The sequence below is a fragment of the Dasypus novemcinctus genome, chromosome 1 (assembly GCF_030445035.2).
Source record: "Dasypus novemcinctus isolate mDasNov1 chromosome 1, mDasNov1.1.hap2, whole genome shotgun sequence".
NCBI lineage: Eukaryota > Metazoa > Chordata > Mammalia > Cingulata > Dasypodidae > Dasypus > Dasypus novemcinctus.
The window spans coordinates 36,716,675-36,860,853 of record NC_080673.1 but is presented as its reverse complement, the minus strand read 5'-3'; the positions used below and the strand labels follow the sequence as shown (position 1 = coordinate 36,860,853).

General features: G+C 36.1%; 3 protein-coding genes across 3 annotated transcripts; 1 reads left to right on the top strand and 2 right to left on the bottom strand.

The window, feature by feature from the left end:
• Positions 1 to 13,726: 13,726 nt before the first annotated feature.
• On the bottom strand, positions 13,727 to 50,263 carry ASIC5 (acid sensing ion channel subunit family member 5). The gene is made up of 10 exons (XM_004471653.3): positions 50,224 to 50,263; positions 46,730 to 47,036; positions 30,533 to 30,770; positions 28,875 to 29,000; positions 27,392 to 27,541; positions 26,551 to 26,698; positions 24,239 to 24,295; positions 21,986 to 22,154; positions 15,603 to 15,694; positions 13,727 to 14,438 (listed from the first exon to the last, which is right to left on the bottom strand). Exons 1-10 carry the CDS (start codon positions 50,261 to 50,263, stop codon positions 14,248 to 14,250), a joined length of 1,518 nt encoding a protein of 505 aa, XP_004471710.1. The 3' UTR covers positions 13,727 to 14,247.
• Positions 50,264 to 81,749: 31,486 nt separating this feature from the next.
• Positions 81,750 to 99,688, top strand: TDO2 (tryptophan 2,3-dioxygenase). Its single transcript, XM_004471654.5, has 12 exons — positions 81,750 to 81,958; positions 82,182 to 82,287; positions 83,212 to 83,302; positions 85,880 to 85,950; positions 86,140 to 86,267; positions 87,496 to 87,682; positions 88,908 to 89,015; positions 94,557 to 94,668; positions 95,616 to 95,673; positions 96,763 to 96,842; positions 97,503 to 97,593; positions 99,118 to 99,688. Exons 1-12 carry the CDS (start codon positions 81,924 to 81,926, stop codon positions 99,269 to 99,271), a joined length of 1,221 nt encoding a protein of 406 aa, XP_004471711.1. The 5' UTR covers positions 81,750 to 81,923; the 3' UTR covers positions 99,272 to 99,688.
• On the bottom strand, positions 98,098 to 128,038 carry CTSO (cathepsin O). Its single transcript, XM_004471655.5, has 8 exons — positions 127,719 to 128,038; positions 116,472 to 116,580; positions 115,741 to 115,880; positions 112,101 to 112,268; positions 109,943 to 110,064; positions 103,589 to 103,752; positions 102,919 to 103,011; positions 98,098 to 101,892 (listed from the first exon to the last, which is right to left on the bottom strand). Exons 1-8 carry the CDS (start codon positions 127,857 to 127,859, stop codon positions 101,858 to 101,860), a joined length of 972 nt encoding a protein of 323 aa, XP_004471712.2. The 5' UTR covers positions 127,860 to 128,038; the 3' UTR covers positions 98,098 to 101,857.
• Positions 128,039 to 144,179: the final 16,141 nt, after the last annotated feature.

Sequence of the window (144,179 nt, the reverse complement as noted above, 5' to 3'; positions counted from 1 at the left end):
AAATTAAATTACCCATTTTGTTCCCTAAAATTTGGAAGTCTTGTGTCTTGGCCAATTTATTATTTTCTTTTCTTAGCAGTTTTTGCATAAGTTTAGGTAAGCAACAACTTTATGTGAAACAGTAAATCTCATTGTCCCCTAGTGAAGCAGGCAAGTTTAGGGAATAAAAAGACCGATCTGGGGCCTGGCAGAAAATTATGACTGTGAAACACATGGCTGTGGAGACCCCACAAGATGGCTGCTGGAAGAACCTCTTGAGAACCTCCATTAGGAATGGGATTTTTTCCAGGATCAAGGAAGAGCCCCAGATATTATCAAGGGGCCTTGTCATGCCCCCCCCCCCCCCCCCCCCCCCCCCCCCCCCGCCCCCAAGGCAATTGACAGGCAGGGTAACCAGTCAAAACAGCAAACAGCTGGGATTCCTCCCTGAGCATTAACAAGGGGCAGGGTGATTAATGGTTTAAAAAGCAAGCATAGAGACTAAATCGGCTTGTTTTGCCCTATTATGCCTTTTCTTTTCTGGCCTGGACCAGCATGCAAATAGACCTGGGGACTTGTAATCTGTAATGGGGAATTGTAGTCTGTCAATCAGCCCATTTTATCCTTTTTACCCTTTTTAGCTCTTTTTTCACTCTCTGCCTGGATCAACCTGTAAATATATCTGGGACTCATAATCTGTTATTATCTCCCATTTTTCTTCTCTCATTTTCTTATTAATAAACTACTGGCCTAACTAAAGTGGCATGTACTTAAATTGGTTTAAGTAATGAATCTGGCAACACGAATTTTCACTTAGTAATTTAAGAATTACATATCATCTATATGGGATTGTATATTTTTATCTATATTTCAGTGACTGAATTTGAATCAATTTTCAAATTATTGTTTACTCTTTTATTACTAATATTAGAAATTTACTCCCTTTTAAAACTAAAGCATGAGGTAAGCTAAAAAGCAAGAAAAACAAATCCAAATTACCAACATTTTCATATCACTAACATCATTGACTAATACTGTTTCCTTCAAGAAAACAGTATTCTAGCATAAGTCATTTAGCCTGCCCAGTTTGAATGAGAACAAATATCTCCATGATGATGAAATATAAAATTCTTCACCCGTACTTCTGAGGTTTTACCAGACTTGCTGAGAGAAAGGTCCTGATTTCTTCAGTGATTTATATTGTGAATCTGAATTGAGCAGCAAAGCAAATTATGATGTAAGATTATAAAAAATCCTTCATGAATTCAAACTAATATAAATAAATGATTGAATAAATAAATGAATGGGATAACTTTTCCTGTAGAATAATTCCAATTAAAATCATTATGAACAGATCAAATACTTGTGGAGAAAAAGAGAGAATCTTGAGAGCCTAAGATAAAATAAATTTAGCCAACAGTTGCTTGGAACTAAACTCTTCTCTATGTTTTGTTATGAGACTCCCTCCATCATAAAAATAGTCTATGTGCATGACATGGCAATGATAGTTACAGGACATTATAGATTTTGTCAAAATTGTGCGGTGCAAAATGTAAACCATAATGCAAACTATAGATCATGGTTAATAACAATGCTGTGATATGTATTCATCAATTGTAACAAATGTACCACACTAATGGAAGATGTTGTTAATGGGGAAAAGCATGGGAGGGGGAGAGAGGAAGGCATATGGGAATTCCCTATGTTTTCAATGTAACATTTATGTAGCCTAAAGTTTTTTTAAAAAATAGTAGTAATAAAAAAGATAACAAAAAAAAAAAACCCATAAGATTTTTATTAGAATGGCAATAAACCTACTGAATAGTTGGGGAAGAACTGCAAGCTTCAAGTCCTGTGTCTCACACAATATTTACTTGTTTTAAGTCTTTCAGTAATGTTTTATAGCTATCTTCAAAAAATCCTTGAATATTTCTAGTTAAGTTAGTTCCTATATATTCTGCTTTTTTTGTTGTCATTGCTAGTAAATTGAAATAAAGCTTTCCATCTTATTCCCAAGTGGTTACTGCTGTTTTACAAAAAAGTCTCCCTCCTTTGTCCCACTTCCTCTCTCTCTGTCTCAAGTGTACACACACACAAACACACACACACACATCATAACTCTTTCACTGGTATTTTTAAGTTTCTTAGTTTTAATAATATTTACTTAATTCTTTGTTACTTAATATGAACACTTAATTCCTTTATAATTTTTTTTCTTCCTCTTTTCAGTTATTCCATTTAAAAATGTTTTCAGAGGTTCATTGAGTTGTCTAAGACTTCCCACACATTGTGCAATGGTAATATATTTTGTTATGTATCAATTTTAATGAGAAAGTCTCTGCTTTATCAGCAATAAGTATAGTATTGGTCATAGCATCCATGATATTAGGAAAGGTTCCTAGTTAGTTAAGACCTTTATTCAAGCATTGATATTGCGATTTACCAAATACCTTTCTTTTTTTTTTAGAAATCATAGGATTCTCAGGTGTTTTATGTGGTTTAAAGTCTATATGTCATATCAACGGATTTCAAATTTCTAAACCACCATTGTTTTCCTGAGATAAAATCCTATTGTATTGTAAATCCTATTCAAGTTTAAATGTTTCTGTAAACCACAATGTCTCTTAAAAAAAGAAAAAAGAAGAAACACTATTTGACCATAGTTGATTAATCTTTAAATCTCTTAATTAACGTGACATGGTTTCTCTGTTGATTAATCTGGTAAGGACTTTCTTATATTTCATCTGGATAATAGTATCCTTGCATTTGTTCTAGACTCTAGACTCTTCTCAAGTTGTGTCCCTAAATTATCAGATATTCAGTCCCAGTTTTCTCTCCTCCATATTCTGTATGCTTTGAGAGAAACAAAAGTTTGTCTTCTAATTAAGCTTTATATAATCAAATTTCACATTAGTTTTTCATAAACTCTTAATTATATTGAATAAACTGCTTGCAACCTGTGAATATTTTCCCATGTCATACAAATATATATATGGATATATAATTAATTTTTATACATAGGCTGTTTCCAATTTTTAACCAGTACAAATAATGCTGTAATGAGCATTTTTGTTCATAAATATTTGTGCCCAGTACTCATTATTTTCAATGGATGAATTTCAAGAAGAGGAATTTCTTGATAATTTTTTAACTTTTTTCTTTTGTTATTTTTAAACTATTTTCAGACTGAATTAGACCAATTAGTTTAAGAATATGTCCATTTTTCTATATCTTCATTGACTACAGATGATTTTACTATTATTTTTATATTCTTTTAAATCCCCAAATTGTATGTCATCATTCTTTATATTTCTGTGATTACTAGTAAGGTTGACTATGTTTGCATATATTTCCTGATGATTCTTGTTCCTTCTTTTGGCATGGTATAGTTGTACCCTTGGTCTCTTTATATCTTTGGGATGCTTTTATTTTTTTTTTTATTTTTTAGAATTTTAAAAATATTTTTTATTTTCTTAAAGATACTTAGATTACATAAATGTGACATAAAAAATGTAGGGGGTTCCCATATGTCCCATTCTCTACCCCTCCCACATTATCTTTCTTTAGTGTAGTACATTTGTTACAACTGACAAAGACATATTGGAGCATTGCCACTAAGCATGGATTATAGTTTACATTATAGTTTAAACTGTCTCCCGCACAATTTTACAAGTTATGACTAGATATATAATGGCCTGTATCTGTCATTGCAATGTCATTCAAGACAATTCCAAAGTTCCAAAAATGTCTCCATATTATACCTATTTTTTCCCTCTCCCTCTCCTAGAACATCCTGTGGTCACCACCTCCACATCAATGATAAAAGTTCTCCCATTGCTAGAATAACAATAAGTCTATAGTAGAATAACCATAAGTGTACTCTAGTCCATCTTTCATTCCCCAATCCTGAGGAATCTGGGATGGTGATGCCCACCCGCCTCTAATTGAGAAGGACTTGGATCCTATGGGGCAAGATAGGATCCTATCTTGTTTGCAGTTGTAGACTCTGTTCTTTGGGATGGTCATATCCATCATCATCTCCTTGTTAGTTGTCCTGGGTGAGTCCAATGAACTGGAGAGTAGGTGCTGCAAGTCTGTTGCGATTCAGGGCCCAACTGGCATGTGGAAGGCCCAAAGATTTAAGTCTCTTGGGCATAAACCGATCAACTCTAGTACTGACTAAAGGTTTAAATATAAGGGGCAGAAGAGCCATGTGTAGGAAAACCACAACTGAGTCCAACTCTGACACACTGGGGAGCATAAATTTCAAAGTAGGGCCCACTGGCAGTACAACAAACACCTGAGCTGTCAGCCCTGCCTATAGTGTCTGGATGTCTCCAGAGCTCTCAGGACTCTGCTATTTGAGGCAATATTTACTATGGCAACCAATTGCAAACTGCAGAGACATGCCTAAGTGTAACCTCTAGAAAGACCGCCCAACTCACTTTGAAGTCTCTTAGACATATAAACTCATTTGCCATTACCCTTTTCCTCTTTTGGTTAAGGTCTTTTTCCAGTTGCATTGCTAGTTGGTGCTTGGTAGTAATTCCTTGGTGCCAAGAAGTCTCATCCCTGGGAGCCATGTCTCATTCTGGGGGGAAGGTAATGCATTTATATGCTGAGTTTGGTTTAGAGAGAGAAGATATTTGAGCAACAAGGAGGCTCTCAGAAGGTAAATCTTAGGCAACTTATAATACTTGGCTGAGTTTCAGTTTCAAAAGATCGGGTTCAAAAGTACATCATCAATATCAATGGCCCATCAATGGTCCATCCTCCTTCATTAGTCACTGCCCCTGTGCTCAGGGGATTCTTGCTGTCCCATTAGAAAATATGGCATAAATCCCCAGGATGGAAGTTGGAAATTCTTTCAAAGTTATTGTGTGGATCTCCACTCATCATGACAATGCCCCATGAACACTTGAATTCTTTCATATGCCTTATAGGTATCCCCCAAGTGAACCTTCTCCCATATATCCACCATCACTGACATCCCACACCAATGATCCTCCCCTGCCCCAGTTGTAAACGTTCTGTGATCCAAAACGTCTTAAAAAATGAAGTCAACAAAATAACCAAATACAGTTAATAATAAAATGCAATCATAACAATAGTTTTAAAAATGACGAAATACAAAAAATTAAAAAGAATTTGAAATAGTAAAAAATAATACAAAATTAAAGAAAATAAATTTTGTCACTATGTCTTTCATCCCTGTAAGATCTGTTGTCTTGTATGTACATGACATTTTCTTCCATTTTTTTCCTCCCAGTGTCTTATTTTTTCCATTTTATCTTCAAAGGAGGTTTAGGTTACTGAAAAGTCACATACAGAATATAAGAAATTCCCATACACCCATCATCTTTCTCTCATTCCCCTTTTCCCCATTAATAACATTTTTCATGTGGATGGTACATTTGTTACAATTGATGTACAGATATTGAAGCTTTGCAACTATCCATGGTCAATTACTTATATTATGGTTTACATTTTGGAACATACACTTTTATCAGTTTTGATGAAATTTAGCATGGCCAAATCCATCATTGCAAGATTATGTAGAACAGTTCCAATGCCCCCAAATGTCCCATGTTCCATCTAGTCTATTCCTCCCTCCTCCCCCGCTCAAGACTCACAGCAACCATCAAGCTTCACTCCTTGAAAAACAAGATTCATAGTTACTTGCAACGACACTGAGGGTTTAACTTACTCTCCTGTCCTCTATTAGGGACTGTCTGTGCTCTCAAGAGACTTCAGGCCCTCTGTTTAAGAACATAGCAGGACTCCCCAGGATGGGAGTCCAACACCTTTCCATTCATTGTGTGGGTCTCCACCCATTGATACACTGCACTATGACAGGTCAAATGCTCACATACTCCCTGGAAGCCCGCCCCAGGTGCACCTTGTCCTGCGTGCCCTCCACATCCAACACCCTAAACCAGTAACCCTGCCCACCCCGTATTTGTCAGAAAAATTTCCAAACGTTGTAGTTTCAACCACATACCCTCAAATTCCCAGAATTCATCTCCTGCCTCCCCAACCTGTCCCCAGTCCATGCATATTGCAACCCCTTCACCCTCATAGGCCAGCACTGTCCAACCCAATAGCATCACTGCACCACTGTCATGCCCGCCCACTGCACAACTATACCCTTCCACCTTATCATAGATTTTGCCCATATGGGCATTGGTCTACAACCCTCTTCTCCTTTTCTGTCTCCTATAAACCTATCTTCCAGACTCTAACTCTGTGAGTCTGCTCAATTTGCTTAATTCTTATCAGTGAGGTCATGTAATTATTTATCCTTCAGTGCCTAGCTTGCTTCATTGAACATAAGATCTTCAAGATTTGTCCAAGTTATCCCATGTATTAATACTGCATTCCTTCTTTCAGCTGAATAACAGTCCATTGTGTGTGTGCGTATATATATATATGTGTGTGTGTGTGTGTGTGTGTGTACCAGAGTTTGCAGAGTTTGCAGTTTGCTTTTACAAATCCATTGTGATACATTATGTGCTAAAGACATTCTTTAATTCACTTATTTTTTTTTTGGTCAAATGCTGTTGTGTATGCAAATATTTTACCTTATATAAATGCTAAACTGAAATATATCTCATTCTATTTATCATTTCTTAAAATAACCAGCCATATGACTCTGGATCTGCCTATCTTTTACCTTCTAACTGCTGCATAATCATCCATTGCATGCCTACCCACTCTGCTTCAGTTATCTATTGCCCCATAACAAATCACTCTAAAGTGCAGTGGTTCCAAATAACATATTTTGTTCTCATGATTCATGAGTCAGGAATTCAGGCAGTGCCTATCAAGGTGGTTCTTTTGCTTCATGTGACCTTGGCTGCAGTTACACGGCTGTATTTAACTAGCAGTTTGCATGGGTTGGCAGATCCAAGGAGGCTGATCCCTCTCACTTGGTAATCTCAGTCCTATTCCTTATAGCCTCTTCCTCACCAGCTGGATTCTAAGTGTAACAAGGTGACAATCCCCAGTGTGCAAGTCCTTATTGTGCACTGTATTTGCTTAAGTCTCTTTGGTCAAAGCAAGTCACATGGTCAAGTCAAATGAGTAAGAGGTCTATCACAAGGATACTGGAGGGCAGTATGATATATGTCTCTTCATGGATGTATGTAAGAATTCACTTGGGAGATATATATATGTAAAATTATTAGGTCCTAATGTATGCATATACTTAATTTGCCTAAATTCTGCCATGTTAATCTCCAGCATTGCAGTATCTGCCCACATTCCCACCAGAAGTGTGTAAAGGTTCCCAAATCCCCACATTCCTTGCCAATGTTCACTCTGTTTTTCATCTGACCTCAACCAAAATCTGACCATCCCATTCAAGAAACCGCAGTGGCCACTTCTCAAATTTCAGTAGGGGGGAATTCAATTACCTCTCATAAGAATTCAATGATTCCAATAATCTTATCAGTCTGTATTTATTCAAAATAATTTCTAACTCTTGAACTTTGTTCCCTTTCCCTCAATCTGTTTTTCAAATACACAATGCAAAGTTGAAGCTGCTTCCTCCATTCCAAATACCTGCCCTCTTTCTGTTTATGCAAACTCTACCACTCCAGCCTGCAGGATTCAATTCTTTGTGATCCTGACAAGATAAATAAGCATTTCTCTTCATCATTTCTAAATACAGGATTTCTGCAGCAAGCATTCTGAGACATAACCATGGACTGGTTTTCATTTTTTAAAAAACATTTTTCATGTGAGGGCTTGACTCCCAACTAGAATTCAGGAGAAAGCAAGAATGATATCATGCTTTTCTGTTGTAAGCAAGCTCTTTTTGGCCTCAGTAGGATAAGGGATGTAGCCTTCTTCCTTAAATGATTTTGACCTGCTCTTAATAAAGCCAGAAAAATCTGCCTATGCCCTAGGGAGATATGTTAATTCACGAGGCCATCCTGTTATTGGCAGAAATAATGCTACGGTTTGTTAGTCAGAACAGAGCGTACTTTTCATAAGTTTATTCAAGTTTAAATGTTTTCAGTCATCTGAGTTACTCTTATGTTTACTTACAGTCTTACTTCAGGTATTTACTTAGTGCTGACCGGAAAGAACTGATGGAATGAATGCATTTGTATAAAAGTTGCTGGACTTTATTGTGGGCTTAATAACTGAGCTTTTATGCAAGCTATTGAGCAACTTTGCCATCCTTAATCTTATTTTTCCATACTGCAAGACCAGGAAAATCTGTTTCAATGGATTCTAATTGGACTTAGAAATTTAAATCTCTCCTCATTTGAATTCTGTTCTGGCCATTCCCCAAACTTTACTCAAATTTTGGATATAGACAAATCCAATGAGACCCTTTAATTTTTTACTAAGTCTTAGAAGAAAACTTTTTATTACCTTAAATCTAAAGGTAATAATTCACATGTCAACAAACATTCACTGTGCTTTCAAGTGAGAGATGAAGCTCCAGCAGACTTTCAGAGTTTTAGTAATAAGATAGGCAAAAATGATGATGGAAAATTCCCTTGGTTAAATACATTCTCCAAAACCAGACATTCATTTCTTGCTGAATAAATAAATTTATTAATAATCTGAATGGTTTTAAATATTTTTCCTTTCTCTTAGTCTCATTCTTCTCTCTTCATAGTAAGAAAAATTATCACAAATCCCAAGAACCACTACTCACAGAGGAACAGCCAGAATATAATAAATTGACCACAAATGTTCTGAAGTAAATTCTTACTTAGGACACTCTTTTTCCAGTAAGTATCACATCGCCCTGATTAGTCCCCTCACAACACAGCAAAATAGTAACTATGAAGCTGGCCAATACCTCTATTGATTTTAGCCTATCTACATGTGTGCAAAGCACCTTCCATCTTGTTAGAAGAGATGGAATTTAATTTCATTAGAAACACTGTCTTTCAGTCCTGTCTTTTTGGCATCACAATCTCTCTAGCAGTTTTACTAATTTCTGAGTGCAATCAAAGTTGCAAATGAAATCTCTTCCCTTTTCAACTACATCTTCTGACATTTTTTTTGGTACAATTTCCTATTCTCCAGGACACATCAAATTTTACCCTGCACACCAATGCCCACAGAATTTTTACAGCAAAAATAAGATAGAAATATATACACATCTGATTGAAAAAAAAAAAAAAACTAAAAATTTCACAGAATAATGGGGAAAATTCAACTTGTATGTGCTACTATTAGCTGTATAAATTGACAGTGTTATTTCTGGCAATATTTAGTCAATTGGAAGATACACACACAAAAAACTCCAGCAATACTACTTCCAATATATAACCAAAAGAAAATTAGAGACAGAGACTCATCCAGGTATCTTTCCTATAGATAAAATTTAGAAATTATTTAAATATCACTTATGAGGGAAATAATAAATTGTACTTTTTATTCATTGATGTAATTTGTGAAACAATTAAATAAACTAGATCCCTTCATATGCTAATATGAATGCACAGTAAGAATTCATTATAATAGATAAAGCATGATCCTACTTATGTAAAGTCTGAAGGAAATACAGCAAAATATAATGTTGGTTAAATCTGAATGGTGGGTACATGACTGTTCACTTCATTATTTTCTGAACTTTTCCAAATTTTAAAAAATATTTCATAATCAGAAAGGAAATTATCAGTGGCATATATCCTATTTTCTTTATTGATCTCTATACAAATATGTGGTCAGTTATCTTATTTAACCTACTGATATATTGCAATGTTTAAATAGCTTTAAGAAAAAATGCTTAGTACTGACTACATCCATTACTATGTTTAAACATAAAGGAGCTAAGAAGATATTGGAGAAGTTGGGGACACAATAGAGAAGGCATAACTTTAAAGGATGGGAAAGATTTATCTATTTTCATGAAAGGGAAGGATGCTTACATAAATGGGAGAAGGTGAAGAGAACTATTGAGGGCCAAATTATCCTGGTAAATTTGTGGGACAGAAAAAGCACTGCCCTGCAAAAGCATGTTGGGAAAGAATATAGAAAACGATCCTGAATATATAAAGAGCTTAGCTTATAAAGAATGATAACAAATAGGAAACTGTAAAATGATGTCATGATGAAAGGAATATTTAAGAAACTTCAATTTGGCAATGTTACTATTTAGTAAATTGTTTAGAAGAGCCCTAGTGAGTTAGGAGACTTGCCAAATCCTAGGCATAAAAGTGTGGATTAGAATGGTGGCAATGGAAAATTAGAAGGAAGGAGAAACTAGGGGAAATGTCCAAGGAAAAATGGCAGCATTTTGCGATTAGAGGTAGAATGCTCACTCTGCAGCAACTGAGAACTCATGCCAAAAGTAGAGAAGAGGGCTGTATTAGTCAGCCAAAGGCATGCTGATGCAAAAAAACCAGAAATCCATTGGCTTTTATAAAGGGTATTTATTTGGGGTAGAAGTTTACAGTCACAATACCATAAAGATTAAATTATTTCCCTCATCAAAGTCTGTTGCCACGTGCTGGAGCAAAATGGCTGCTGGTCTCTGCAAGGGTTCACCCTTCTCCTTCAGGCTCCCTGATACCAGCTTCTTCTAAGGCTCATGTCTCTCCCCAGGGCTCATTTCTTTCTGGGCTCAGCTACTCTGTTTTCCATAAGGTCAGTTGTAGACCATCAGCCTCTCTCTCTTCCCTGGGTCTCTGCCATGTCTATGGAACCATCTCTATTCCTCTTTGATCTTCTCCTGTGTATTTACTTCTCGGGGCTCCAGCATCAAAACTCTACTCTCTCCTCTGCCCTGTTGTTTTCTCTGTGAGTCCCCAACCACCATGGAGGTGGGGACTCAACATCCTACTGACGTGACCAAATCAAAACCCTAATCATAATTTAATTAAGTAAAAGTGCAACTTCTGAATTTAATACAATCTAATATGCCCAGAGGAACAGACCAGTTAACAAATGTAATCAAGATCGGTTTTTGGAATTCATAAACAATACCAAATGGCCACAAAGGCTCATGATGGTCAGTGATAACTGCTGATGTCCCCAAATCACTGTGCTTGGTATGCAACCTGTCATGAAAAACAACACTGGACCCCCTCGGTTCTAAATCCTTCAGCTTTTACACTTTTCTGTTCATGAAGACCTTCGGGGTCTGCGACTTGGTCTCATTCTCCAGTGCATCGCCTCTCTAAGTACTGTTTATTCAGTACTCAATAAACAATCTCAGAATGGAGATGTACCTGTTTGGTACTGTTCACTGTATTTAGCCTTATTCATATTTATCTAGGATCTGGGATGAATAAATTCCTATAAAATAAAGAGTTTTCAAGGAAAATTGTTTCTATAGGCTGGAGGAAAGACCTTGGAAACAATTTTTAACACTTACCAAAATCTCCTTGGTACATATTTCAAGACATTTCTTACAATCATTTTCATGGCAATTTCTACAATATTTGATGCACAGAAATAAACATACTAAAATGATGATTCCCCAGGACTTGTGTTATCCACTGAGGAGGTGGAATCTCCTCCCCGTTGCTAATCATGACCTACATTTCACAAGTTTTCTGATATTTCTTTATGAACTGACCTATTCACTTCTCTTTGTTATCCATTATTTCTGCACCTTTTAATAGGCCTCTTATAACTGCATATATAACTTTTCCAAAACCATATTTACTTTTTCTTCTAGTCAATAAATCTCCATGCATATGCCATCAATGGGTACATATAAGTTGACATCCCAAACAGGTCTTCCTAGACTCATTGTTGTAAAATTTACATTTAGGTCTATACCAAACCATAACTCTTTTATTATAACATATAGTTGCAATGGGGATATTTAAAATTATGATTATGCTTTAAACACCATATCTTAGTTAATAGTACGTTATTTCCTAAATCTGCTAGCAAAAGATTCTTTTCCAAATAAAATACATTTCCTAGTATCACAGTAACTATCAGAGGCCATGGCACACAAAACTTTAGGTTCTATCTGGGAAAGGGGGAACATAACCATACCCCAGCCTTCAAAGAAACAAATTTTCAACAACACTGGATTCCAGGTATCACTGTGGAACACCAACCATCAACCACACAGTCACTTGGCTGTACCACAAAGAAAGTTCCTTATTAATTCATGGCTCTCTGCTCAGGATAAAGCAGTGGCAAGATCACTTACCAGAGACATATCATCACAGTTGAGTCTGCAGTGTTCCTACAAATGTACCTCTCTACCTTGAGTCTAGCCTGGGAATCTGAAAGTCAGTTTTATTTCTTCTATGACTTTGCAATGCCCACTTCTGGCATCAGGGGTGTTGAGTCAGGAGCTCTAAGGATCTCTATTCTTAGTTAGTCAGTTCTCCTTTGTCATCAATCCCCCTTTCATCTCTTTCAAACTATATGTGTGTGTGTGTGTATACACATATATCTCATTTTTATAGAATACCAGTATTGGAATATGAATTGAGCCAGATGAAATACTTAAAATTTCTTGTAATTCAAGCTTCATTGAGTCCACAAAATAGGAGAGGCAGTACAACGATGTTCTGCGACTTGATTCATTTTATGTTACTTTTACAACAAAATTTATGGAATCCCTCTTCCATGCATCACCCCGACCCTAAATATTTTGAGATTTTTCAACATGTTGAAAAGAGAGAAAGAATAGCATCCCCTTGGTTTAGCTTAGGATATTTGGATAAGTAGAGGAGACAGGAACTGAAATATAGGAAATGAACAGATGTCTTACACTAAGCCTGAGACTCAGTTAGTACTACTGTTAGTTCAACAAACCATTCTTTTCGATGGTCAAGAGAAACATGACCTCGTAGCCACATAATTTGTCTTATTTTGAGGGACACAAAATAGAGACATGAGTTAATCTTTCATATTGCACTATCATTTTTAGTCATGTTTCTTTTTCTTTTATTCCCTTGTATCTCATTTTCTCACTTCCCATTTCCTTTCCCACCACATGCAATTTCCCTAATTTGTTATGTGTCTTTTTTGTGTATGTTCTTTTAAGACATGTATTCTTGTTTTCTGTGCATGTATGTTTAACTTATGTGAAGAGTATTGTATTACAGACTTGTGCTTCATTTACTTTTTCACCATTCAGCACTACATTTTAAAAACCTATTGATATTTTTGAGAATACGTTTACCCCTGGCTTTCTCTGCTGCTTCATCGTCCATAGATTTCATCCACAACACTTACTTTTTCATTTCCCCATTGATAGATGTGTAGATAGACTCCAGCTCCTTGCTGCATACACAAGGCTATGACATCCTAGCATGCCACATTTGTGTGAGAGAAGTTCCCCAGGGTACTGGGATTGGGATGTATGGGTGATGAAATTTCCATATTCCTCACCTGACTCAGTTCTGCCAGATTGCTCTGGCCTCATTCCCATGGGCACTAACAATTGCTTATAATTCAGTTTGAAAACAAAATTTCATGATCTGCTATGAGTTATCCTCATGAGACTAGGAAAGAAGTGAGTCACAGCAATACCAGGCAGAATGAACTCCTGGTTAGAATTCTTTGACTTGATTATTATCTCAAATCTGTTTGAGAAGGCTTCTGAACAAATTATATTAATGGAATCCTTTGGAGAGGATGAAAGTAGGTTATTTCCTGCAGGGCAATGAGAAAACTGCAAAACTTGAGTTTCCTCAGAAAATTACATAAATGCACAGAGATACTTGGAAAAATGAGAAAATATTGTGTACTTCCAAGATACTACAAATTTATCTTTATTTTCAAATAAAGTGTCTACCTCCAAGGGAAATAAATAGAGATTCCTGTTTCTTTAAAAGTCAGTTGCTTATTAGATTTCTACAGATAAAAGGAAAAATTATGTTTAAAGTAAAAACTCTGAAATTCTGTAAAGCAAAAATTATACATACTATTTTCTGAATAAATACATATATTTCTCTTCATGTACAGTTTATTGAACAGGTCTAATTTACATATTTGCTCATAAAATTTCTTTTTCCATTACACAAAATTCATTCATTAAAAAATTTATGAAATGCCTACTATATGATATCTACTGTTCTATGTGCTAGAGATACAATGTTAAAACAAAATACTACCTATTTCTTTATTTTATGTAATTGAACATACATACCAACATATATACATACAGATAGATAGACAAAGATAAATATGGATAGATAGATGTCTATAATGGGTTTTTAGTGAGTGCCCAAACACTACAGCATAGTTACGTAGCAATGAACTAGATAAATAAATCTGAAGATATTGTGAAGAGAAAATCAAATGCTTTTATCCTAAGAAAATTTAGCAGTCCTCTATCCCTTTTAAATTCCCCAGATGATTTTGAGGTGGAGGAGTCCCCTGGGACATTTCAGCTATCTTCAACAAAAACAAAATGCATATCCAGTAGAAATTGGTGACTATATATTCAATAATTTCTATGATTGTAATCATACTGGCTCCACAAAATAGGCCCAGCTGACCGCCAACATCTGCTGTAATGAAACCAATAAACAGATGGAATGAATCATTGTGTCTTTATAATAAGCAAATGAAAAGTTATTAGAGGTTAAATTATTTGACTCTTGTAAGTTATTCATAACTAGTATTATATGAAGATTATTAATTGCATTATTTTAGGTTTTGTATGAAATAATAACTAATAACATCTGAAGTAACATTCATAAGAACCATCTCAAAAAGGAGAAGGAAAAAGCAAACATAAAATCTCTTTTCAAAATTATAAAGCCTTTGGAGGATGTAAAACTCTAGACAAAACCTTAAAAGATCTTAGATAATTACACATCCACTTGCATGTGTTTACAGAGCAGCAATGCATCATTTGGATGGCATTATTGGATGATGATGTTTTCCAGAAAAATAAATTTCCAAGCAGGTTGTGACTTCAAATGTCTAAACCTTATTTCTTTTTAAGCATTTGTCATATTTCAGTTTGCTAAGATACATGAACACATCACTGCCTCTTCGTATAGATTGCATTGTGTATCTTTTTCTCAGTGCCCTGGGTCATTCTTAGAATCATTCTATTTTTGTAAAGTGTGGTAAGGAAGTATAGGCTTCTCCAAGAGCTTTGGGGAATTCGTGTTTCCTCCCTCTTCAGGATCTTCACTGCAATGCCTGAGTGGTATCCTTTTGCCTGACTCTTATACCCTCTTCCGTAGCTTATATGGCTTTTCTAATATGCAGTGAGATCTGGGAAAGAAGGAATTAAGTTTGTTAAGGACGGTGTGATGAAGGAGAGTCAGCAGATAGTGTAATCTAAATGCCCAACATGGCTGGTTCAGATTCTTCTTTTAAACACTCCTTTTAGTTTGAGCCCTGTGTGGAGGTCTGAGAAAGCTGACAGTCTGTACAAATGTAGGATTGTTGAAACACTACAATAGTCACTGGATGTGGAGGTAGTCTGAGAAAAAGTAAGAGGCTGTGTAAGTGTGAGATGATGAACACCAATCTTTTCTTTGTCAAAGATCCCATTAGGCCTGTGGGAGTGTTTTCTAGGGAGTGAAAAGGGTCAGGTTTAAATGACAGGTGCATGACAAATACATTGGTTCTTGTTCCTATTGGTAAGCTGTTAAATATGAAAGGGAAAAATTGATAGAAAATGAGAGAAAATAGAGAAGCAACTAAATAACACTCACCAAGTAACTCAGGCACACTCACTGCTTTTTGCTGCTGGGTTATTTTATAGTTTAAGTCACTATAGTTTATTTCAATGTGCACGAGATTCTCCCTGGGAATAGGATCAGAGTTAATACAGCTCAAAAATGTCAGAATTACTTCTAATTCCTATATAACAATAGTAATATTAGTATATATTGTTCAGAAATTAATGTTGAGTTAGAAATACCATTATGTTTAATATGAATTACAACAGGTTAATTTGGAAGACTCTCTTGTCATGTTGGTATTTTAGAAAAAGACTGTCTATAGACCCAGGAGTTTTTCTATGTCTCATTCAAAGGAAACTGGAAAAAGGTATTAAGTGTATACATCTATTGAGTAGATTAAAGCATTTACAAACATCTGAGTGTGTCTAATTTTAATTCACATCCTAGCTTTGTCCTATCTTACCCTTGTGAACCTGGAGAAACTACATTTTCCCCTGAGTCTTGGTTTCCTCATCTGAAGTCAGGATTTTGTAATTGAACTCAGATTAAAGGACATATATAAAGAATTAGCACAGAACATGGAACATATAGGATATTCAACAAATGATTAGTCATTTATATATTGCCAATGCATTAAGTCATAGGGTGTTTTCTTAGTGTCTTCTAGAAATCATTGTATGTGGGCAGAGTGACCACATACAATTTTAAAGTATATTCCTTTCAAATGATAGCTCTTCATTTAGTCTTGGAGGTCCTCACTCTATGTCCAGTCTAGACTTCAATGATGAACTTCAATCACATGTCCAATTGTCTCTTTGCCTCTGGGTATTTCAACTACGATGTCTACCAGGTATTTCAAATTTTATATATCCCCAGTGAAATACTTGCTATTTTCCCATTTATAAAGTAAACGTTCACAGCCTATGTCCAGTCTATCAGGGTTTCCTATCTGCTCTAATTTCAATACATTCCTAGAATCCCCCTTCACTGCTACCACTCTTGCCCAAGTCTCCATCACTTCTTATTTTGATTTTGGCAATAGTTTCCTAACTGATCTCTCTCCTTCCAACTTTGACACACCCCCCACTCCAACAAATACACATCTCTATTCTTTACACAGTATCCAAAGTTACTCGTCTACTCAAAGCACCACAGAAACTGTCCACTATACACTAAGTAAGATGACTCCATGGCCCTGTGAGGTCTTTGTCTGACACCTCCCTCCTCACAAAGGCATTTGCCAACTCATTTCTTGTTACACTTAGCCATTGCTTCCTCTGCTCAAGCCACACCAGCTTCTGAAATTTTCCTTCAACACAGTCTCAGGGTCTTTCTCTGCATTTGTTTTTCTGTCTTTTGGAAAGCTCTTCCTATAATGTCAGGGCTAGATTTAAGTCAACAGCTTTCAAGGTGTGGTTACAAAGACCTATGGGACCCTGAGGTTTTTTCTATGAGATTCACAAGGTAAAAAACTGTTTCCATATTATTTTCATAATACACTGAGATGTTCGTTGACATTTTCACTGTGACCATTATTCAAAAAAAAAAACAAAACTGACTAGCCGCTCTTTACATGGAACACCATTTTTACTTGAAAGATTGAATAACTATGGTTATTCAGACTAGGATATTAAGCATGCACTTTCACAAAAATGAAAAAATTGAACCAAGCTCTCAGGAGAAAATTAGAATTGGAAAATTTGTGTCTGCCATGAAAAGCTTGACAGCTTTCCAATCCTTTTCTATGTTTTTAATAATAATATTATTATAAATTATCAAATACTATATTTAATTATTATATATTATTATTTTAATTATATATTTTATTAATATATTGTTAAAATTATTAATAATAAATTTTAATGTTAGCTGACAGGTTTCAAATGTCAACACTCCCTCCTCTACTTTTGACTCACAAGAGATAACTGATAAGACAACCCATGTACTTCCTATTTTGGCACCAGAGAAGTTCAAAAGACATAATATCTAGCATGTGGGACCTCTCCCCCAGGTGCTGCCCTGTAACCATAATGAAAGGCAAAACTATTTGCCTCTCCTTGCGCTCTCAAGAAGGGCTGCCTTGGGAGCTTTCTCTGCTCTGCCCAGAAAGGTTCATCATTTTTTTCCATACTTTCTTGGGCTCAGGTAGCGTTATCAATTTTGACATCCAAATCAAGTCTTGAGCAGGGGAATGATCCCACTCTCCACAGGGCAACTATAAGACACATACCGCAATCAACAGTTAAGAAATTACCACTTGTCGAGTTTCAATGTGGTATCAAATAAAAATATATAAAATTATTTTATTTTATTTTATTTTTTTTAAAGATTTATTTATTTTTTAATCCCCCCCCCCCTTCCCCCGGTTGTCTGTTCTCTGTGTCTATTTGCTGCGTCTTGTTTCTTTGTCCGCTTCTGTTGTCGTCAGCGGCACGGGAAGTGTGGGCGGCGCCATTCCTGGGCAGGCTGCACTTTCTTTGGCGCTGGGCAGCTCTCCCTATGGGGCGCACTCCTTGTACGTGGGGCTCCCCTACGCGGGGGACACCCCTGCGTGGCACGGCACTCCTTGCCGCATCAGCACTGTGCATGGGCCAACTCCACACGGGTCAAGGAGGCCCGGGGTTTGAACCGCGGACCTCCCATGTGGTAGACGGACGCCCTAATGGCTGGGCCAAGTCCGTTTCCTCAAAATTATTTTAGAGACATTAAAATATTCCTACCTTTTCCAATTAAATATATTTGGGTGAAATTTTCCTCATAATCTTCAACAAATACAGCATAAGGCAACAGATTGACAGATTGAAAGCACAAATTAAAAAAAAAAGCTGTATTCTATTAAGGGAGGCATTAAAGAGATTTGCAAAAATCTAAAAGAATACCACTCCTCTTTCTAATTTTTTTTTTATTTTGAAAATACCTATTGATCAAAAGAACCTTTTATTTATGTTTACTATTTTTATTTCATGGATGTAGTAAGCAAACAACTCACAGATTAAATTTCTAATGTGATAAAATTGGTGGTTATTATCCACACAAAGAAAATCTCATTGGGCTCTTAAGAAATGTTTGAGAGTAAAGGGATCCTGAAACCAAGATGTTTGTGAAGATTGGTTTAGGTCTTTTCTCAGCTCTTACCTGCCCAGGAAGGTTTTGTCTAACCGCACTAACAACTCTAAAAACAGCCCTCACCCACTCTGATCTTCGTAGTCCCCTTTTCTGCTTCCTTTCCCTTCACAGCACTTAACATCATCTGATTTAAATACATAGTTTTATTGTCCTTTGACTAATGGAAATACATGCATTAAAGGCAGATTTTTACTTTATTGTAGACTGAGGTATTACTAATGCCTAGAATATCCCCTGAGCCCTGAAACACAATTAGTGTTCATTATATATTTTTAAGTGGAAAAATAAGGGAATACATTAAAAACAAAACCTGTAATTGAATGGATAAATATTAACATGCCCATCTTATAAGCTGAAGGGGAAACCAAAGCTTCTGGCAATTTTCATATTACAATAATAATTCTCATTAGAAACGGACCCTATTAGTAATGTTTCCTGGAATTTCGTGGTATTCTTTAATATATCTAAAGAACATGGCTGTAAATCACTCTCCTTATTGTTTACAGTTTTAGAAATCAATATTCCCAAACATGCTTAATTCAAAAATACATCATTAATATGTTTACTTGATTTTCATTGGTTTAACACCGGGTAACAGGAGAATGTGCAATGTTTAAGTAGATAATCAGGAGTATAGTAATATTTACAAACAATAAAACAGTTGCCAAAGTGAGGGAAGTAATAAAGTTGTCTTGGAAGTCTAGAAATTTTAGTAATATTGTCATCTTTTCCCTTATTGTATTTCTAATTTGCATGAACATTGATAATGTTGTGTAAATTCCCAAGTACAGAATTCATAACCATTTCCAAGCATTATCCATTCATATTTTCAAGAGAAGATAAACTCTTCACAAAATATTGTGAAATTTACTCAACTTCTCTCTGGCAGTTGGTTTGCCCTAGTAATTTGGGTCTCACTGAATCTGTGACTAATGGTGATAGTGCTGAGGATTTGAATCCAAGAAAATGTGTTTGAGTCAAGAGAGGCTCACTGTACAATCTGGATTCTAATAAGGATATGGAGATCAAAGAAAAATAGTGTTTATTGCATTAGAAGCTCTAAAGAGGAGACAGTTTCAGATATTTGAATATGAGTGCTACATGAAAGGGAATGAATTGGTTTTGCATAAAGAAGAATTTGGCACATTTTTACTACAAAAAAAAAAAGTTCACTTTTTAAACTTACTAAGTTGACCCAAACTCAGCCACAATTGACTCTTTTTTGCTTTTTTAATTTTAGGTGCCTAGGGCTGGGCATTGAACCCAGGACCTCTTATGTGGGGAAGAAGGTGCTCAACCATTTAGCCACGACAGCTTTCCTGAGTTGGTTTTTTTAATATTTGTTTTGCTTGTGTTTTGTTTGTTTTTTATTCAGGAGGCACTGGGGACCTCCCAAATGGAAGGTGGGTGCTCAGTTGCTTGAGCCACATCCGCTCCCACAATTGACTCTCATCATCAATCATCATCTCCTCACAGCACGCTTGAGTCAAGCTAACCTCATCATCCTTCTTTTAATAGGATTCAGTAGCTGCCACGAGGCTGTGGGTTCACCATAGGCAGGGGTGGGTTTCTGTCCCAGGAAGAAATGCGTATCTGGCTTCAGTATTAAGGTAGTGGTTGCTTCAGTTTACATCTTACAGCTGCTGGTTTCTTGACTACTCTCCCCACAACTGTATTATCTTTTGTGATATTACTACATTTTGATTTCTGGTATATGTGCAGAAAACAGTTTCATAATTATATTTTGTGACCTCTAACCACCCTCTAGAATTTGGGCAATCCCAGGGCCAGCCACCTTTGCTCAGTCATTTGCCTTTTTCTTCCTGGTATCCCTCTCTATGACTCACAACGATGCAAACTTCCCACATGTAAAATTGTATGCTGAAACTAATTGGGGAGCTATTTGTAGTAATTTGATTTTTAGAAATATAGTAATTTGATTTTTATGTGTAAGATATTCTTGATGTATACATAGGCTCCTTCTCTGAGTCATCAGTATTTCTTCAAAACCAAGGTATATGCCAACATTCTCTGCATATTAAAAAGTTATGGAACCAGGAGATCACTATCAGCCAAAAGCCACACAAAGTGCTCGTTTCATTCAAATTTAAATAAAACAGGAAAAATACTGCAAGAAAAACAGTTTTCCATATTAAAATGGAGTATAAAGAGATGGCTATGCTATGAACACAAGTGTAAACACAAGTGTAAAAAATGTGTGTAATTACACATTTTCTACCTTTCCATTTTTGTAACTGCTAAGTGTTTGAGATCATAGCCCATTGTCCCTATTCTGGTGAAAATATTTTTCTTCCTGAAGAAAGATCTTTCTTTGCGAAGATCACATTATTGTCTAAATATTTTCACAGAGATCACATTGTTGTCTAGGTATTTACATTGGGGAAAACATGTTTTTATTTCATTAATTTTAATATTTTTCCTGTGATTTGAGCAGATTCCAAAGAATTCTCAAATACTACCAGGCTGAAAATGGAATCAAAGCATGCTTGCAAAAGTTGATATTTGGTTGTGCAAATGCAGAGTCATTTTCATAAATTTTTATTAGAATAGACATAAGCACAACTGTTAATGCATTATATTCTTGTTGTAGGTCCTGAAATTAAAATATAAATAAAAATACAAAGAGAAATGTTATGATTGCTCCCTGATTAATATCTATCTGTCTATCTTTAGGAAGTTTGACTTTAGTATCTAACAGGCAGAATGCTACAGCAAAAAGAGAAAGAATTTTAGCACCCAGTTAACTAGTAGAATTGGAACACTTTCTGTGGAAGGTACATGGAAGTCAGAGTCAAAGGTTTAAGGCAAAAGTTTATTTTATGCCACTGACCACCTTCATGAGATAGCCATTTAAAGTATAGTGTGCTTCAGTTTCCTCATCTTTAAAGTGAGGATAATAGTATTAACATCTATTCCACATATCTTATACAGTTATTAGAAGCCCCAGACTATGTAATATACAGCTAAGAGATTTCCATATGGTAAAGTATGAATTGATATTTGCCAGCATTATTTTCCCCAGTTGGTTCAAATAAAGGTGTGATCATGAGCAAGTTACTCAAGCAGTTGTCATCTTATTTTTTTCATCATTAAATTAAGGAATTGAAAAAATTATCTAACTCTAAAATGTTATACTTCATTGTTAATTGAGTAACATAATGCCATTGCCTCTTATGATTAATTAGAATTTCATTTCTTGAGTCTATGATAGTTTTGAGTAATAAGTCATGTTAATTACAAATAATGCACAAGACTAATAAGATTACCTGATATAGTCCTGGCTTTGATTCAACTTCTTTGAAAGATATTTCAAAGCTTTTTGACTTGGGAAAGTGGAATAAGAGATAGTAGCAGGATATTCTGTTTCTTCACAAGGAACAGGGCAGCTGGAATTGTGCCTTCCCATTGTACACAATCCCTTAATGTCAATGTAGTCTGAAATAGAAATAAGGGTGGAATTTGCAGAGAAGAGGATTATTTCACAGCGGGGAGGACAGAGCTTTTTTAAAAAAGGTTATAGTTTCATTTTCAAATTGAAAGTTTCATTTTCAAATTTTTTTTAAAAAGTGGTTAATTTGAATAATTTTAGGAAACTGATGTTAATATTTTAGTAAGAATACAGTTAAGGAAACAGAATACAAAACATAGGATGTGCTATCCTTGAATTCATTGAGTCATTGGATTCAAATCTTTGTTAAAAATATGAACTTCTTTCCAGAGAGATTTGCATCTATTTCTGTAAAATATCAGACATTTGGACAGGAGGAAGAAGGAAAGTTGTTTATACGATGTTTTCATTTTATTTTATTTTATTTCATTTTAATTTTTTAAAGATCACAAGTAATGCTACATTAAAAAACATAAAAAAAAGAAACATAAGAGGTTCCCATATAACCCACTCCCCACCCCCTACAACATCATTTTTGTAAATTATATTTTTTGAAGATATATACATCACAAAAAAAAGTTACACTAAAAAATATAGGAGGTTCCTGTATACCCCCCACCCCCCCACCCACACCAACAACCTCCCTCATCATTGTGGCATACTCATCGCACTTGGTGAACATATTTTGGGGCACTGCTGCACTACACAGATAAGAGTTTACCCAGTAGTTCGCACTCTCCGCCAGGACATTTAGTGGGTTATGGCAGGATATATAAGCTCCAGCATCTGACCCTGCAATATCATGATCACACCTCTATTTGAACCCACAGCACATCTCTTCTACCCTCTCCCTGCTCTCAGCAACTACTGTGGCCTTTTGCACCTCAAAGGAGTTTGTCATGAAAGTGAAAAGAGAGCCTACACAATGGGGGAAAATATTTAGTAACCATATATCTGATAGGAGACTTATATCCTGCATACATGTTTATATGATCTTGAACCACTTTGAGAGGAACTTAAAACATTCATGAAAGCCAAAGTCTCAGGTTTAAACTAAACTTATCCTTAGGTTTGTCTCAATATATAGTGGTGTGAAATATGCTGTCACATATTTAGGGACTCATTTCTGTGGACCCAGTGACTTCTAAATCAGCTGCTCGGGTTCTCCAACCTCAGTCCTCTCCTGGCCCCTTCAGAGCAGCCTGGTTGTCCATGCGCACAGGAAAAAAGCGCCCTGCAGGGAGCGTTTGTCTCCAGCTTTCATTTGGACCACCTCCCGTGCCTGTTCTCACTGCTTCTTATTTTTGTTAGATTTTCAGGTTCGTGTTTTTGTTTTTTCCTTTGGTTTTGTCCCTGAAACTCTTCGTTCTTATGAATCCCTTACTCACCGATTCCCTGTCCCCAACTAATGACCTATTTTGGCTTATTTTCCAGCCTCTGGCTCTCATATTCCTTCAGGCAATATTTACTGTAATAACTGGTGATACTATCAGCCCTTCCCTGCACTCACACATACTCATACACACACGTACACACATACACGCATGCGCACATACACGTGCACGTACGCACACATTTACACACGCCTGACCCCATTATCCCACAACAGTTCTGGAAGAAAAATATGCATGATTTATTTCTCCAAGATCCCCCCTTAAACTCTATCAGGGATAAGAAATCAGAAGAAATTTGGCAATACTAACTTTATAAGTCAGTAATATGATTTCCCTTATTCAGCTTGTAAACTACAAAATATATAAAATCCCTTCTAGTTTACGGCCCATTGATAAAATATGCCCACACCATGAACTATTTTGTAACCAGTAAAAAAGAACTAATTAAATTTATTCCTGTTGGTTGGAGATATTTCCACAATGGGTAAGAAAAGCAAGTTTCATAGAAGGGTATATAATACCTTGAATTCAGGTATTTCTTAAATTCAGATGACTTTCGTTTATCTTGTTCTCTATGTATTATAGTGTTCTTAATTTTAAGAACATAAATAGAGTCTCTTTCATATTCTACATTCTGTTTCATTTCTGAGTCATCTTTAGTATGATTTAATCTCATATTCTTCAGAGGGACTTTGCTACAAATCCTGAAAATAAACTAAATAATTTAGGCCACTTACCAAGCACAGGTGACACACAGTTGTAAAACTTTTGTAGGTCACACTCTAATCCATTTCCTTAAAAACAAAAATGTATATATTGAGAACATATATTTTATAAAATAAGACATATAATGGCAAAAATATCTTTCTCACGTATGTACACACATATAACTTAATTTTTTCTTTTGTAAAAAAAGTATGAAAAAAGAAGAATACCTACTAAAAATATAGGTTGGGAGGAAGAATAATAATATTTTAGTTACTGTCATATTACTCCTTATGTATCTATATCATTCTAAAATCTTTAAGTGAGAATAATAATGTCAAAAATATTGGTAGTATTTAAATTTAACACAGTTTTCACATTTACCATTTCTTTTGATTTGATCCTCTCCACAATCCTGTGATGTGAAAATCACCATTTTACAGGCAAAGAAACCAAGTCTCAGGAAATGACTTTTTCAATATTACACAGTTGTGGAACATTCTCTGCCCATTATTATACATGGGTGTTGTAGGCTGCCTTTCACGGGATAAGATGGGGCAGTTAAGTACCAATATATATTAAGCATGCTGTGAAACTGGAGATAAATAATCAAGTTAATAAGTGTCAGAGCTTGGTTTAATTCCAGGGCTGATTCCAAAGCCTTAGCACCTTAATATTTGTCTTTTCATTTGATCCATGTGGTCTCTGAGGCAAGCTTCAATATTTACTCAATGATCCTGAACATAACGAAAGCTACAAATGGTTGTAGGTAACTTGGCTAACTATAAGGAAGTGATCTTTGTGACGAACTGAAAAATGGAAAAAAGGAAAAAAAAAGTCTACCTCCAGTAGTGTTAGGAAAAATCCTCACCTTTCCAAATGCGTCTCTCTTCTTGCAACAATATTTCTTCCCTAAAATTAATAATGAAATTTTGGAAAAAATTGATGTCTGAAAAACTGACTTTGGGAACTGTGTCTACAAATTTTAGCAGAGGTAGTTTAGCTGATTAATTTAATATCTATGAAGCTCTGTTTCCTCTTCTATATGTACACTTAGAGGAATATGTGAGGATCTAAAAAAATAGGTAATATTCCTGAAAGCATGTGGTAACCCGTAAAGTTTGTGCAACTGTCATGTTTGTGTTTTAGGAAGCATCTTGCTTTGTTTCTGGTCCATATAATTTATTTAGTATTTTGTTGAGAGAACTAATACACTTTAAAAATTTTAAATATATTCTCCATCTATCAAATCAGACTTAATTCCAATAACTTGGGAAAGTTAATTGGAATGACAATCAGAACCAAACCCAGCACTAGCAGTTTTACAGAACAACAGTTTTTGTAGGGGCAGGAGATCAATAAACTGGCTTCTAGAAACAGAAGAGATGAGTCTCAAAATCCCTGAGAAACAGCTTGCTAGGGAGATATCTTGATAACACTTTTCACAAGGGCAAATTTAGTATTAGTATGTTTGTGCATGAATTTTGTGTGTGAGTATTGTGTATCTGTATGTGTGAGAGAGAGAGAGAGAGAGAGCGAGAGAGAAAGGGGTAGGGATAGATTATGATGAGCCATGATGACCAAATCATGAGCCAAATTTGTTATTCCCTGAACCCACTCTATCTACTGCACATCATTTAATGGATATTTTGGAGAAATGGGATGAAAGAGATCCGAATAAAAATATCTAATATATAGAATATACTTTGTGCCAGGCCCTTTTGAAATCACTTTTATAAACATTTTCTCCTTATAACAATCTAGGAGTTAGGCGACTATTATTATCTCACTTTTTCAGGAGGTACAGCAAACTTAAGTCATGTAGATGATAAATTATCTCGCTGAGATTAGCAGGTTGGGTCAGAGTCCAGCTTCCATGCAGTTTGCTTTACTGCCTCATTCAATGCTTGTCTCATGTATCTATGGCTCTGGAAATAGTTAATATTTTATTCAAAGGAAGCCTAAAGCTTCTTTTTTAACCGCAATAAAAGAATTTTCCAGCAGTGAAATATTTGGGATCAGCAAAATTTATATGGATGATCTAATTTTTCTTTCAAATTGAGAACATCTTGAGGTACTGTTTTATATTTTTGAGAATATTCAATTTTAAACTTTGGAAGTAAGAATTGGGGGCCTGCCCTGATAACACATTTTCTTATCCAGAAATGACTGCTATGATTCTTTCATTTAAAATCTGTCAGACGACATTGTATTGGGCAAGTGGATGATTTTCCTCAAGAATTTTGCAAGAATGGAACACAGTCTAATGCTATGTTGCTTTTCTTATGTTTGAGATTAAAGTAAATATAATTAAGTAAGAGCAAAGTCATCATTTTTTATTTACCAGGAAGCAGAAAAGGCACACATCCACATTGCTTTTCTATGTGCCTGGCTTTGCATTCCTTCAAGCAACCGGAAGTACTGTAACTGCTAAAGTTCTTCAGCTTGATTTTAGGGTTGCATTCTCCCCACGGGTATTCTTGATGAACTGTCTTGAGATATAATAAATGGTTGGTTCAGGAGATTTTTCTCAGCCAGTTTACCCATTTTCCACCCCAAGAAGAGAAGTTGATATACATTTTATTTCTCTCTTGGAGGTCCTTGAATTTTTTTTCAAGTTAAATATACAGTTGCCTACTTTGCCTGCTCTGTTAACCTGAAAGTCCCTAAGGTAAGTATCATAGTGGTCCATTAACATATATCCCAAATGTTCTATACCTTAAGTCAATAAAATCGAACCGCCTGATTGTTCAAAAATTAACTTGAATAAGGCAAAAATGTATTATTTTAACAGTATGTGAATAATACATCAGCATATTAATCAGCATATCCCCAAAGCAGCAAATAAAATTACAAAATTGACCCTGTTTTGAACCTCTATTTTGTGCCAGGCAATATGGTAAGTTCTTCATACTTAATAACTTAATGACCCTTTCTATCTCTAAGCCTGAATATTACCTTGCAAGTGATAGACTTCCTAGCTTCCACTTACATTTTATATGTGAAATCCCTGTTTTTACTACCTATGTGCTTCCGGGTAACAGGAAAGTCTGAAACGAAAATGGAATTTCCAGAAGTGTTCTACAGGCACAGGAGAAAGGGGTTTTTCATGAGAAGTATTTATTTCTTCAAGCATTCACCACCCCATCAAATTTCCTCAGAACACTATATTTGTCAATATTTACCTTCAAGTGGCGCATCGTTACCCGTGCATGCATTCCCACAGGTGAGGACAAGCCCAAACCATCAAACTGTGGCACCTTCATTGGCGAATGGATAACAAAGATGATTCCAGCATCAACAAAACCAAGGCCTGGGTCATCAGTGAATTCCTCCTGAAACAAAAATATGTTTTTCCTCAATAATTATGTACAAGTTTAGAATCTTATTTTACTAGCTGGTGACAGCATTTGACTTACCTAAATTCAAAGTAATTTCCAAGATCAGGATTCAGTCTCTTTTCATATAAAAAAAAAACTTGTGAAAATTAAACACCTCAGACATACTTTTCAGGGTGGAATCACAGTAAAAGGCCTCACGTTTTCACCTTTGTTGATTTCTGTAGTACACTTTGTTAATGCTAAGCAGCCTATTTTTTCTGGCCCTCATCACCAAGTCGCCTTTTAGTTTCTAAGGAGCATAAAGTCTCTGACCTTATTTACATTTTGACTCCATTTTCCCATAAGAGTGAAGATTTATACAATTTATTTATACCAATACCCTTTTTATATAGATCTTTTAGCAGATGTAAAAGTTTAAGACTACACTTCTGGAGAATTTTTCACTAGTTATAATTTCAAGCTATATTTTTTAATAAACCTGCTTAATATTCAATTTATAACTTGGGGATATATTTCTCTGGAGCCTCTAAGAAGCAAGTTATGCTTGAGAAATATTGCAGCACCATTTAACTTATGGAATGTTGCATTGAATTTGAGGACTGCATTCTAAAAATATTTGGGAAATTCTAGCTTGTGAAATTCATGATATAATATTTCAATTAACCATATGGCTAATATTTGAACCCCTTGAAAATATTAATCAAACATATACATGAGTGTTACAGCATGCAGTGTTGTATTTGGCCATAAAGAAAAGTATCTTCAATGGAACATGGGAGGAAATTATGAAGTATTCCAAAACTAAGTTTATTTCTCCACTTTGTCATTAATTATGTGATTTGAGATACTTAATTCATGAACATTTCAGAGTACTCATTTATAAAACAACAATTTTGGACTAGAATATAAAATGTGTAATACAAACCTGGTTGTACATGACAGAAGATGAGATTTAGCCTTGGATCAGAGCAGCCCCAGTTACTTTTGAAGGTAAACAGGAATCCTATTCTTAGTTAGCCAAACAATTGCCTCCCTGGTCTAAACATTAGAACTTCTTTGGCCAAATACAACTCTAGGAAAGCTAGTCTTTAGTGAAGTCCATCTATACAACTTTTTTACATAGTAGTGTTTTTTTTCTCTTATCACCTTTCCAGATTCTAGATTCTATGGCTTGTGAAACATGTATGTGTGGCTTCTTTCTAAAACATACTGCCTAATTTACAACCAAACTTTTCTAAAATTTCTTTAGAAAATGCAGTAGATTACCTTAGTTGTAACCCATTCTTCGTTGACTTGAATTTTAGATAGGCTTAAGAAAATTCAGTACCTGGTGGACATCGAAGAGCAAGCTTAAGCCTCTTCCGGAAACACTCACTTTTTTCTTTGCTTGCATATTTTCATCATAATTAAAAGTAAAACAATTTCCATATTCAGTGAAGACATGTGCAAAATCCTCAATATGAAAATGAACCAAATAAAACATAATAAGTTCAGTATTTTGGTCACTTCTAAAGTATAAATCCATATAATTTTTTTGAAATCAAAGTTTTTAATGTGAGAATGCAGGAATATCAGAAAGAATAAACAGTCTCTTGATCCATGTTTGTATCGATGGTAGTTTTCATTTTTTCATTATGTGCACTCGTCAATTTGCATGTGACTCTTTATTGAGACATTTCCATGTGTGATTGAGCATGGTTTTACAACATTTTAAAAATGATTTGTTTTATTATTTTTCTAATGATCCATGGAAACATTTTTTAATGTGGACAACTTTGTCAACATCCTACCGCTGAAAGATTATCCTTCCTCCATCCTGTATTTTCATCATGGGGTAGCTGATCACATTGTTCTGCTCCTTTGACCCTCTCTCCCAACCACCATACTACTGAGTGTGCATGCACAGCAAACTTGGCCAAACATAATAACCCATCATGCTCTGGCCTCAATGATTGATTTCAGAATTGGTATGTGTCCCAAGTAGAGCTAATCAGTCTTACTATGGGATTATTAAGTTGACAGTGGTGTGCTGTGAGAATGAGAGCAGCCATCTTGGTTCTGTGAGGGAGAATTAATACAGAAAGAAGTCAGCCAGTTAAGACAGGAATGAGAAGACAGAATCTTCATGGTAACCTTGGGGTCTCTTGGCCCAGCCTTTTCTAAAACTAGCCCTACTCTTAAACTTCACAGTTAATTAAACCAACACATCCCTTCTACTCTTCAGCTAACATGAGTTGGTGTTCTGTATTTAGGAATGAAAAAAATCTCATCTAATAAAGAATTCCTTGGTGGTGAGTTTCAACATGTTGGTAAATTAAAAGCAGTATATAGAAGAGCTTCTTCAGCAATTTAAGAGTTCAGATCAGGGCTTTATCTCTCTTTCAAAGGTCTCTCAGGCATTACTTTTCAGTTTATAGTGTGTCAACAGAGATTACCAAAAGGGTAAGGAATTGTCTCCCAGAAACACGAATTTTCGAAGTTCACTTGGGACCACCTAACAACACACGTTACAGAATATCTGAGGTACAAAATATAGGGTCCTATTGCCTACATATCCCTTTATTAATAGATGCCACCAATATATAGCACTTCCTATTGCCCCTAATGCAATACCACACACATAAAATTACTGTGATTCCTGCATAATAATGATAAAATGCTCTCTTGGAATTGTTTGTTTATTGATGAATGGGAAAACCTAAAAAATCCTCTTGTGTTAAAACAGCTTTTCTTTTGGAAGGGCTATATTGAAATAAATGCAACAAAAGTTTTCTATTTCTTATTTTTCCCTAAAAAACTGTTTAAAAGAGGAATTTTGTCTCATATATTCACACTCCTTGGCATCATAAGACTGAGCTAATGAAATATAATCTTTCAGCAAATTTAGATTGATTTCCCATGGGAATAAGCATTATCTCAATGTGCAACAGTACAATAAAGTAGTTTATTGTATTAATGATATTTGAATAAATATCACATCATTACCTTTGGATCACATGGCTTTCCAAAAAAGTCACATTCCAATAATGTGCTGTTGTTGAGATAAAAACCGTTTTTCTTAACAAACTCCATAATGCTGAAGTTTTGGTGACTTGCAAGAAAATCAATAGCCTTTTTAAAATCAGTAGAATTGGTGCTGATTTCCTGAAGATGGAGGACTTTGGATACAATGCTCCATAAGAAAAAAATAATACCAAACTTAGCTGCAGCATCTGTTTGGAACCTATTAGGTGGGAAAAAGGCAATTTTTAGAATAATGAAAATTTGTAATTATCCATAGAACAGAGTCCAAGCATCTGGATCCTGTCAACTTTCTCAGCTTATTGCTCATACTTTCCCGCATTCATACTACATTCAAGCAAAATTGAATTCCTAACATGTCTTTGGCACATCCTGGAATTGACTTTTTATATAGTTCCATTCATCTGGAACATCTTAATTGATCCTTAAGACCCAACTTAAAGGAAGAGGAGGACTGTGTAGTTTTTCTTAATATAGACTTTGAAGCCAGATTTCCTGTGTTCAAATTCCAACTCTACCATTTTTGTGGCTTGTATTGTGTCCGCTTAACTATGCTAGAAATATATTTTCCAAAATTCCCTTTCTTGTGCTTATCCAGTTGCACTCTGAAGTTTATTATATGGCAGGAGATTTTGTAGCTCATAGACACTGGCAGATTTGATGTCTTAACTTTTTGCCAATGGGGTAATACATAGGCCTATAGCAACTCTAGCTCTTGTCACATCTCCTTCAGCTTCTTCAAATCCTCGGCCAGGTGTGATTTTATCTGAGTGCAGAAGGCACCGATTTATTCTGCAAATCCCTCATACCATCAGGATCAGATATGGTGAGGAAGAAAGGAGAGCATTTCCAGCTTGTGTGCTCTCAGCTAACTCCTCATGCAGCTTCATTCCCAACTGCTAGCCCTGCTGATTTCAAACCAAGCACCAAAAACAGGCACCAGAATTACAAAGACTACCTATATAGGTCCTACCTTACCACTGACTGAGACCTAATCCTTGCAATAAATCCCTTATTCTATGCCACACATAATGGTTGTGCTTCTGTGATAGAAACCCTGATGCCTACAGCCATGTAACTTTAGGATCTTACAGATTTCTTGATTTCCTTGTGCTTCAGTTTCCTGAAAAATGTAAAATGGGTATGGTCTTACTATTACCTGCCCAAAAATGTTGCTTTGAGGAGTAAATTGACTTATTTTTTCAAAAGCACTTAGAAGAGTGCCTGGTCTATGATGAGGGTTAGGTAAATATTTGTTAGAGAAATGTCTCATTATTGTCAAAGTGTTTTCCTGGCAATTGGACCAGAAGTATTCTATTTTCCCTAACTTATAATATCACTCTGTAATTCTTAGTTTGCTGAGAAATTTCTGCCTTGTATGAGGTATAGGTCTTAATTCCCTTCAAAATGTGATCTGTATTTTTATATTTGGGATTTTACAAATCTTGAAAATGAACAAACTTCCTCTCTTCAAATTGGCTATTTGGAATCGTGGAACCAAATGCGTGACCCACTCTTGGTAAGTGCAGCAGGACCTTAGGCACTCTGGGTTAAGTTGAGCCTCACTCTCGGCCCTCCTTTATGTCCCAGATTTTATTTTATTTTCTGTTTCCTATATGTTTCTTCGTGTGTATATTTTTTCTTTCTAGTCCAAGCCATATTAAAGCCTTTCTCAGTCAAGACAGGACATCAGGAAGCAGATTTGGCTCAACAGATAGAGCGTCTGCCTACCGCATGGGAGGTCCATGGTTCAAACCCAGGACCTCCTTGACCCGTGTGGAGTGGACCCACGTGCGGTGCTGATGCACAAGGAGTGCCATGCCACACAGGGTTGTCCCCCGTGTAGGGGAGTCCCACTTGCAAAGAGTGTGCCCTGTAAAGAGAGCCACCCAGCGCGAAAGAAAGTGCAGCCTGCCCAGGAGTGGTGCTGCAGACATGAAGAGCTGATGCAGCAAGATGATGCAACAGAAAAGAGACACAGATTCTCAGGCCACTGCCAAGAATAGACGTGGACACAGAACACACAGTGAATGCACACAGAGAACAGACAACTTGGAGGGGGTGGGGAAGGGGAGAGGAAAAAAGAAAAAAGACAGGACATTATACTCAAAAGAAAAAAGAATAAAAATTCCTAAATCAACATCATATTTTATGTTCTTTTTAATAAAAATATATACTCTGTTTTAAAGATAAGCACCTAATATAATGCTTTTTAACATATTTTATTTCAGTATATGTTTATATATATTTGACTTAGTCCATAAATATTCTGAGGATGCCTCATAATTAAGGATTGCCGTGAATTGGTTCCAACATACTGACAAACTTTTTCAATGAATGGAAGAAACTTTGGAAACACTTTTTCAACATATTTTTCCTTGAAGACTGTGTTCATTACTTATTCAAATGGAATAATGCAAAGAATGTTAAAAAGGCACATAGCCCAAGAAAACACAATCATCAGAATGTTCTAGAGTCTCAGAGATCGTGTTTTAGAAATGGAGAGAATCTCACTGTTAGGTATATGAACACGTGGCATATAGGGTAACTTCAGTTAATTCTTCAACCTGTCTCCAGACTTTCCAAAAATTATTTTTCCTCTTTATCCCTCATTATTTCCAAAATCACAAAATGAGATTCTCAGAGCATCTCACTAAATCTGACTCTATTTTCTGGATAATACATTTTCTTTATGGGCCTTTAGTGTTGCTGGGGATTATTGATGTAATCAGGGTATTTGACTTACACACTCTATGGTAAAAAAGTGTTCAAACTTAGAAAAGCCTTAAAATGAAAAATACTATATAAAAGTCCATTTTTTTCCATGTGGAGAGGCAGCATAAAGATTAAAAACCAGAACCCTAGAGCCAGATTGCTTTGGTTGAAGTCATAGTTTCACCAGATACTAGCTGTATGACTTTAAGCAACTTACTTAACCTCTCCAGGTTTTGATTTCCTCATTTGGGAGAAAGGGGACAATAATTAGCGTTACCTTCTCCATTGGGGGTTGTTATAAGGATTCATATACTTGTATTTGATGAGCACTTAGAAGAATACCTGGCACATAACAAGCATTATACAGCTATTTGATAAATAAATATGTGGACGCGTACTTTATAAATTATCTAACATAATCATATAAGATAGATTTCAAAAGAAAAATAAATGTAAATATTTAAAACTTTCTTTGGCATAGCCTGCACTAGATTTTAATTGTCTATATTGGGAAGCGGACTTGGCCCAGTGAATAGGGCGTCCGTCTACCACATGGGAGGTCCACGGTTCAAACCTCGGGCCTCCTTGACCCATGTGGAGCTGGTCCATGCGCAGTGCTGATGCGCGCAAGGAGTGCCGTGCCATGCAGGGGTGTCCCCCACACAAGGGAGCCCCACGCGCAAGGAGTGCGCCACGTAAGGAGAGCTGCCCAGCATGAAAGAAAGTGCAGCCTGCCCAGGAATGGCACCGCACACACAGAGAGCTGACACAACAAGATGACGCAACAAAAAGAAACACAGATTCCCATGCCGCTGACAACAACAGAGGCGGACAAAGAAGAACACACAGCAAATAGACACAGAGAACAGACAACTGGGGTGGGGGGGAGGCGGGAAGGGGAGAGAAAGAAAATAAATAAATAAATCTTTAAAAAAAAAAAAAGAAAGTGCAGCCTGCCCAGGAATGGCGCCGCACACACGGAGAGCTGACTCAACAAGATGACACAACAAAAAGAGACTCCGATTCCCATGCCGCTGACAACAGAAGCAGACAAAAGAACACCCAGCAAATGGACACAGAGAACAGACAACTGGGGCAGGGGGTGTGGGGAATGGGGGGAGAAATAAATTAAAAAAAAATAAATCTTTAAAAAAATAAATAAAAATAAAAAATAAATTGCCTATATTTATATTTTTCATTGTAAAAAAGTATCTCACATTTACTTAAAATAAGCTAGATCAATAAGCCAGAACATAGAAATGAATCAAAACAAAACAAAAACTGGAAACAAATGTGATCATCACAAAATTTCACTATCCACATTCTGCCTCATTTATCATGTTTTCAGTGACAGCAGAAATCAATATAATTTCCTGCCCCTATGTTAAACAAGACTGGCCAAGCATTCTTTTCTATCCTATGTTACACATTCTAAGAACAAACAAATGTAATTTAATGACTTGCTCTAGAAAAGACATACTCTTGAAAGAGAAGACTGCAAACCATATATAATAGTTTACTTATTAAGGTTGCTAGCGTTTCCATGTAGACTCACCTTAAAATCTTTGCCTCACTATGCATACCACAGCAAAGCCATCGTGTCATAAATTCTGCTCAATCTCAAACATTTCAAATTCTCAAGGCCTGCCTTAAAATCACTAGCTCAGATTCTAAAACCCAATGAAGAGCCTCTTTTGACTTCCCCCTCTGAGACTCCATTAAAATTCTTTCAGGGTAGTATTCTTCCTAGTTGGAGAATATCTAATAACGTTAACTTTCCTTGCTCAAAGTGGTTCTGGTCATCTTTTAGGAGTCAATAGTCTAGATCAGCCACAGCCTTTGGGAAGAAGCACAGTCTTAGCCCTAAATTGAGGATAGACAAGAGGTCTGCTTATAAGCCACCTGCAGCTTTCCATCTCTCTGAATGACGGGCAGGACACGAACAGACTGCTCCAAAACTCTCTGATTTTGCAACCCTAAATCAGCTGAGTGCATACTCTCTCACACAATCTTCTCTGAATTCTTTTCAAAATGATTATGCCGAGAAATAAAGGCATTATCACAGATGCAGGCGGTATGAGCACAATAGGTAAAAAGGTTAAAGAAGGACGTCTTAAAATATTCTTGAAAATGTTTCTTGTTATGCTAATAATAGCTGTAGCCGTGGGGGGGATTTAAGCAGATGAATTAAATATAATAAGGCAAAGTTTAACTGTATTAGGAAAGGAGGAGTGGAAATTTTGTGGGATCTATTGTTCGGCATAAAAATAAAGTGTTTTGCTCTGTTCATTTCAGTCTTGATTCTTTCAAAACCCTGCCAAGTCTATCCTTTCAGAAATCTTAATGTTTTCATGTTGCCTTTCTCTTTCATTTAATATATACTAAGAGCTTAGTAAAAGTAAAGAATAGATTTAATTGTTCAAACAATTTGACAACTGCTAACCAATTACTAAATGGGCCCTTATGGACATTAATGCCTCTAAATGTGCTTCTCCATTATTATTATATGACGCGGAGAAGTTTCACCTGATGTCCAAGTTGATGCCTCTTCATTGAGGGCCACTAAAATGAAAACTTCCGTGCCTTCCGTTTATGAGCAAGCTTAGCATATGTTCTAGATCAGTCTATAGAAAGGGAAGATGGGGAAGAACAGACTCCCTGTAAATCAGAACCAGAACTTAATGAAATAACCATGAACCACTTTGATTATGTCCTAATATGCCCCCTACTAGTGGACCTTTCTCACCGTCCCTGTTCCCCTTTGCTTCTGCTCTGCAATAGCATTAAAATGACATCAAGAACAACAGGAAAACCCAGTAAAATCCTCCACTTTCCTCAGTGATTTGGATCTGATTTGCTCACCCCACACAAATAAACAAAGGTTTCAAAGAATACTTACTAACCCGTAGGCATGAATCACCAATTTTTCTCCATATTGTTACTCTTCTATACCCTAAGTCCTTATTAAATTCTTAAGGTATTTTTGATCTGTGGAGTCCACTTGAGCAAGCACTGCTCTAAGTAATGGGAGATTTTTCATTCTTGAATTTCTTTACTAGGGTAAATGGGAAAGCAGTCTGCAAGGCTACAATAGAACAGCAAATTTTTCTCATTTTATTACTGAAATCTTTATTTGAAAGGAAATGGTGACAGAGTTTTAAAGGAAAGTATCCTACTCTACAAAGATGGAAATAATCTTTTTAATCATATTTTTTATGGCTTTTTGATAGTAAAGATTTCTTGCATTCTAGACATCTTTGAGTTTTTAAAAGATATTTGTTTTGGAACTTTTAGAAAAGTGAAGAACCTGATATCACCGTTGGAAATATTTGTTTCTATTTGGTATTATTAGTAAATTTTCTATCAATAAGTTTACTTTCTATTTTAAAATAAGAAATTGACTGCACTATTCTGATATTTGTTTCTACATTATTAAGAAGTCAAATCATGGATTTTTAGTATACAACATTTATTATTTAAATTTAATTTAAGTGCTTTCCTGCCATATCATCTCTTTCCATATGTTTATTTCCCTCTCTCTTTTTTAATCTCCAAATGTATATTTCAATTATTCTTAGAAAAGAATAATTTTTAAATTCCACCATTTAGGCTTTAAGGAGAGGATAAAAAGGAATAACCACAGGTATTTCTTAACAAAGGAAAATATGAAAATAATTCCTCTAAATTAAATCTTATTCCTTATGTACTTGTTTCAGAAAACTTGTGTTGCCTTCCCATAGCAGAAAGTTTTACCAATAGGTAAGATTCTTAATTCTATCAAGTGAAAGCTTCAGATGAGGGGTAAACGCATGGCATTTTAGATTTGATGTACTAGTGTTGCAGGGCCTACCACTGTTCTTACCAAAGACAGGTGGTGACAGTGGCTGTCCCAGGTGCAGGCAAAAAATCATGCATTTTCTACAGTGAATGTACATACAGTAATAAAATCACAGATAAAAGAAAAGTTTTTCATGCAATTTCACATCTCACTTTATTGAGCAAGTCATGAATTAGGTGGCATCTCATATCAGAAAGTAGAAGGGAGATCTCCAGAAGAGGTGGAAAGGGGAAGCTCACACAGACTGGACACAGAAGCAAGTGAGGAAATGCTCTGATTTGCTGATGTTAAGTTTCCATTTTACATAGGAAAGTCTTACAAAGAGAGAAGCAGATATGTACATATAGATTAATATGTATGCTTATCTATTCTGATAAGCTACCTCTACTGGACCAATCCTAGTTTCTCACTAGGTGTTGCTTATCTGCATTCTGTAGGGTGTGCCCCATTTTCTTAGCTATCCTGTACAGGACAATTATTTTTGTCTTCTGGAAAAGCCCCTCTCAGAAAAGGGTCCCTTCTGGCAACACCCAATTCAGGCGGCCATTTTATTTTATGTAACACTGCTGAAAGTTCTCTGCCTTTGAGCATCGCCATTTGTAGGAAATTGAAACTGTCAATGCTAAAACACTCCTTCCCCTAAAGATGTTTTTGCTAAGCTAAGTTCTAAACAATTGCTATGATTACTACCCCATTTTAATAATAGGTAGGTGTCAATCGGCACATTTTTAACATACTGAATTTTTTTGTGTGTGTGGAAGCTAAATTAAAGGACCCTAACTAAATAGTTTGTCTCTGACCCTAGCAGATTCTGCTGCATGTGTTTTTTTAGAAAGCCAGTTTGTAAGAGTTTGCAATCATTTGAGCTTGATTTGGCAGCCGGTTGCATCTTTTATCTTTGTAGATTGAAGATCCACTTGTAACAAAATCCACGTGTCCGTATGTCAGGAAAAATCGTGAAAGACTGAAATGAGCAAAAGCCTCACTGGCCAGCCTGTTGAGCACACCCTTCCTGCTGGTCTTTACATTTACTGTTTTTGAGTTATTTAACTAGTCTGTAATTTGTAGAAAACTGATAATACAAATGCTTCTTGCACAAAGAAATGAAAATTGTGTTCAGAGAAAATACAATTGATTATTGCTCTATGGATATTAACCAGTTTTGCATATATTAAATCAAATATTTTCAGCTCTTCTCATTACTTAGATTATGTATATACTCTTTGGATTCTTCTTTGAGCCAATTTTAACATCTTACAGTTCTCTCATTAATTAATGAACTGAGTAAAGCTCTAATACTTGTTCATTTTATATTTGTATGAGTCATAATTACTATTAAAACTATTAAAAATAGTTCAACACATATTTTTGCATTTAAACAGTAAATTTGGAATAAACAAAGGATAGTGATTGTAAAGATGAGGAAACTGAACTTGAATTACATGTTCTAACAATGTATCAGATAATAACAGTACTTACTACATTCAGCCATTATCTTTGATTTTAGGAGAAGACAAACTTCAGGTATCTTTACCAAATATAATGGAAATCTATATATATTTTTGGTGAGTATATATTAGTGGAAATTTTTTGATGCAGAGACATTTAAATGTCACTAGAATTCAATCTGAAGAAACAAAATTATATAAACAGTATTGCAATTTCTGAATTCATTGTGAAATAATCATTTTTATGGCTTTCTGCCAAATGTATCCTTCTGCATTTCAGTCTGTCTTCCTAAATATGTGTATAGTTTTTGCTTCATTTGAAGGAAACCTTTAAAAATTCATCTAATAAGTATTCTTCAATAAAATGTAAGTGAAGCTAGATTGATAAATCTGGTTGTGCTGCCTATTGAATACAAATGCATGAAGGAGGTTAAGTTTGATGAAGTCTTTGACAAATTTACAGCAAGAAAGGCACAAAGGCAGAAAATAAAAAGCTATTATCCATTAATGCAACAGACCAAAAATTTTTCCCTTTTGTTTTTCAAAAAATATGTTAACATTAAAAACATTAATGTAGTACATTTTTCTATTTTGCATTATAATTAATTTTTGGAATGTTTATTGGAATGAATACATGAAGAAAATTATGATAATTTGTTTAATTTCAGATTATTACTGAAAATAATTTGGTCATATGGAGGAGGGCAGTGTCAAAAATGATCTGCTCTGGTCACATACACTGAGTATGTCCCTGGGACCTACCACAAAATGCAAACCTTTTGTAATAATTCATGGTTCCTTGGCAAAGTTTCCTTATCTCAAATATTCATTTCCTGTTCACAAGGTTGTTTAATGGAATGGGAAGTGGGATCTGTCAGTACACCTCCTTTCCAGAGTCTACTTTGGTAACTTCAAGTAAATTATCATCTCTAAGCAGCACTTTCTCTCATGTGAATTGGAGTGGATACAGCTTAAAACAATAGTCTTTAACTGAGATACATATTTACTTAGAGAAACATGCACAGAGAATTTTAAGAGAATGAAGTGACAGGTCCTCTCCTCTTACTTGAAGTCTACATTCACTGTGGTCCTTCTCCGTTTATGGAAGAGTTTATACCCTTCACCTATTACAAATATTAGCATACAATGCATACTGGTGTGTAACAAACTTAAGACTCTGCAGCGGGGGATAAATAGAACTATTGTTTCTTGCTTCAGGGGAAGAATCTTCTAAATATTAATCAAGGATCCATCAGTCTTTTTTTTTTTTATTTTTTTATTTTATTTTATTTTATTATTGACTTTGTAATAATATTACATTAAAAATATATATGTGAGGTCCCATTCATCCCCACCCCCCCTCCCTCTCCCCCCCCAACAACACTCGTTCCCATCATCATGACATATCCATCGGATTTGGTAAGTACATCAGTCTTTTCCTGTCTGACCCATAAATCTGATTAGGGTGAAGGGTGACATTAGACACAAAATATTGAGGCTCTTGCTGGGATCCTCTCAACTGATAAAAACTAAAGTAGCTTAATGACATTTATTTTAAATGTAACTGGGCTATGTTGTGGGACACCCAGAATTTTGAAATATTTGAAAGAAGCCCACAGATAAAAATTTTAAGTGATTCTATCTGTGTGCTTTTTCAATAAATAGGTAAACTTTATTTTATGGAATCATATAATGAAATAATTACTCTTATTATAGTCAATCTTTCTCTTATGTATTCGTATAAATTTTATATTTCTTGTTTCCCTCCAAATTAGAAATAAACTTACTTAATATTATGATTAAAGTGTTAGATATCAACTAAAAATATGAAAGTGGAATACATAGCTTTCAAATTTAGTTTATGTATACATGAGCTAAAACATTTGAAGACTGTTTGATATAAGAACAAGGCAGCAACTTCTGGCTGACCAGATGGTGGTGTGTAAAGCTCCAGGGTGCTGTTCTCCCACAGAAACTGAAAAATTAGCAAAATCTGGCAGTGCCATCTTCCTCAAAACTCCAGAAAACTTTTAAAGGATTTCAGTAACTAAACAAATATCAAATCAATAAAATGTATCATTGCTGGCCCTTTACCTACCCTTCCCCAGTGCAGAATGGAGTCAGGCTATTCTCCATTGTGGGTCCCCGGCCCTGTTCCAGAGGGAGAAGAGAAACACCTATGTGCATAATGGAGTGGCTATATGGTGGCATATGAAAGACTGAACATGGAATCTTGTATCTGGCTTACCCTCCCAGAACATGCTCTGCAGGCAGAAAAGTTTATGGACACCTAAAACAGAGTAAGAAGCAATTAGGTTAAGTTGCCAGTGGCAAAAGAGTACCTACTATAAATCATATAGAGCAGCCTGGTTGTGGGGTGAAGGTGTCCAATTTTATAGAGAGTAGCGGGGACTTGCAGATTATTGTAAATAAGGGAATTCCTAAGGCCAAGAGCAAGCTCAAGTCCAGGACAAAACAAAAGTCTCAGAAAAGAGAGAGAATACCTTGCACTTCACTTTTGCCTCAGGCTGATTTTGATAGATGGGCTAAACTCTGAAGGAGCTCATCAGTCAAAGCAGAGCCAATTAGCAAAGATTGTGAAAGATGATTTTTGCTTTTGTATGCAACAAAAGATCACCAGGTAAACAAAGAAACATGAAATGATGGTCTATCCAAAGGAACAAGAAAAAAATTCAGAAACCATCACTGAAGAATATCAGATTTTGGACATACTGGCAAAGACTTAAGAAAATGATTTGCAAAATGTTTAAGGAGAAAAGGGAATACATAGAGATAGAATAATTGATATCAGGAAAATGGTGAATAACTATTATGAGAATTATGAGAAAGAGAAGGAAATATTTCTAAAAAGGAACAAAATAGAAATACTGGAGTTGGAAACCATAATAACTGAAATGAAAAATGACCTGGCAGGTTTCAAAACAGATTGGAGCTGGCAAAAGAAAGAATCAATGAAACAGAAGACAAGACAATTGAAATGACTCAGATTGAGGAGCAGAAAATAAAAAGGATAACACAATGTGAACAGAGCCCTAGACCTATGGGATACCATCAAGCATACCAATAAATACATTATGGGAGTCCCAGAAGTAGATGAAAGAGAAAAAGGGATAAAAGTGTATTCAACACAATAATGCATAAAATTTCACAATTTAATGAAAGAAATGAATATACACTTTCCAGAATCCCAGTGAAGGACAAAAAGGATAAACTTGAAGAGAACCATTCCCAGACATATAGCCAAATTGTCAAATTCCAAGGACAGTGAAAGAGTTCTGAAACCTGCAGAAGAAAAGCAGTAAATAATAGACAAGGGAGAAAGACTAAGATTAAATTCCAATTCCTCATCAGAAAACATGGAGTCAAGGGGGCAATGGGACAAAATATTTAAAGTGCAGAAAGAAAACAATTGCCATCCAACAATTTTATATCCAGCTAGACTTTATTTTAAAATGAGTGAGAGAATAAGGATTAATACATTCCCAAATAAACAAAAGTTGAGAGAGTTAATCACCAGCAGTATTGACCTACAAGCAATATAAAAGGGAATTCTTCAGACTGAAATGATAGGATACTTGAGAGTGGATCAAACTGGCATAAAGAAATAAAGCTCTCCAGTAAAGGTAACAATATGGGTAATTATAAATGCCAGTACTATTATATTGTATTTTTGGATTTTAACTCTACTTTTTACTTCTTACAGGTTCTAAAATGCAAATGCATAAAAAGTAATGATAAATCTATGATTTTGGATGTACAATGTATAAAGATAATTTGTAATAATTGCAACAAAAAGGTAGCAGGGATGAGGGACATGGGAATAGTGCACATGAATGCTGATGAAGTTAAAGTTGGTATCAAATCAAACACGATTAGCTATAGATTTAAGATGTTAATTTAAGTCCTATGGTAACAACAAAGAAAATATCTGAAAAACATATACAGAAGGAAATGAGAAGGGACTCAAAATGATTCACTACAAAATATTAAATAAATATGAAAGTCATTAATGGAAGAATTTAATGACAATAAAAGTATAAACCTTAAAAAGGCCAAATAGCAAAATGGTGGAAGAAAGCCCTGCAATACCAGTAGTCACTTTAAATGTAAATGGATTAAAGTCTACAGTCAAAAGGTAATGCTTGAAAGAATGGCTAAAAAAGCATGACCTAACTTTCCTGTTTACAAGAGACTCAACTTAAATTCAAAGAAACAAGTAGGCTGCAAGTAAAAGATGGAAAAATATATATACCATGCAAAGAATAAACAAAGTGAACTTGGGGTAGCTCTACTACTTTCAGATAAAGTAAACTTTAAGTCAAAACTGTTATGAGGGACAAAGATCTCTACATATTAATAAAGGGGACAATTGAACAAGAAGACATAATTATAAATATATAATGACAGAGCCAAAATATAGGAAGCAAATACTGACAGATTTGAAGGGAGAAATAAACAGCTCTATAGTGACAGTAGGAGATTTCAACACAGCACTTCAAAAATGGATAGAACACCTGGACAGGAGATCAATAAGAAAATAGAAGACTTTAATGGTATTCTATATTAAATAAACCTAACAGAAATGTATAGAACACTTCACACAATGGCAACATAAAACTCTTTCTTCTCTACTAAGCATACATGGACCGTTCTCCAGAATAAACCAACTGTTTGGTCACAAAACAAGTCTTAATAATTTTTTTTTTAAGTTTGAATAATACCATGTATCTTTTCCAACCACAGTAGAATGAAGCTATAAATCAATAAGAGAAGAAATGGAAAATTCACAAATATGTGGAAATTATTCAAACACTGTTAAAGAGCATAGATCATAAAGAGCCTATGATAGAAATTAGGGAATATCTTCAGGCAAATGAAATAGAAAACGTAACATAACAACACTTACACACTTACGAGAGAGAGAACAAGAAGTGCTGAGATGTAAATTAATAGAAAAAGATCCATAAACATAGACCTAACATCACAAGTGATGGATCTAGGAAAAGAAGAGTAAACAATACCCAAAGCATAAAGAAAAAAGGAAGTAAAGATTAGATTGGTACATTAGAGATTTAAAAAGAGACAGAGTCAACAAATCCAAAAATTGTTTCTTTGAAAAGATCAATAACATCAATAAAATTTAGCTAGAATAAAAAAAAGAAAATAAGAGAGGATGCAAATAACCAAAATCAGAAATGAAAGGGAAGACATTACTACAGACCTAACAGAAATAAAAAGGATTTTAAGAGGATACTATGAACACCTGTATGACAATAGATTAGACAACCTAGATGAAATGGACAAATCCTAGAAACGCACTATCTATACTAACTCAAGAAGTTATAGGAGATCTCAACAGATAAGTAACAAGTAAATTTACTGAATCAGAAATCATAAGCCGCCCAACAAAGAAAAGTCCAGTACCAGATGGCCTCACTACTGAATTTTGCCAGTCTTACTCAATTCCTCCAAAAAATTAATGAGGAGGGAATACTCCCTAATTCATTCTATGAGACTATCCTCACTCTAATACCAAAGCCAGATAAATATATCACAACAAAATAATATTATAGACCAATATCCTTTATGAGTATAGATGGAAAAATACTCAGAACTATTAGGAAATTAATCCCACATCACATTAAAAGAACCATGCATCCTGTATAAACAGAAGTTATCCCAGGTATGTAAAGGTGGTTAAACATAGAAAATCAATTAATATAATAGACCTCATTAATGGAATGAAGGAAAAAAAATAACACATGACTATCTCAACTAATGCAGAAAAGGCATTTGACAAAATCCAGAAACTTTTTAGGTTAAATACAAAAAAAATCTTTCAGAAAAATAGGAATAAAAGGAAACTTGCTCAACATGATAAAAGGCTTATATGAAAAACCCTCTGCTAATATTATATTCAATGTTCAAAGTCTGAAAGCTTTCCTTCTATGATAAAGAAGACAAGGATATTCACTGTCATCATGATTATTCAATTTGCACTGGAATTTCTAGCTAGAGGACTTAGTCAAAGACAAGAAATAAAAAGTATCCAAACTAGAACAGAAAAAGCAAAAGTTCCCATATTTGCAGATGACATGAATCATACATATATAAAATCTACAACAAATCTATTAGAGCTAATAAGTGAATTCAATAAGTGGTGGATTCAAGATTCACATGAAAAATCATTATCCACTAGTTTTTATACAATAGTAATGACTACTCAGAAGAGGAAAACAAAGAAAAAAAAGTACTTTTACAATAACTAAAATACTTTTCTTCAACAATTGTGCTAGAAAAACATTACACTATGTTCAACATCATAAAACAGTTGGAAAATGCAAATCAAAACCACAATGAGATACTATCTCTCATCTACTAGAATTGCTGCTATCATAAAAAAAAAAAAAAAACCAGAAAAAAACAAATGTTGGATTGGATATGGAGAAATAAGAATGCTTATTCATTATTGGTTGGAATGTAAAATGCTACAGCTGCTGTGGAAGACAGTTTGGCAGTCCCTCAATAAATTAAGTATAGAGTTCCTGGCAATCCCACTTCTATGTATATACCCAAAATAATTGAAAGAAGGGTCTCAAAGAGGCTTTTGCAAATTGATGCTCATAGAGGCATTATTTACAATTGCCAAAAGATAGCAACCCAAATGTCCATCAACAGATGAACAGATGAACAAAATATGCTATATACATACAATGAAATATTCAGTTATAAAAAAATGAAGCTCTGATACATGACAACGAATTAATATAATATACCACATCATTTTAAGTGAAATAAGTCAGACGCTAAAGGACAACTATTGTATTAATATGATACCACTGATATGAAATAATTAGAAATAAATCCATAGAGTCAGAAAGTACAATACAGGTTATCAGTGGCCCAGGTGGGAGAAAGAAATGGAGAGTTAATGCGTAATTGGTACAGAGTTTCTGTTGGAGTGGTAGAAAAGTTTTGGTAATAGATGATGGTGACAGTAGTTCAGCTTTGTATTAACACCACTAAATTATATATTTGAATCTCATTAAGAGGGGAAATTTTAGGTAATGTATATGTTACCAGAGCAAGCATTTTTAAAAAATCATAGGACTGTACAACACAGTGAACTATAATATAAATTTTTACTATTGTTAATAGTATAGTTATAATAATTCTGTTACTCAGTTGTCACAAATGTACTTCACAAATGCAGGTGTTAATAATAGGATAAACTGTGTTGTGAAGGAGGGTATATGGGAACTCTGTACTTTCTGCTTATTTTTTCTGTAAACCTACAACATCTCTGATAAAAATTAAAAATTAAACGTTAAGAAACAGCAGGCAACGGGCAGCTTGAGTTCTTTTACAGATATGCCATTGGTCTTCTACCCAAGACCGGCTACACAATCTCTGAGACCCGGTGCAAAATGAAAATGTGGAACTCCTTATTCAAAAATTAAGAATTTCAATATAGCACCAGCAGAGCATTAAACAAAGTATGAGGGTCTTCTGAGTGCAGGGCCCTGTGCCACTGTAGAGATCACACACCCATGAAGCTGATCCTGTTTCTACTGCAGTAACTATATCACCATTTTCTATACAAACCAGAACATCATATTTCCATGCTCTGCACAGCAGTTATTATTCCAGCTCATCTCATTTTCACCTGGGAATCTGCTAGTCATCCTTTACTTCCCAGATTTCCATGACACCCAGATGGAGCATGTCTCTATGTCCACTATTTTCCCAGAGACCTTGAACATACCTGTACTGCTTTGTGCAATTATCAGGTTTATTGTGAATGTTTATGTTTCTCTCCATTTTGCTAATCACCAAACTCGTTAAATCCAAAGATCAAGACTTTTATACCTGTTTAACCACAACGGTTTGGTACACTGACTTTCATATAATTGTGGAAGAAGAAGGAAGGGAGGGAGGGAGGAAAAGAAAGAGGAAGGGAGGAAGGAGAAAGGAGGAGGAGGGAGGAAAATAAATGATAGAAGAAATCAATCATCTTTACTCCCCTATTTGTGCTTCTAAATATCATTTAAGAACGTCAATGGTTTTACATATGCTAAATACTGCATAATATATCCTAAAGTTATAGGAATATATTTATATTATAAGGGTAATATTTACCTGTTCAAATTACAAAAGGTCACAGCTGGGAATTCCATCTTTTCCACATACTGAACATCTACAGACGTTGTGATTGGCCATCTGAAGTAGTTGAGCAACCGACTGTAGATCTGCCATATCAAGAGTGAGACTGAGCCCAGGACCACCACCAGCCAGATCACCTTCCGAACTTTGCTCCGGTTCCGAACAATATTATGTATCCCATGAAAGGAGGTAGAGATGGCAAAGTCGTGGTCAAACTTCTTTCGGTCAGTGGTAGATGGCAGTTGTTTCTTTGAAAGGCACAGCTTTACCTTCTCCAGGAGTCCTTAAGTTTTTCCCCACACAATAATCAAACAATGGCAAAAAAGGAATTAGTTGAGAAAGCTTAGAGTTATTTTCTGTAGAACACAACTCACATAATTTTAAACAGGCTACCGAAATTCCCCTTGAGTTGGGTGATTGTGATGGTTTGGAGCTGTACGTACCCTGGAAAAACACATTCTTAAAGCTAATTGATTCCTATGGGTGAAAACCATTGTAAGTTAGGGCCTTTTGCTTAGGACAGGGGTGGGTCTTAATATTCTTACTAGGCTTCTTAATAATTGGGATGACTATAGAGAGAGAGAAAGAGAGAAAACCACGGAAGTAACAAGCTGAAGGCAATAAAACCCAGAAGAGAAGGAAGAGACTGGCAGATGCCAGTGACAGAGGAAGCCAGGATCGCCGGCAACTTGTGGGAAGAAAGAATCACCTCATGATGCCTTGATTTGAGCATTTTTCTCAGCCTCGAAACTCTAAACTTGTAAGCTAATAAATTCCGACTTCTAAAAGCCAATGCATTTTACAGTATCTGCCTTTGGCAGCTTAGCAAACTAAAACAATGTTTTATCCAGGAATCAAGAAGCTTAAGTCTGGATTGCATTGGTCTACGTGGAATATGCTAATAATATTCGGAGAAGCTTTAATATGCGTTTTAAGTTGAGATGCCTCTTCCTAATACAAAGGTATTAGTATCATCACAGTAATATTTATCTTTTTTCTCCCAACTTCAAAATCAACCCACATTTTCCCAGTGACTCACAACTCATAATCTTAAACACTTTGCTTTAATTCTTTCTTTATTGAAGTATATCATTCATACATGATCACGCATAAACAATAAGTGTATAGTAAAGATTGTGAACTTACAAAATAAACATGTATAACATCACACAGGGGTCTCATATATCATCCCTCCACCAACTCTTTGCATTGATGTGAAACATTTGTTACAAACTAGGCAGGAGTATTGCCAAAATATTACTACCAACTTTATTCCTTATCTTACATTTGGTATATTTCCCCCCCAACTCATACTATTTTTTAAAAATGTATTTTTGTTTAATTTTTAAAATACTATTTCATCCTGAAGAATCACAAAATCTCTTAGATGTCGTGAACAAAACCAGGCTTATTCTTCTGAAAGTCATTGGTGGGGCTAAAAGTCAATATGTTCCTCAATTAATCTTAGTTCTATGATGGTGTATTTTATAGCTGAATGTAATTTCCTTAACTTCCTATGTTTTGCAAAAAAAAAGAGCGTTTTATTTTTATTGGGTATTAATCTGAATGCTAAAAGTTTAAGTTACTACTTAGGTAAGCAATCTATATTCTCCTCTAGAAAATGAATTCATCATTTCAAGACTCAATGTTCAGTGCAATTATGTTTATTGACACTGATTTGCAAGGCTTTGTAAAGGTGGCCCTAAAATATTTTAAGGCAGTATATGATGTATTCGGAAAGTTATTTTGGTTTACTTTGGGTTCATTTATTTGTAGAAGATGTGGAGAATACCTTGGCTGAATTAAGGTTGCAGTGAAGTGGAGCTGTGAGAATGAGATGGCCTTTGGAGTAAGCAGATGTAGTTTTTAGTCCATGCCTACTCTCTTGTAGCCTCTGTGAATAGCTAAATTTCTTAATCTCTCTGATACTCTTCTGTCCTCTTCTGTCAAATGGCAGCAATAACCATATCTGCCTTATGAGTTTATTGTGGCTATTACGTGAGATAACACCTGGAGGGGCTTAGCTCATTTCCCAGATCATGATAAGTACTCAATAAATGTTAACTAGTTTTTATTATCACTCTGCTAACTTAATTGTGATGTGGTCAATGGTAAAAGATACCGGTATTTTAGCAAACTAAGATTCTGATTTAAGAAATTAATGCTTACTGGCTTCACAAATGTTCATAACTAGGTGAATTAACTTTTACATCCTTTGCTTCAATTCAAGGAAGTATTGTTTCTGCTAAGTAGCCAGCACTAATTTATTTCCAAAAGGTTTCAAACGCTACTAATCATGAAATCATTATCTAAAACTTCAGAGTTCTCTTTAAATAGTTAAGCTTATTAAAGTCATGAGATAAATGTTGATATGTAAAGACGCCTATAAACACTTTCTAAGGAATGCCATTTCATTGCCAAACTGTTGAGACACAATTGAGAATAATATGATGATTTTACAGAGACTATTTACAAAGCAAGAAAGCTTGCATTAATATGAGTGACTTGAAGTTGGATTAAAATATAATAGCCTCCTGTTGATGTTTTTAGTATCAAATTAAGTAAAGTATATAAAGTAAATGACAATCTAAGGGGAAAACAAGGAGTTAAAAATGCTATTATTACTATTATCAAATTAAATCTACTCATGCTATTTTGCATATTTTTTAGTCATTACTGACACAAACCCATGAGAAGAATTCACTATGGAGAAAGAATAACTCACTCTGAGCAACTTGCACCTTTCCTAACAAAGCTGTTAGAAGGGAAGAGTAATCTAGTAACTAGTAGCTGGACCAAGCAAAGTGTTGCTAGTTGTAAGTATTACACTGAAAACTAGGTTTATGTAAATATCAGCCCATGTAAGGTAGGTGGATTCCTTGATAATTGCTTGTCATTTGTTAGAGTTTTAGTACAGTTTATAAAATTATTGTTATTTTAGATGAATTATTGTTTTAGATTTAGAAGAAAGAAGGTGATGCCTTGCTATGAGGAAGGCTGGCATTGATTTAATAAATGGCCCGCCAACCCGTAAAGCAGGAATCTTTTTGTTTTCCTGTCTGCAGCATACACTGTGTAATTGTGACAAGTTGCTTTTACATTGATTTCTGATCTTGATCTTCATAGCAGCATTTTGAGGGATATTAAACAAGTTTTGTACTTCTAAAAAAATAAAACCTGCAGGCACATGATAAATAGAAACCATAACCCAAACAAAACAAAATACAGAGATTCTAGCATATAGTAATATTTTCAAATCTATTTTTGGTTCTCTCATACAAATCAATTGTATCCTAAATAACAAAAACTGTATTACTTATATTTATGCTTTTATTATACCCAAGTAAAATTGGAAAACAGATTTCCATAACAAAGATAAAATCCTTTTTTCTTTGCTAATTTGTAGTCTCTAGAAATGAAAATTGCACCCTGAAGGCCTAACTATTCTGAGAATTTTACTCCTTACCCACCTTTCTTAGCATATGCTTTTGATTTCTCAATCGGCTCCATTCGCGATCTCAGTGAGCAGAAGTCCTCAGGGTATACCCAATTTTCCTTCGTAACTATATTCATTTTGTGGCCTTTATATAAAACACAGCAGTTGAGATAGTAAAACATGGGGGCAATTTAAATGTTTGTGTTGTCATGTTTGGCTTCATAAAGCACATAATCTGCAAACGAAAAATGCTGGCAGGCCCAGCCATGGGCATTTATGAACTGATTAGAAGCTATTATAGAGAAAAAAACAGAACCTGTCATGAAGAAACAGCTTTCCCAGAATGAAATATCCCTGCCAAACATCTGCTGTTTTAGAATGCCACCATGCTACAGGTGTCCACACTTGGGAGACCCAGCAGGGAGAGAGTCTCCTTTAGCTTTTTTTTTTCCTTCCCCTCCGCTCCACTCCTGCTGTTTTGCTGTCTGTGTCCATTCGCTGTGTGATCTTCTGTATCTATTTCTCCTTTTGTCTTTCTCTTCTAGAATTCACCAGGATTTGATCCTGGGGACCTCTGATGTGGGGAGAGTTTCCCTGGTCTGCTGTGCTTCGCCTTGACTCTCTTTAGCTGCATGACTCAGTTGCACAGGCACTGGCTCACTGCGCTAGCACTTGGCTTGTCACATGGGCACTTGGCTCACTGTGTGGGCACTTGGCTTGTCGCGCGGCACTGGCTCGCCATGGCAGGCATGTTTTTTTTCTTCTTTTTCACCAGGAGGCTCAGAGATTGAACCCGGGTCCTCCCATATGGCAGGTGGAGGCCTTATCACTTGAGCCACATCTGCTTCCCTCCTTTAACTTTTAGTGCTTCCTCTCTCTTTATACTATGTTGAATCAAAATGCAGCTGGAATGAAATTGTTGTGGTAAATATATATATTTTCCTATGTTGAAGTTTCTTTTTTAATAATAAATGAAGCAGCTGTTTCTAACAAATTCTAAGTAGCCAATGAAAATAGCAGAATAAAACATTAAAAAATATCTCCTCAGGAAGGAATGTATATTGAAATCGTATAAACTTAATAAGGTGAAAGGCAAATTGTTTATATTGATAATTTTGAGAGGTTTTAAAATTTATTATATTATTTTCATGTGTAAATGGTGCCATCTTTTGGTACAATGCAGTAATTACATGTATCTCTATTCCATAGTGTCAGATTTGCCATGGGAATATTTTGTTAAGTATATAATCACTAACTATTAATACAACCCTTTTACTTATATTTCTTTGGAAACTTGGTTCAATATGTTTTAACTAGTCTTATATGGAGGCAGACTAACAATGCCGATTGGTATAAATGAAGGGTCCCAGGAAGACTTCCCCAACCATCAAAATTAAAGATTTCAGGAAGAAGTTCAATCTTACAATGCACACATTTCTCATTAAAGATCTCTTTTTTGGGGGCTGAATTACCATTTCAGGTATTTTAACCCAATTTAAAATTTTAGATACTCCTGAGATGAACACAGCTAACTTACCTATTCATTCTCATGGCTGAAATCTTGCAGCATCTACCTGGCATCCTTCTCAGAAGACAAGATCAACGTGGCGGGATCTCACAGCCATGTTGCCCGTCAGCCATATTGTCTACCAGCCAGCTGCCTTCCCCCTTTCACTATACCAGAGGTTCTTAACAAGGGGTCCTTGAGTTTGAATTGAAATTCAAAAAAACATTATTCTTGTGAGGATATGTTGGTACAGGGGACATATATATTAAATAATACAGTAGAGTGTGGACTTAGTAAAGGGTCTATGGTTTTAACCTGACTGGCGAAGGACTCCATGGAACAAAAAAGTTTAAGAGTTCCTGCACTATACTAACCTGCCTCAACTCCCTCCTCAGGGTTCATACTCTCATTCTTAAGGGGGTTCTGAAGGGTGATGGTTATTCTTCCGTAGCTCTTTCCCGCTAGTTAGGGGGAGCAGGCCCTAACTGAAAAGATGTAAAACCCTTTGGTTATCTATTGTGGTTGAGGTAAGATGGATCTGGCACCCTGACTGGAGATGGGTGAAATCCCCATATGACTAATATGACATTGATTCTGTTAGAAATAAACTTACTTAGAATTTTGAAGAAACATAATCCTATTAAAAGGATAAAGAAGATGATAAGACATAGGACTTTCTTCTCTTTCAGAAAAATAGCTAGAGTACAGGCAGAAATGGCCTGGGAAAAAATCTAGGGTTTAGGACACCAGGGGAAGGCTGAACACTGAACACTGCCCAAAAGGGAGAGGGACAAAGGAAAATAATCACGATGGCAAAACTGTGAGGTAAAAGCAGCAGCTGCTACTGCCAGTACCCTCCCCCGCACTAAAGACACTTTTGAATACTCAGGCCAATGGCACAACTGCTACAGACCTCCCTAGGAAACAGGAAAGAGAGGGACACAGTCTAAGGCTGACTCAGTTTTTGATGCACAAACTTGGTCTGCAGAGTCGCACCAGCCTTACCAGGCAGTGTGTGGTCATGCTATTGTTTGTCTTGGGAGCCAGCACTGGACTAAAGAGATCTAACCCTTTCAGTCTTGCTCTACTTAATGGGGACTGATTGTTGAGGACACAGAGGGGAGTGGAATTATATTCTTACCTGGGAAAAGGGAGGAGGCTGCCTCTGAGAAAGTCTGAACCACAGTGCTCTTAGTCTCCAGGCAGGAACCTCTATCACATTGTTCCAATCCTCATGTTGCAGCAAAGTCAGTCTGACCAGGCATTGACCAGAGGGGGTTGCCAATGTGTGCCATCTGCCGGCTGACCAAGGAAGCACATGAAAGGAAATTAAAAGTAAATAAAAGAGAGACTTTTTTCAGGCCTCTATAGCCTCTCTCCACAAGGTCTAGGAAGTGGGTCTGAAACCCATCACTGGGTCCAGAGCCCAGTTTTGAGCAACTAAGAGGGACAATCCTAAAGACCCAGGTTGAGCTAAGAATCAAACAACAGTAGTAACACAGAGCCTCCTACCACTAAATTCCTTCAAAAGAGAGAGAAATTGAGCATCTGAGTAAACTCACCATCCTGATCAGGTGCCTAGACATCCACAAAAAATTACAAGCCATACTCAGAAAATAGAGTACATGACCCAAGAGGAATATATCAGAGCCCCAGAAGAGACACAGGATTTGAGATGACTAATTAACAAGATGCACACAAATTTTCAAAACCAAATTAAAGCGTTGAAAGACAATATGGCTAAAGAGATAAACAACATCAAGAAGATGATGATCAAACACAAAGAAGAATTTGAACACCTGAATAGAAAAGTAGCAGAGCTCTTGAGAATGAAAAACAAGATGGGTGAGATCAAAAACACACTGGAGGCATACAATAGCAGACTTGAAATGATAGAAGAGAGAATGCCTGATATCAAAGATAGAACTGCTGAAATTGAAGAAAGAAAAGAATGAAAAAAATTGAGCAAGTGCTCAGGGAGTTGAATGAGAACACAAAACATAACAACATATGAGTCATGGGAGTTCCTAAAGAAGAAGAGAAGGGAAAAGGAAGAGGAAGAGTATTTGAGAAAATAATAGCTGAAAACTTCTGAACTCTCACAAAAGAAATAAACTTACATATCCAAGAAGCACAGTGTACCCCAATCAAAATAAATCTAGACCTACTCCAAGACACATACTATTCAGAATGTCAAATATCAAAGATAAAGAAAAAATTCTGAGAGCAGCAAGGGGGAAGAAAACCATCACATACAAGAGATGCCCAGAAAGGTTAGTGTGGATTACTCATCAGAAACCATGGAGGTGAAATACAGAGGTATGATACAATTAAGATACTAAAGGAGAAATACTGCCAGCCAAGAATTCTTTATCCAGCAAAATTGCCCTTCAAATGTGAAGGTAAATATAAAATATTCACAAACAGAAACTAATAGAGTTCATAAAAAGGATTCCACCTTTGCAAGAAATATTAAAGGAAGGCTTTGAGCCTGAAAGAAAAAGACAGGAGAGAGTGACTTGGAGGAAAGTATACAAGGAAGAATAATAGAAAAGATAACTGAAAGAGTAAAAAGACAAATGAAAATAAGATATAACATGAAAACCAAAACACAGAATGGTAGAAGTAAATAATGTTTACAGCAATATCATTGAATGTGAATGTATTAAACTCCCCAATCAAAAGGTATAGGCTGACAGAGTGGTTAAAAAAACAAATGAGCCATCCATATGCTGCTTACAAGAGACTCACCTTAGATCCAGGTGTACAAACTGCCTGAAAGTGGAAGGCTGGAAAAAGACACTCCACGCAAATAGTAACCAAAAAAGAGCAAGTGTAGCTGTACCAATATCAGACAAACAGACTTGAAATGCAAAAAAAGTTTTAAGAGCTAGAGAAGGCCATCACGTATTAGTAAATGGACAATCCACCAGGAAAATATAGCAGTCATAAATAGCTAGGCACCCAACCAGGATGCCCCAAAATACATGAGGCAAAATCTGGAGAGAAACAGGGAGAAAGAAGCATCTCTAAAATAATCATTGGAGACTTCAACACACCACTCACATTGTTAGATAGAACTCGATAGAATATCAACTAAGAAACAGAGAACTTGAACATTATGATAAACAAGGTAGACCTAATGGACATATACAAAACATTGCATCCAAACTCAGCAAGTTATACATTCTTCTCAAGTGCCCATGGATCTTTCTCCAGGATAGACCACATGTTAAGTCTCAATGCAGCTTTCAATAAAAATAAAAAGATTGAAATGTACAAAGCATCTTCTCAGATCATAATGGGATTAAATGGAAATCAATAACAGACAGGAAAGATGTAAATATGCAAATGTGTATAGGCTGCACAACACACTCTTAAATAATCAGTGGGTCAAAGAAGAATTGGCAAGTGAAAGCAGTAAATATATTGAGACAAATGAAAACAAGAACACAACTTATCAAAACTTATGGGGTACAGCAAAGGCAGCTTTGAGAGTGAAATTTATAGCCTTAAGAGCCTATATTAAAAAATAAGAGAGAGCTAAAATCTAAGATTGAACTGAACAGCTGGAAAAACTAGAAAAAGAACAGCAAATCAATGCCAAAGCAAGTAGAAGGTAAGAAATAATAAAGATTAGAGCAGAAATAAATGAAATTGAGAACAACAACAACAACAAAATAGACAAAATCAACAAAACCAAGAGCTGGCTCTTCGAAAAGATCAATAAAATTGACAAACTCCTAGATAGACTAACAAAGAATAAAAGATAGAATATGCAAATAAATATAGTCAGAAATGAAAGGGGAGGAGTTATGACTGACCCCACAAAAATTAAAAGGATCATATGGGGATATTATGAAAAATTGTAGGCTAACAATCTAGACAACCTAGATGAAATGGACAAATTCCTAGAAATGCACAAACAGCCTACACTGATGCTATGAGAAATACAAGAACCTAACAAACCAATCACATTTAAAGAGATTGAATCCATCATCAAAGATTTCCCAACAAGGAGTGTCCAGGACCAGACGGCTTCATAGGTGAATTCTACCAAGCATTTCAAAACCAGTTAACACCAATCATTTTAAAACTCTTCCAAAAAATTGAAAAGGAGGGAAAATTATCCAACACATTTTAGGAAGCCAACATCATCCTAATACCAAAGCTAGATAAAGACACTAAATAAAAGAAATTGCAGACCAATCTCTCTAATGACCATATATACAAAAATTCTCAGCCAAATACTTGCAAACTGAATCCAACATCATATCAAAAGACATATACATCACAACCAAGTGGGATTAAATTCTGGTATACAAGGCTGATTCAACATAATAAAATCAATTAATGTGATCAACTACATTAACGAATGAAGGGAAGAAAACCACATGATCATTTCAGTTGATGCAGTAAAGGCATTCAGCAAAATCTAGCATCCTTTCTTAATACAAATACTTCAAAATATAGGAATAGAAGGGAAATTCCTCAATATGATAAAAGGCAAATATGAAAACATCCCCATGTACTCAATGGTGAAAGCTTGAAAAATTTTCCTCTAAGATCAGGAACAAGACAAGGATGCTCACTGTCACCATTGTACTAGAAGTTCTAGCTAGAACAATTAGACAAGAAAAAAAATTAAAGGCAACAAAATAGGGAAAAAAAAAAGAAGTAAAATTCTCACATTTGTAGATGACATAATCTTATAGTTTAAATATTCTGAAATGTCTACAAAAAAGCTACTTAAGGTGATAAATGAGTTCAGCTAAGTGGCAGGATACAAGATCAATGTACAAAAATCAGTAACGTTTTTGTACACTAGTATTGAAGAATCTGAGGAGGAAATCAGGGGGAAAATTCCATTTACAATAGTAACAAAGAGTCTCAAATATCTAGTAATCAGTTTAACAAAAGAAGTACAAATCTATATCCTGAAAACTACAAAATAATGCTTGAAGAAATCAATGAAGACCTAAACAAATGGAAAAACATTCTGTGTTCATGGGTTGGAAGACTAAATATTGTGCAGATGTCAATCCTACCCAAACTGATTTATAGGTTCAATGCAATGTCAATCAAAATTCCAACAGCCTACTTTACAGAAATAGAAAAAGCAATTACAAAATTCATTTGGAAGGGAAAGTATACTCAAATAGCCAAAAGCATTCTAAAAATGAAGAGTGACATGGGAAGAGATTCACTGCTTGAACTTGAAACATACTACAAACCTACAGTGGTCAAAACATAATGGTACTGGCATAAAGATAGAACCATCAGTCAGTGGAATAGAATTGAGAGTACAGAAATAAACCCTCACCTTAATGGCCAACTGGTTTTTGACCAACCTACCAAGTCCACGTTAATGGGACATAATAGTTTCTTCAACAAACAGTGCTGGGAGAACTGGATATATACAACCAAAAGGATGAAAGAGGACCCCTACCCCACTCCCTATTGAAGAATCAACTCAAATGGATCAAAGACCTAAATATAAAAGCCAGGACCATAAAACCACTAGAAGAAAATGCAGGGAAACATCTTAAAGACCTTGTGGTAGGTGGTGGTTTCTTGGCCTGTACACTCAAAGCATGTTCAACAAAAGAAAGAAATGGATAAGTGGGACCTCCTCAAAATCAAACACTTTTGTGCTTCATAGGACTTTGTCAAAAGGGTGAAAAGGCAGTCAACTCAATTGGAGAAAATATTTGGAAATTGCATGTCCGATAAGGGTTTAATATCTATGATCTTACAATTCAACAATAAAAAGACGAATGACCCAATTTAAAAATAAGCAAAAGAATCGAATAGGAAAAAAAAGAGTGAATAGACATTTGTCCAGAGAAGAAATACAAATGGCAAAAAAGCACATGAAAAAATTAGGGGAATGCAAATCAAAAGTGCAATGAGATATCATTTCACACCTGTGAGAATGGCTGCTATTAAAAAGACATAGAGGTGGCAGACTTGGCCCAGTGGTTAGGGCATCCGCCTACCATATGGGAGATCCGCGGTTCAAACCCCAGGCCTCCTTGACCAGTGTGGAGCTGGCCCACGCTCAGTGCTGATGTACACAAGGAGTGCTGTGCCACGCAGGGGTGTCTCTGCGCAGGGGATCCCCATGCGCAAGGAGTGTGCCCCATAAGGAGAGCCGCCCAGCATGAAAGAAAGTGCAGCCTGCCCAGGAATGGTGCTGCACACACAGAGAACTGACACAAGATGACGCAACAAAAAGAAACACAGATTCCCGTGCCGCTGACAACAACAGAAGCGGACAAAGAAGATGCAGCAAATAGGCACAGAGAACAGACAACCAGGGTGGGGGGGAAGAGGAGAGACATAAATAAATAAATAAATCTTTAAAATATATATATATATATATATATATATATATACGCGATTTTAAAAAAAGACATAGAACTACAAGTTTTGGAGAGCATGTGGAGAGAAAGGAACACTTAATCACTACTGGTAGAAGTGTAGAATGGTACAGTCAATGTGGAAGACTGGCAATTCCTAAAGAAGTTGAATATAGATTTGCCATGTGACCCTGCAATACCACTACTGGGTATGTACCCAGAAAAGAGAGCAGTGACAGAAACAGGCATCTGTACACCAATGTTCAGAGTGGGGTTATTCACAATTGTCAAAAGTTAGAAACAACCCAGGTGTCTGACAACCGATGAATGAGTAAACAAATTCTGGTGTATACACGTGATGGACTATTATGCAGCCTTAAGAAGAAATGAAGCTGTAAAGTACATGACAACATGTAAGAACCTGGAAGACATTATGCTGAGTGAAGCAAGCCAGGCACAAAAGAACAAAATATTGTATGATTGTACTTCTATGACCTAAATATATTGTGTAACATATAAAATGTAAAAATAAATCAATTTATAAAGATAAAATTAGATTAGCGATTATGTAGGACTTTGGAAGGCTTGCTAAGGGGTGTGGAGTTTTTCTTTTTGGAGTAATGAAGTGGTTCTAAAATTTTTTTATGGTCATGAATGCCCTACATTGTGATTATACTAAAAGCCATTGATTAAACACTTTGGGTAGATCATATGGTATGTGACTATATCTCTGCAAAACTGCTAAATAAATAAATAATTGTGCAAGAATAGCCAGAAATAGCAGCTATGTACAGTAGTCAAAACAGAGATTGAGAGGTGAAGAATTTTCTTATTTGTCTGTATTTGTTTATTATTATTATTATTGAAACAATGAATGCACAACAGCTATGAGATTATACCAAATACCATTGATTGTACACTTTGGATGAATTGTATGCTTTATTAATTTGTATCAATAAAAATGATTTGTTTCATAAAAAGCAAAACAAACCCACACAAATAAAATAAACAGTTTATTAGTATCTTGCTTTGGGTTTGTAATAATATAAAGTGTGGATCCAGTACCAATATTTTCTTTTGTGCCTTTGTGTAAGTATTATTGGTTAGTGTTTTTCTATTCATTATTATATATTATTATTATAAAATGCTAGGTGGGAGTCTCTTTGCCTATTTTGTTTGCTGACCCACCCAGCTGCATGGATATACTTTTGGCAGATAGGAGGCAGTTAACAAATATTTCTAGAATGAATACTAAGTTCATCCTACCTTGTACTTTCTTCTTTACACATGCCATTGTAATATGAGAAATTTATTGTACTAATTTTCTAACATTTTACTTTGAAAAATTGTTTGAATAAGAAACATATAATTTTATAATCTTCACAGGAAAATTATAAAAATTGTACAATAAATTTCAATGTACTCTTTACCTTGATTCACCAATTTTTAATATTTTCCCACATTTGCTACATCACCCTTAAATGCGTCATCCATTATCTCTTAAGAACAAGGAAATTTCTCTTGCATATATGTAATACAAGATCTCATTCTGGAAAATTAATATTGATATAGTACTATTATTTAATATACAGTTCTTTTTCAAATTTTCCTAATTGTCCCGAAAATGAACTTTACAGCTGTTATAGTTCTACAATCCAGAATCTAATCAAAGGTCATTGTGGCTTGTATTTATTTGTCATGTCTACTTGGTCTTCTTTAATCCAGAACAGTTCTCCAGTCAAGTGTTCACTGTTAGCTTTTGTCTTCTCATTACATTGCTGTTTCTGAAGAGTCTATGTCCGATGATATTCAAAATACTCCTCAGTTTGGAGTTGTCCAGTTGCGTCTTCATGGTTTGGCTCAGATAAAAGTTTTCTTTCGGTATGAATGCTGCATAGGTGATGCTGTGTCCTTCACACACCACTACTTTAAGAAGCATGTGGAATCAGGCTGTCCTATTATTGGTGACCTTAAGATTGCTTACTTGGTTAAAGTGGTGTCTGCCAGATTTCTCCTTTGTACATGAGCCTCTTCCCTTTTCTAATTAATAAGTAATTTGTGACGGTAATTCTTTGAGATTAGATTATCTTGTTCCCAAGCAGGTGTTAGCCTAATGATTTTAGCATAAATCAATGTTCTTGCCTAAACTGTGGTTTTTACAACACAATGACTTTCTGTTTCTACCTTTCTATATTTATTTGTTGGCATTCTTACGTGAAGAAGATAATTCCCTCTGGTCATCCTGCTTTTAAACTTTTTTAGTATATTTATGGATTCATGGATTACTTTATTATTCTGTACATTATAAACCCTTTCTATACTTTCTCATTTAAGGAATTCTTTTAAGTCTTTAAGTGCACATAGGGAATTTCAGCTTTCCTTGAAGGACCAGTTAAAATAAGTATATTGTGCCTACTGTCATCTCTAGTAGCACAAATATCTATTAAAAGTAGTAACTCAAAATATGTTTTGGAAGTTTTCTTCTTCCTTTTAATTTGAAATAACATACTTGAAAATCTTCAGACTCAGGGCGACCAATTTAAAGCACAAAGATTTTAGCTGTAAAGAGGAGATGGGGTTCATAATTATTTTAGCTCTGAACGGAGTGGTTATGAAAAGAGTGACAATGCAGCGCATAGACTAGCTAACTTATGGATGTTCCTTTTAAATGATACTACAATTTACTTATGCAGTATTTAACTTACACCTTTCTATCAGGTATACCAGAAAACAACCTTCTTGGGTCCAAACAAAAATAAATCACATAATTTCCATGTCATTATTTCAATTTTCTTATGAATGTAACTAAAGAAAGTTCTTCTGACTTTCATGTTCTTGTACAGATCATGTACTTAGATTTTTAAATACAGGGAGCAACAGTTATTTGTACATGCCAAGTAGTTAATATAGGAATATGTTATCACTAACAATCATTTACTAAATGTTTCATTAGTGCATCCTAATTATTAGTATATTTACAAAGCCCATATGCAGCTTGTATTTTCAGTCTTCTGAAATGAAAGCCTTTTGGAAACCTGCCAATGAGTTTCCTGCTGCAATTCTCTGCTACTGCTACGATCTGCCATTGGCTCTCTCTGTGGGAGGTTTCTGTTTGTCACTCAGCTGCAAATACGCCTACAGGGAGATGGAGATGGCCTCTGTTTAAGCACCTCTGTGGTTTTTCATAGAATACGAAAATATTCTTGTTATTGGTCAAGGTAGGGGGAAGGACTCCACTAATACTTAACTGGTAGGCCCATGAGATTGCAAAATTATACATCTGTACAGTACATGGCATTGTAAGTCAAGGTAACCTGGATAGGGTCAAACTCTCCAAATATTCTCCCTGCAGTTTCTGCTACTGTCTGCTTTCTCAACTCTGACCTCTTATCTCTTTGTGCAATAGAACATTTATGGGAAATATATCTGCCTTCCAACTATGTAGAACAAAAGTATTGATTTTTCTTTATTGCGGAAACCTAGTTTGGGCTATTATAAAAGCAGGTTAGAAGTTACATGTTTAGTTCATCCTCCATAAAGCAAAACAAAACAAAACAAACACACAACATTCACATTATTGGTGTCCCAGAAGGAGAAGAGAATGGAAAAGGGGAAGAAAGAATATTTGAGGAAATAATCACAAAAAACTTCCCAAACCTTATGAAAGATCTAAATACCAACATTGAAAAAAGACAGAGAATCCCAAACAGAATAAATTCAAATATATCTACCCTAAGACACCCACTATTCAGAATGACAGATTTCAGAGATAAAAAGAGAATTCTGAAAGCAGCAAGAGAATAGCAAAACATCACATATAAGGGCAACTCATTAAGATTAAGTGCCAACCTCTCATCAGAAACCATGGAGATGAGAAGAAAGTAGTATGCCATATTTAAGATACTGAAAGAGAAAATCTGCCAGCCAAGAGTTCTGTATCCAGGAAAACCATCCTTCAAAAATGAGGGTGAGTTCAATGTCTTCACAGGAAAACAAAAAAACTGGTAGAATGTTACCAAAAGAACAGAATTACAAGAAATGTTAAAGGGAGTGCTACAGCCTGAAAGTAAAAAACAAGGATAAGAGATTTGGAGAAGAGTGTAGAAATGAAATTTATTAGAAAGGATAAACTAAAGGGTAGACAGATAATAGAATGATATGACAACAGAGAACCAAAGGATAAAATGGATGAAGTAAGTAATGACTTTACAGTAATACTATTGAATGTTAATGGATTGAATTCCCCAATCAAAAGACATAGACTGACAGAATGGACAAAAGAAAAAAAATATGAGGCATCTATATATATCTTATCTACAAGAGACCCACCTCAGATGTAAGAACATGACCAGGTTAAAAGTAAAAGGTTGAAAAAAGGTATTCCATTCAAACAGTAACCATAAAAGAGTTCAGTAATGATAATAATTTGGACAAAATAGATTTTAAAGCCAAACTGTTATAAGGCATGAAGAAGGTCATTATATATCAATAAAAGAAGCAAATCACCATGAAGAAATAACTATAATAAATACTTACACACCTAACTTGAGTATCCCAAGATACATGAGACACACACTGGCAAAACTGAAGAGAGAAATAGAAGTCTCTACAGTAACAGTTGGAGACTTCAATACACTACTTTCAGTAGTGGATAGAACATCTGGAAGGGGTTACATAAAGAAACAGAGAACCTGAATAATATGATAAATGAACTAGACCTAACAGACATCCAGAGAGCATTGCATCCCAAAGCAGCAGGGTATGTGTTCTTTTCAAGTGGTTATGGATCCTTCTCCAAGGTATAACATATACTGAGTCACAAGACAAGCCTCAAAAAATTAGAAAAGATTGAAATTATGCAAACCACTTTCTCTGATCATAATGGAATGAAGCTGGAAAACAATAATGGACATAAAAAGGGAAATTCATAAATATGTGGAGATTAAGCAACACATTCTTAATCAGTGAGTAAAAGAAGAAATTGCAAGAGAATTCAGCAAATATCTTGAAATGAACTGAAAAAGAGAACACAACAAAACCTATGGGACACTGCAAAGACAGACTGAGAAAGGAATTTATAGCCCTCAATGCTTACATTAAAAAAGAAGAAAGAGCTAAAGTTGAAGATCTCACAGCATACATGGAGGAACTAGGAAAAGAACAGCAAAGAAATCCCAAACCAAGATGAAGGAAAGAAATAGTAAAGATCAGAGCAGAAATAAATGGAGAACAAAAACAACAACAACAAAACAATAGAGAGAATCAACAAAAGCAAAAGTTGGTTCTTAGAGAAGATCAACAAAATCAACAAACCCTTAGCTAGACTGACATAACAGAGAGACAGAGACAGAAAGAGAGAAGATGCAAATAAATAAAATCAGAAAAGAGAGGGGGAACATTACCACTGACCACAAAGAAATCAGAAAGATCATGCAAGGATACTATGAACGACTGTATGCCAAAAAACTAGACAATGTAGAGGAGAAGAACACATTCCTAGAAACACATGAACCACCTGCTCTGACTGTGGAAGAAATAGAAGACCTCAACAAACCAATCAGAAGTGAAAAGATTATAACAGTCATTAAAATCTCCCACAGGACCAGATGGCTTCACAGGTGGATTTTACCAATCATTCAAGAATGATCTAATAGCAATCTTGCTCAAGCTCTTCCAAAAAATTGAGCAGGAAAGAATGCTACAAAACTCATTCTATGACACCAATATCACCCTAACACCAAAACCAGATAGAGATATTACACAAAAAGAAATTAGAGACCAATACCCCTAATGAATATTGATGTGAATATTCTTAACAAATTACTTACAAACAGAATCCAAAACCACATTAAAAGAATTATACACCATGATCAAGTGGGTTTTATCCCTGGTATGCAAGGGTAGTTCAACACAAGAAAATCAATTAGTGTTATAAACCACACTGATAAATTGAAGAAGAAAAATCACATGATCCTCTTGATTGATGCAGAATAGGTAAAAAAATACAGCACCCTTTCTTGATTAAAACACTCCAAAAGATAGGAATAGAAGGAAGCTTCTCAAAATGGCAAAGTACCTAGATGAAAAACCTACAGCTAGCATTGTGCTCAATGGTGAAAGACCAAAAACTTTCCTGCTGAGATAAGGAGCAAGACAGGATACACAAGATTAATTGCAAAAATCAGGTGCATTACTGTACACTATTGATGCACAATCTGAGGAAGAAATCAGAAAAAAAAATTCTATTTATAGAATTGTTTTAGCAACTAAAACAATCAAATATTTAGGAAGACACTTAACCAAGGATATAAAGGACCTGTATTCAGAAAACTACAAAACAGTCCTAAAAGAAGTTGAAGAAAACTTAAGTAAATGGAGGGGCATTCCATGTTCATGGATTGGAAGACTAAATATCATTAAAATGTCAATTATACCCAAACTGATTTACAGATTCAATGCAACCCCAATAAAAATCCCAACAACCTTTTTAGCAGAAATGAATAAGCCAATTACCAAATTTATTTGGAAGAGTAAGGGACCCTGAATTGTCAAAAAGATCTTAAAAATGAAGAACAAAGTTGGAGGACTCTGACTTACAGACTTTAAAGCACATGACTTAGTTACAGTGGTAAAAACAACAAGGTACTGGCAGAAAGATAGAAACAATGACAATGGAACCAAATCGAGAACTCAGTAAGAGTCTCTCACATCTGTGATTAAGTGATTTTTGACAAGGCAGTAAAGCCCTACCACCTGGGCCAGAACAGTCTATTCCACAAATGGTCCTGGAAGAATTGAATATCCGTATTCAAAGGAAAGAAAGGTGACCCCTATCTCACACCTTATACAAAAATTAAATGAAAGTGGATCAAGGACCTAAATATAAAAAAGACAACCATAAATATTGTAGAAGAAAATGTAGGAGAACATCTTCAGGATCTTATGGTTGTCATTGATTTCTTAAACCTTACACCCAAAGCATGAGCAACAAAAGAAAAAAATAGATAAATGGGACCTCTCCAAAATTAAACACTTTTGCTTCTCAAAGGGTTTTGTCAAAAGGGTGAAAAGGCAACAAGCTCATTGGGAGAAAATATTTGGCAATCACATACCTGAGAAGAGTGTAATGTCCATGATATGCAAAGAGATCACAGAGCTCAACAATAAAAAGACAAACTATCTGATTAAAAAATGGGCAAAAGACTTGAAAAGACAACTGTCCAAAGAAGAAATAGAAACAGTGAAGAAACACATGAAAAAATGTTTGACATCACTAATGATTAGGGAAATGCAAATCAAAACTATAACAAGATATCATTTCACACCTATTTTAATGACCTCTATTAAAAAGTCAGAGAAAAGAAGTGTTGGAGAGGATGTGGAGAGATAGGAATGCTTATTCACTGTTTGTGGGAATGTAGAATGGTATAGCCAATATGGAAGTTAAATATAGACTTGCCATTTGACCCAGCAATACCATTACTAAATATACACCCAGAAGATCTGAGAGCAGAGACACGAACAGACATCTGCACACCAATGCTCATAGCAGTATTTTTCACAATTGCAAAAATTTGAAATAAACCAGACGTCCATCAAATGATGAATGGAAAACAAATTGTGGTGTATACATACAATGGAATATTATACAGCAGTAAGAAAAAATGAAGTCATGAAGTATATGAAAACCATGGTTGAACCTGGAGGACACTATGTTGAGTAAAGCAAGGCAGACAAAAGAGGGCAAGTACTGTATGATTGCACTATTATGAACTAAATATATTATATAAACTCATGGAGTTAATAATTAGAATACAAGTCATTAGAACGTAGAATGAGGTTAGAGAATAGAAAGCTGAGGGTTAATCTGCGCAGAACAGGTAAAAAGTTTGTAAATCTTTGGAAATGAATAGAAATGATGAAAGCACATCATGGTGTTTGTAACTAGCAGAGCTATTATATAGGCATGACAGTAGTTGAAAGGGAAAGTCTAAGGTCATGCATATTACTAAAAGGAAAGCTAAAAACTGTAACATGGGAGTGTATAGATAGTAAAACCTCATGTAAAATACGAATGTAATTGAGATTGAATATGTAAGACTGTGTTTACAACATAGGACTGTATAAGATAGTAAAATCTCATGTAAAACATGAATATGGGTGATATTGCATATAGAGACTGTTCTTAAATACAAATATACTAGAGAGAAGAGAAAAGAAGAGCAGCTAAATATATCAGGGGAAGCATAGAGAGATTGAGAGGTGATAAGTTTGTTTTTGTTTATTATTATTATTTGGATAATGAGAGTGCTCTAAGAATGATTGAAGTGATGAATGCACAAATATGTAATTACACCAAATACCATTGATTATACACTTTGGATGAGTCTAAGCTTTATTAATATGTATCAATAAAATTGATTAAAAAAAAGCTATGGGAAAATGAGATGAACCTTCAATGGTATGGCCAGTGAGGTAGAAGAAAAGCCTAGTGTGTGAGATATTCTTGAATCCAAATGAAGAAAGTTAATCACAGAGGGAACGTTTTCTACTATGTCAAATGCTACCGATGCATTTAGTAATATTTATAATTGGATTTAGCAATACGGCTGTAATAGAGGAGTTATAGGGCAAAATATTGAGTGGTTTAAGAGAGAATCCATGAAGAGAAGTTTCAGAGAGTAAGTGGATATAACTCTCTTCAGGAGTTTTGCTGGAAAGCAGAGAGATAAAATGGTGCTCACATGGAAAATGTGATCAAAACAAATTTTTCATATGATGGAGAAAAAACAGCATAGTTTATATGCTTATAGAAATGATGCACTAAAAAGTGAAAATGTGGATATATAGCAGATAGATGGAATAATTGCTGGAGCAATGGCCTGAGGAATCAAGCCAGATTTTGATGGAATGCAATAGATAGACCATTTATAGTACAGGCAGAAACACAGAGTAAGTGGGAGTAGATGCTATGAGGTGATGGAAGTTGGAATGGAAATACCTTCTGATTGCTTCAGATCTTTCAGTGAAAAATAAATCAAATCATCAAATGACTGCAGAGATATAGGGTTGGGTGGAGGGAGAGGAGAAGGCATGAAAATCGATAGAATGAATGGTCTAGGAACATACCATATGACTTCCTTGAAATGTGACAAGTCTACTTGAGGTTCATGGTTCTGATTTTAAAGTGAATCTAGGAAGTGTAGTTTTGAGGTTTTTGTTTTGTTTTGTTTTGTTTTGTTTTTCTCCAACCACATTCAGTTTCTAGAGTTCAGGCTCAGAGTAACTGGAAAATGAGATTTAACTGGGGAGGTAATTTGTCCAAAGCAATATGACCAAGTGAGAAGGAGCAAGGGAACGGAGTGTGAATGCAAAGGAGTGATTATAATGATTGATCATTGAAATACAGCTGGATGAGGAGTGATGTGCTACATCAAGGGGGAAGAGAAAGAGAAAATTTAGCTAGCTCAACAAATTAGATCTCCCAAAAAGATTGTAGCAATCAGGAGAGTAGAACAGCTGAGCTGCAAAGATGAAAATTGTAGGCAGAAAGTGGTATGCACAAAATTAAAGTCATGAAGGGAGGCCATTATGGGTTTGGGGATGGTCTAGGCTAGTGCTGTTCAGTAGGCAGATAATAAGGCACATTTGCTTTGCAGCTACCTTAAAAAGTAAAGTAAAAAGAAACAGGTAAAATTAACTTTACTAGATTTTACATAACCCAATAAATAAGCAATATAATCATTTCAACTTGTAATCAACATCAAAATTGTCAAGGAAATATTTTCCTTTTTTTTTTTTGCACTAAGTCTTTGAAATCTGGTCTGTATTTTCCACTTACAGTACATCTCAGTTCAGACTGGCCACATATCAGATGCTTAGGTTCCCATCTGCTGGCCTAGGTGATAACATTAAATGTTGACAAGTCTTTTCTCCTCTGAGGGCTGTTCTGGGAAATAAGAAATAATAGAGGAGAATTTTTCAACAGTGAACCAGTAGGTAAAATCATTGATAAATTGTGGAAGAGTTATGGTGGTCTCAGAGGATCATAGTAACAGTGAGGAATAGTGAGGATTTTAGGGAAGAAGAAAGGAAATGGTCTGAAAACAGCAATAAGAAATGAGTAGGATTTCTATCCTGCCTCCAAGTCCCATTGTATAAGGGCGGGTAGAGAAAAAAAAGCCAACACTTGAGAGATCTGGGAAATCAATGTCATTAGACAATGTTGTGACCTGTTAATCAAAAAGTACTGGTTTGATCCAGCTGAGGATGTGGATAAGTGCTGTGCTGAGGTTGTAATATGAACTTGACAGACGTATAAATATGTATCTTTATGTTTTGAACCAAAATAAAGAAAGCTTGGTCTAAACTTATTAAAAACAATTTTTCTAGGCATAGGAAAAATTAGAGATATAAAGTAAGTTATTTCTGAGATGCAGAACCCTGGTAATTTTCATTTTCTTCTTGGTATATTTTCCTATTCATTGATATTTTGCTACAGTATATTTTTATTTTATAAAGGAAAAATTCAAAGATCATATTGGGGATTGAATCACGCCCCACACAAAAGATAAATTCAAGCCTTAGTCTGCCTTCCTGTGGTTATGAACACATTTGTAAATAGGGCCTGCGAAGATGTTATTATTAGACTCTTTCATTAATAGAGTCTTCATAGGTCCTATTTAGGTAAGGCCAAACGGAATCAAGGTGCATCTTAATCCATATGACTGGAGTCTTTACAGAGACACAAGTAAAAGTTAAAGGAGAAGCCACATGATGGAGGCAAAAAGGCAAGCCAAGGATCCTCTAAGGGCTGTGGCAAGCCAGCAAAGAGAACACTAAAGACCTCTGAGAAAGCACTTGAGACCTTGATTTTAGACTTCTGGCCTCCAAAACAATGAAAAAATAAATACTTCTTATTTAAGCCCACCCTTTGTTTTTTGTCATAGCAGTAATGGCAAACTAAGACAGACCAGTTCCTTTCTCATTGAAAACCCAGGTCTTTCAGTTTGATAAAACGATTCTCTGAAGAATAAAATTTGCTTTTCAAAAGAATTGTTAAATGGATGAGAGTGTTTGCTGTTGTTTTTAATTCTTAGCAAACAGGAAATATAAAGGACAACCAGATCAACCAATCAGTTAATAATGATTCTGAGTTTTTACTGTCTAACAAAGCAAAGACCCACTTTCACCAAAGCAAACATATTCTCAGACTAGAAAACTGGAAACCATGGCAGGTAGCTACAAGAAAGGGGAATCAATTGGTTTAAGTATAATTGCAGTGCTATAAGGAAACTGTTAGTAATGTGCAAAATGGATTTAACAATTAATGGGAGAATAATTGTTCTTTCCCTTCTTAATTTTAATTTTGCCTCCTTGGTTTGTACAAGACAGGAGTCATAGTTTGCAGGGCCTGTAGCTCTTTTACAATAGCTTTTGCTTAAAACGTCCACATCTCCCCTTGACCAGAAAGATAATTTGACTTTAAAAGTACATTTAGAGATGCAATTGTTCAGGAGTTAGTTTTATGAATTTCTTCCTCTTACATTTTTTGTTCTCCTACTTTCCATACCATAGTTCATTAGATTGGCTTTACTTTGTCAACTAGTTTGAACAAATATTAAGTAAAAAAAATAGCTTAGCAGACAGCAGCTTTATGAATGGAAACAGCAGCATAGCAGAGTATAAAGGGAAAATTTAAACAAATCAGACTTCAGGTTTGAATACTGGTTCTACTACTTACTGACTATAATCACAGGCATTCACCCAAATTTTTGGAGATGCCTCTTCTTCTTCTATATAATCCGAATCATGACATCTCATAAAATGAGAATTAAATGAGATAAAATGTGCTTGCTATGTGGTAGGCTCAATACATGTTAACATTGATTATTAGAGATTAGCCCATTTGTCAATTAAAAATGACTTGCTACACTGAAATTCCATCTTGAGGGATGAGTAGGAGTTTGACTGTTTAAATGATAATGAAAGCATAGGTAAGAGGTGCTGAGTTTAGGACGATGAACTGGGGGGGGGGGCTTCATAAAAATAAAATTTTAAAAAACTTGGAAATATTTTTTGCAAGAGATTGACTGTAATTGTAATTACAAGCATATGACTCTAATTTCTAGGTAGAAAGCTATCATAACTATTTCAATACCTGAGTCATATGCAGTCCATACTCTTTTTCTTTTTTTTCAACATTGGGTCTGATTGTGGGCATGAGTTACAGCTGAAGCTCACTATATGAAGGTATTGGCTAGGCACAACGGGTAAAAGGAAAGTTGTTTATGGGGAACAATAAGGGGCAGATTGTGCTGGTCTGACTGTATACAAGCAATATTTTCATTAGTACATAGCAAAGTACTGGGCAGGGGGATTTATGAGGTTTCCAATGTCATACATTTTCCCCTTCTAAATTCTCTGAGTTTTCTCTAGTGACATGAAAAACTAGTTTAAGGTTCAAATGGCACATAGCCCTAAAAATTAAGTGTCTTGGACATGCACTTATCAACAGAGTTGCAAGACCTACTCTCCTGTTCATTGGACTCACCCAGGACAATTACCAAAGAGATGATGATGGACAATGCCTATCCCAAGAAACAGAGAGAGTCTACAACTGCAAGCAAGATTGTCCCATCCATCAGCCTATGACACCTAAACCCCCTCTCAATTACAGGTAGACTGGACATTACCATCCCAGAATCCTCAGGATTGGAGAACAAATGTTGGACTAGAGTTGACTTATGGTTACTCTACTATAGACATTATTATTCTAGCAATGGAAGAACTTTTGTCATTGATATGGAGGCAGTGGCCACCAGAGGTTCTGAGGGAAGGGAGAGGGAAAATCAGGTGTAATATTGGGGTATTTTTGGAACTGTGGAATTGTCCTGAATGATGGGCAAAGATGAATACACGCCATTATATATTTTGTCATAACTTATAAAATTGTGTGGGACAGAGTGTAAACTCTAATGTAAACCATAATCAATGCTTAGTGGCAATGCTCTGATACAGGTTTATTAATTGTAACAAGTGTACCACATTAATGAAGGATGTTGTTAATGTGGGAAAGTGTGGGAGGTGTAGGAAGTGTGGCATTTGGGAATCCCCTACATTTTTGTACACTAAAGTATTTTTTTTTTATTTTTAAAAAAGTATTAAAAAAAGAAAAACAAAACTAGTTTAGGCATAAGTAGAGTCCACATAGGTACACACAGGGTCCCAGGGGGAAGAGGCGACTTTGGATTACTAATAAAGATTTTTACTGGCATTTTTTGTATAACCTGTGGTCACAATGTTTTGGGAGACTCCTATTTCCCATGGGATTAAGATTCCCAACCAATGAGGCTTCAAAGGCCAGTACCATGGTGAAATGACCTTACTTTCCCCAGTTTGTATGGTTTGAGGCATAGGCAACAACAAATTATTACTATTACTACTTCCCCTTTTGAGCTATAGGGCTGCCACTGACCCTTTAATTAGAAATCTTGATGCCTGAATTAGTCCTGCTGTTAGCATTTTAACTGGAACTGGGGTTGCAGTTGAATTAAAAGGGTTAAGGCTGCATATGGCCTCTTAGTCCATTGTTGTAAAGATCCCTTTTCACCTTTTATTTGTTCCTTTAAAAGGTATTTCAGAGAGTGGAACTGCTCAAGCAGTTAGGTGCCTCCCTTCCAGATGGGAGGCCCCAGTTCAATTACTGGTGCCTGGCAGTGTCTGTGGCAGTGAAAGCATACTTTGTCCCTTCTGAGAGCAGGAGGGGACTGATGTAATCTACTTGCCATCATGCTACTGGAGTCTGTGCCCAGCCAATATGTTCCATTTGACGAGGTAACTGTCACAGTCATTGAAGTGAGCATGATGGACACTCATGGGTGATGTCCATGAGCTGCAAGTGACAGGCAGCTGGAATTGCTGGGCAAGGCACCACAGGATCTGGTAGCCACAATGTCCACTTTTCCTGTGGAGCCATTACACTGCTTCTTGGGTCTCAGTGGTATGGCTCTGGATCTTTGCAAAGAATCTGCCTCAGTATTCCCAAGAGGGATGTTAGAGGAGTGGGCGGGGATGTGCTAGACATTTACCTGTCTCCACTGGCAGGTGTCCCAGATGTTCTTCTACAGATCGCTTCCCAACAAAGGGTGGTTCACAACAGTTCTTTGTTCTTGTCTTGTTTCTAGTATTTGTAATCCACCTCTGGATGGGGATGGCAGTCTTCAGAGTGATTGGACACTATTGGGTTAAGCCCTTTACTTGAAACAAGGCAATGGTATGGTAAACAGTTGCTTTTCTTTAACTTGCTTTGGCCCCTTTCCACAATTGTGACTAAATCCCAAGGGGTACTTGTTTAGAATGTTGCCTTTGCCACAAATGTGTTATAATTTCTACTAAATTAGTGATTTAAGAAACTTTGTCACATTAACAGAGAAAGAAAAAAATTTTAGTTTTGCTTTATTATACTATTTGAGATCAAGCTTTTAAAACTTTATAGATAGACCCATCAAATCTTACTTAACATTGATCACAAAAATTCCTTTTCCATGAACCTTCTGCACTTTCTGTACTCATTCAGCCTTGCCCACATTTTCTTCTTTCTTAATAACTGGTCATTTTCTTGGGACAAAATTACTTTTATTTTTCCCAAAGCAGAGAACATTAATGTTGCTAAGCTTTTCTACTTCTTCAACATCTAAAGTAATTCTATCAGCCCCCAATGCCACAGTTGCACTATTCAGAGAGCAGGGTTGCTGTCAGAATGTTGTCCTTGTTGCAGTTAACTCTTTAGGAGAATATTTCCTTACAAGCATGGTTTCACTGATGTGTCCTATTTAGCACTTCCGCTTGTGCAGGATGTTGTACCTGTGATTTAGCTTTCCTCAATTTGCCACACTTTCACTTCAGCAGTCAACTGTTTGTTTGTGCTTTTTCCTAAAGCAGTGAGAAGAGGCCATGCAACAGTAGCAGCCAAAGCACGTTGCCCCTTTTTCTTTATATAGAATTCCTCAACTTTCTTTTCTAGTTGAACAAGTCTATGGGTATATATGGGGCATCCTCCAATTCTCCAACAGGGGTCCAGTCATCCATGAGCCAAGCTAGCTCATACCATACAGAGGAATGGGGCTACCCTGGGATTTCCCCCAGAGATCAGGATTGCCCCCATGAAATTCCCTGTAGTGGGCATGATCTCCACAGCACTGCTAATGTAAGGAGCCTCTGGAATATCCCGCCGCCTAAACTAATTATAATACAGGAGGTCAAGCCCAGGGAGGTGGGCCGAATGTTTCCATGTTCCAAAGAAACCACACAGGAGGCCCGCAGGAACAGACCTTCCTTTAATACTTCCAGGACCCAATGGTGGCCGGCTGCGAGGTTCAGCGCCACCCTCAGGGGCATAGGCAGGGTATGTAAAGCGGGAGGGGGAAGCGACGGTGTTGGGAACAGCTACAGAAATGCTACAGAAATGTGCTCCCACGTGCACTTCTCAGAACATTTTCACCACGTTCTTGATTTTATCTTCAAGGATCAGGCTTCTGGAGTTCAGCTTGTCCCTTCCCTCAGTTCTATTCCACAGGAAGGAGGAGGAGGGGGAATGAACATTCACACTAACCCCTCAGTAATCAATTCCATTATGCAGTAGCCCTAAATCAAATTCACAAACCTTTATAGTACCTACCACGAGTAAGTAAGACATGCTATTATGCTCTTTAGAGTAGAAACTCGGCCGTCTAGGTGCAGAGGCAAAGCAAAGATTTCCCAAATGAGTTCTATAAATAGTATATCATCTGAAGTCGTAAGACTTTGATTTCCATGTGGGCTGATGGTACTTTGAGAAGACCTTACAAGGAAGGAAGGATTTGAACCAAGTCTTAAAGAATTAAAGAAAGACTTGGGAGGTTATCCATGCACCACAAGAATAAATTTTACAAAGTTGAGATTATTATTTTGCTGCAGCAAAGAAGACTGTATAATTCCCTCAAATCCCATTTCCCATTAATATGAATAAATCCTACTTCTCCGAATGAAATCTCACGCTCCACTTGTTCCTTCTGCCTCCTGGTTAAACATGACAAAACTCAATCATTAATCACTAATTGTTTCATCATCACAGTGATTCTTCTTGTATTTCATATTTCCATTTTATTTTACTATGCTTGGCATGGTAGAGGAGATATTCACCAGATGAAATGCTAAGATTCTGATGCGAGGGACATAGGATATAGGATTTCTAGAATAGGGTTTCCCAAATTGTGTTTAATATAAGACTAGTTCATTGGTTAATTTCTTTGAATATTTAAATTAGAGTCACCATAATTTGAGATTCACCAAGAACCTTGGCAATTTTTAGTTTGTAAGAAATTCTGTGGGACCGAAGCCTATTTTTACAGTCAGCATTTGGTCACAGAAACCTTTATTTCTTTTACGCCTGTTAAAGCAATAGGGGATATCCTGTCCCAGATGCCTCACTAAAATGATAAGTTATATCTGTACATTATTAATAAGGATGCTAAGACAAGTCAAGCACATCAAAGACCTCGAAAAATATTTACTGACTGAGATTGACTGTTGGACCCACCCATATTTTAGGTAACCTATTCATATTAGCTCAAAGCAAATTTTTCTTGTCCATCGAGTATATTTGTTTTCCTGAATAATTGCTTTATCTTTATTTTCATAGAACTGTAAATAATATAATTATCTAATTTCCTTCTTTGCATTGGCTGTTAGAAAACTTAGTGGCAAATTTTGGCAGATCTCTAACAACTGTCCAGAGTCTTACATTTTTCATTATGTGTGATAACATCATTCCTGGCTTAATCATATTTCCCTACATTAAATTTTCCTTTGGCTTGATCACCTCATCTGCTCATTTTTAGACACATTTTTTCACCATCATTGAATGTATTTTTTGGAACAAAGATGGTATATTAGCATTCTCCAGAGAAGCAGAACCAATAGGATACATACATACATGTACACACATACATAAATGTAAATATTAATAGATTTCTTATGGGAATTGACTCACTTTTCCGTGGGGATTGGCAGGTCTGAATTATGTAGGGTGGACCACAAGCTGGACAATCTGATGAGGGTGACTTTGAGTAACCCAGAAGAAGGCTAGCTGAAGTAGAGGCAGTACTTTTTCTTTCTGACTTTTGAAATCCTCAATTCTGGCTTTAAAACCTCCAACTGATTGGATAGGAAGACTTCCCTCACTGCTGACAGCAATCTCTTTTGTTTGTAGATACTATCAGTGGTGGGTTAAATCACCTGATTATAGATGCAAATGCATCTGCAAAATACCCTCACAGTAATAATCAGAATAGAGTGCGTTTGCCCAAACAAATGGACACCATAACCTAGCAAAGTTACACATGAACTAACCATCAAACTACCTGCATTTTATCAAACTAACTGCACGGCTCTTGTTTAATCAACCCATTCTTCTTTTTAGAGAAGTAGTGCTATACCGAAGAATGATCATTTCATTATGGATCCAGGACGCTTTCAAGAGGCTTTGTTCTAATTCCACTCCTAACTAGCAATTGCATTTTAAACTTAAAAAAAAAATTCTCTGGGTTTTCCTTTTTTCATCTGAGAAGTGAGTTAGTTAAAATGGATGGCCTAAGTTAAACATTCTCGATCAAGTAGCTTTGCCTGGCAAGTACAATGGAACTTTCAAAGTCAACTGAAAAGGCAAATGGAATGAAAAGGGGCTAGCTTCTTTAACCCTGTGGAATAAAAACAGGCAATTAGAGCTAGCTAAATATTTGGTAGTAATTTAAATTGTTATATGTTATGTTTCTGTATTATTTTTAAATGTGTTTTGGTAGAACAGGCAACACTAATTTTCAATTAATCACAGAATTGGCTTTAAAACCAGATTAACACTATAATTCACCTCCAGTAACTGATGTGGAACTAGTGGCTTGAAAACATTTCAGAAAAATGTCTTTATCATTTTTCTTCTGTCTTCGGTTACCTTTTAGATTTCCTGAAAACAACATATCAAAGGGTCAAAAAATTACAAATTGAAAGTAAATAATTTCTTTCTATTAAATTGTAATATTTTTTGCATTATTTAGTTTCATAATTGTAGCTGGCTGCCTTGCACATGATCATGGAGTGTTTAGCTGTAGCAGGTCAGTGGTAATGAGGAGTCTTTCCCACATTCTCATAGTCCTTGAGGATGCTCTATATTTTGGTAAGGGAAAGATATGCTCTGCTTACATTTCACTACTGATATAGCGGGGATGAATTTGTATTTATATTCCTGCCAGCACCCCATACTTCTGTAATTGTTCTAGACAAAAAAGATATGAACACAGCTGAACTTTATCAATATACAATTTCTCACACCTAACAAAGACCAAATGTCATCAGTGGGTTCTGTTGGAAGTGAGGTTTCACAGTTGTATGCATAGACAAAAGTCCTGGGAGAGTTGAGGCATCACACAGCCCTATGATTGTAAAAAACAAAACTTAGAAAAACCTACATAGTAATTGCTATAAACGGTTGCATTGTGGCTGACCACATGGTTTTAACAGAACATTAAATTAAATTTGTGAGTTTAAATGTATTGCATGCAAAGTTTTCTTTTTGTATATTTTATACATTTACTTGGCTATCAATATTCTTTAACAGGAACAACATTCCCATGTCTGATATTATGTTCAGCTACATTTGCCCATGGCGAATTTTTCTCATCATATAGTGCTAAGAGTGTCTCAGAGGGCAATTCCCTCATCACCTTCCCATTCCTTATAATTCCCTGTCTCAATGCCCTGTTTTATTTTCTACATAGCCCTTATTGTGATTTAAAATTATCTTACTTCTTAAGTTGTTTTAATTTTTTATCGTCTTTTCCACCTCCTTGTAAGTATTAGCTTCATGAAAGAACAGATCTTTTCCATCATGTTTACCATTTTAACCCTGGGAACTAAAAGACTGCTTGCAGGGTTGTTATCATGATCAACATGCAGCATGAGTGATGAATTTATATAACCTTGTAGTAAATTTACTTGAAATCAGTATCTAAGATTATGTTAATGGATTCATGATCCTTGGATAGATGATGGAACTAAATGACTTTTAATATCTAAGTCTTAGCATGTATTTTATAATACCTAGGAAAGTGTGAAATAAATAGTAGTATGTGGAAAATATTATACTAAGCACTTTTTTTTGCATCAAAGATATGACTCCTTGGTGTCCTATTGCATTAGTCTGTATACATTTCTTCCAATTTGACTGTTTAAATCTGAAGCAACTTTGGAGCTAGTGAGATTTATTCTATCCTAACTGCCTCACTTCCTGTAGGTACTAGCAAACTGGCCATACGTAAAAGATTCTGGGTATTGGACTTACCACACTCAGCTAAGATGGAGGTGAAGAAGGACAACCACCACACCATGGAGCCTAGAGTGATTACAACTGAAAATGGGAGGATTGCATCCAGCATCCAGGTGGAATCTGAGCCTCCTCTTGACATAAAGGTGCAATGGACACAACCAATCCAGTGTCCACATAGAAGAGGTGGCATTGGATTGGGAAAAGTGGACATAATGGACAAAGGGTATGGGGAAAGGCAGGAAGAGATGAGAGGTCGAGGCGTCTTCGGGACATGGAGCTGCCCTGGATGGTGCTTCAGAGGTAATCACCGGACATTGTAAATCCTCACAGGGCCTACATGATGGAATAGAGGAGAGTATGGGCCATGATGTGAACCAATGTATATGAGGTGCAGAGGTGCCCAAAGATGTACTTACCAAATCCAATGGATGTGTCATGATGATGGGAACGAGTGTTGTTGGGGGGGGGAGAGGGGGGGTGGGGGGGTGGGGTTGAATGGGACCTCACATATATATTTTTAATGTAATATTATTACAAAGTCAATAAAAAATAAAAAAATTAAAAAAAAAAAAAAGAAAGTAAATAGACAACAAAAGAAAAAAAAAAAAAAAAAAAAGATTCTGGGTATTGCAATTTTGTCCATGTAATAAAAGAAAAGTTGAAATCAAAGTCAAATTAACAAATGACTACTAACAAAATTTCCTTATTTTATGAGATAATTAAAGGTATTACTACATTTACAGCAGTGTAAAACATGGAATTTTATCCTGGAGAAAGAGGAGAATCAGTAAAAGTGTGTTTCTCAAGTCTAACAGTTGGAATTTAGAAGGCAGCTTGTATAGGAGAAAGAGCAAGAACTCTAGAGTGAGAGAGACCTCAGTGTCTCTCCTGGCCCAGCCAATTACCGGCAAATAGAGGCTTGGCAAAGTCAGTTCTTAGAAGGGTAAATGTTTGAACAAATGGAACACCCCTGCACTGTGCCTGACTTATAAAAGGCATTTCAAAACCAGCAGTTCTTCTCTCCTCTTTTTTTACATCTTTGCCATCCAGTTGCACAATTTGCTTCACAAAAACTTGACCAATTTAGGAGTGATCAGTTCAAACTTGGACTCATGAGAATTCAAAATGCAAAGAAGTAAGTTAAGTGCAGTTTGATTAAGTTTTACTTAGAAGGTGTCCAGCAAAAGTTGTTGATTAGATGGCCTGTGTGCCAAGATTTACATATAAATATGCTACATTCTATGATACCCGACATTTCATATCTTAAAGCTCATCCACTTTCATCTACTACCCATGTTTATTCCTACCTATGCTTCCCAAAGCTACCAATAAGCTACTTCTCTGCTAGACACCTAAGCCTTTCAATTCGTCTTTGATTCTGTTGAACAGAGTGATGCAAAGAGGAGATTCAATTTTGTTTGAAAATGTTTGCCCTGTTCTTGTTATTTACCTGGCTCAGTGTTAGGTACAGAAGATTCCAAGGGAGTAAGACACAATGCTTGTCCAGGGGAAATATAGCTTAGAGAACAACTCAGGTAATGACAATTAAATGTGCTAAGCTAAATATTTAAATATGAATCAAGTCTTATGTAAACACAGAGAAGGAAGAAATTACTTTGCCTGGGGATATCATGGGGAGTATCCCAGGGAAGCATTATTTGAAATGTGCTTAAAAGAATGAGGAAGCATTTAGTAGATGGAGGGCCAGGGAGGTCACTCCAACTATGGAGAATTTAGGAGATTCCAGGATTTAATCTTCCTGCTCTGGATTTATCATGAGGTACTTGGGTGAGAAGTGATGGGAAATGAGGTCTGAAAAATCACATGTAAGAATGTAACATTTTGGTTTTATGCTAACAAGTTTGGATGTTTGCAGATTTTATCGAATGTTTAAAGAGATAAGTTTATCTTGGTAGTGCTAGAATTCACTTCCCTCCTCCTTTTCAAAGAATAGTCTTTCTATTTGAGCATTTTGCAAATTTTCCTGTCTTGCACCTCCTTTAAGAGTAATAATGGTTTGAACCATATGAAATGGCAACTATTCAACAATTTTGACCTTCAAATGCATCCATTTCATATGATTCAAACCATAACATAGCATATATATTATCATATATTGTATCATATCAATAAACTATTAAATCATATATTAAATTAAATAATATATTGAATCATTTATATCATATCATATCATGGCCACAGTACCAAAAATTTTTCATAGTTTGATTTATTTTATTGGCTGGATAAAATGTGCTTCTTAGTACTAACAAATAGCATTTGATTTTTTAAAAGATTTCTTTCTTTTTCCTTTCCACCCTCTCATAGTTTGCACTTGATGTGTCTGTTCGTCTTCCTTGTTTCTTTAGGAGGCATGGGGAACAAACCCAGGACCTCCAAATGGGAGGGAGGTGCCTAATCGCTTGAGCAATTTCTGTTTCCTGTTTTGTTGTGTCTCTCATTGTGTTTTTCTTCTTGTGTCTCTTGTTGCGTCATCCTGCTGTGTCAGCTTGCCACGTCCCCCCATTACACCAGCTTCCTGTCTTGCTTGTCCTCTTTAGGAGGCACCAGGAACCTCTGCTCCCTACTTTGTTGTGTCTCTCATTATATTTTTCTTTATTTGTCTCTTGTTGCAACTGCTTATCATGCCTGCCTGTGGCTCCAGCTTGCTGTCTTCTTTAGGAAGCACCAGGAACTGAACCACAGACCTCCCTTGTGGTAGGCAGGAGCTCAATTGCTTGAGCCACATCTGCTCCCTTGGATATGACTTTTAAAAAGTCTTTTATTAGTTACGTAATGAAAGCAGAATTTGTTGACAAATTTTAAATGACGTATACTCTGATCTGGGGAAAAAATGAGCATTAAAATATTGATAGGAGTTTTACTACATATATTCCCCCAATAGCAGGCAAAAACAGATTTCATAAACTTGTGTTTGAAATTGCTGCAATTTACATTTAAAATATAAATTTTTTATAATTTTCATGTATTTTTAATAGGTAATGAAATAAAATATAAAATTTTCGAGGGAACTACATATAAACACATGTCAACATATTCCAGATTTGTTTATATTTGTTCTGATTCACCAAATACAAATATTTGATATTTGAATGATTAGTTTCTGTGTTGCTAATGAAAACCATTTAATTGATACTACTTAGGAGATCCAAGAGGAATGCTATTAACAAAAATCTATTTTGTTCCTAGGATGTCTAATTTTTCTAATCTATAAGGAAGAAAGGTTTTCCTTATTTATCTTACCAGTATGTTGACAAATAAATGATGGACATTTTTATTTATTTGACACCAGTCCAAAAGGCTTAAAGAGAGTAGAATATATTATTTATCTACATTCTTTATAGATAATTACCAGTAGAACAACCAAATAGAGGAAGGAGATGCTAAGCAATGTCTGTGTCCAGTCATTCAGTTTGGGGCTCTGTATTAGTCAGCCAAAAGGGGTGCTGATGCAAAGTACCGGAAATTTGTTGGCTTTTATAAAGGGATTTTATTTGGGGTAGAAGCGTACAGTCACAAGGCCCTAAAGACTCCAACTCAAGGTACCATAAGAGGCACCTTCTCACCCAAAATCTGTTGCCACGTGTTGAAGCAAGATGGCGGGTGATGTCTGCCAGGGTTCAACCTTCCTCTTTCCTCTTAAGTCTCAGTTTCTGATCTCAACTGTGGGCTGGAGAACTCGTCTCTGCCTGGGGCTTGTTTCTTTCTGGGCTCAGCTTGCTTTTTTTTCTTCACAAGTTCAGCTGTAAACTATCAAGCAAATGTAATGTCTCATCTCCCTCCAGGGCTGCAGCATCAAAACCAAGTTCTCCCCTCTGTCTGTCTTTCTCTATGTTCTTGGTATGCCACTAGAGAACAACATTAAATAGTACCCATTTCAATTTGAATGCAAAATGTTGGGAGCTTAGCTCTTGATAATGATTATATAAAATATAAACAAGAAGAACTCTGATGGCTGGATAAAAAGTGGAGGATTGTCTCTGTTAGACACTGAATTTCCCTCCCAAGAGACACTCAAGTTTGATTTTTGGTTAAAGAGTTGCAAGAATATCCAAATGCGAGAGGAAAAAATATTTGTTTTTTACAAGCTCATCATCTTATATACCTTAACACTATGTTAAATGTGTTCTTGGAATTTAATAGTTAAATATCCTAAAAAAAAACGAAACCAAACTTGTCCGCAATTGATTTATTTGATGTTTGTTACTTTGGACGTAAACAGATCCTGGCAAATCACGTGAATCAATTTGGCAGGTTGTCCTCAATTTTGTTGCAAACAAATGATCAGCAGTATAAAACCACTCTAATGTTGACAGGAGTCTAGCTTCTTTTCAAATTGAAGTGAAAGCCCAGTTAGGAGGACAGGAAAAAAAGCAATTGGGTAGTGCAGGGTGAGCTGTGGAGCTTCTGGGAAGGTCATTTAGATAATTCATTAGGAGAGACAAACCTATCTTGCTTCTCAAACTCTCAAACCGTGAATCCTTGCCATGAGTGGGTGCCCGTATTTAGGACACAACTTCGGGTGAGTATTTCTCTCTCTTCTGAGTGTGATTAGACTCTTAGAAGAGCCATGTATGAGAACTTCAATTTCTGAATTTAAAAAGTATTGAAAACTGCTTCCATTATTTGCTTGTTTAATAATCTACTCCGAAAAAACAAACTTTAAGAACATTGATCATCCATTTTATTAGGTAACTCTTTTCTCAACCTATTTTTTTCTTTCTTTTCATCTATTGATTCTGCAGGTATGCTTTTAAAAAACTATCTGTAGACAGCAGTGAAGAAGACAAATCACAAACTGGAATAAATAAAGCCAGCAAAGGAGGACTTATCTATGGAGACTACCTTCATGTAAGTGTCCGGGCTCAAGATTTAGCTTCCATTCTTAGGCATGAAAATCTGCTCAGTGACATTTTCATGTTGTTTTAATTTCTCTCTCACTAAATAGTATTCTGGGTAACTCTGGATCTAAAGACATCCTTCTTCATTCAAATTTATGCTTCTTCAAATTTTGTTATGTCAGTTCGGAAGACAGATGAAAATTCACCTCTCCAGCAGAGGTACATAAGAGTAGGAAATTCAGGGTCTCAGTAAAAGATTATAAATGATGAAATAAAGTGTAGATAGAAGGCAGGAATTTCACAACTTGTATAAGTAAAAATTGGTCAATCAATTCCAACCTAGGTTAACTGAAAATACATCCAGAAAAAAGTACACTTTTAATCCTTCTCAAAAAGTAGTGTTTGATGCACTAAGAGTTTTCTTGAAATCATCAGTTCATAAAAGAAGTATGTTAACAAAAAAGGTATTTGGAAATTATTCTGGGGTAAGTTTCAGTCTGTCTTCTATCTCCTTTAAAAAGTAAAATGATTAGTACCTTTGAGTTTCCAAAAGGATGAACTGAAGAAGAATATTAAGAGCTTTTCAGTTGAGGATCTTTAAGAGAATAAAATGATGGCAGATGCACGGTCAGTTAAGCATGTTATTAAGCTTTTACCATACTTATTTCATAAAATAGGAGGGATATTACTTCTCAGTGCGTTTAATTAGCATTTACTGTGATAGAATTCTCCCAAATAGAATTTTTATGGGATGAATAAAATTCACAAATTCAACTCACCCTTTATGCCCAGACTCAATCATGATTTTTAAAATACAGATCGGTTCCAAGAATTTGAGCATTTGGCAGACAAGTTTTGAGACTTGTGTTCTACTTATTTTCAAATTTGATAAAAAACTAAGTTCAAAATCAGCCTTTCTATTTTTCTTTTAAAGTTGGAAAAAATTTTGAATGCACAAGAACTTCAAAGTGAAATAAAAGGAAATAAAATCCATGATGAACATCTTTTCATCATAACTCATCAAGGTAAGTTACACAAAGGGTGTGAGAGTAACTATTCCACAGACATTTCCCATCAATAATGAGGACAGCTCCAATTCGTTTTACTATTAGATGGTGAAAGATCAAGGAAATCACCTTTGTTTGAATACTTGAGACTATTTTGCTGCCAGACAAATTCTCACAAAACTTCCTTCTGGGGTTTATAAAAATCTTTATGGGACTTCACTGCTAATTGGGTCACGTGGCACTTTAGCTTTGTCTTTCATTCCAAGGGTAATTTTCATTTCCAGAAATTTCACAGAGAAATGGCAAGCGAAGATGTTACTATTCCTCATCTTGGAAGTTTAAAAAACTATTTCTAGAAACCAAAACATTCAAATTTCCTGTGGATTTATATAAGCCTATGAGACAAGAATATGAATTTTGCCTATGTGTGTTTTTTTTCTCGGTCTACTAACTTCTGGTGGGTGGTTTCAAGCTTATGAGTATAGACTTTAGGAGTTTAGAAGGGTCCCTGGACTCTTTGAAACTCCGCTAAACATCTCATGAATATGCATATTTATGTATCTTAAAGAGGTCCAAAATACTAAGAACATTTACTCTAAAGTTGTTGGTACCATAATACTCTCCTGTGGTTGACTAGAAACCAGTGCTGGTCAGTGACCTTACCTGGACATGCTCCATTGCCCCACCAATTCTGTTTCATTAAATCAAGTCTCTCATCATCCCTCACTGATTATTATAAAAACTCCTTTCAGTTAAGGAAATAAAAATGGAAAACAATTGGCTTAATGTATTACTTCTGTCTTTTGTTTGCATTTGTATTGTTGATTTATACCAGAGCAAAATCAATGAAAAAGGAATCGGAGCTGAGTAGCCCAGATTTGGAATTAGAAAACTGTTGTAGAATCCCATCTATCCCTTTATAAACTGTGTGAATGTGAACAAGAGCTTAGGTCCTAGAACCTCCATCTTTGCATCTGTACATGGGACAATTATTGTATTTCCTCATTCACAGAATTCTTGTGAAGTTCAAATAAGATAATGTACATTAAGTGCTTAGCCCAAGGACTTGTATATAATAAGCACATGACAAATCGTCACTATCATTCCTGGATAGGGAGATTTTCCTGCCATCCTACAGTTATGACTTGTGGGTAGGGTTGCATGGGACTAGCCACATAACATTAAACCTGAAAAATAGGTTACAAAAACTGATTGGCAAATTTTTGATTTGCTCTTTGTCCAAATATGAAAATTAGCTCACCCCCAAATTTCCTTGAACGTAATTTAAAGTTAGATTTGGATTCCCCTGATGAATACAGAAACATAACTTTTACCTATACGATAGTTTTAAATAAGATGTAGTAAAGATTTCTATTATTGACTTTCTGTGTTCATCTAATAACTACATTGAATGTTTAATTTAGTTAACCATGGGATAATTACTATGTGTTTTCTTTATGCCGAACACGGCCTTAAGTACTGAGGGGCAACAGGTGAATACGATCAAGTCCTTAATATATAGGGAATTGCAAGCCTATGGGGAAGACAAGCCTATGGGGAGAACCATTTCGTGCCTGCCATGAATAATCTGGCAATACACAAGAGTCAAAATGTCTACTTGCATGTAACATAGTAATGCATATTTTAAGATTGTTTATCATAGGCTTCTACTTGAAGGTGGGTAACTAACCATTTTCCAGATGAGTCAACTGAAATTCAGGAAAACTAAGTTCTTCACCACAGGTGACTTTGTTAATAACCTCAGGTGGATTGATTCCAACCATGCTTCTTCCAATATGACATGCTGTATCACTTCTCATCAACAGCAATTTTATTGTTTAGATGGCCTCTAGCAAAAGGGAAAAACAAACTTTGAAAGAAAGGCCGTGCCTAAATCCTTTAACGGAAATACTTTGGCAGCATTCAGGTTTAAACAAATAACCTTAGACTCAAATGGATATTCTGAAAGACGGTATACTGGATCATTCTGTATCATTTGCAATAAATAAATAAATAAAGCTGCCCCTGAGACTTAGCCAAATTTGCTGCTATTGTTTTATCACAAGCAACTGGACACTTTCTTATTTGTTTTGAGGCTGTAAGTTGTTAGGTGTTTCACAAATAAACAAAGCAAAACACTCCGTTTTAAATAAATTTGCTTTAAAATGTCCAAGTCTTAAATTCCTACAGTCTTTGACTTAGTTTGGTGGATATTAATTTTTCAGTTTATAGCCAAAGTTGAGTATAATTTCTGCTTCCCCACATACCTCCAGCTTCCATACAAGAAGTTATAATTGGGCTATATGCTTTATCCTCAAAAGACCTTAATGATAAGTTGTGTTGAGAGGAATAAGTATAGTAATAATGAGCATAAAGCATATGGATAATGTGCCTGGCTTATTAAAACATTCATTAAAAGGAAACTATTACAGCTATTTTAAATATTTCTGGCATAAAAATTGGTCTCTATTGGCCTTTGTTTTATTCTAAAGTCTCATTTGCTTTTCTCTTTCACTGTTATCCATGTCTCTCATATAATTATACTTAAAGATGCTCTCCATAACTTTCCCACTGATGATGGTTTTCTTACTGCAGCTTATGAACTCTGGTTTAAGCAAATTCTCTGGGAATTGGATTCTGTTCGAGAGATCTTTCAGAATGGTCATGTAAGTAATCATGTTGGTATTGGTTGCATATGTTTTTTGGAGAATATAGAAAATATCAGTGAGCAAAATTTAAAAATTTAACATCAAATGGTAGGGTTATTACTTAATAATGCTTTGCTACTTACAGTTTGTTTTGCATCTTCTAGAACTCGGAATTGATTACTCAGTGTTTTATTTCCTAATCATTAGGTCAGGGATGAAAGAAATATGCTTAAGGTTGTTACTCGGATGCACCGAGTATCAGTGATCCTTAAACTACTGGTACAGCAGTTTTCCATTCTGGAAACAATGACGGCCTTGGACTTCAATGACTTCAGGTGTGCATCTGTGACTTTTTGTCTTTTATAAATGCAATAGTATTCATGTTTTCATTCTTGAGTGTGTCATGTCACATTAAAAGACTATTTTACTAACAGTGCTTTGATGCTATAAGCATTTGGAGGGTATTTAAATACAGGGTCTTTAAGAAATTATTAAGAACATTCCACCATTGATTTTTACATACAAGCATAGTATGACCAATATATTTCAGTTCATTATATGCTTTGTTTTTTTCTGAAAAAAAGATTTTAGACAATTTACCAAAATGATTGACATGGCTAATAAATCAAAGATAATTGAATTTAAACTATTTTTAATTAAAAATCAAAAGGAAACAGGAGTGATGTATAAAGAAGCATGTCAATTATGCCAATCAAAGGTGTCAGTGTAATTTACAGATTGAACCACAAATCTAGTTCTAAATTGCATAACAACCAAAGTCGAATGGAATTAAATGACACAATGACAAAATATTCACATATATATCTGTATCTATATGTATAGCCATAGAAAAGACAAATCGTTTAATGAAATTTGTGGAGAAATTTTTTAAAGAAATTTTACAACAGGTACATTATATGATTAAGAGGCGGTGTCCTCTCCAGCATGTTTGACTCTCAATGGAAAAGTAGTAGATTTCCTTTGAGGTGAATTTAAAATTTTGGTATCTTAGAGAGTATTTGATAATGGAGAATTATATAAGAGTTTGGGTGGTTTTGGGGGATGGGAATATTAACATTTTTTGAGTGTATATCATGTGTTTAACAATATCCCATGCTTTTACTTGAGTTTGAATTCATAATATTACTAGCCATTTAGATTAATAATAATGTTCAAGGATGTAATTTTTGGTGGGATTGAATCATATTTATTTATAAAGACTTTTTTTTAGCATTGAAGAAGTTTACAAAATGTCCAATGCATCAATCTGTCTTCTTGGGAATAAAGTTAGTGTATATAACACACACATATTATATTTCACAAACTATATAAAGTTTCTGACTTTAGATTGATTAACAACTGTGATGCATAAATAGCTCTTTTTCTTTAGTTCATCAACGTCCAAATCATAGGTCCAACTAGAGGTAGTTGTGTGTCTCCTATTCTTGGTAATAACCAGGAGAGCAAAACTGGTGACCTCTCACAATGAAATAAATTATTGTAGGAATTTACATCAACTGCTTCTTTTCTCTTCTGCTTTCCTTCTCTCATTTGTTTTCACAGAGAGTACTTATCTCCAGCATCAGGTTTCCAGAGTTTGCAATTCCGTCTATTAGAAAACAAGATAGGTGTCCTTCAGAGTTTGAGAGTCCCTTACAACCGAAGGCATTATCGAGATAACTTCAAGGGAGAAGATAACGAACTACTACTTAAGTCTGAGCAGGAAAAAACACTTCTGCAACTAGTGGAGGTATATGAGCAAATCCTCTTTCTAAAAGTCTAACTCAGTGCCTCTTATTAATTTAGGTTCTATATATCTGAATTTAAAAATTCATATCAAAATTGGGTCACATGTGTTTAAATAAGAAATAATTTTTAAATAATTAAATTGTAAAATTTAATTTATTAAAATACATTAAATATTAAGCACTGTTCCAAGAATTTCAGAAATATTTACATAATCAATTATCTGTTAATAGCTACTAAACTCTTCATCTTTTTAAACAATCTTTTCAAACTTCCTTACTTTTAATTAGCCGGTTTTAAACTGTGATTAATTATTAAATGACTTATATTTCTTTAAAATATTCCATATTTGTTCTTTTCTACCTGTTTTGTATTTTTCCTTAATCAAACTATATTATTAGGGGTATACACTTCATAATTTTTTTCCCTTAAATTGAGATGAGATTCCTTGTGGGTCTCTAAAGAGTCCTCAGGAGTTATTAATTTGTTTCTTCAAAATACATTAAAAAATAAGAGTTGTGTGGTCTGGATTTCCTTCACAAAGGCTTTGGCTGTACAAATTAAATTTTTCTTCCAATGAATTATACTGTGCTCAATCCCCTGGCTACTGTAAATGTGGATTTAGGTTAATATTCTATAAATGATGTCATACATAAGGGATTAAACAGGAAGAAAAAGACACAAAGCTAGTTTAGAAACTAAAATGAGGTTAAATGTGAACCTATAGATACATGAGTGGAGTTTTATTCCTAGATTAAGAAATTTTGTGGGGTCTTAAAATAATTGTGTGGTTGGTTAATTTCAAAGTTACTATGATGCAGAGTTTCTGAATTTAAAAGAGGTTATATCTCACACATGTCATCATTCCATTAGCCACTAAATCGTAAAGTATTTTGGTAACCAGAAGACCTTATTAAAACAATGTTTAGACATGATCAGAGATGTATAGAAAAATTTGGGCTTTCTATATTCATGTATATCTTAAGAAATAAAGAATAAATGATTTTAATGATTAAGATTAAGAAGATGAGGTATAATTGATTGCTGTTTCATAAATGAAGAAAATGGAAAAAAAGAACAAATATTTATAACTATAAATATAGCTTATGATATATACTCCTAAAAACCATGAAGATTTCCTTTTTCAATTTCATAAATGTTAGCTGTAATGTATTCTATACATTAAAAATTCTTACCATTTAATCACTTAAAAATCTTATTTTCTTAAGGCATGGCTGGAAAGAACACCAGGTTTAGAGCCACATGGATTTAACTTCTGGGGAAAGTTTGAAAAAAATATTGTCGAAGGCCTGGAAGAGGAACTCCTAAGAATTCAGGTATTTATGATGCCATGAATAAATATGTTTCCTATGAAGAAATATTAGGAATTTAATTTTAATCTTTCCACAATTTTTTCTTAATCTTTCATTTTATTTACATTCTTTTATATTCATAAATATATTAGGTTGGAGGGTATTACATGATTTATTTAATTTTATGTATGTGCAATGAAAATTATACTAAATTAAGGAATCTATTGTAGGCAAGCTTTCGTCATAGGCCCTTTTTTTTCATTGCTATTGAAAATTCCGCCTTATGACCAATTTTAGGAAAAATCAGAGACATAAAGCACCAATCACCCAAAATATATTTAGCCACATAATTTTCCTTTCCCATTGGATCCTTCCTAAAGTCACACTGCTTGGGTTCATATCTTACCTCCACTTCTTTGCAACCATGTAACATTAGACAAGTTACTTAACCTCCCTTTACGTCACTTTCATCTTTGATGAAGTAGAAAATAAGATTATCTACCTCATAGAATTATGGGCATTATAGTAGATTAATATTTCTCACACATTTTAGAGCAGTATGTAGTATAATTATTTCATCTTCCATCTAATCCTCAGTCCACTTCAATTTGATTTCTAGCTTGTAGTTGTCCATCAAAGGGGTGCTGACGTGAAGTACCAGAAATCTGTTGACTTTTATAAAGGGTGTTTAATTGGGGTAAAAATTTACAATTACAAGGTCCTAAAGAGTCCAACTCAAGGTTGCTTCCTTGCCCAAGTCTGTTGCCATGTATTGAAGCATGATGGTCACTGGCCTCTGGCTGGTGTCTATCTTTCCTTCTGTACTTCTTCCTCTTGGGTTCTGTAGGCCCAGCTTTTTTTCCCCCCTATTTCAAATATGTATATTTTGCATAGATTTATTGCAAATCATTGCATCAAATATTAACTTGGACATACATGAAAATATCCATTCCTTCTTTTCCTAATGCATTCTTTTTTAAAATTTTTTTATTTTTATTTTTAAAGAAGCTTTAGATTACATAAATGTAACATAAAAAATATGAGGGATTCCCATATGCCTCACTCCCACACCTTCCCACACTTTCCCACATCAACAACATCCCTCATTAGTGTGGTACATTTGTTACAATTAATGAACACATATTGAAGCATTGCCACTAACCATGGATTACAGTTTACATTATAGTCAACACTCTGCCCAACACAATTTTGTAGGTTATGACAAAATATACAATGACCTGTATCTGTTACTGCAATGTCATGCAGGACAAATCTAATTTCCCAAAAATGCCCCCATATGACACCTATTCTTCCCTCTCCCATCCCTCAGAACTTCTGGTGGCCACTGCCTTTATATCAATGATAGGAGTTCTTCCATTGCTAGAACAATAATAAATCTATAGTAGTATAATAATAAATCTAGTTTTAGTCCATTATTCATTCCCCAATCTTGAGGATTTGGGGATGGTGATGCCCACTCTGTTTCTAATTGAGAGCAAGCTTAGATCTCATGGGGCAGGTGGATGGAACTATCGTGCTTGCAGTTACAGACACTCTCTTTTCCTTAGGATTGGTATTGGCCATCATCATCTCCTTATTAGTTGTCCTGGGTGAGTCCAATAAACTGGAGAGTAGGTGTTGCAACTCTGCTGCGATTCAGGGCTCAACTGGCACATGTATGGACCAAAGGTTTAAGTTTCTGGGACATATTTTTTAAGTATAGTATTAATAATAGGTTCAAATGAAACGGGCAGAAGAGCCATGTGTAGAGAACCTATTTAAATGAGTCTAATTCTGTTAAACTGGGAAGCATAAATTCCAAAGAAAGGTCCACTGACAGGGTGTTGAGTTCTTGAGTTGTCTGCCCTGCTTATAGTTTCTGGATGTCTCTAGAACCCTCAAGAGCCCCTCTCTTTGAGGCGCTGTTTACAGTGGGCCCAGCCTCTGGAGGCTTCGTACTTCAGTGAAGTCCTCTCTCTCCTGGCACAGGGCTTGTCTCAGGGCTTCCTATAAAACTGTAGGCTCTCTTCCCAAAGTCAGCTGTAAGCTATCAGTCAAAATAGTTCAACTTTTCCCCGGGCTTTAGCAGTTTGAGCCTTCTTTCTCTTACATGGCTAGATCAAAAACGACAAAGCTCTCTGTTCCAGTGAGAAGAGAACTGACACTTTCTCTTGAGTAAGTGTCAGTTTATATGAGACCCAACAAGGGAGTGGGGACTCAACCTGAGTCACACCCTCTGACACAGTCAAATCAAATGCCCTAATCTTAACAGGCAATCTAATCAAAGACGTCTCAGCTGAATTTAACTCGAAGTGTCTCACACCCAGAGAAATAGATGAGTTTACAAACATAATCTTTCTCTTTTGGGATACATAAAATAATTTCAAACTGCCACATAGCCCCCGCATTTATTCATGTCCTCCATGTACATAAATCCAATGGCCAGTTTTTAATCTTCATTTTACTCAATAACTCAGGAGCATTCAATATTAATGACTACCTACTCTTTCTTCAACATTCTTTTCTCTTGGATTTGGTGAAAAAACACTATTTGTTTTAAATGAATTCTCTGGCTGTTATTTTTCTAGCTCCTTTACAGGATCATATGTCTTTCTCAGCCTAATAACTGGTTTGGTTTCTCAGATTGGGTTAAATATTTTCTCTTCTTTCTCTTTACTTTTTTTTTTTTTACCACATGATCTTGTTTACACCCATTGCCTCAACATACCAAAATTCTCAATGGTTTATCTTTATCTTCATTTGTCCTTAGTTTCACATATTACACTTAACACCCTACTTCCTATTTTACCTGGTTCTCTTAAAAGCACACTGGCCAAATCAAACTTAAGAGTTTTCCCTTATCCACTCTCAGGCAACTTGGTCTTTTCCAAGTGGAAGAAGTTTGTCTCCTACAAAACAGATAACTTGCCAAGACAGACACTATGAGAGATCTTCTTCAGTTCTGAACCATTTATTCATATCACCAAATGGCTCTGTAATATCTCCCTTTAATCTACCACCACCACTCAATTCCAAACTGTCACTGTTTTTCACCTGTACTGTAGTTAATAGCCTCTCATCTGATCTCTCTGCCTTCCTAGTATAACTCCTTTCTAATACATTCTCTACAATGCAGCAGTATGAGTAATTCTTTCAAAATGGAAATCAGATCCCATCTCCCTTTCATTTATAACCTTTTAGTATCTCCCCATTGTTCTTAGAATAAAGAAAAATTTCTTTAATGTGGCCTCACAAGACCTTTCATGATCTCATGTGATTCAACCAGAATATAATCACAGTTCTTTTATTAGATTGTATTTAATTCTTTGAATTTACCATATTCCCTTTCAGCACATAGCCTTTTTACCTGTTATTCTCTGGGCCTGGAGTGTTCTTTCCTAGGTAACTGCTTCCATTCCTTCAGGACTTGACAGAATGCACTTTTTCAGGATGGTCTTTCCTGCTCTCCATATGACTACACATAATTTATTGTACTAATACTAATCCATCTTAGCACTTTCCATCACTGAAATTTTATTGGTCAGTCAAAGTGGTGCTGATGCAAAGTACCAGAACTCTGTTGGCTTTTTAAGGGTATTTATTTGGGGTAGATGCATACAGTCACAAAGCCATCAAGAGTCCATCTCAAGGTACCATAAGAGTTACTTGCTCACCCAAAGTCCTTTGCCATGTGTTGTAGCAAGTTGGAGGGTGATGTCTGCAAGAATTCAGCCTTTCTTCTTCCTCTTCAGGTTCTGGGATCCCAGCTTCTTCTGATCTCAGCTGTAAGCTGCATAAGACTCGTCTTTCTCCCTGGAGCTTGTTTCTTTCTGGCCTCAGCTGCTCTGGTCTCTTCACAAGGTCACTGTAGACTATCAAGCTCATTTCTCTTCCTGAGGCTTCTGCCATGTCTAATGAACTGTTTCTCTTCCTCTGTGTTCTTCTCAGTGTATCTGCTTTCGTGTGTGTCTGTTTTATCAGCCCACCAAAGGGGCTGATAATCAAAGCTGAGTCGCACTCTAATGATGTGTTTGAATCAAAGCCCTAATCTTAACATAATTTAATCAGACTTCTCAGTGAATCTAATACAAAGGGTTATCACACCCAGAAGAACAGAACAGTTTACAAACATAATCTATATCTTTTTTGGAATTCATAAATGATATCAAACTGTAACAGCAATTTAATGCTTGGATGATTATCTGCTTAATGTCTTATTGCCACTGGATTACAAAACACCACATAAGATCAGGAGACTCAGTTTTTGCTCAGAATTGTATCTTTCCACCTAGCAAGACAAATGGCACAGAACAAGTATTCTTTTAACTATTGAGAGAATAAGTACTTAATTGGCAAAAATATGCATACAGGTGCAGTCATTCTGATGAAATGAAAATAATTGGGCTTATTCATTTGTTCATGGTCAAGTAATTGGTTGTAACTAGAATATGCTTTGTGGGCAGGAAAACCAGAATATCCTTTAATGAAGCAATAGATACAAAATGAATAAAAAATAAGGGTGAAATTGTCTAACAAATATTGTTCACCTAATGCAGTACTGAAAATAGAATTTCAATAGAAATAATATTTCTTCTGGACAAGAATTCTTAACTGTCTTAAGTGGTATTACTTTGCCTCCTTTATTAAATAATTCCTGCCTAAAATTTGATCATTATTGATCACTTGTAGTTACTTCCAGTTTTGTCCATCTGAATCCATCTATCATGATATTTATAAAGGGAATATTTGATCTCAATGAATTATCTAAACTTAAATAAAAGTATAGAGTCAATGAGTGTGTGAAAGATCCCTTCTCTTAAGCCATAATTTCCAGTTTGTAATATTGTTAGGCTTCCAGGCAGGGCCTTTATGGGTAACTGGAGATGGCATGAAGAAAATTTCAACACGAGAGTTAGGCAAACTCACATTTATTACGTTTGCAGAGGTCAGGAGCCAAGGCCAGTCTAAAGTGACACAGACCCAGCTCCCTGTGCTACAGTTTCACTCTTGTTTAAATACCCAAGTTACTACTTAGCATTTGCTTCGATTATGATTAGTTTTTATACATATGGATGAATACACATAGCTGGTTATATAATTGTATGATTAGTATGTTCAGGAAATCAGCTTACACAGACATTGCATGATCAAGAAAGGGGCAGATAACTCTACCCCTGGGTGGGAATTTTACTGTGTTAATTAAGCAAGTTGAAGTGAGGACAGCAAGGGGCTGCTTCTTCGCAGTCCGGCGAGCTGGTTGAAGCTGGTTTTCATACTTCATTCCTTCAGCAGGATATTCTTGACCACCAAAAGTGGAATTTGGCACAAAGAGAGGGTTGCATTTCATTACCTTCAATTCTTTTCTTTGTATCATAGCAACAGGGGGAGAAACAAGTTACTTTCAGCATTCGGTCATCCTACATCCGTCAATATTAGATGATATGCTAAATATTCCAAATACACGTCTTCTATAACTGGGGAGTCCATTTATTATAGGCAAAGTTTTCTAAATTAAGAATCTGTTCTTTCTCATGGGAATTAATTAATACAGCACTTTCTCCAAAGGCTAAGGAAGAGTCAGAGGAAAAAGAGGAACAAATGGCTGAAATGCAGAAACAGAAAGAGGTCTTACTGTCCTTATTTGATGAGAAACGGCATGAACATCTACTTAGTAAAGGTAAGTATTTTAGTGTGAATTCAAAATATAATTTTATAAGCCAATCAATCCTTACTGGAGGAAAATACAATGAAAATTGGTAAGCTGCTCATAGAATCAAGAATTAGGTAAACATTACCTACATATAGGTTCCTATGCCCAGTTTATATCAATGACTTTCAAAAACATTCACAGTATGTGCCAGGTATGAGGGATACCAGGGTAAATTGGATATGGTTCTTCCAGTAGCTCACAGCATAATGGCGGAAGAAATGAAAACAAATCATTGTTATTGTAAGTTCTATAGTAGAGGTTGCGAGATAGAGAGGCTTTGCAAAGGATGTGTTTCTCAAGTATGTTTAATGATTTGAGTACAATGCATAGTAGTATATGAAGCTCATATTAAATTCTATAACCATAAAGGTTATTAGTTTTTATAAAATGAAAAAACTCATTAAGGGATGACAAAATCATGTTTTCCTGCAGTTAGAGGTAAAGCCATTTCTAAGAACACTTATGAGAGTTTATATAATAGTTATGCACCTTGAAGGCAAATAAACTAACTCTAGTGAGAGAATGTTACTTTCCAAATGAGACTTTGAATGCATCTTGTTTAATTTTTTGAAAAGTCTATAATCATACCTTAGATTATTTTGGAAATTAAGTACTTTCTATGTTAGTTTTCCTAACATGACTTTTAAAGAGTTTGAGAATTTGAAGTGTGTATGTGCATGTGTATATATACATATATATGAATATGCACAAAGGTAAACTGAATATCTATATTTATATATATACTTTACTTTTGTAAATCCAATGTTAAAAATGTTTTAAATAATAGGCTTCAAAATGTAAGTTAAGGGATTGTTTTATAAAAATATAAAGCATTTAATTATCTGTGGTAATGATACCAAATTTAACACGACTGCTCTAAATTACTTACTAGACTAAACCGATGTATTTTGCAGGTGAAAGACGGCTGTCCTACAGAGCACTTCAGGGAGCATTAATGATATATTTTTACAGGTAAAAGCAAAGCAGAAGAGGAGATGCAGATATTAAAATTGAAAGAGTAGATACAAGAAATGAAGTATAAAGCTTATGAATTGCAACCAGAGATTAATATAGTTATTTAGTTTTGGACTAAAACTTAGATAACTGGTAGTGAGTTTCCTTCTGTACTGGGTAAAAAAATATATACACAAATTATTCAAATGTCCATTTTTATTAACTTCTACAAAGTATTATGCAATATTAAGCATTAAGTTGGATCTACCTTAGAAACTCAGTCATGCAATATGTTCTGTCATTGAACGATGTGTGGACCTTTTCCTGTTTTATAAAATAAAAATAGACTAAATAGAATGAAATCACCATGAAGTTTTGTCCTGTATATTCAGCAATTTCAAGGAAAATTGCCTGTTGTTTAAAGTGTTTGAGTTATCCCTCAAATTCCACTTATCCCATGTATGTATGAAGTTTCTAGCATCATATTTCAGAATTAAATTCATCAGAACAATGGCAGAATAGCCCCAAATACCTATGCTTACTGGATAATTCTTACTTCCTTCTATCTATTTAATGTTAATCCTCACAAATCTATTTCTTCAGAATGGCAACATAAAAACCTTGTGTCTTTTTCCTAATCTCTTCCTAATATATGCCACTAAGATTTTATGTTCCAAACAGAAAATGTACTAAGAGAGTTGAAAGGTTAGGTATGAAAACTTAAGTATTTAGAGGAAATAAAAAGCAATCTTTGTCCTTGTGTATTAATATATTTGAGAAGAAAAAACTCTTTTGACTATTGATAGCTGGGAAAACTTGTGAGATGTGTACATGCCTGTCTTTTATAGAGAATCTTAAGTCAAGTGCAACTCTGGCTGGTTACTTCATGCATATTACATGGGCTATCCTAGGTTCTTCACACACATCTACAAGCTGAGTACTATTATTCCCATTTTTAAAACGAAATTCAGACTGAGAGTGTAATCCAAAACTGCACAGCTCCTAAGAGGCACAGTTAGCATTTGCTTCCAGGGTCAAATGACTATAAAATTCATACTCTAACGCACTGGATTTACTTGAATAGATTTTTTCTTATTTTTCCCTTAGGGAAGAACCTAGATTCCAGGTTCCTTTTCAGTTGTTGACTTCTCTTATGGACATAGACATACTCATGACCAAATGGAGATGTGAGTTTCATGCCCCCCGTATCTGCACACCCATCCGCCTTCTCCTCATATCCTATTACTTTGCTTTTTCTGTCTGAAACCTCATTCCCTGTCCCTTTCTTTCCTTGTGTGTGTGTGAGGTGCTTTTTAAGATCAGCCTATTCTCCAGGACCAGCTTATCCAGCAGGTCCAGAGGGCCTGGTGCCCAGGGCCTCGGTACTTTTGGGGATCCATGGAAACATCTTACTTTATTTTAAAGTCAGAAGGAAAAGTAAGAACATTTTGGTCTAAGAAAATGCTTATTTAATATGATATTAATATACGCATCTTTATGTCACTGCTGTCATAAAATACAATTCTTGATAGATTTCTTGTTAGTGGTAGAAAGGGCCATGAAGGCAAAAGTGCTTATTAGGAAAGTCATATTTCTCCACTCTTTCTTATTGAGTTCACAGTTTAAATGTAATGTTGAATGGAGTAAAACGCATGAAGCCTGGACTAAGTAGGTTGCTAGGCAACCTAAGGGTCTCAGCTGGCTCTCACCTTGAACCTTCCCTATGGCCAGCTGATAAGATGTCAGCTTTTGCTCTGAGACAGTAAACATCACCAGCCCCTTGTTTTCTGAGCATTGTGGAACCAATGGCAAATTGTTTCTTGGAGTAAATGTGTGTGTTTTCATAGATAACCACGTGTGCCTGGTGCATAGAATGCTGGGCAGCAAAGCTGGCACTGGAGGATCCTCAGGCTATCACTACCTGCGCTCAACTGTGAGGTGAGATGGGGGAAATTCACCTTCTGATCTTGGTAGAAGTCAGCAATTCCTCATTTATCCAAATATGCATGCATTAGCTAGGAAACTTCATTGATCCTTGCTCCTGTCTGAATTGGTTGCAACATTAGATTATGCTATTTTAATCAGACTCTTTGGGGGTCTTTGTATAACATCATTAATTATTAAAGTTCATCATTTTGATCATGTGTGAAAGAGATACGGTTCCAACTGCTGAGTGACTTATGAGGACACGAAGGAGTTAATAGTTTTACATACAAACAGAAATGTGATCAAGTCATTTGGGCTGAAGAAATAAAACTGTCATTATTAATTCCACTAAAGCTGTCTTGGCCAGATGGGTGGCAAAGCAAAAAGTCATCCTTGTTTCCTGATATGACTATTTTGTATTATTAAATTGACTTCTATCTACTTCAAAGAGTGCCTTTTTCATAATGTTTATAAGGAAAGACATTAACATTTATTGATCACTTAAAACATGCTAGAGAGTTTTCTAGGTCATTTTTATTCAATATTTTCTTTAACTTTCAGAACATTATAGATAAATGGCTGATAGAGTAGATAGATACATATACATATGGCATGTCCAAAGAACTTACAATTAATTTGTTTTCATTTCCCCTTTTGTTAAATATTTTCACTTTCCCCAGGAAAAACTCTGTAAACATGAAATAGTTAATGATTGTCTACACAAATTGAGCACACATGACAAGACAGTAGTGGGAATAATTAATACAAAGGCAGTTACTTGCAGTTTTTATTTTGTAGTAACTATCTCATTTAACCTTCATGGAGGTCCGGAAGAAGGATTGAAATTTTTATTTTCCAGAGTTAGGAACTGAACACTGAGGATTTAAACAATTTGTTCTAGATGGTAAAGGTTTATGTGCTATAAAAGTATTTGAACCGACATTCATTTGACTTCAACAGCAAATGTTCTTTCACAATAATAATGCAACAATGTTCAAATAGGTGACTATCAAACACAAACACCATTTTAAAAGTTAAAACAATTTTTATAGATATTCTAACTCTCTGGTGCTCTTACAATTAAGCCATTCATGGCAGTTACTTGTCAGTTACTTTGCAGTTGGGAAATATTTTTCCAATGGAAAACTAAGAACTCCGTGTGCTTTAAATTTATTGTTTTGAGTATCATCTTTTAAAAGTCAGAAAGGAGAAAACACCGTTATCTTCATGAAGGCAGGGTGACAATAAGACTAGGTTTTAAGTTAGACCAGTCTGGTCTGGAGCAAACATATAATACTGTTTTATGGGCATGCACTTTGGCGATGTAAGAAGAACTAGGCAATCTTAATACTGATACTACATAATAGTGAATATATTAGATATTACATATACTATGTAAAAAATAATACTTAATCTAAAATTGAGTATTTATTATTTATGACATAATGTAATCTTAAAAATGAAACTTTTGGATATAAATTTTTAAACATTTCATATTAATGAATCTAAAATGTCTGCTTATATGTATTTTTCCAGCGACAGGTACAAGGTATTTGTAGATTTATTTAACCTTTCAACATTTCTGGTTCCACGACACTGGATACCGAAGATGAACCCAATCATTCATAAATTCCTTTACACGGCTGAATACTGTGACAGCTCTTACTTCAGCAGTGATGAATCAGATTAAAATAAGTCACAAATGTATGAATATAATTGATTTCTCACTATATATTTTTTTATTTTCTATGAATTTTCATGAATACATGGTCCTAATGTAATATGTGTATATACATAGTTAAGCATTGTTGTGCTTTGATTCAGTGCTGGAAGTTATTTTATTACATTGCTTGTTACAAGATTAAGCATTAATATCAGAAATAATTCAGTTAAATTGTAACATTGCACAGACTGTTTCCCTATTAATCATTCAATTTCCCTTGATGTTTATCTAAATGTAGCCACTAAATGTAAGCATTATCTTATTTCAAACTTTATAAGCTTGTAGTCTTCAGCAATTTCAAATATTTTATAAAAGAAAATGTTTAAAGACTTTTATTCTATCAAAAAATTTTAAAAAATAATAAAAACTAGTCTTTTTACCTTGCATTGTCTTTGAAATGTTGCTGTATTTGTTAGTACTCTTGAGGACCAATGGCAGAAATCTATCTGAAGCTTGCCTAGAGGGGATTTATTAGTTGATTGCTCCAGTGGTTCACAGAATGGAAAAGAGAATTGTCCAATAAGCCTTAAGAAGATGCTTGGGAGCTCAGAGGCCACACAGGCTGGATCCAGTTCCTAGGATATTAATGTGCCTGGCACACTTTGAGAATCCTGTGTGTCTTATTTCTTCTTTTCTGTAAGTAATGGCTTCATTATTTCCACTTGCAGACCAACTCCTACCTCATGCTAGGCTGCATCCTCCAGAATTTTTGGACTCACAGAAGGGCAAAAGAGTTCTTTTTCTCCCCAGCTCCAATGCCTGTGGCCTGGGAGGTGGACTTAGCAAGCTGGGGTCTCAATTCTGGCTTGTTCTTTACTACTCATGTATTCTGGAACAAACACCTTAATGGCCCCAGTTTCCTATTATACAATGGGGATAATAATACTTTTTCTCATAATATTTTATAATGAAATATGAAGAACTATGTTAATAAATGTCCTGTTACCAAATACCTTGCAACCTTCCATTGCATAGCAGGATTGAGGTAAGGCAAGTAGCAGTTCCCTCAAAGGATTAATGCTCTTTCCAGAAGAAAGGAGAGGTAGACAGACCAAACAATGATCCAGTTCATGTCTAATAAAAAGTAATAGACTGAGTTTAGATGAGAAATGGGATCGATTTTTCTATTTTTAGATGTGCCCTGCTATTGGCAACACTTAAGTTTCTGTTATGGGAGAGAGTATATAATACCATCAAAGGAATAAGAAAATGTACATCAACCCTTGAGTGATTGTCTATAACGAGCAGCAAGTTCTTGATGGAATCAAACTATTCATTGATCTTTCAATGATAAGTTTTTCCTATAATAATCATGTTGTGTAGTTTGTCTCTAAATTACATGTAATTGCTTTTTCCTACATCACTTGTATGTGCGAGTGTGTGTGTAATTTGTGCATGTGTGTGAACCCATACCTGTAGTGATTATACTGAAAAAATAGAAAGGGAAACAGCATGGCAGTTACAGGCACTGACTTTGAAATCAGCAACCTTGGGTACAAACTGGTTCTGCTCTTTATTCACAATTTACTCTATTACAAACCATTTCCCCACTAAACCCCCTTTTCTATCTATATAATGGGGATAGTGGTACTTCAAAATCCTTTGGTTTTTCTCGTGAAGTATGAAGAAATATGTTAATAGACGTCCTCTTACCAAAATGTCTTGCAATCTTTGAATGAATGCTACTTCATCAAGAGTTATTGCTCTTTTAATAGACAACATGATTTGATTTAATTCTTTATTACTGTATGTCTATGTAAGACTGAACTATGGAGCTGCAAGTTTTTTTCAAAGAATATGTCAGTCATTTTTCATACAATGTCACAACAATGTATAGTGCCAGTTAATACCCTTGCCCCTATTCACACTTGCTTCTAGCGCTGATACACTAAACTGTCCTTAAATGAGCCAAAAAACCACTGCAAGATTTAGGAAGTTAGTATTCACTTTGTGATGCATATGAAACAACATTCAGGAACATGTTGATGATATTTATTAGAAATCTCATTATTATGTACAGATCTCATTGCTTTCCTCTAAATCTTACTGCATGAACTTCATCCATTTCAGAGAGCTGCTAATATAATTGTGAGAGGCACACATACTTTGGGTAGCCTCTTCTAAGGCTGGAGATTACGATGCCAGGAAGGAAAACAAATTCTTATTGCCTCTTTAATCCTACCTGAATCATCTCATTAAAAATAAATGACAACAACAAATAAAGAAAAATAAAATAGATTTTTCAATTTGGAGAGATAAAAGATGTTTCTTAACTAAACCTCTCAGAGTAGAAAATGATTCCACAGATCCCCTCCCAGAAAACTGTGCCAATGTTCTTCCAACTGAGTTCAGATGTCCAACTCTCTGTAAGAAGGAACATTCTGCAGCTAAGTATTTAAAGTATTCTGTTCAGTCTTCCCAGGCTCCCATCCTAACTGGTAGGATCTAGAATCTTCTGTGGATAGTTGCTGAAGTCTAAAGATGAATAATGTGTATATTCCATTTCATTATAAAAAGCTTCATTTTTGTACTTGTTTCTTGATCTGCCCTATATCACACAAATACAGCAGAAACAGAATCTGCAATACCTAAGGGAAAAAAAATAATTAGTACTATTCTGTTTCCTCTTTAGATGCTTTTTTGAAGGGTAAATTAAAACATATTTCTCATTGGGTTAAAAAAATATCTACTAGGAAAATAATTTAATGGAATTAGCATCCCATTGGTGCAAACAGATGTTAGAAGAAATGCTTGATATTTTTGTTTCACGGGAACACATGCAAAAAACCTAGTTGTTAACCAAAGAGGTAAATGCATCTGAAATCTGTGTTGCACTAATATACTGCTGAGAGGCAATAAATAATTTACAGGACTTTTTAAAAATTAAATTTTAAAATCCAAACTCTAGGATTTGAAGTTTAATTAGCCAAATTTCATTAAATTACAAGTGTGCTATGGTTTCTTAACACAGAAGAACATAGAACCCAACATACGACAAGGTGAAAGCAATCAACAGTTTATATGAAGACTCTGGATTTATTGTCATTAATAAAGCCTTGGAAATTCTTGGGGTCACTGAATGCTTTCTGCCGTATAACACTGTACCAGGGTTAATGTGCCTATCATCCGGTAGTTTACTTTAAGGAAGTTTACTTTCAAGAAGGATTTGGATCCTGTATAATTACCAACCGGGAGGGCGGAGAGAGGAAATGACCTCAAATCACCCTTAGTGGCTGAAAGCCAGCATTGGGACTAAGACATTTCTGGAGGGGTTGACTCTCCTAAGTTGTGATATCTAGATTTTGAAGTAGTCAAGTTTGGTAAATTATTACATTGTCTTATAATGTTTTGCTCATTATACTTTACTTATTTTTATATAGGGCCTCTTGAATAATTGCCCTTCCTTTTAAAAATACGAATATGTACAACAGTCTCTCTTTTTAAAACACTATTTCATTTTTATCAATTGGTTAAAAGATAAAAATCATTTCTTCAAAAGTGATATGAGTATGCAAGAAGTATACTGTAAACTAGACACATTTATAGTTTTAATACATTCAAGGAATTTTCCTTGACATTTAGCCTGGAGTTATAAACATAGATTTGTGACTTACCGCAAATATTAGCTCCCATTTTAACCTGGGCATAGCCATCTAGTCCCCAGGACCTTCCCCAGGAGTTCCGTACTATCCAAAACGGAACACTTCCTACGAAACATAAAACAGTGACAAAAGCTGAAAAGCTCATATTTGTTGAAAGTACATAAGTATATTTAAAGTTGGGTTCTTGATAATTATAGTAGCTTTGAGAGAAAGCTTAAAAACATATTATAATGCTAACTCGAACTAGCTAAGTAAACCAAGCTGTACTTCATGAAACACTTTAATCAGGAGAAAAGTATGTTTGAATTCATTTCACTTCATGAAGGGACTGTATAAATAGAAAACACATACTTCTACGGAATTAGGAAAGGAAAAAAATTACTGCTAAATGTGGATAATAAAAATATTAAGCATTTCTATTTACCTAATAATTATCCAAAATATTCCAGATGGTCAGTGAACATTTTTTTAAACAAAAATTACCACTATTTTAACCAGGTATCCAACAAATTTTATAGGTGGAACCTGACAAAGATTTCCACCCACAAATGTACTGAGAGGTTAAGAGATCACGTGAGAATTTAGATGTAGCAAGGCCAAATTTCAACATTCTAAGACGGTGATAATTTGAAAATCAGAGTTCAAATTAGAAAGCAATCAGCCACATCATATCAACACATACCTGTTCTATCAAACCCTGTTATGAGAACTGCATGATTTGCTTTTCCACTAGAGCAGTGATGTTGTATTATGCCTCCCAGATAATCTTGCCAACTCACTGCATCTACTATAACTACCAAAGGACCAAAGATAAGAAGTGCTTTCGCCATTTCATCTTCTTGGTCACTATCAAGAGAGGAGATATTTGGTTAATGAATTTATTTTTAAGATAAAAGACTACTTTATGAAAATGAGTTATTTAATCTGTACCTAGTTAGGAGCAGGTTTGGTGGCAATTACAGAAGACCTTAAACAATGGAAGCTAAAAAAGCCTGAGAGACTGGTAGTCCAGGACTGGCACAGGGTTTCAGAATGTCAGGAACCTAGGCTCTTACCCTATTGTTGTTCTGTTAGGTGAGCTTTCCATCCCCAAGTTCAATTCACAGTCCAAGATGGCTGCCGGAGGTCCAGCCATTTAGTGCATATTTCATTCAGCATGAAATAGGAAATGAGAAAAAGTGCTATATGCTTGTTGAAAAGGCTCCCCAAAAGTAACATACAGCACTCCTGCAAATATCTGCATAGAGTTCATTGGCCAGAACTCAGTTACATGGCTAGATCTAGCTTCAAGGAAGATGGGAAATGGATTTTTGGAGTTGGCCAGCAAAGCATCCAGATAAAATATAGGGGTAATTTTTTATTAGGGAAAGAGAAGACTTCATTTATGGAGGTACCTTGTTATCTCTGCCACACTATATGAGAATCAGGAGACCAAACAACTTATTTCCAACATAAGTGAATCTCAGAGAAAATCAAGAAGGCCCATTCTAAAGTGATTAGTATAATAAATATAATATAATATAATATAATATAATATAATATAATATAATATAAAAAATATATTATTATAGGATAAATGTGAAGATGCAAGCAGAACTAGGGGCTAGATTGTGACGACTGAAAAAGACAGCTACTGCTTTCATACATGACCATCTATCAATAAAGCCTTACATAATTTCAGCCTTCATCCATTTTAATAGTATGTGATTAAGCCACTATTTACATTTTTTAAAGGTCAGCCTTGTGGGTAAAGGATACTGAAAACAAGATAGTGATATTTCAGGCCATTAGGATAGCATTTGGTAGTTTATTACTGCAGCAAGTCATGGGTGGATTAATGGCCTGAAAGAGTAAATAATACCTCACCATACCCAGCTGGAAACCAATTTCTACCAAGGAGATACTCTATCTACAGATCAGGAAAGTTATTGAAATAGAAACTATGCATTCATTTTAAACATTTATTCATATTATCTGTTAAACTCTGGTTTTTTTTGACATTTATTAATATAAGTAGGAATTTGTTTTGCTACTCTAATAATAATTGGAATCCATTCAGATTTCCCTGGGACAAGGAAAAACCCTTAAAAGGCAAAATTCTTAAAAGGCAACATAGTAAGGTAAGCTCTTCATAACTGGGTTCAAATTCCACCTGAAACTGGACTCATTTCATCTACCTGGCAGAATTGATAGAGGGATAAAATGAAAGGTGCCTAGCACATGAGCTATGCTTTCAATTTATAACAAACATCATTTCGCTCTTTTCTCTCCAAGCCATCTAATAAACAAATTTTCTTCAGGATGTTTTTGTGTATAAAGTCTATTTTATTGCATTTAAATCCTTTTCACAGTTTATAATCCAAGTATACTACCTGGGATTAGCCTTGTATTAAACAGAACACAGATATCTCCACCTATTTATGGCAACAAATGATATACTATAAATACATCACATCAAAGACCCAGTTAGGGAAGACAGCATAAGAGAAAGAAGAGATCAAGAAGGAAAAATAATTTTAGAAAGTAAAGGGTTATTAACAGTGTGGCGTCAAAGAAACAATTGAATATAAATCCCCAGGAGAGTGGTGTAGCTCAGTGGTTGAGCACCTGCTTCACATGTACGAGGTCCAGGGTTCAATCCCTGGTATTCCTAAAGGCAAAAAAAGAAAATCCCTGCTTTGAGGCAGGGATGAGAAAAGCCTAGCAAAGATCCTGGAAAATAAGAAATAGGACGACATGCCATAGTAAGGCTCGGCCAAGTAAATGTTCCATTTAGTCCCAGACCTGAGTGGCACTGCTATCAGTTGTCTTTCAGACAGGTGTTGGTCTTTTGTGAAGATTGCATGAGACACTTATTACTTTCATACATGGATATCTGCTGATAAAGTCTTATTTCATATGATATTCACCTTGATCTATCTTAATTGTATCTGATTATGCCACTATCTATATATTTAAAGTTTAAAAGATTCCATAGAGTATCTTTATTTCCATTACTATCCCAAAGTAGGATGGAGTATCAAAATGTAAATTGTTAAAAATGGTCATGTCATTATGCCTTGGTTTTGTGAGCTTATTATTCATTTTAAAGAGCAGAAATATTAAAAACCTACACACTTCAAAGAATTCTCCTAAATTTTACTGTTTCCTTGGTATATGGCTTCTGATTATGTGATGACTGGAGGCATAAGGCTATAGAAGCCTGGGAAAGAAGGGAAAATTTTCCAATTTTTCTCCAGTCAGCTCTAGTTCCCCACTTCTTCAGACGCTTGTAGAACCAGCAGATAGCACTCTTCAACAAACGTCCAAGCATTAGCTGTAGATGGTCCTTTTCCAGAGGTCTCACTACGGGTTAAGTGGGTCCACTGGACCACTCCTTTGAATTCCTAGGTTTTAATGACATCACATTGTTCCTTTGGTTCACCCAGCTCAGAAGTGGCAGATGCTTCCTACAACTATTTATTTCTGATTTATTTCAGCATCCCAGTTGTAAACTTTCAACTCTCTTGATTGCTGGACCTAAGATCTCCTACATTGAATACCTTCTGTTTGAAATAGCAAACCTGTTTCTGTTTTCCTCTATGATTACCGCCCTGTTTCATAAATATAAGTATGCTGCATGCAATATTTGGGATAAACAAATATTTGGGTATACTTCTATTGTAGAATATTTGTTGTTTACCTAAAATTCATATTTAACTGAGTGTCCTGTATTTTTATTTGCTAAAGCTAGCAACTCTACTCCTAACTATCCTTGCCCTGTTCAATCTGTTCTTTATTATTATTTTTTTAAAACAATTTTTCCTTTATAGACTCCAGTACGCCACAGCAAATCTGCCAAGTTTCCTGCCAATTGCCACCACATATCCAAATTGCAAATTCACCCCGTCAGCTGGTTCAGGGGGTTGTGATCATCAGGTTTCACAGCCTTGGAGTGTTTATTTGCTCTTCTGTCTGTTCCCATGTAATGACTGTTTTGCAAGAGGTACACTGTCAGTGCCCTAATGTGCTTACCTTATTACCGCCGGGTGTGAGATGGCCTTCAGGATCTGGAGGTTTCCATACACGTGAGTGTAGTGACACCTTTGTTCCTCAAAGTTTTACTTTTCTGAATTCTGCCTCCAGGCGAACCAAGGAGATTCAGGCTCAGCCTCAAGAATTTCAAATGGACCCTCTTGCCTCCTTCTGATCTCTACCTTTCACATAGACAGACAAGGCTTTTTCTGATAGATTTTGCCAACTTAGTATCTGGAAATGGAGTCAGAACTTTTGGCTAAAATACTGCCTGATGGTTGCAAGTATCCAGGTTTTCTGTTCTCTGGGATGATGGATATGTGTTGTCTGGCTGGGCACAAGTTTTTGGGAGAGTTTCTCACCTTAAAGTTCACCAGGAGCCTGGTAGTGCCTCAGCTTGTTCTTCTCGCCTCCTGCTGTGGGCACAGCATGGAAGACAGTCTCCAGCCAGGGTCCAGGGCCGTGAGTGACAGCAAGAGAGCAGGCTGTGCCCGTCCAGATGGTTTTTCTCAGCGGCTTCCTTCTTCCCTCATGAGGAGATCTCAGCATATCAAAGTAATTGTTAAGGAGATATTTTCATCTGAAAGGTGTTCCTCAAATCTTCACACCACTGCTACTGTAGTTCAGGTCTCCAGGGCCTGTCACCTGGATGCCTGAAACAGAACCTTCCGGCTGATTTTCCCACAATGCAGGACTGGTTTGAGTAGGTGGTCCTGTCATTGGTGAAGGGGTGGGGTCTCTGATGCCCTCAAATTGAAGCTGATGAAACAAGGCAAGTGCAGTGACTACACAAGTTCATACACATCATCTCCTTTCTTGGCTCCAAATCATCATGCAATCCAGTCCATTCTCTCTCCTCTTTACAGTTCTTACTCTGGTTTGAGTCTGTTCTCTCCTTGTAGAAATGAAAGTGATCATGTCAACATGTGAGTCAGACCAGGTCATCCTCTGCTCAAACCCTCAAATGATTTTACATCTCACTTAGGGTGAAAGCTAAAGATATCCCTATAACCATTAAGACCTGACATGAACTGACTCCTTTTAGGTTACTAACTGGTCATCTCTATGACGGCATCTCTGCACTTTCACACTGGTTTCCACATTGCTTTACAAGCAGGCCTGTTATGTTTCTGCCACAGGGCCTTTGCACTTAAAGTTCCCTCTGTTAGGAAGGATATTTCTGCATGGCTATGTTCCCTTTTTCAGTTCTTCACTCAAATTTTACTTTTCAGTGATTCATATCCCTTTCTAAAATGTTTTGTAAACTCCCCCATCAGATAGTTCCTATTCCAACCCACCCATTTTGTTTTTTTTCTCTGAAAATAATTACTGCTAACATAATCATACATATTTTTGTTTGTTTTATCTCCTGTCTCTTTCAGTAAAATGTAGTCCATGAGAGCTGACGTTTGTGTTGTTCAGTGCTAATTCCCAGGACCTAAAACTGTGTTCAAAATAAATGTTTGCATGGATGACAAAAATCAATGAAAGGTTTTCCTGAGGAGTCTAACACTATCAGCTTAGCTGGAAAAGCTTAGCATTCTGGCAAGAAAAGCTTAGTTTTCACTGTAAATGTGGAGAATTTTTATTGATCTCTTCTTCTTAATCAAAGGGTTGAATAAATCCTATTTTAGGCCCAATAGCAATCTCCTTTGCATTCTTCTTCTCCCATACAGACTAATGCCTCTTCTTCTTTCTAACTTTTTCAATTTGCTACCCATGACAAGGGATTCTCTGAATACCTTTTAATGACATTTTGAAAATCCCATTTCTTCTTGTCCACACCTTTTCCCTGTACTCTCAAGTAATTGATGGCTCACAAAGCAAGATTTCTCATTTTAGAATATTTATTGCCATTGTCCTCAATGGAAGTGTTGGTCAATGTGCTCAGTGGTCCTGCAGATTTTATTATAGATCTGATTTAGTCTGCCAGGTGTAGAATTGCAGCTCCCTCATGTACAGTTCCAGGGTCCCCCCAAGAGCCCTTGTTATGGATGAGAATTGTGTTGATAATTTGCCGGTTCTTTGGTATAGTTACACTCATTTAGAGGGGTTGCATTCTGTTCAGAGATCCAATTTCACCCTTGATTTCCTTGAGATCCCATGGGTAGACACCATCTGGGTCAAGAGATTCTTGTATATTCAGTATCAGTAAGTTATAGGGTATTCTGTTACCTTACCCAAATTCAATTTAATGCCTCTGCTCTTCTGTTTCAAAAGACAGTGTGACGTTTCCTTCCATATAACTTAAAAAATATTGAAGCCATGAATTAGTTGAGTCTTCCTTTGCTCTTCTCATCCCTGAACACCTATTTTGCCCTCTATCAGGTGATCACAACAATTCTCTAGTCAACTTTTTGTTTTTCATGTGCTTTGAAAGTTTTTTTTAATGATTGTTTTCTCTTGAAACTTTCCAAAGTCATCCTGTCCTTCAAGCTCCAACACAAGTGCTCTTTCTAGTTTATCTTCATCTCTACACTCTTACCGTGCTTTAGTGTATGCTACATAACTTATTTTCAGCAATAAACCCTTTGATACCTGTTTCTAAACTAAAAGTTTTTCTTCAGGCATTTCTAGTAACCTATGCCTTGAAAAGTGACAGAATGTTTAAAACAGGCTTCTTGGTCATCAGACTTTGAAATTAGCTGAAGAATCTATATGCAAAATGAATTGGGATTGATTAAACATTAAGACTGAGACATGTTAATTGAATTATAACAGTTTAAACTTTTAAGAGGAAAGTGGTACATATATTTTATACCTCAAATTGGATTTACATTTGTTAATTTAAGTTTGTTATTTCTATTGCAATTTCATATAGAAAGGCATACATATCATATTAAAGAAAAAACATCTTATAATGCTCTATTGTAATTGCCAATTAGTTGATCCAGTAAAATATAGGTTTTAAAACAATTAGGAAAATGCAGTGATGACTTCCATCAAGTTATTAATTTTATATCATCAATAGATGATAAATTAAGGAATATGGAGAAAAAGAACTGTAGAATAAGACATTTACCTGAAGTCATATGCAGAATAACCTTTGATTGAAAATCCAGAATGTGAACCAGAAAAATAATGGCACAGGCCATTTGTTGCTTTAAATGGGTATTCTGAATCTCTCACCAGTTTTACTTGCGTCTAAAAGAAAATAACCACCCAAAGTGTTCACTTTCACTCAATTCTTTTAAAAGTAAAACAGAATTCACTTCAACATGTCAAAATAAGGTTCACCTTGGCCATAACCTTCACCATGCCGGTATTCCCTGCATTTTAAGGTTGTAATTAAATCTTCAGGAGCTTGTAATGGATATCCTAGGTAATTACAGTCAGTATCCTTCTTTCTCTTTACTTCTTTTCCTATTCCTTCTTTCCCTAGAGTCCCATCTATCCAATAAGGAAGACAAGAATCATCTGGCTCCTGAGGCTACAAGAAGGCAAGGCTTTCCTTCTAGTTCCTCTGGTTCTGTGTTAGCAAGTCATTGAGACTCGTTCAGCACAATGGTTTACCCACATGACAACGATCAAAGAAGGTCAAGCCTTCTTTCTGTCCACTTTCCCCTGTGCCATTAATCGTGCATGTGTCACGATTGTTATAGCTGTCTGATAGAATCCTCCTTTCTTGAACAGTGAGTTGCTGGAAGGGAGGGACACACAATTCAATGTCACCCACAATGTGTAGAGAGTGCTCCTGGAATACAGTGACCGAAAATGACATGATTTGGGAAGTCTGCCTTCATGACATTAAAAAAATACATTCACAAGTCTCTCCTGTTACTTTTATTGGAACTGTAGTTGGTGCTGGGGTTTAATATATACCCAGGGGACCTGAATCTCTGGACTGACCATATGATAGCCAGGCCCTGAGCCTCAACAGACTTCAGCTCCTACACTCTGGTTTATTGGACTTACCCCACTCAGCTAACATGGAGTTGAAGGTCAACCACCACACCATGGAGCCAAGAATGCCTACTACTGAAAGCAGGAAGATTGCATCCAGCATCCATGTGGAATCTAAGCCCCCTCTTGATATAGATGTGGAGTGGACATAACCATTCCAAGGTCCACAGGATGGAGGAATAGACTATGGATTAGAGTAGACTTACTGATATTCTATTCATGAACCATTGTGATTAGTAATCGAAGAAAATGTGGCACTGGTGTGGAGAAAGTGGTCACGGTGGCTGCTGGGGGTAGGGAGTGGGAGGAAGAGATGGGACGTGGAGGCATTTTCAGGACTTGGAGTTGTCCTGGGTGGTGCTGCAGGGACAATTACCGGACATTATAGGTCCTCCCATGGCCCACTGGATGGACTGTGGGAGAGAGAAGGCTATGATGTGGACCATTGACCATGAGGTGCAGTGGTGCTCAGAGATGTATTCACCAAATGCAATGAATGTCTCATGATGATGGAGGAGATTGTTGCTATGGGGGGAGGAGTGGGAGGAAGGGGGTGCGGGGTATATGGGAACCTCATTGTGGGGCAGGGGGTTGGGGGTATATGGGACCTCACATTTTTTGAATGTAATATTAAAAAAATAAAGACAAAAAAAAAGAGAGAAAAAAAAATACATAATAGTGCCCTTACTGCTTACTTACTGTAAGTCAATGAATCTGGGAAAGGGTTAGAGAGTGCCCTAAGAATTTGGTGACACACAGTAATATATTGGGTAAACCATACTAGGAAGTTGAGGACTTAAGGTGTAGGTCTCCTTAGCTACTGACTTGGCAAAGTGATTTCACTGCTCAGGTCTTATTTCTTCATCTATAAAAAGAGTTACTGAATTAGCTGACTCTAATGTTCCTTTTTACCTTACTATTCAGAAATTCTATAGACATGAACAATCACCATGGTCTCTTCCTTCTGAGTCATTATGTGCCATTTATCTGCAAACAAGCATTTACTTAGTAAGAAATACTTAAAAAAAAAACACACCAAAATATTTTATGAATATAAATTTCAGATAAAACTTTTTACCCTTTTATTTCTTGATGCCCGATATACATAGAAGCAATTAATTTTTAAATCTTGTGATTAAATTAATTCAAGTTTTGGTTATTTAAATTTGAGCACCTGTAATGATCATTTGGCAAGAGAGTAAATTGTTTGAATTCTGAACACATATGAAATAAGTCAAAGGGGAAACAAAGAGTTAATAGGTTAAGAAACTACTCACCTTATTTAACCAGTTCAAAGCATTGAGAGTAGACCCTCCATTGCAGCCATAATTATTGTATGAACAATCGATGACCTGCTGTACACTTAGATCTTCCAAAGATGCCCCTTTTATTGCACTTGCAGATTCCACTGCCTCTACCACACTGAAGGCCCAGCATCCTCCACACTGTTTAAAAATACAAAAGAGGGTGGGGACTATTATTTATTATCACTGAATACTGTTTAAATCAAGATGACAACATCTTTAAATATAACATACATCAAAACAAGTAAAGTTAGCAGAATCTGGGAACCTACAAGATATAGGTCCATCTTCTAGATTTTCAAATTAAAAGAACAGAGAGAAAAAACCAAAAATCCCATTTTAAGCATCAAAATCTATTAATTAAAGGTAAATTAGTCACATCACTATTGCAAACTTAGACAATCCAGAAGTTACATTTCTATCCTCAGGGCTGTGACACAGTAAAATATTGTGAAGAAGGTTGATGACAACCACAGCAATCATTAGCTTTAATCAAGCCAGAAGAACAGTTCCTGCTCAAAAATATCTTTGCAGTATATTGTTAATTAAAGATCCCTAACTAAAAGTACCCCTTTAATGAATATAAATAGTTATTCCAGGAATAAGAAAAAGCAAGTGTCAAGTCCCTGAATTGGAAAATGAGGAATAGAAAGAACGCCCAGGAGGACAAAGTGCGCGAGGGAGAGCCGAGGAAGAGAGGAGGGGAGCGCAAGGCAAAGGCCCGGAGATGCAGGGTCTTTCTGACCAGGGTGAGAAGTCTGGGTTATTTTCAAAAATCACTGGGGAAAAAATTGATGGTAAATCATCACAGAGTTTTATGAGGAAGAATGGTATGACTTTATTCATTGTTTTCCAAAGACCACTCTATTAGCTCTACATAGGGAAGGAAAGAGGCCTATTGCTATTTAACAGGGAACAGAATTTTTCAACTTTAATTATGCTTCCATCTTCTGTTCAAGATGCAAAAAGTAGAACAAGCAACCACAAGAAGGAAACAAGTCTAGGATATTTGAGAGAGGGAGAAATGCAAACAAACACCCACACACATGCAGGCACCGGTTCTTAAGGGTTAAATCAGATAGGATTCTTTTAATTGTCAATGTGCCACTGACAATTAAATCTGACCAGACTGGCTTAAGCAAAAGGGTACTTGAAGTGATTTTGGGCTGACTTTGGTTTCCAGCATGGCTGTGTAGAGCAATTTATATAACATTATCAGAGCAGGTTTTTCTGTCTCCTATTTGGCTCTTCTTTTCTCTGTTTCTTGGTTTCTTTCTCCCTTTTTGTGACTTTCTCCTTTAAGTCACAAATTAGCTTCTACCAACTGACTGGACTATCTCCTTTCAGGTGTCATTCATTAGCAAAGAAAAAGCTTCACTTTACAGTAGGAAAGGACAAGCCCCCCACTTTACAGTAGCTCCCACAAAAGTCCTATGGTCCACCCGGTTGCAAGCCCACCTCTGAAGTAATCACTGCTACGTGAATTCAGTAAATTGAACGGCTTGAGTCTAGATGTATCCCTGGATCTGAGATTGTACCCTACACAAATATCAAAGTAGAGGATGGAAGCAAGTGAAAAGTGAGGGCAGTTACCAGAATGGAAGGATGAATGGAAGCCAGGAGCTGAAACAACAGGTGGCTATTGTGAGTTTAAATAGATAGTAGCTCCCCCAAATAACATGGAGACTGAGATCAGTACCCATAGATACAATATCAAAGTAACACAATAGATAAATACTAAGTGTATTAGTCAGTCAAAGGGGTGCTGATGCAAAACACCAGAAATGTGCTGCGCATTATAAAGGGTATTTATTTGGGGTAGGAGCTTACAGTTACCAGGCCATAAAGCATAAGTTACTTCCCTCACCAAAGTCTATTTCCACATGTTGCAGCAATATGGCTGCTGACTGTGAGGGTTCAGGCTTCCTGACTATGAGGCTCTCTAGGCTCTGCCTCTCTCCACAAGGTCAGCTGTAGACTATTAGGCGAATGGTTCTGTCTCTTCGGGGACTCCAGGTTAAGACTTCTGTATCAAACTCCAACATCCAAACTCCAACATCAGAAACCCACAACTCTGTCCTTTGCCATGCCTTTTATCTGTGAGTTCCTACCCACCAAGGGGTGGGGACTCAATGCCCTAATGATGTGGTCCAATTAAAGCCTTAATCATGACTCAATCAGGCCCAGGTACAGATCAGATTATAAACACAATCCAATATCTATTTTTGGAATTCACAACCATATCAAACTGCTGCACTAAGTATACCTATAAACCTTACATGGAAAAGAATACACCAATGTCATTTAGTAATGTTAGGCCACTAGTATTTGTTGAATAAAAATCTGCATTGGCATATACAGCTACATGAAGGAGTAAGATGTTCAGGCAAGATGCTGAGACACTTCATTACGAGTTCAATAATAAAGCAAATGAATTAGCAGTAAAACTCATGCATAGAATTTTATGCAATGAATGCATGGGTGAAAAACAGGATCATCCTAACCAGACAATGAGAAATTTCTGGTTCCAAAACACATGTCATACAAGAGAAAGCTGGATGAAGTCTGCGGTTTCCACTGTAGACAAGTTCAGACTATCCGTCGTGTTTAGGGAACAATTTTCCATCAGTTGGCTGATTTCCCTTGCCAACAGTGGGGATGGAAAGGGATAGGGAAATGTCAGCAATGCACATAGTCACATATCTCAAACATCTACCAGCTACTTTGATTCACTGTGTGTGTTATGAGCCTCACCCATTCACATGTGGTTTTATAACTTTCTGTCCAATTGGAGATAACTCCCCTTCTGCCACCATGCAATAATTCACAAGCTAGAACCATTCTAAAACCCACTTCCACACGCATACTTCAGGTCATTTTCAAAGTAAAGTGCCATACTTACTGCAGTATTTATATATTCCTTAATCATTCAACACACATAAAACTGTGTTATCATTTTTATTAGCTTCCTGGCTTTTTTTTTTTTTTGAAAGCATCACTAAGGTTTGAGTGTTGGACACTAACCTTTTCCCATAATCCCTGTTTTTTTTTTCAATTGTGCAATTTTTCATGGATGATTTATAGGAGCACATATGTCATGTTACAGCAGAACTGACTGCACATACAAGTCACAGATAAAGTCTATGGTCCTGTAGGGGTCTGAGGTGGGGCAGGTTTTCTAATGGAGCTTATCCCATGAAGCTTGAGAACCCAAGGGATACCAGGGCACACTGTTTGCAAATGTATCTAGTTTTATGTTGCTTTTTCAATGGTACTTAAATCGACCTTTTCCAGCTTACCACCTGCTATTCTTCTGAAAGCTTGGTGTCTCTGATGTAGCTACTGGTAAGTATCCCAAGTTACTGTGCTAGAGGCCAAGGCAGTTAATGAAAGAGCACCCTAAGGAAGGTTTATCTGTAGGAATAAAAGTTGGGGTGCTGACTTCTGCTACTCATTCCAACATCTTCCTTTCATTTTCATTTCTGGATGACAAGGGTTGACTTTATCTAGCTAGAAAAATGATGGGTCTAATTACAATTTGGACTGAACTTAACCAGAAAGATGCCTTCAAATGCTAAGACAATTAAAAAAGACCCCAACAACTGAGACTTACCATCTGCTGGTTTCTCACTTGAGTTACAACATGTTTGTCTCTCCAGTCAAATCTTAATGGCAGTGATACGTTGGGGACTGGAATTTGTACTTCTGCTGTGTATCTGGGAAATCTGAGAGATCTGCTTCTTAAATAAATAGCTAAGTAGAGATATGAAATGAAAAGTAAAGCAATATTATCATGGAGGGGCCCTTAGGATTCCTTTTCCAGGAATTGTTCAAGCAAAAACAGCAGCTTTCTTGTGATGCCTGCCATTTTAGATTTTCTTTTGTGGTTTTCCATATCATAAAATGTATTTAGCTGAAAAACACCAAAGGTAAGAATTTTAAAATAAGACCAGAGCTGACATAAGAGGACTAGTTTGGTAGAACCAGGTGAATAATAAAAATGAGTATAATGGACATAATTTGTTTATAATCAGCCCATGGTATCATGGTGTCTTGAATAGAAACAGTACTGGAAAACTGCAAGTGTAATAAGAAAGAATGTTTCTTATATTTGCATGGAAATGTGTACACACAAGTTTTAGATTTTAAACAATAATTAGGAGGCAGTGGTCATAAATTTCTCTCTCAGCATGTGATACATGCTTGACACTTAATGGGTAAATATTTAATAAATGTTAACGGCTACTCCAGTTATTAGATTTATAAATAAGCAATTTCTCAAAAATTAAAACAAACAAATTAAAATCATGAAATAATTCAACTAACAACACAATCAAATACTACCTTTAAACTCTTCAGGAAACAAGTAAGAAAACTGGTTTATTCCATAGAAGGCAGTGGAATTTTCACTAGGAAGTAAAGAATTCAAGCGTTGATGTCTATTAAGACTTTCCTGAAAGAAAAAGAAAAATAAATTTATATGGAGCATATTAACTTTCCAAAGTGATCTGCATAAACTAACTTGGAAAGGACTTTTCAAATGTAAAAGTCAGTGATTGATTAGTTTCCTGCAATTCTACAATGAAAGGTTTTACCATACATCCAGATCAGATTTATAACTCTCTGATCTCAAACACATTTTCCGAGGTTGTGAAAAAGTATGTCTCATCCACTTCTAAATCCACTTTAACAAACAAAGTGACACCACAAAATACAGGTTTGTTGAAATGTTGACCTAGTGGAAAAAATAAAATAAACTGCAAATTAAACACTAGATACTAGTGACACTTAGGACCTATAGACATTCATTTGATGAAACAATTATGAACATAAAAACTAAGTCTTTTTTATCTTTTCACCTCTTAGCACTAAGTAACAAGGAATGAAAAAATGGTATGACTAAGGAAATGAAAAAAATAAATTCGATTCTGTTTTATTTAGGTTTCTTGATCTCATTTAGAGTGAAAAGCCTTTGTGAAAGAGATGCAATCATGGAATAGTCCAGGAAGATAGACTGATTTTTAGATATGAAGAGAAAATATGGCCATTATTCTAAAATTCCTCAATTTTGAATTTTATGATAATTTATCTTAGGCTTGCTTCAATTTCCTAATACTAATCAGTTGCATAGGATAAATAAAATTTTAGGGGACTTTCATTTAGCACGTCTCCAACTCAAGCTCTGATATATTTGTGTAATTCTGTGTTCATAATGACTGCTTCACAAACCTATAAGCAGTGGGAACAAAGCCTAGGTTTGTCTTATTGATCACTGTGTCCGCCACATGGAACACAAGCCTGGAACACAATAGATAATCAATAAATATTTGTTACTGATCCAATTAATAAATGATATTTTACATGGTTCATGCTTTTAAAGAGTTTAGGGTGTTTATTATTAAGCAAATTATTGCTGGGAAAATCACAATCTTATTTATTCCTTGTTGAGTATGCCTAGAAAGATTGTTAATCAATATATTAATAAACAGTATTCAGTTCTAGGCATCTAAAATAATCTCGTTGAAGCAGGGTGTGACAATTAATTTTAACTTTATGTGTCAACTTGGCTAAGGTTATGGTATCCAGTTGTTTGGTCAAACAATGGCCTAGGAGTTGCTGTAGAGAGATATATTGACGGGATGACTTGAAATAAAGGAGATAAACCCTCCATATTGAGCCCATCCAATCAGCAATTGTACTTTTTACATTAGCACAAAATTATTTAAATTATTTAAAGTCAACTGAATTTAATATTAACTTTAGTTAATAACAATATATCAATATCAGTTCATTAATTATAACAAATGTACTAATGTAAGATCTTAATAATAGGAGAAACTGGCTATAGGGTATAGGGAAAGTATCTGTACTATCTTCACAATATTTCTATAAATTTAAAACTGTTCTATAATTAAAAGGCTACTACAATATGAGAGATCATTTCATAACCACTAGAATACATAAAGTTAAAAAGACTGACAATATTAAATGTTGACAAATGGTATAAAAACTAGATATTTCATATACTGCTGCTGAGAACACAAAATGGTACCACTACTTTGGAAAACAGTATGATGGTTCTTTATATAGCTAAACATACATTTACCATACAATCAGGCAATTTTACTCCTAGGTATCTGCCCAAGGGAAAAGAAAATATAAGTTCAAACAAAAACTTGCACATGGATATTCTTCATTGCACTATTCACAAAAGCCAAAACCTGGAAGAAAGTCCATCAACGGGTTTATAAATAAATTAAGGTCTATACACATCATGTAATACTACAGAGCAATAAAAAGGAACAAACTATTAATACATGTAAAAACATGAATGAATCTAAAAAAAACATTATGTTACATGAAGGAAGTCAAATACAAAGGACTGTGTACTTTATGATTCCATTTATATCAAATTCTAGAAAAGACAAAATTATAGTAATAGGAGAAAAATTGGTGGTTGCTTGAATTCAGAGTCAGGGGAAGGTTATCCAGTGAAAAATATCAAAAGAATGTTCTTAGCATGAGAGAACTGCTTTATATCTCAATTAGAGGTGACTCCATGATTGTACAATATTTATCTAAATGTATACTTTAATAAATTTTTACATGTAAATTATTATCATAATAAACAAAAGAGAGGAAGACAATCATTCCAATTAGATAAAGCAGATAATTTCACATGCAATTTGAAGCCCTAAATACAGGAATTTTTTTCTTTAAGTGTTTTAAAATTTTATATTTTAATTCAGATTCTCTATTTTCACCTTTTTACATAATGAAAATGCAATTCAATGTCCACATATATTATGTATGACATGGATTTGCTATTTTTTAATAAATATTGTCACAGTAATAAACTCTTATGAAGTGCTTATTGGCATTTTCTAAGTTTTAAATGCACTGGTTACCATTTCATTCTTTACTGCAACATTATGAAATAGGTATAAAACCATAAAATCACTAAAATAAACTGAAGATGACCATTAATAAATCTTTTATCAGGGAAGGACATTTAAAGTTTGATACCAAAGTAAGTGAAAACAAAACTGTCAGAACTGGTAGACTGGGAAGCGGATATGGCTCAAGCTATTGGTTTTCCATCTACCACATGAGAGGTCCCAGGTTCGGTTCCCAGTGCCTCCTGGAGAAGATGACCAAGACACAAGCTGGCATACTGGCGGGTGTGGCAAGCTGATGCAACAAGATGATGCAACCAAGAGACACAAAGAGGAAAGACAATGAGAGACACAAGAAAGCAGGGAGCTGAGGTGGCTCAAGTGATTGAGCGCCTCTTCCCACACGGGAGGGCCAGTGTCCGCTCCCGGTGCCTCCTAAAGAGAAGCCAAGTACACACAGAGAGCACACAGTAAATGGATACAGCAAGCACAAGCAACGAAGGGGTCGGGGGATAAATACATCTTTTTTTAAAAAAAAAAAGCAACCAATAGACTAAAAAAACCAACCTTCATTGTACCACAAAAACCATAAAAAAAATTGAAAGGCACACAAAAAACCTGGAAAAAGTACTTGCTTAATAAGGCTATTATTCAAGGATTCCTCCAAATTAATTTTTTAAAAAAATGAATAGCAACAGAAAAATCTTTAAAAGTAACTGGTATTTTCTGAAGAGTAAAAAAACAAATTATTGGTAAGTGTATATAAAGTATCTTCAACTTCAGTAGTCAAGAGCTGCTAAGTGAAATAATAATGACATCTTAATTTTGCCTAAGTAATTTATACATTATTTATAAAAGTACGACACCTTCTTCAAGAGCACATTGGAAGCAGGAACATACACCACACACACACTCACACACACACACCACCCTCACTCTCAAACACACATATACAGACATTTTAATGGCTTTCTTTGTTGCACTTCACAGATAACTGCATTTATTTTTCACAAATTGAAGGTTTGTGGCAACCCTCAAGCAAGTAAATTGGTGCCACTTTTCTAACAGCATGTGCTCACTTTTTGTCTGTGTTACATTTTAGTGATTCTTGCAATACTGCAATCTTTCTCATGATTATTATACTTGTTATGGTGAATAATGATCAGTGATCTTTGATGTTACTATTGTAATTGTTTTGGGGCACAACACACTGCACCCATATGAGTTGACAAACTAGTCAATAAATACTGTGCGAGTTCTGATTGCTCCATCGATCAGCCATTTCCCATCTCTCTCTCTCTCCTCAGACCTCCTTATTCCCTGAGTCATGATAATATAGGGATTAGGCCAATTAATAACCCTACAATAACCTCTACGTGTTCAAGGGAAAGGAAGCATATCCAAAAGGCTATAGCTGCCATAGCTAGTGGTTCCTCTTTTGGTCTGAACAAAGTCAGTTGAGAACCTTCTGGAAAGGTTTCACTATTTTAGTTGCCATTAAGAACATTCATGATCCATGGAAGGAGGTCAAAATAACAATATTAATATGACTTTGGAAGACATTGATTCCAATCCTCACAGATGACTTTGAGGGGTTCAAGACTTCAGTGAAGAAAGTAACTACATATGTAGTGGAAATAGCAAGAGAACTAGAATTAGAAAGGGAGTCTGAAGACGTGACTGAATTGCTACAATTTCATGATAAAATTTGAATGGATGAGGAGTTGCTTCTTATGGATGATCCAAGAAAGTGGCTTTTTGAGATGGAACCTGTTCCTGGTGAAGATGCTGTAAACACTGCTGAAATGGCAACAAAGCATTTATAATATTACATAAACTTAGTCGATAAAGCAGCAGCAGTGTTTTGAAAGGATTGGCTCCAATTTTGAAAGAAGTTCTGTTCTGGGTAAAATGCTGTCAAACAGCATTGTATGCTACAGAGAAATCTTTTTTGAAAGGAAGAGTCAATCGAGGCAGCAAACTTTATTGTGTTATTTTAAGAAGTTGCCACAGCCACCCCAGCCTTTAGCAACCTCCATCCTGACCAGTCAGCAGCCACCAACAGAGAGGCAAGACCCTCCACCAGCAAAAAGTCTTAACTCACTGAAGGCGCAGATGACAGTTAACATTTTTTAGCAATAAAGTATTTTTTAATCAAAGTATGTACACTTTTTAAAAAAGACATAATGCTATTGCACACTTTGTTTACTGTGTAGTGTAAACAGAACTTTTACATGCACTGGGAAAGAAAAAATTATTTTGGCTCACTTTGTGATGATATCTGCTTATTGTGACAGTCAGGACCTGAACTTACAATATCGCTGAGGTATGCCCCTAAGAGGTATAAACCAGTTATTCATTGGAGAGCCATAAAATTAGCTCTTTGACCCAGCAATTCTACAATTCCAGGAATTTTTGCTAGAAGCATGAATGTGGGTAATGATATAACGACAAGCATTCAATGGGTATGTATGTGTGGGGCAGGCATAGATGTGGCTAGGAGAGGAGATGGTAGTTTAGCCACACTCTTCCTCACAGTTGGCTAGAGAATGTAACTATATTTTACTAGATTGTTTTTGTGTTCTCTAAGGAAAAAAAAAATTGCCTTTTTGATTTAGTAAGTGTCAGATTAAGGCCAAAATGCTTAAACATAAACAGATCTATACATCGTCTTGTGCTATATTTAAAGGACACGTATCCAATCCATCTGACAGTGGTTTACCTTATAGGAATTTTTAAAAGTCATGTATTTCATTTCTTAGGATCTGTTCTTTCATGAAACTTTTCTGGTCTATCTCAGTTCTTAGTTAGATGTTCACAAAAGCATCACAAACCACAAATCTATATTGAGCTCCTGCTGCTCCTCAAAAGGATCAATTAAATTATGTTCTTAATGTAGGGCAACAGAAGATACAATAGTGGGTAACTATTCCCAAAGTCACATAAAATATTAAATAAATAATCTGAACATTAATTTCATTTATGAAGCAAAAGATATAAAATTTTGAGGAACGTACAGGAAACTTATTAGGAATTTTGAAAGTTGCAGAAATTTGAAAATCCAATGGAGCATACATTAGAAATTGAGTTGGTAATTTAGAAGAGTTTGAACAGATTGGACAACAAATTATCTTCACATATTTGTTTTTATTTTGCATTCAACTGAACATGTTTAACTGAATAACTTACAGTCAGAGATACCAAGTTCTTGCCCAGAAGGAGATCCAGGGCCTAAGAATTTAAACAATTATCCTATGATTATAAATCTAGAGAAAATAGAGCTCTGGGACTATTGTACTTTGTACTATTGTACTTCCTAAATCTTTCTGATCAACATTATTCCTTAGAACACTGTCCCTAAAGTGACATTGATTATCAAGTCCAACTGCTAAATTTCTAATAGCTGAAAGGCCTTTAGCTTAAAGACTTTTTGGTTTGTTTTGTGTGCTTGTGCGTTTGTGGCCATAAAACATTCCAAAACGACTTAAATGTAGTATGTTCCTAAGCAGTCTCTTCTGAATTCTGTTTTGCTGCTTTGTGGCCTTAGCTAGGATATATTTCATTGATGCTCCGAGTTCTACCAACCCAGAATCAGAAAGAAAGGAAAATGTTTGCTCAAAACATGAAACAGAACGTACTGTTTCAGTCTAATAGTAAATGATAACTCTATTGATAAGAGACCAGAGCTAGTCTCATGGCAAGATTAGACTGCAAATTTATGGGAAGCCGATTTGGCCCAATGCGTAGGGCGTCGCCTACCACATGGGAGGTCCAAGGTTCAAACCCAGGGCCTCCTGACCCGTGTGGTGAGCTGACCCATGCGCAGTGCTGATGCACGCAAGGAGTGCCCTGCCACGCAGGGGTGTCCCCCGCATAGGGGAGCCCCACGTGCAAGGAGTGCACCCAATAAGGAGAGCCTCCCAGGGTGAAAAAAGTCCTGCCCAGGAACGGCGCCGCACACACACAGACCTAACACAGCAAGATCATGCAACAAAAAGAGACACAGGTTCCGGGTGCTACTGACAGGAATACAAGCGGACACAAAAGAACACACAACAAATGGACACAGGGAGCAGATAGCTGGGGGTGGGGGGCGGGGAAGGGGAGAGAAATAAATAAAAAATAAATCTTTAAAAAAAAAGATTAGACTGCAATTTTAAACCTTTTTCCTTTAGGATCACAGAGCTCTTCCTTCCATCTCAAGAACCTTAACCCCCACACCTTAACTTTCCAAATATGAGTAACAACAGTCTCAGAAGTGCTCTATGTAGGGTATGTTGAGAAGGAAATGGTTATTTTCAAAAAGATTTAAGAGCTATGGGTTTCTCAGCTATTTGTTCTCCTTAGCTCTCATACTTGGAGAAAAAAAATAAGTGAAATATATTTCACAGGCTGCCACAAAATAAGATGAAATCAAATAAAACATTTCCTTCTAGAATCTATTTAATTCGAGTTTCTAAAGGAATAAGCAAATCCTTTCAAATCAAATTGTGCTTTCAATTATCAAAAAATAAATTTCTCAGCCTTTGGGCACACAATACATAGTGCTGAAAAGATTGTTGAATTGAAAGCAAGGGTATGTTCTAAGAGCTTTATATGAATTAACTTAGATTTGTATGAATAATGTGCTTAAATTACACCCATTTCACAGGTGAATAAATGGAGGTACAGATAAGTTTTGCCAAAGGTCACAGAGCAAGTATTGATTTCGTGGAGGGATCTGGCTATTCCGCTCACAAGAAATCTGTAGAAGGAATATAAACTTCCAGAGACTTCATGTCTATTTCATTAGCTGAGGAGGCAATGAAAATTTGATATATTTTCACCATTGGTATCTAAGCTTTCTTTTATTAGTGGTGTTCCAGTTTGCACTTACTGAGGTATGCATTGGTCTATATATTCCCTGTGATGAATCCCATGCACTGATGGGACAAAGGTAAGTTTTATTATCGAAATTATTAGAGAAACCAAAACATAGTTTATAAAGATCTCTTTTTGTATATTGTTATTTTGACATTTCTCCCAACACTCCTCATCTGCAAATTCTGAGGTTTCGTGTAGGATAAATAAAAAATTTTACACAGGGATTTAAAATGTTCTTCTTAGAAGTGCTTTTGTTTTTCGAAGATGAAATAAATCCAGGGATAAGAAAAAGAGGTCAAATACTTGTATATCATGGTGTAGCTTGCTGGGAATTTCTCTCGAGACTTGGGAGTTGCATACCTTAGACCAGTGGGTCTTAACTGACAGCGATTTTGCCCCCGTCCTCCAGGGTACACTTAGCATTGTCTGGGGACATTTTTTATTGCCCTTGGGGAGTGGGGGAGAGTGGTACTAGCATCTAGGGGGCAGAGGTCAGAGGTGCCGCTAAACACCACACAATGCACAAGACAGGCTCCCACAGAAAGAACGGCCTGCTCCAAAATGTCAATCGTGCAGCTGTTGAAAAGCCCTGCATTAGAATAAAAAATAATTTCATAGGATATTCTTCCATAAATTACTGCTTTAGAAAAGTTTCTTAGACAAAGCATTGTATGTATGGTACGAAGTCTGTGCACACATTATATACACACATGTATACTAGGTAAACTAAAATAATATGAAATATGTAGCATTTACTACTTGTTTATACATATCTGAGAGCTGCTTCTCCTGAAGACTCTCAGTGCCAGGTTTCAGGCAATGTCTACTGATCAATTAGTTTGCAAACATGATAAGACCTATTTGCAATCCCTAAATAAGATAGATACGAAGATCCAAAGACTATAGCTCTTGGGTCTTCAGTTTTGGGAGAAGCAGCCATCACACAAACTGCCCCTTCCCAGGATGGTGCAATCAGAGCCCTGGGCCTGGGGTATTTTCTTATCTGGAGACTGGGAAGCAAGCCTATGGCTTGACTCAGATTCTTCTCCCATAACTGAGTGATCTTCTCCTGTTCAGGGTACACAGTGAACTTCTTTATCTTGCTTACACATTTGCGTTATATGGTATCTGGCCATCCCCACTAGTATATATGTTCCCAGAGAGAAGGGAACAGGGACTCCCCCATATAACACAAAAGGGGTGTGCAAAGACCTTCTCACAAGCCATTGCCCACCTTGGCTGCCAGGAGGGACCCGATGAGATAGATGCCCACTACTGAAGCTGACCTTGTACCATCTCTTCTCTATGTGGGTAAAGTGTTCCAACCAGTGCTTGTGTGTTCCCTGGCAACTGTGATACCATGGTACCATGGAGCAGGCAAAAGCATCTGGTTTTCTAACCCTGTCTTAAGCTTGGTAGCACGTCCTGTGAATCATACCCCTTGAGGGTTTTGAGGACTGGCATATATTTGCCGTTCTCCAAGCCTGAAAACTTGGGTGGACGTCAATATTTGCCTACTTTTCAGGCTATAGTCTACAGGTTCTCTCTAGCATAGCACAGTGTACTTTAAGGCACTATTTTAATTTTTTAAACTTTATTTTAACTTTACCTTCATTATGGAACAATGTAATTTTCTGGGTTTTGTATACGATCAATCTGATATTTAAATAGTGGAGAACTGCAACTCAATGATTCAGTTTGACAAAATTTTATATTTTCTACACATTATATGTGTACACATAATGTATAATATAGGCCAACACCTAAATATAAAGTTATATTTTCTACACATTAATCTCCTGGGTATAGGCTCTTAGAATGGACTAACTATACAAATAATACACATATATACTAAATAATATAATTACTTATAAATTATATAAATTATTATAAATACGCACACATATATCTACACTGATTTATTTTATCTAGGTGCTTGAGCCTCCAATCCACAGATATGATTTTTTGAGAGCATAGCAGTGCATTTACATATTTAGCTATTTACGCAAGAACTACATTTATTAGTACAGATGAGACTATTCATCAAACTCCTCAAGGAGTTTGATTCACCAAGATATGCATTCAAGGTTAAGACAGGGTTGGGAAACCAGATAGAAGCTTTGTCTCAAGTTGATGTGTGACAGTGTGAAGTTTTTTTGTGGATGGATCCAGAAAAGATAATGTTCTTGAAGCTAATCCATTCCTGCAGGTGTTGGAACCTTAGAATTGGATTCAGTTGGGGACACTGATTGGATTACTTCAGCGAGTGACCCAGGGTGGGTCTTGGTCCTCTTGCTGGAATCCTTTATAAACAGGACTGAAAGGAGTAGACAAACCGAGAAAAAGCCACAGAGATGGAGAGAAGGTACGGTGGAGCTCAGAGAGGAACGGGGAGAAAGGAAGCCACACGTGGAGAAGCCAGAGGCTGTAAAGGAACCTGGAAGAGAAGCAGATGCTTCCATGTGCCTTGCCATCTGAGAGGAATCCAGGATCATCACCTTCAGTGATGACCTTCAGTGAGAGAGCATCCTGATGATGCCTTGATTTGCACACCCTCACAACCTCACAATTGTAAGCTTTTAACCTAATAAATTCCCATTGTAAAAGCCAACCCATTTCTGGCATATTGCTCTCAACAGCTTTTTGCAAATTAAAACAGAGTATAAGAGTGCTTCTGGTTTTGAAACCTGGAATTGAGCTCCCAGAGTAATAAACTGGAGGTAAATGCACACATCTTGGTTCGAGCGAAAAAAAAAATAATGGGGAGAATCAGCTAAGGCTGGGACCTTTGGAAACATTTGGAGCCTTTCAGGGGAGAAAGGAAGAATAGAGAAAGGAACAACTACTGAAGCTTTTGAGAAATCCCCCCCCCCCCAAAAAAAATCAGAAAAATAAAATACAATTCCTATAAGCAGTATTACTAGATTCATACTTAAAATTTTTAAGTGATTGAGTTTTTCCTTTATAGTAAGTCATGATAATATGTTTATGATTTTTAAAATGTTAAAATGTATTGAACACAGTGAGGCAAATTATACATCTCCATCCCTTGCAGTTTCCCAGGTCTCAGGAAAAACCGTACTTACTCAGCTATCTGGTCCTTTCGGTTTTACTGCTGGATTATTGAGGTAAAATCTAAGCAAATTTATGGACCCTTTTCCAAATATTCTTAAAAGAAAATTAGATGCGTCCCTCTTTCCTAAATCAATTGCCACCAAGTTAAGGAGACTGTTTAAAGTGGTGCGTTAGTTCAAGCCCCCGCCCAGCTCAGTCACATTCTCAGAGATTGCTAAAGGCAGGCTCTTTGTTTACAAACGAGTGATCACAGAATGAGGCCAACAGCGCCGCCCTCCGGAGGAAAAATGACAACTTTCTTCCTCCAACAGGCAGCACCGTGTTTCTGGCTCTTGTAAATGTGAAATTTAACAGCTTTTGGAACGGGATGCGAACAGTCAAGGAGACTGCTAAAGGGCGCGGGGGGATGGGGTTGGCCGGGGTACGTCTTCCAAACACGAACACTTTGGCCAACATCGTGGGAACCGTATAAATCCACAGCGACAAACCATTCCAGGAAAATCAAATCTTGCGGTGGCGAACGGCATGGGAGGGGGCAACACAGGGGAGGGGGCAACACAGGGGAGGGGGCAACACAGGGGCACAGGGGAGCAGAGGGGCAAGTTCCCGTGTGTGACTCCAGCTCGGAAACCGCGGGCGCCGCACAGAGCCGCGGAGCAGGTGGCAGTGTGAGCTCTCAGCGGCCCTCTACCCCCGCCCAGACACAGGACAGGCAGGGCGAGAGCGAAAGAGAACCCGGGAGGCGCGCGCTCGGTACCCGGAAGGCGGCTGCGTCTCGCTCGCGGCTCCGCGCCCAGGTCCGGGGAAAGGGGCCGCCGGGGCCCGCGCCGCCGCCGAGGCCGCCGCAGCAGCAGCCGCCGCAGAGCAGCCAGAGCCACCGCAGCGCGCTCGGCGCCATGGGGGCCCGCGGCCCTCGGCCGCCCGCTTCCTCTTTCGATTCCTCGGCTCCTCCCCGGCCCCGGGCTTGGAGGGCGGAGGAGCAGAGTGGGGGCGCACGGTCCTCGGCTGACTCCTTAAAATCCCGGTTGATGTGTACTTGGGAATCCGGGTAGCTGGAAACTCTTGGGCCCTCCCGGCTTTAAGCATCAGGCACGTGCCCTTGAGCTCTAGGATTCATTTTAAAAGTCTGAGAGCTGTTCTTTATATCGTAAGGCAAATATACAACCTATCGTGCGAGCACTGTGATTTCTGCCATCCTAGTATTATGTAATGGAGGACAGGTCAGAGTATTCGCCTGTTTCTTCAGGCCTGCGTTTCGTGCTTAAGTGCTTTACTTTTCTTTCTTTTATCTCAGAATGAAAGATGCAGGCAATATTTGAATATAACCACCTAATCCTGTTCTTTCTGTGATGGTCTGGAACATTCAGGACCTAATGCCGAAACAGTGCGATTTTTCACAGGACATTCATTCAGCAGATGTTTATATATATGGAAAAAATAATTTATAGCAGTGAAAATAGTAAACTATTTTTTGATTTATCATATTATGACCGATTCAAAACATCTCTAAGCCTCTTTCTCCCTTTGTAAAGAAAGGTGGAGATAGCATTAAGTACTTCCGATTGCCGTGAAATTTAAATGAAGTAGCCCATGCAAAGCACTATAAGACGGCTGGCACGTAAGTGGTCAGTGTTAGCTATCCAATTTTTAACCTTTTTTTCCCGTTTTTAAAATTGAGGTGAAATTCATATAACATACAATTAGCCATTTCAAGGCACACAATTAATGGTATTAAGTGCAAATACAATGTTGTGCGACCATCAGCCCACTCTAATTTCAAACTTTTCATCACCTGATAAGAACGACCCATACCCATTAAGCCATTACTCTGTCTCCAATCCCTTGGTAACCTCTAACCTACTTCCTGTTTCTTTGGACTTGTCTTTTCTGGATATGTCATAAACAATAAACCAGACAGTATGTGACCTTTCTTTGTTTGGCTTCTTTCGCTTAGCATAATGTGTTTGGGCTCATCCAGGTTGTACAGTATCTCATGCTCCCTTCCATTTTATGGCTGGATTATATTCCATTGTAAGTATAGACCGGAATGTGTTTAGCCAGTCATCCATTGATTGGCATTTGGGTCGTTTCTACCCTTTGACTAAAATGAATAAATGATGCTATGACCATTCATGTACAAGTTTCTGCAAATGCCCTCATGGAGCTGGCATTCCGGTAAGGAGAGATACACCACAAAATTAATAAAATTATGCAGTATTTTAGAAGGTGACAAGCGTTATAAGGGAAATGACACTGGGTAAGGAGAACCAAGAGTGTGAAGGGGTAGGGTTGCAAAACACAATACTGCTTTTCAAAGTTTAATATGTGCAAGAGTAATCTGGGAATGTTGTTAAAATGTGATGGGGGCTCCAGTTGAGAGAAGGTTCTGTTTGCCTTTCTGGGCAATCCATCTCTGCTTATTTCCTAGGATGGTATGTAGCAACCGAAGAGTATTTGTCTTCTCTCGGCCTTGGAACTAGCTACATAATTTATAGGGCCCAGTGCACAATGAAAATTTGGGGGCCCGTGTTCATAAATAATTATATATTTCAAGAGGGCAACATCAGAGCATATACAGCAAGTATGGGGTCCTTCGAAGTGTGGGGCCTGCACCAATACACAGTTGACACACTGGGCCTTTCCACTAGAACGTGTTCTAAACAAGGCTTCCAAAGACTTTGACATTGAAGTCATAGCCCTAGTAGCCTTTTCAGAGCTGGTATCTGATATGTCTTTAGTTTTCCCGTAGGCACAATGAATGACAGTATTCTCTGAATGCAAAATTGGCCGTAAAAATAGTGGCTATCTGTTCTGGGTATGAAGAGGAAAGGCATGAAAGTCTTTTTAAAATGCATGTATGATGGCAGATAATACTCTTGGAAAGTATGGTGATAAAGATTTAATTTAGATAATTAGTTCACAGATCAATATTCATGTTAGCCTCAACAGTTCTTCCGTACCTAGCCATTTCTTGTAATTCGCTCAAGCCAATAAGTTTATTTTTTTAAGCTGAGGTTTGCTTTCATATAATAGCTATTGTTTACTGACAACCTACTGAATCAGAAAATTTAAATACAGGTAGTCATCCTTATCCTAAGATAACTGGTAGTGTAAAAAAGTCATTTGAAGCAAATTTACATCATTTGAACATATCAACAGTTGTTTATTGAGTGCCTGCTGAGTGTCAGGCATAGTTCTAGGCAATGCAGACACATCAAAAAAAACAAAAATCCCTTCTTCATGGAGCTTGCATTCCAGTGAGGAGAGATAAATAATAAAATCAATAAAATTATGCATATATATATACAACCTAAAATAATTAACAGCACTGAATATATAATTCAGTGCTGTTAATTGTTTTTCACAATGCTCAGCTACTTTCACCATCATCCAAATACATTAATCAATTGTAAAAAAATATACCTCACTAATGCAAGGTATTAGTACTAGGGTGTATATGAGAACCTTGTGTTTGACATTTGATGCATGATTTTTCTGTAAACCCAAAACTTCTCTAATTCAATATATATACATGCATATATGTATATGTATATCACCTTGTGATGTGAGGTGATAAGTGTTAAGGAGAAAATAAAATCGGATAAGGATAACCAGGGGTGGGAGTGGGTGGGATTGCAATTTAAAGTTAGGGGGTTTGAGACAGACCTCACTGAGAAGGAAACTTTTGAGCAAAGCCTTGAAGAAGGCCAGGGAGTGAGCCATGTGGCTATTCAGAAACCTGGGAAGAGCGACCAAGAAAGGAGGAAGAGCCAATGCAAAGGCCCTGAGGTAGAAGTATGTCTGGCATGTTTCAGAAATGTCAATAATTCAGTATTGACAGAATGGAGAGAACAGAGGGTAAAGTTGAAGACGAGATAGGTAAGAAGCATACAGATTGCACAGGCCTTTGTATGTCAGTTCAAAAGGAGATGAAAATTACTACATCAGATCATAAAAACAAAAGGGACTTGAAATGTTTTTGTCTTGGAAAATGAAGGTCAAAAGCATTTCCTAATTCTTAGCATAAGCAATTATAAATTGCATCTACATGAGAGACATTAATTTTTTCATCAAATTTGCGAAATGGCACATGGATGTTCCTTCACCCCTCTATTAGTCAGGTATTGCAGTCGTCTATTTTTGTATAACAAATAACCCCCAATTTAGCAGCTTAAAAATACAAGCGTTTATTATCTCACAGTTTCTATGGGTCAGAAATCTGAGAGCAGCTCAGCTGGGTAGTTCTGGCTCAGAGACTCTCGTGAGTTTGCACTCCCGCTGTTGAATCAGGTTGTAGTCACCTGCAGATTTCACAGGGCTAGAGGAGTGGCTTCCAGTTTCACTCCTGTGGCTACCAGCAGAAGTTGTCAATTCTCTGACTTCTGGACAGAGGCCGCAGCAACTCGGCACCTGGGCTTCTCCTGAGGACTGTTTTCCACGTGGTAGCTTGTCTTTCTCTGGGGCAGGCATTCAAAGAGAGAGAAAAGAGAGACCACAAGGGGGTGACTAAAATGGAAGCAGCAGTGCCTTTATAATCTCATTCCCAAAGTGATTTTTCATCACTTCTGCCGTTGGTTACAACCCTGGTATGATGTAGGAGGAGGGGAGTCCACAGTGGTGTGACTATCTAGGGTGGGGATTTGGGGGCACCGTTTTGGAGGCTGACAACCACATCCTCATATTTGACTTCAGCAGCCCCATAGCAATGATGGTCATTTTTCCCTGTGTGAAAATATTTGAAGAGTTCATCTCTTTTCACAATTGCCTCTCAATCTTTGACATTAAAATCATTATTTCTTGCTGTATCTATCCTGCCACCAGGCTTCTGGGTTTTCTTCAGTTTTTAATTGTTCCGTTTCATCTTTAAATGGCTTTGCTATGTAGTTATGTTGCTTGTTTTTGCTTTTACTTAATAAATAGTCAGGTGTTTATTATGATTCATCAAGTTTTGTTCTAAACATCTGACAGTTATTAACTTTATTTAATCCCCATAACAGATTCTTGAAATAGATGCTATTATCATTCTAGTTGATAGCTTGGAAACTGAGGCACAGAAAAGGTAAACTGCTTGCTCAAGATTATGCATTTAGTAACTGGTGGAGCTAGAATTTTAATATGTGGGTTCTGGCGTTAATCTATGCTGCTAGGCTGCCTCTGCAGCTCTTCATCATCACTTTTCTATACTTCACGAAATACTGCACCTTCTCAAGAAATGCAATATTACCTTATTATCAATGACCATTATAATTGCATGAGACACTGTAAACTTCAGCTAAGACGTAAAATAATTTGAAAAACAAACTTAGAAAGATGCTTGTGTTAAAATGAGGAAAAAATGTGTGCATATAAGTTTTATAAGAGATTAGTTCTTTAGTGGATGTTTTTAGGAGATGAGGAATTTTGCGTCCCTCTGCTCCCTGGTATGCAGGGTTTCAGATAATGATCATACAGATAAGAAAGATCATTGTCCATTATCTCTAATCTCTGCAACATCTCTTCAAGGTAGGCACCATTATCCCCATTTTACACATGAAGGAACTGACATGTATAGCGAATAATGAATTTATTTAAGATCCAACATAGTTAGTGGTCATGATGAGATGTAAATTGGGCTGCCAGACTTCAGGAACCATACATGCTTCGCTGCTACACCAGGCTGATTCCAGCTACTGCAAAGCTCGTCCTTTTGCCATTGTTTCTATTTTCTTTTTATTTTGTATATGCTTTCTTGATTACTCATATATTTTATAGTTCACTACGAGCTTTCTACATCTAATATAACTTACAGAAAGGCATGGCATTCGGTAATACCCTGAAAGCACTGTATCCCTTCTGACTAAAGGGTTATTTTACCTTTTTAATTCTTTCCTCCCTGTATTAGGAGAGGGGACATTATTCCGCCAGGCAGTTCATTGACTAGTATAGAGACTGAGGAGTTTGATTATCCTTATTGGATCTTACAGTTGAAAATTTTGTAAAACCATGAAGTTTTCTCCCTTTTGTTATTTTGTTGTTGTTGTTGTTGATTGGGCTCATATAACCATTGCAGGCGTCCTTAACCTCTTGTATTAGTGACATTCCAGAGAGACAATATAAACCCTGAGTAACAAAATGTGTTGTACAAATTTCTAGGCGAGAGACTTTCAATTTTCATTCCTAGCCAAAAGAGAAGAAACTCTGCGTGAACCTGCTACTGCTAATGGGCAGGATTTGTCTGCTTTAGAAATTGCTTGCTCCAGTTTCTTGGCTGGAGGGGAAAGGTGCACAGGGGAAGCCAATGTGTGATAAGACAAAGGAGAATGTGGTAACTCCACCGACCAACTTCTAACGAGGAAAGACAACACAATTAATGAAAAGCCATAATGTGTACCTTCTTTCTTCATACAGTTAATGGAATAAAAGGCCCTGAGAAACACCTGAATCCATGGGTGGTTTCTATGGAAACCTTAATCCGTTTCTATTTAGGTGACATTTGAGTAAATGTGAACAGACGAAGGTTTTAGCTCTGCCACATTACCTGCACTGTGGAGATGAAGCTAATGGGTTTTTCTTAGAATCATTATTAACTACTCCTTGCAGCAAAATACTGGCAGTTCTCTCCTCATTGGCTTAGACTATCACATAACCTTAAGGACTTCAGAAAATTCTGGAATCACAAGGTAAAACCAATGCATTTTATGTGATAATAATATTTTTGCTGGGATATAAAACCCTTTTTTCTCTCTCAGGTAATAATTTTAAACAGCAGAAATTAGTCATTTCCATGAACTAAGAAAACGGTTCTTCTAGATTGTATTCTTAGGATGTCATTGACACTATGATGCATTTTGCTGTAATAGCTCTCCATTCTTCCTAAAGTGAGATGGAGACAGCAAGAATTACCAAGCTTTTGACTTCTATTGCTTATGCAAAAATCACATTATTCCGAAGATGAGATTGTAAGAAAATGGATGATACACAGAGGGAAGAAACATTTTTTTAAAAAAGTCTTTTGGTGGAATCTGTATAAATGAGGGTGAGCTATTATGATCATAAATCCAGCCTTACACTTGTTAATTACAGAAAACCCAATGGCTCAATGGCATATGAAAAGGAGAGTCACTTGCAACCAAACCACAGGGCAGTTAGTTGCAGAAAGAATGATTTTTGTTTTATTGCTTTGAAGGACTACTGTGGTTAGATGATTTTTATTAGATCATCATTTTTAATACTATTTTTGTGCACTGCAAAGTCTCTAAAGTAATCCATGGCCTGAGACACTGGGTCAAATCCAAGTGGAAGTGACATAACATAGTGGATGAAACACAGCCTTGGATTTGGATAAATAAGGGTTCTTATTCTCATTTGCTTGTTGGCAGTGTGATGTTAGGAAGTTATTTATCCTCCTCATTTCATTACATGTAACTTGCAAATAATAATTTCAAGTTTTGGTGTTGTTATTAGAGATTAGAGATAAGGGATAAAGAGCGTAGAGGTTATAGAAGTTGATTAGTAATGGTATCTGTAATTCCTTGGCTTTATAGTTTTTTGTGGGGCAAGGTTTATCACCAACATTAACAGACTTTATTTTCTTCATTGTTAAGGTGCATGGACAAAAATAACTTCCTATGTGAAGAGTGTCTTGTCTTTTCTGCTTCTTAACGGCCATCTTCCCTGATATAGCATGGTGTTGATAGTTGTATGGTATTAGAGCTAGCTATTATTTTTTACTAGGGAAATAAAGTAATTTTTTAATGATCCTAACATGTTTAGGTTTTGTAAATACAGTAATTCCTCTCCAGCCATAATCTCCACGTAGTTATATTCTCATTCTCCCAGCAAATTCAGAGAATTTTCATTTAAGGCTGTACATTTTTACGGCGAAGATATTTGAGGAAATAATGTGCTTGGAATTTGGAACCAAAAGTAGAGATAATACGGATGGCAGAGTATGAAGCACGATTTCTGCCATGAAGTTTGGGAAGAGAGATCATCACGTGAAGTCGAATCGCTGGTTCTTCGAATCTGCGTGGTGCAAGAGGAGTGAAAAGAGGTGGATGAGTGCACGCTCTGGCTTTAAGCTCTCCTGGGCAGAGATGAGACCATGATGCTCAAGTCTTAGGGAGGTAGTTGGAAAACAGGTAAGTTAAATAAAGCCTAACGCAAGGCAAATCCTCCTACCCTGCAGCTTTCTGAAATTTAGCCCACACAGTCAGGAAGTGACTGTGGTATTAGTAAACAAAATGGGTCAAGAAAAGAAGGTGGATTTGAACCCAAAACTTTTTGGAATCACTTGAATAATGGAATGTAGGTGCTAAAAGGGCACATGGAAATCCTATAGTCTAGTCTCTTTAATTTGCAGATGAGGATTTTTCTAATGAGACGAAGAAGGTTTAAGTAGCTTGTCTACAATCACAAAGCTAGCGCTGGACAGCCAGGGCTTAACGCGCTATCATGACTTTTGGGCTTCTTCCAATATCTTACACTGTCTGTCACAGTCCTTCCCATTTTCAAGCTAAAATTGCCTCTTTTTCTTTTTCACAACTTTACACACAACCACTACCAGTATATTTCATAATTCTGAAAACAAAAACCAAAGAACAACTGCCCCTAATTACAAACTTTCTAAGAAATATTTTCCTTAACATTTGTTTATTGTAAAGTCTTGGGCATATTCCCCAAATGTGTTTTAATTTCCTTATCTGAAAAATGATAGATTAAAAAAAAAAAGATTCTGCCTTCAAAGAATCAAATGAGATGAGATATATTTAATATTTATAGTGCCTAGAACATAGGAAATGCTCATTAACATTAGTTAAATTAGCATTTGTGTTTGTACTCATTGTATTCTCATGTGAAAATTTTGCATGGCTATGAGGGAGTAAAATCTCGACAATTTAGGTGGTTAAAAGATTCAATTTGATTTGGTTACTGATTATTTGTGAATTTTAACTTTATGAAGGACTTTGCTTACCGTTAATTAAAACAAACACAATAATACATTTACTGGAATATTGTAATATTTTACAACACTGGCAAGAAGATATTTTTTCATACTAATGGACAACAAAAGGAGGTATAAGAAGGTATGGGATTTTTCCTTTTAGAATAATGAAACGTTCTAAAATTGACTGAGGTAATGACAACACAATTCTGTCATGATAATGAAAGCCATTGAGTGTACACTATGAATGGATTATGAAAGCATGGGACTTTATAACCCAGAGAATTCAGTAATGGACTGTTAACAGGACAACTATAAAAATGTTTTCTCCTCAATGATAACAAATATATAATACTAATATAGGGTGTTAATAATTGGGTAGGTTGGGGGAAAATACACCAATGTAAGATATAGGTTAAATATTACTATAAATATAAATATTTTGATGATGCTCTTTCATATTTTTTAACAAATATTTCACAAAAATGCAAGGTGGTGGTGGTGGAGATGTATGGGACCCTTGTATGATAATATGCATGTTCGTTTTGTAAATTCACAAATTTTACTATACATTTGTTGTTTATATATGCTCATATATGAGTGATATACTTCAATAAAATTTTGTTTTAAAAAATACATGTACTAGTTTAATTGTTCGTGTGTTATTTCAAATCCTGCCACATGGGGGCAGCATGGTACCTCTTACCACAAAGACTGGGTTTTGTGTGTGTGTGTGTGTGTGTGTGTGTGTGTTGGATGGCAGGGAGCTGGTATTAAAGCTATAGAAATCATAGATACAAAATTAAAGCTAGAAGACTCCTTAACGGCCCTCTAATCCAACCTTTTATTTTTCAGTTGAAAGAACGGAGGTCCACAGAGGCCAAGTCGTCTCGGTCACACTATTGATAGCCGAGAAGAATGGAGCAAAGAACTGTTCAGAAGCATTAATACTAGCAATAATGATTGAATTACCAGAGCCCCTAGGAACTTTAAGACTTTTCATTATGCATTAATATTTTGTGTAACAGTCTTTTGGAATAAATTGTATATTTTGATAACGATTTAGCCACAGGAAAATTCCTTTCCGGAGAAAGAGAAAAATAAAAAGAACCTTATTTCTGGAAAGACTTAATTGTGTACTTGAAGGCAGATGAGTGAACCCTGTGACTTCTCAAGGTTGTCATTAATATTTTGCTCACAACCCCGCGCTTGTGAATTGCCTTCAAACTGTAGCGCCGTCTCCTAGAAGCAGCCGCTAACAAGGGAAAAGTGGACACCAGTTTTGCCTAGAAAATTTTTCAGTGTTTTTCCAAACCCTCCTCAGCAACCCCTCTCGGTCACCTAGTCCACACAAATACGTGTACATATGCAAACAGGAACACGCCAACACACACTCCCCGCAGGCCGCACCTCGGGGGGTGTACCTGGGGGAGGGAGGCTTTCACCTCTACCCATAGTCTTCATCATGCATAACCCCCGTCCAAACTTCTCAAAGAAACATTCCATCAGGTCATGCAGGTAGATAGAATATATTTAATACACAGCCCTACTCCCCCTGTTTCCCTCTGCCTCCCTCGTATCTTTGAAATCTTTGCAATTCTTCCTTTCTCCACTGCCATCATCTCTCATCTGAATTATTCTATGAGTCTCAAGAATTGGACACTATGACTCTCTTCAGTATATGTTCATTTGAAACCAGAGAGCAAGACTTTACGAATTACAGTTCTTCATTAATCTAATACATAGTCTACTGAATATGAAATCCCTACCTTGGCTGGACACTGACCTTCAGTCCTCAATGATCAGCACAGTGCTTGGCATTTAGTGGGCATTTAAGAAATGTCGTTAGAGTGACTGGATTCGGACATTCTATCAGTTATCTTGAGAGAGACTTTTTGTTCGCATCGGCTCTCCAGCATTTTCCCTTCCTTCTATGTGTGAGCAAATTAAGGCTATTGGCATAGCGCAAGGAAAAGGGCTTATCTTTTTGTTGCTAGGATACCACGTTGTCCAGCCACATCGCTGTGCATATTACAGCTTTAGGCTGAAGGATGAAAGAGCCAGATAAATATCAAATAAAGAGTTTTCATATAACAGTGTCCGCCAGTATGTTAGTTCATTAGACTTTAGCTTGATTTAATCTGTTAATGTATATAATGACATCTGGACTGCGTAGACACCCTCATTTTACAGGCAAGAAAAACGAGGTCCCAGGGAGGGATTCAATTGGCCGTGTTTGCATCAGTGGTGAATGGGAGAGCAATGACTAGAAATCTGGGCCCCAAATACCCAGGCCTTGTTATTCCTTCATAGGCAAACTGCTTCTCTTCGTTAGCCTGCACGCGCCATACCCAGCCCCACATCCTCCTAAACTTACCAGGTTCCACAGGCCCCCTTGCAAACCCGACATCAGCACGCCCTGTCAGAGGAAAGAAGTGCCCCAGGCTTATGCACACATCCAGGACTCTCCCCTATTTTCCTCAGAATAGAGAAATCTCTTCAACCAAAGCCCACTTTGCTGGCTTCTTAGTATATACTTCCTTTTGATTTCAGCTACCTAACTCAAGTAGCACACATTCAGGGAGTCATTTTCTATCCCATTTTTAGGGTTATTTTCTTCATAGAACTTAAAGTTACCCTCCCAATGTATTTTCTTTTTTATTTGTTTTGCCCTTTCTTATTAGTATCCCTGGAAGACAATTATATCTATAAACTACAGTCTCCAAGATGACAGGAACCAATACATAGTAAATGCTACGTAAATGGTCTCTGAAATGAATGAAGTTTCATTCACTGAAAAAAAACATGAAAATGAAGATCATGAGAATAAAACTTCTATATCCAATGGTACTCTGACAATTTAAACTTTAATTGTTTGTTTTCAATGCCTTCTCAATCAGAAATTGCCATTATTTAAATTTATTTATTAAATTTGTATATAATTTTTAAAATTTCAAGATTGAGATATAAATGTGTGATAGTAGGATTAGTTCTGAATTATTCATATATATATATATATATATATAATACTTCTTTATTTTTAAAGAAGGTTTAGATTACAAAAAGTTATGTTGAAAATATAGGGGATTCCCATATATCCAACCCCTTCCCCTCTCCAATTTTTCCCTACTAACAACATCTTTAATTAGAGTGGTACATTTGTTACAATTGAACACAAAATGAAGCATTTATCAGTACAAAACTGATTGAAGGTGAGGAAACCTTGCTGCATAACTGAGTCAGGACGTATCCACATCAATACCTGACCATGGATAGAGTTGCTCTTTGTCTGGGTCTGACCCGAAGTCATTCTTATAAAGAGGTTTACATTGCTACACCATGACTTCATTTGCAATTGCGATGGTCTCGCAATTGACTTCAAGTTGCAATTGCAACTTATAACAGAACCTAGAATTTATTACCAATTTTGCCTCAAATATTTTTTCATGTCTTACTTACATTACTGGTAGATTGTATTGGTTGTCTCTAACTCTTCCTTACTTCCCAGACTTGCTTTAGCTTCCCAGTAGTGAAGTCTACTTCCTTATCCTATTGATTTTGGGTTTGGCCAAGTGACATGTGTTTCGGCCAATGAAATATGGGCAGAAATGATCATGTGTCTATTCCAAACTTAAGCCGAACAGGCATGGTAAATGTTAGCCAAAGCTCTTGGAACATCTACCATTTTCCCTGAGAAGAGCATATCTCAGTGATGTCCCAGGATGCTAAAATGAAGATCCAAACCAGTGTGAACCTATAATCTAACCTAGATCAGAAAAGCCCAGGCAAATCCAGCTGAGATAAGCCAAATCACAGCTCACCCACAAATAAGATGGATTGATTTTGAAAGCCATAGATATGTGGTGGATGTTTGTTACACAGCATGCTTACAGAGGCTTGACCAATTCACTCACAGAGAAAGTATAGTTAAAAACACAGCAAATTTGTTGAGGAGGAGATAAAAAAGGTTAATAGAAAATCTTACAAAAGGCTTATAGGAATTGAAAATCATATTCAAAGCAAGTAAAAATACATATCAATATTATGTATTTATTTTAAATAACCTTTTAGACTTATAGCCTGACTCTAATTATTTACCCATGGCAATGTCTAAAATCCAGATTGGAAAGGGTCAGCTCTGTCCTTTGAGTATCTGAATCTCTTTAAGTAGAAAACAGTCCCTATTTCAGGGAAGGGAAGAATCATATGTCTGCATCAAGATATTGGTTCTTGCTTATTGTTATCTTAGAACTGGATTTTCCCACTGAGTTATTCAGAAAAACACCATCTCACTAATTTGACCAAACCACGTGTCCCATGTTCAAAGTCATGTAAAAAATAGTTGATCCCCCTAAAGTAGAAAGCTTATAGGTATCCCTCTGTATTATTACAGAATGGTCCTGATTATCTTGCACCAATTTTCTTGGACTGCGTCTATTCCAATAAACATAGTAAAGAATTGCAGCAATATTTTCATCTCTAAAAACATGTATGCTACAAGCAAAAGCTATTCTGCTGCATTTGTATATGTTTTAAAATTACTATTTTTTATTTATGTTTATAGATGCTTGTTCAGATTTTACCATTTAATTTAAAACACCAGGAAGGAAGAGAGCTCTGATTTCTTTAAAGTTATCAACAGGACATAGTAGAATGGCTTGTGAAAAGTAAATATTCAATAATTGTTAATAACCTCTGTTCTCTACTTCACTTTGCTACTATAGACCTGGCCAAAATACTTTCTCTGTATGAATTCCACCTTTGTTTCCAGCTGACAATGAATCTTTTGGAAGAAAGGAACACTGCTATTTTTGAAAGAACAGTAAATATATATCACACATTGAAAGAAACCTCTCATTAGGACATGAGTAAAAAAATTAAGATTCTAATTAAAGGCCAAATTGTTTTATTGTGCTGAAAATTCTGAAAATCCAGTTTCACATTTTTACTTCATTTGATTAACATCTATGATAATTTCACCCTTAAAAAACTTATTTTTTTAAGTACCAAAATTAACTATAAACCTGGTGAATTTTAGTAACACTAAAAACAAAACAGTTAAATAAACATGAGTTTATTTTGGAAGATAGTTTGGAGTATAAATACTTTTTAAATCCACTGTAGCTGTATCTTTGAAATATTCATTCTGAGGCTTTGCAAAGTTACAATTATAGGTTTTATATTGTTGTATCAACTGAAGTGGCTAGGAGGGTAACAGAACTAGCTTTTATATATTATGTGTGTGTATATATAAATAAATATTTTGTATGCATATAATTTATATATAATTTTATAGCTTAAAATAGATTCCTTAAAAACTATTCAGCTCAAGTGGATCATTTCCTAGATGTTAAATATAATCATAATTTCCAAAGGCCATTCAATTGAAAAATCTAAATGGTGTTAATGTATCCTTTCAAAAAAAGAATGGCCTTCTGCAAATTATGGAAGAATGTTTTGTTTTCTATAGTTTCATATTTTGGGATTGCCTTTAATGGCCACTTTTAACCTCACCATAATAGATTTCTATAATATGTACCTCCCAAGACAATGGTAACTCATTTGTCAGCTTTAAAGTGATTGCCAACTTTTTTCATCAACTCTCTATCTTTAATGAGAAATCATATTCCTAAGTCACAGTAAGAGTTTTGTTTATATTAAATTGAAGGAACAAACCATATAATAAAGTACCTATTAGAAATTACCAATTAAATAATGATGACTTATTTCTCTTAATAATTACATTTGAATTGATGACCACCCTGATATCATCTCAATGAACTAAATGTTTGGTATTTCAGTCTCTTGGCCCAATGGTTACTGAAAATTTCCAAAGAAAACTTGCAGGTAGAAGAAATGGTTAGGAAAGGCACTCTGTATTTTAACTCATACCACAGAGGACAGGGGAGTAAGTGGGTTGGAATGGTCAGATATAAAGGTTCTCCTTGGCACTAGCAATCCTGCTTGGTTCAAGTGTCATGGATGCGGAGGAGAGAGCCAGTGGGCCTGCCATGGACCCACCAAGGTAGTGGTGAGGTGAGCTTACAAGGGCTGTCGAGGCCAGGGAATGTGGTGTATGTGGGGTGTCCAACCTTGAACAGGCCAAGGGAAAGATTTGTCTGCAGCTAGAGGTTGCTGGCTTCAGTTAGTCACTGCCGATTCAGCCACACTTGCACAAAACACCCCAAAATGGAACTGTCTACACATACCCCAAGAAATACCAGGCTGGCCACTAGGACCAGCATGAAACTGGGCCACGGCACAGGCCCAAGCGTTGGTTCTCTAAGCTTCATCATAATCCCAAGAGTATCCTTGCTCCCGCACAGCAAACAATGCCTAAGAGATGTACATGAAAGACTGCTGGAGCACAGAAATGATAGGCTAAACAGTATCCTCAAAGCTAAGCTTTACCTAAACACAGTAAATAACCTATCCAATTGAAAGTAAAACCAGGTTGGATTTTTAATTTTCCTGCTATTTCTATTTTGTGGTGGTGCTTGGGGCTTGGGAAGAAAACTAAATCAATGATGAGATTATAATTATGGAGATGATTGTAACAGAGGGAAAGTAAACATAGTGTTCACACTGAGTGTTTTTGTTTCTTGTCATTTGCTCAATATTTATTGTTTCTAGAATTTTCTTGGCCATTCCATATATTTGTGATGATGCTATGTTCAAACATTGATTAGCACTTTCCCCTTTAACCAAAAATTGGTAGGCTGTGCCCATAGCTGAAAACTGGCAAATGTATGTATCCTGCATTTTAACGAGAATTACCGGGAAGCAGACTTGGCCCAACGGATAGAGCATCCACCTACCACATGGGAGGTCCGAGGTGTAAATCCCGGGCCTCCTTGACCCGTGTGGAGCTGGCCCATGTGTAGTGCAGATGCAGCCAAGGAGTGCCATGCCACGCAGGGGTATCACCTGCATAGAGGAGCCCCACGTGCAAGGAGTGCGCCCCGTAAGGAGAGCCGCTCAGAGTGAAACAAAGTGCAGCCTGCCCAGGAATGGCGCCGCACATGCGGAGAGCTGACACAATAAGATGATGCAAAAAAAAGAAACACAGATTCCCAGTGCTGCTGCTAAGGATAGAAGTGGTCACAGAAGAACACACAGCAAATGGACACAGAGAGCAGACAACTGGGGGGGGGGTGAGGGGAAGGGGAGGGAGAGAAATAAATAAAAAATTAAAAATTAAAAAAAATCTTAAAAAAAAATAAAGAGAATTACCAAAAATTTTGACCAAATACACACAGAATCAGCCCTACTAAAAATCACTACCCATCCAGGACAATATAAAGAGATTCCTGAAGAAAGGACGAAGAAGTTATCAGCCTTGTGGAAGTATAATGTTGGTGATGAGTACTGAGTCACTCTACTCCCAATTAACAAGGAGCCACTTCAGTTCCAAGCCCAATCTTACTGTGAGCAGCAGGAGTTAATGGGAAAGATAACAGAAGGCGGAGGAGAAGTTTGCAAAATGGCAAAAAGGGAAGCCTGGCATTCTGAGCTCCCTTTGGATGAAATTTAGGTGACAGACCTGCTTCTCTGTCCCATGCCTTCCCAAGCAGGGGAAAGATAGTCTGTGAGTGAATCAGTCCAGATAGCAGGCTATGCCCCCATTTTGCCTGGCAAGAATGTGTTTCTCTTAGTCGGGTGGAGACATCCAGAAGGACCTGAGCTGAGCTATCTTACCAACATTCCCACAGCATAAGGGGACCCAAGTAGAGGGGTTGGGGTGGATTTCCAGTGGCTAGAACTGGAAAGTACTGAAGGTGGAGACTGAACCAGACCTAAGTCCATCATTTCAGGGAATTATGCACAAGGAGGCTCTGAAAGACCTTCCAAGGAACTGACACATATGATCAAATGTATATGGCTTAAAGTAATGATAGGAAAACATATATACATTTCATGTATATAACCTCAATAAACTGGTTTATACAATAAATGTTTTATTATGAATTCAGATCAAAGTAATAGGGACTATTTAGTAAGAAAGGCAGAGAGAAAACTAACATTTATTGAGCACTTATTAAGAGCTGAGTAGTACGCTGGGAGTCTATACCTATTATCTCAATAATTCTTACAATGAGTTGTATAAACAATGCTCTGCATTTAAACATAGAAATAGAAGCTGAGGGAGGTTAAGTAACTTGGCCAGGGCTGTACAGCTAATAAATGATGGATCTCGAATGATATTTGAGTAAATATAATGTCAAAGCCTGGGCTTAAACTACTCCCCTCCACCACCACCTATTGAGATGGACTGTTAAACATACACCATATTAA

What these genes read in the sequence shown, in the direction of transcription:
- ASIC5 (XM_004471653.3), bottom strand. Translation starts at nt 50,263, where the DNA reads ATGGAGCCGATTGAGAAATCAAAAGCATATGCTAAGAAAG. An exon ending in TGTGCCTTTTCTGCTTCCTG is followed by an intron (nt 24,296 to 26,550) that starts GTAAATAAAAAA and finishes TTTGTTTTTAAG; the next exon opens with GAAATGGATTAGAGTGTGAC. An exon ending in CTGTGTGTCACCTGTGCTTG is followed by an intron (nt 22,155 to 24,238) that starts GTAAGTGGCCTA and finishes TTTCTATTTCAG; the next exon opens with ACTACATTGACATTAAGGGA.
- TDO2 (XM_004471654.5), top strand. Translation starts at nt 81,924, where the DNA reads ATGAGTGGGTGCCCGTATTTAGGACACAACTTCGG. An exon ending in TTTCATCATAACTCATCAAG is followed by an intron (nt 83,303 to 85,879) that starts GTAAGTTACACA and finishes TTCTTACTGCAG; the next exon opens with CTTATGAACTCTGGTTTAAG. An exon ending in TGAACATCTACTTAGTAAAG is followed by an intron (nt 94,669 to 95,615) that starts GTAAGTATTTTA and finishes TGTATTTTGCAG; the next exon opens with GTGAAAGACGGCTGTCCTAC.
- CTSO (XM_004471655.5), bottom strand. Translation starts at nt 127,859, where the DNA reads ATGGCGCCGAGCGCGCTGCGGTGGCTCTGGCTGCTCTGCGGCGGCTGC. An exon ending in AAGTGAGAAACCAGCAGATG is followed by an intron (nt 112,269 to 115,740) that starts GTAAGTCTCAGT and finishes ATTTTTAAACAG; the next exon opens with TGTGGAGGATGCTGGGCCTT. An exon ending in CTTTGAACTGGTTAAATAAG is followed by an intron (nt 110,065 to 112,100) that starts GTGAGTAGTTTC and finishes ATTTTCTTTTAG; the next exon opens with ACGCAAGTAAAACTGGTGAG.